Below are 144,179 nucleotides of genomic sequence, written 5' to 3' on the forward strand. Positions count from 1 at the left end.
ATCACCCCAATAAATCTAGTACCCACTTGACTCCCTATACAGTTATTAGAATATTATTGACTGTGTTCCTTATGCTGTACTTTACATCCCCATGACTTTTCTGTAACTTCCAATTTGTACTTCTTAATCCCTTCACCTTTTCCACCAATCCCTCCAACTCCCCTTCAGTCTGGCAACTGTCAAATGCTCTCTGTATCTATGAATCTGTTTCTGTTCTGCTTTTTTCATTTATTTTGTTTTTTTAGATTCCACATGTAAGTGAAATCATATGGCATTTGTCTTTCTCTGACTTATTTCACTCAGCACAGTACTGTCTGGGTCTATCCATGTTGTTTGAGATGGCAACACTATTTTTTTAATGGCTGTATCATATTCCATTGGACACAGGAACAAATATGAGAGCTGTCCTCAAAACCTAAGGAAGTGATTCATTACATTTACTTCAGCTCTAACCAACCAGCTCCCAGCAAGATCCTGAGCCCCTAACCCATGGGTTGTTTTGTCATTTTGCCCTGTATAACCTGAAATCTACAGGCCATCATGGAATTTGGGCTTTTGAGCATTTGCTTCCTGTTTTCCTGGATTTCCATTCATCAATAAAATAGTCAATATTTCTCCACTGCAGTTCTCGGTGTTTAGTGTTTGGCTCTGCCCCCACCGTGTGGAGGGACTTTTTCTGCTCTGTAACAGGAGGAGGAACACTGGAACCGGAGTGAGCAAGTTCTCATGGGGAGGTTATGCAATTGCTCACTCTGCGGAGTGCTGGGCCTGAGAAGTGAGCAGCAACTTCTCTGTTAGCTGCAGAACAACATCTAGCATGTGACATGTGACTTGTGACACATGGTACATGACACATAACAGTCACATAGACTGAATGATGGAAGAACTTACCTGAGCATTACCTTAGTCATTGGTGAAGGTTATCACTGAGTGTGGTCAAGAAAACACAAGGAAATTATACATGTGAACACCCCATACAGAGCACAGAGAAGACTACCTAAATGTGAGTTATTATTTATGGTGATGAAGACCTCCAATAGAACATAAAGAAGCTAGCTAGTCTTGTTATTGGACTTTCTGTCTCACAGAATTTTTATGGGTAACTCATCACTAGTGAGGTTATTGTCTTGTCTTAAAAAAGAGAAGGAAATTCCATAATGTTCTAACTTTCATATTCAAAGAAGATGCTAATCTTTTTTTTTTTTTTTAACTATTTGCCCTGCATCATTTACAAGGCCTGGTGGGTCTCTTTGTGGCCATGACTGAATGGTGGGCCGAGATAATTGTGGCTAAAGGAAGAGTTTCAGGTCAAGCCACACAGTTGTATCACTTTTAAAAATCTTATATTTATGGGTATTGAATTAATAGTTCTGACTAGTAGAGCTAAAATACCCAACTAGTTCATCAAAAATTAGCATAAACTATTGTGTGTCTTGCCTCTAATAATTGGGAAAATGAATGAGCTCATCTACATTGCTAGTATTGCTGTATATTTATCTCTTTGATTAATTACGGTGAAATTGAGCCAAGCATTCCTTGACGATTCTATATTGCCAAGACCACAGATTCTTTCACTTGCAGTTCTTGAAATCACCTCTCCATAAGAGTTCTTGGACTGCACCAGCCTTATTGCACCTGTTCATAAAACCTGCAGGGCCTAGATGTGCCTCATGCTCCCAACACAGCTGCCTGAGCTGCGAAAGAGGCACCCTCCACTCTGCACAAGAGATTAAGTGCCAGGAGCCTTTATGTCACCTCTTGATGGTGCTACTCGATTGGATACTGAAAATGTGACATGAACTTGGACCTAGCTGAAAGGCAGGTCCTGGCTAGGCCACCAGAGCCTGGTACTTCAGGACTCAGTTTTGCTTACAGGTCAATGCCATTAGTCTCATCATGCCTCACTTCTCTTCTAATTTCCAAGCCATACAGGTCATTTAACACCATAAAGATTCTTATTTCCAGAGAGTTTTATAGTCACCTAATGCCATGGCATTTAAACCTTTTTCACTCCAACTTACAGTAAAGAATGAATTTTTTGCCTGTATCTTGTACCCATATGTACATGCTCTCACCTACACAAAAAAATTGCAAAAACAATGTTTATTGAAAGTTTCAGATATGCTCTTATATTTTCTATTCTACTATATATACTCTCTGAATTTTTTTAAAGCTCATGTCACACTAAATTGACTCATAATCTACTAAGTTCCCTTTTTGCTGTACCTGAAACCTGGCTTTCTCCTAAGGACACTGTTTTCACTCTGTTCCTCTTGGTGACTTCTCTACTGCTCTCCATGTATCACACACACCTGTGACACAGCCGTGCTCTTTCTTCCATCTTCCTTTCAACCTCCCAGCTCCTTTGACTTGCCTTCCAACAGTCTCTGTTGCCAGCCACCCCTCCTTCTTATTGTCATCCACCAATCTCCCCATGTCTTCCCCTCATTTATTAAAGATTTGGCTCCCAGGACAATGTTTTTCTCATCAAAAGTACTCTTGCATCATTCTGAGTCATTTCAACATCCAAGTAAATGACCCATTCAATACTTTGCCCTCTCAGTTCCTTCACATCCCATGACCTCTCCTCTTCACCAAGTGCTTGCTGTACTACTTGCTAAATCCTGTTTCCACTCACTACTCTCCTCCCCTTCAGCTGGTCGCTTGCTCTAGTAGCCCCCACACTGACATTCTCAACCCTAGCAGGACCTTTGCTCTATAGTACTTCCCTGTCAGGTATCCCTGCATGTTTTCCTCCATGGCAGATTCTGAGGTATAGATCCTTGGCTTTCTTCTTCTTCCTTGTAGTTGCCTATGTAATTGGGGCAGGGGCTTGGGAAGCAGACTGTGGTTAGCCCTGCATTTCTGCCATTTTTGGACTGTCATTTTAGCAGCCAAATGTGACTTTAAGAAAGGGCACACTGTGCAGTTTTCACTTTAAATTGACTATCACAAATGGCACTGTCCAGTCATCTCACTCCATGCCTTTATCAAATTATCAATAGATCTCTGCTATTTCACGCACTCTTCTGCAATCATACACACATTCCAACCCAGATACCGACCTTATTCCATACTTCATTTCACTGAAAAGGAGTAGTAGATAAAAAGTGCCTCATCTTCCCATGACTAAGTTATTCAGCAGACCACTATCTGTACCTCCATAGGCTGCCTTTCCTCTACTCCTATACCCAACACCTCCGCTTATATCAGAATTCTACTCCCTCTCACCTTTCTAGGGACTTGTTTCTTAAATGTTCCTCTTTCTTTTGTGCATCATCAATTACTTTTTCTCTTCCCTTTAACCTACAAATATGCTGTAATATCTTCATCTTAAAAAAAATTACTTGACTCCATGCTTCTTCCAACTATAAGGCAGTATGGGTTTTCCTTGGTAGATGATCTCAAGTTTCCTAGACTCACTGCCCTTACTTTGCTCTCTCCTATTTCTCTCTTTTTTATTGCTATTCTATTATGGTTATCCCAATTTCTCCCCCTTTGCCCTCCTCCTCTTTAAACTACTCTGATGAGGGTTCATTTTCACCTTTCCCCTGATACTGCTCTTGTCAAAGTTACCAACCACCTTCATGTTGCCCAAATCAATGGTCTGTTCTCTATCCTCTGAGGATAGGTTTGTCACATAGTAGGCACTCCATAAATAGTTGTTGAATGAATGAATAAAAATAATTCCCATTTTTAAATTCATCATTGGGCATTATAAAAATAAATGAAATTCAACTTTTATGCCAGGCTAATGAATTTTCTTGTATTTATTCACTTTCTGTAAGGTTTTGTGTATATTTTATCCATATCAGTTTTGTACATGTAAAATCCTAGAGCTATATAATTCCTTACCATGTAAAATTAAAAATATTTTTTTCTTTTTCTTTTTGTTTTTTAAAATCATGTTTATTCTATTACAGTTGTCTCAATTTTTCCCCCTTTACCCTCCTCCACCCAACTCAACCCTCCCTCCGCCCCACTTTCCCACAGTCAATTACTACTCTGCTGCCCATGTCCATGGGTCATTCATACATGTTCTTTGTTCAGTCCCTTTTCCTTTTTTCCACCATTGTCCTTCCCCATTCACTCTGGTCACTTCCAGTCTGTTCCATGTTTCCATGCCTGTGGTTTATTTTGTTCGTTAGTTTATTTCGTTGAATAGATTCCACTTATAGGTGAGATTATATGGTATCTGTCTTTCACCGACGGGCTTATTTCACTTAGCACAATATTCTCCAGTTCCATTCGTGTTGTTGCAAAAGGTAGGAGTTCCTTCTCTCTTTCTATTTTTAATGCAGGTTGATTTCATTTACTTTTTTTAAATGTCAAAATCCATTATAAAATATTTAAAAATTTAGATCCATTATAAAGTCTCGGCAATTAAAACAACATGACACCAGCACAGAAATAATCAAGTAGATCAATGAAATAAAATGAGCATTCTAGAAACAAATGCATCTATCTGTCTAACAATATAATATATGATTAACTTGCTATTTTGAATCAAAGGGTAAAATAAGGCTTATTCAACAAATAAGGTGCCCGGATCACTATTACTGGAAATAAAACAAATATAGAGCCCTATTTCACACATTATACAAATATTCAGGTGAGTTAAAAATCAATATGTAAAACCTAAGAAGTTTTAGGAGAAAATACAAACTAGTAATTTTCTTATCCTGAAGTAAAATATTCAAACCCAGAAGCTATAAAGTAAAATATTGACCATATGATTATATTAAACATTTAAGACTATACAGTTATATACATATAAAACAGTTAAAGGAAAAGTAATAGGATAGGAAAGTATTTGCAACACATCTAAGAAAAGGTTAATAGTTTGTTTGGGTTTTTTTTTAGGGAAAAAATTCTGCAAACACTTAATCAAAAAAAGGATAAAGAATACCAAAAAGTCATTTAAAGCTTTTTAAAAATAATAGAAAGAGGCAAGAAATATACAAAAACAGGTTCAGTTTCAACAAATAATAAAGTAACAATTAAAATAACACTTCATTGTCACAATCAGATTAGCAAGTATTAAAAATATTGGTAATATCAAGTAGGATGTGTCTTGGAGTGGGCTTCATTGTGTTCCTCTTGAATGGGACCCTCTGTACTTCCTGGACTTGTATGAGTTTTTCTCTCCTCAGATTAGGGAAGTTTTCCATCATGACTTTTTCAAACAGGTTCTCTATCCCTTCCTCCTCCTCTTCTCCTTCTGGTACCCCTATTATATGGATATTACTACGTTTCAGGTTGTCCTGCATTTCTCTCAATGCGTCTTCATTCTTTGAGTCTTTTTTCATTTTCTTGCTCTTTCTGGGAGTTTTTTCTACCTTATCCTCCAGCTCGCTGATTCGATCCACAGCTTCATCGAGCCTGCTTTTGATTCCTTCTACTGAGTTCTTCAATTCAGAAATTGTATTCTTCATTTCCTCTTATCTCTTACTGATAGTTTCTATGTCCTTTTTCATGCTGATATAGTTTGCAATAAGTTCCTCATAGTTTCCCTGCAGTTTTTTGGAATTCTCTCTGAGCTCAGTGAGCTCATTGAGCTTCCTTAGAAACGTTGTTTGGAACTCAATATCTGATAGTTTACCTGCCTCTATTTCATTTAGTTCTCTTTCTGGGGATTGCTCCTTTCTCTTCAAGTGGGGCATATTTCTTTGTCTTCCCATTATTTGTGAGACTCTTCTTTTTTGCTTCTGCTTCTTAAGTTGATCTGTCTTGATTTCCTGACTTTGTGGTGTGAATTTTTATGGTAGGAGACCGCTGTTTTTAGTTTCTGCATCTGCCTCTGATGATGTCAGATATCGACCATGTCTGACCTTAGGCAGTGTATTTGAGACTTCCAGGAATCTACTGTCTGTGGCTGTCTCCTTCAGCTGTTAATTTAGTCACTCTGCACTCAGCAGGCCACCTTAGACAGCTCACGGTGGAGCAGAGTCCCTCCTGGGGGCTGGGTTATTGGGTCCTCTCTTGCTACAGCTGTATGGAGGAGGATTCAGCACTGGGATCTCCCCAACTACTCTCTCCAGGTACTCTTTCCATTTTTCTCCCCAAAAGCTCCATCCCCAGTCTCTCCTCAAGTGTCTCCAGACCTCTCTGCACCTCTTTTAACCAGGGATCTACTGTCTGTGGCTGCCACTCTGCACTCAGCAGGCAGCTTAGACAGCACAGGGCGGGGTAGAAGCCCACCAGGGGGCGGGGCTATTGAGTCCTCTGACATTGGTGCTGCTCAGGGGCAGTGGTCTCTGCCTGAGCAAGATGCTGCTGCCGCATGGGGGATGAGTCAACACCAAGATGGGGCTGGCTATTTTCTTAGTTCTCTCCCCAAAGCCTCCTTACGCAGTCTCTCCTCAGGGTCTCTAGCCCACTCTGCACCACCCTTTGCCAGAGACCAGGGTAAGTGGCTGCAAATGAAAATTTTGCGTTGGCCCTTTAAAAGGCTCTTTGCGTCTCTAGTCGCCTGTCTGTGGCAGAGAGCAACCCTGCCGCTTTTCGTAGCTGGCTGTTTTCTGTGTACTTTTTGGTCTCTGGTGCTGTAGGCTAGAGATCTCCACTTTTGGTTTAGACCTCACGCTTCTCAGGGGGATCCAACTAGCCGTTTCAATATCCTTCTGGTACTGCCGCCCATGGGTGCTTTGACCACCTTCTTGAGTCTGTACCGCACTCCTTACCAGTTATGTTGTGCTAAAGCTAATTCTTCTGTCTCTGAGGTTACAAGGCTCCTCTCTCACAATTGTTCAGTTGTTTGTTCCAGGTGATTTCTCCACAATTTAGTTGTAATTGCAGTTTGTTTCTGGGAGGAGGTCAATGTGACTTCCACTCACTCCTCAGCCTACTTGATTCCCCCTTTTAATCCAATTTTTAAATAACAAAGTTCATCAATTATTTTAAAATTCTATCAGCCCATTAGACACCATAGTGCTTGTGAGTCAATTCAGCAATTAATGACTCCTCTTCCCAAGCCCAGCTAGGAAACACCTTCTCAACTAGTGTGCTCATTGTTGTTTGATATTGTTGTCATTATTTGGGTGGGAGGTTGTTGGAGCTGAACAGAAAATAACAAAGTAAAGGAAAAGTCAAATCTAATTTAGAGTAAGCCAAGTTTTAATTTTTCTGTATTTTAAGTATTAAACTTAGCCAAATAATGAATTCATCACAAAGAATAAACTTAATAAAGTCAAGGAATTGATGAAGGGGACAGAAATTGATGTAGTATTTCTCCCAACTAAATAACTTATTTGATACTTATATTGCAAAGTCATTGATTTAATATTAACTAGTAAGTGATTAGGTAGATGTCATTAATAATTTTAAAAGATTTTTTTTCTAATTTTTGTCCTCTTCTTTTCTCTGTATTTCGTGTAGAGACCATTGCAAATACAATCTTGAAGAAAGTTATAGACAAGGAATAAAATCTACATTTTCTTGCATAAAAGTGTTTTAGGAAAAAATGCACTGTATTTCTGACACATTTTCATTCATTTTCCAGGCCTTGTTTGTTCATTAAACAAATATTTCTTAAAAGGTTTGTACTGAGAAGTGGCTATTTAGTCTCCACTATTTAAAATAGCCAGCCTCCTAAAGCCATTATTTAGCTGACCATGTAGTGAAGTCATTTGAATGATTACTGTAAAACAGGATTTAAGAAGAAAATATGTGAAAGGGGAAAAGTAATTTTGTGATCATTTCAAAACTCTAAACACATGGGGCTGGGTGCCATGACACAATTATTCTCTCTTGCCTGTAGACACAGGAAAAGTGGGTAGATTTCCTTTGATAAAGAAGCTCCTTTTAAATCAACAGTCAGTGGTCAAAGTAAACACCTGGTTGAAGATTATGTTTGAGAAACTGCTTACAACTACTTCGAAGGCATTAACAAAGCAAGGAGCTAGGGTGCAAAGACACTGGGAGGCATGAAGAAATGTGTTGAAAAATGTCCGTCCCGAACATCATAAATGACCAGAATCCAGGCTCTTCCACAAGGATGTCCCACATCTTATCTATTTTGTGGTTCTCCTAAAAAATAGTTGTTATAAGTACTCTAATTGAATAAAGTAAGCAATGTAATCAGTAACTAGCTTGCAAACACACACACACAACAAAACCGATTCTGTTTGTTGGGAGAAATGCAACCCCCTCCTGCTACATTATTCCATTGATGGAAAAACATTTACATCTCCTTTGTTAACTAGTTTTCTGTAGATATTTTATAATCTCTGGGCAACTCTATTTCACTGCTCTCTTAGAATCAACACTGAGTGGCTAGACCATGTTTTTATTCCACAGTAAAAAGAAAAAATCTTTTTCTGGCTTTTTAAAAAAAACTTTAGTCATCATACATCAAACCTGTCAAGCTTTTTCATTAAAGTTCATGGTTTTTAAGTTCTTTGTAAATAACTCAAATTGATTTTACAAAAGAGAAAAAAAATGTCTTGCCCTGATGTTGGCCATTACAAACTGTAATAATATCCCTTGTCAAATGGGATTTCTCAAGAGGCTTTCTATAGAAGGGGAAAAAGGATTTAACTAAATAAAAACATTTTGAGATTAACACCAATGTTATACTTTGATTGTTAGTTGACTTCTTTCATTTACTTAAAAGTCTAGAATTTTTGCAAAATATTAAAGGAAAATTCAGTAGTTACATTTACCAAGAGATATGTGTTAGATTTCACAGTTTGAGGTCTATAATACTTTGTGGGAGCAAGTCCCAACAATAAAAAAAACAAAATCCATTTACTTGCTGATACCTCTGTAAATTTTTTAAGTAGGCAATGTCTTGGATTTTTCCAAAGTAGTAAAAAACAGGCATTCCTCTCACCTCCCTCTCCTCCACCCCCCGCTGCCACCTTGTAATCAGACAGGCTTATTGCAGCAGGACACACTCTATCACTCAGGGTTCAATCTGGGAAGCAGAACCATGGCAAGTGATATGCATTAAGGTATTCTGTAGGCATTTGACTTTTCCCAGCTGTGAGCCAGTAAACATGTCTATAGAAAGCCCTCGTCTCTATAGTCTGGCAGTGGGCATTTAGTTGCTGTAGGACTGCAGGGTTGGTGGTAAGGAAAAAAACCCAGATGTGAAACACAATAGAGCAAGACAATCCAGAACTACAGGACAAGCTGATACCTGTGTTTGTCTCCCACTATCTCTATCCTGGACAGCATGGGCAACCTACAGAAGAAGCTGACACTCTCCTTATGGAGCTGCACCTATGCCTGGTCTGAAATTCAAATTAGCTGAAAGAGAAAACCTGGTGGGAGCTGGAGGAGCTGCTGCCCAGCTGCTGTCCTACACAAACAAGGAGGAGAGCACATCAGCAGCCATGTGCATGAGCTGCGGTGGTACACATACCTCACAACAATCATGAGCTTAATGGATGCTGCTTCACTTTCACCTTTCAAGTCCCTGTGCCCACTCCTTACCTGGAATCATACAAGAAAGGAATTCTGGGAAACACAGCTCCAGCTTTGCTAAGTTGATCCAATAGGAAATCACCCCTGCCATTTTCCTCCAATCTTGCCAGTCCTCCAGTGGCAAGCAGAGGCCATTGTCCCTTTGCTGAGTCCTGCCACAGAGCCGGTAGGCTGATGCCATATCTGAGGCTCCATCAACCTGATTAATACTGTCTGACCCAATTTGGTGATCCACAGAGGCTCTACCCCACCCAACTTAGTGGCCCACCCAAGCTGCTTTTCCAAACGAATGGTTCGTCTTGGCTCCTAAATCCTATCAAACAAGCAATAGCTGGCTTCAGTGAGCATTAGGGAACAGCAAGATTGGAGTCACAACTTGGCTTCACATGGAAATCTCTAAGTGCAGGGCAAGTAGCAGCCATCTCAGATTGCTTTACAGTTCAGGCAGGGTGCCCTGAGCAAACACAGGTAGGGGCTGACCTTGGCCTTCACCCTTCAGGAAACCCCAGGGCCAGCACACCCAGTGGACAGCTACAGACCATGTCAGAGCACCACCGTGCTGCCCCTGCACAGCTGATCCTCCATGGAAGACAGAGGTTGGTGGTAAGTGGTCATAATCAGTTCTTGCAGCTAACTGGCCTGGGTAAATTCCTCCCATTGATCTGCCAACAGCAACCAAGTCTCAACTACAAGAGTAGGGTGTACTCAACTCACACAAAGGGCTAACCTCGAGTATCCAGCTTGGGTGATAGCGGAGGCTGTGCCACTGCATCCTACAGGACATCCACTACATTAGGCTACACTACCAAGACACAGAATCAAAGCAGATGTACCTACATAGAAACAAACACAGGGAGGCTGACAAAACAAGGAGACAAAGAAGCATTGTCCAAGTGAAAGAACAGATCAAAACTCCAGAAAAAGAGCTAAATGAAATGGAGATAAGGAATCTATCAGATGCAGAGTTCAAAACACTGTTTATAAGGATGCTCAAGGAACTTAATGAGGACCTCAGCAGCATAAAAAACACCCAGTCAGAAATGAAGGATACACTAATTGAAATAAAAAACAATTCACAGGGAAACAGCAGTAGAATGGATGAAGCTGAGAATCAAATCAATGATTTGGAATATAAGGAAGCAAAAAACAACCATGCAGAACAATAAGAAGAAAAAAGAATCCAAAAAAATGAGGGTAGTATAAGCAGCCTCTGAGACAACTTTAAGAGTCCATCATTAGCCTCATGGGGTGCCAGAAGGAGAAGAGAAAGAGCAAGAAATTGGAAATCTATCCAAAAACATAATGAAAGAAAACTTCCCTAATTTGGTGAAGGAAATAGACATGCAAGTCCAGGAAGCTCAGAGAATCCCAATTATGATGGATGCCAAGAGGCCCACTATAAGACACATCATTATTAAAAGGCCAAAGATGAAAAATAGACCCTTAAAAGCAAGAGAAAAAGTTAGTTACCAAAAGGTTGTCAGATGGGAGGGAGGAGGGAAAGTATGGGTGAAGAGGTGAGGTGATTAAGAAGTACAAAGAGGTAGTTAGAGAATAGCTATGGGGATGTAAAGTACAGTATAGGAAATAAAATAGCCAATTAATTAAGCCAAATAAAATAGCTTAATATGCATGACCCATGGACATGAACAATGTTGGAGTGATTGCCTGAGAGAGTGGGGGTTGCTAGGTAGAGAGGGACAAAGGGGGGAAAGTCAGGACAACTGTAAAAGTCAGGACAATCATTAAAATATAATTAAAAAGTATATATTTATTATGAAAAAACCCACACTATTTTATATGTATGAGGTCTGTCCAGAAAGTATACAGCCATGTACTATGAAAAATAGAGACATTTACTGAAGAAGATACAAGAAACATTGTACATAGGACAATGATGCCCCAGTCCCCTTCAAAATAGGCACCTAGGGACCTCACATAGTTTTTCCAATTGCCATCAGTTGCCTGTCATATTTTCCTGAATCTCATCAACAGCCTGAAATCTCTTCCTTGTCAAAGGTGAGTTTAGTTTTGGGAAAAGCCAGAAGTCACATGGCACCAAATCTGGGGGCTGAGTCACCTGAGTGACTTGATGATTTGCCAAAAAAACTCTGCATGAGATGGGATGCGTGAGTGGGCACGCTGTTATGATGAAGCTGCCAGTCACCAGTTGCCCATAAATGTGGCCTTCTGAATTATCTCAATAGTTTCAGTGAAGAAATGTTAATGCAAATTTTGATGCAGATTTGTTGCTCTACTCAGTCATTTTGAATGTTATGGCCACACAGTACACTTGCTCACTCAACAGCATCTACTGACCCCACTGACCAATACAGTGAAGTCATCATTGTTCACACATGCACATTCCAGTCCACTCTCCTTGGTTGCCAGGTTACATCGATGTCCGCAAACCATTTTTATTGTATTAACAATGGTTGGACTTTTTCTGGACAGATCTCATCGTGTATATGTACACATATGAAAGAAGTATCTTCTTATAAGGCAGCAATAAACTTCAACTATAAGAAAAAGACTTATGCACCATATAGTTACTATTAGCTAAGTGACTTTCAGTTCATACAAATAGTCCTGATGTTTTGGGTCCTGAATCTCCATGCAGTTCTTCAAAACTTAGTGGTAGTCTTGACTTTTTCATAGATGTCACTAGTGAATACCCTTTACTCTTTGCACACTAAGTCTGCATTTGCCTTCCTACAGGAGAAAGCCTCAAGTCAAAGAGAATAGGCCGACTACATCCAAAACCTAGACATAGCCCATTGACTATATAACACAATAGTTTGTACCCCCTACCACTGAGAAAACGTCAAAATGCTTGATGGGCTTCTTTGAATTGTGGAGGCAGTATATATTAAGAGTGACTCATTTGCTTGGTACAGTCCAAGTTTATGCGTGTTAAATTGGTGTAATTTTAAATAGCATCTTGTTCATTTAAAAGTGCCTAGGCTTGAACAATAAATCAAGTAGTACCCTGCTATACTGTATTTGAGTGTGCTTTTCTACCCACTTACTGGGAAATCTGTGAAGCTGGCAGATAGGAGTGGTACCAAGAACAAGAGAATACTTTCTAACTAGTTCAGGCTGCAAAGTAGCTGTCATCCCCAGGCCTTATGATCTAGCAGATCCAATGATACTCAGTGTGTCTGTAGCAGATGGAGATACTCCGTAGCACTTGGGCAAACTCATATGAGAGAATTATAGTTTAGGTCATGGTACTTAGAGGAGCCGTACTTTCCTGGGAAAATGCCAAATCTCCTATTTAGAAAAGTCTTCAGTATTGCTATTGGGTCTGGATAGAGACTAAACACCTGGTCATGGGACACCAAGTGACAACAAGGCCAGAACTGCCCACTATGAACTGGATGTCATCCAAAAGTCATACATGTGAATCAGCACTTCAATTTCAAATGTGTTAATATGAGATCAGGCTTAAGCAGGACTGAAAGCATAGGTAAGATTTGTAAACAAGTGGCTTAGACTTCTGATGCACATATTCCTGCTGCCCTTTCCATCTCCTCCTTCAAGTTACCCCTCTTGCCTCATTATGAGTTCCCTCTGTTATAGGGACAACTACAGCGCTCTTAGTCCCATTCATGGGTGTCCCTAAAGAATACTGGGGGAAAGGAATCTTCCCAGTGGGTAGAACTTCTAGCTGGGCATTTGGTTGTCTAAGTTAAATGGGAGGAGGTCAGAGGTGCGTATCTATATTGATTCAAAGGAAATGGCTAAAGGTTTGGTCAGGTGGTTAGAGACATGGCAGGAACAAGATCAGAGAATTAGAGACAAGGAGATTTGGGCAAGAGGTATTTGGATAAATATCTTAGAATGCACACAGTGTAAGAAATTAGTGTCTCATGTTAATGTTCACCAGAGGGAGTCCATAGCAGAAGAGGCTCACAATGACCTGGCAGAGAAGATGATTCATTGTGTAGATCTCAATAAGCATCTCTTCTCTGCCTCCCAGTGGGCTGGTGTACAAGGTAAACATGGTAGCAGGGGAAGAAGTTATGCATGAGCTCCACAGCACGGATCTTGCCAACAAGGCTGATTTCACTGCCACCACTGCTGAGTTTCCAACCTGCTAAACACAGAGATCAATGTGGATCCCTGTCGAATAGATGCCTGAAGGGACTAGCTAACCTGTAGCTGGTCAATTGCATGGGACTCCTTCCAAAATGACAGTCATTTGTCCTTATTAGAGTAGGCACTTAATCTGGATATAGATTTCTTTTTCTTGTCTACCAGGCTTTGAGAATCTTCATCCCTGGATTCACTCAATGTCTTATATACCATCGTGTTTTCTTTACAATTTTGCTTCTGACAAAAATGTATTTTATAGCAACAGAAGTGAGACAGTATGTCCAAGGGATTCACTGTTATTATGACAAACCCCATCAGCTAAAAGCAGCTGGTTCTATAAAATGATGAAATGGCCTATTGGAAGACTCAAGTATGATACCAGCTGGGAGGAGACACCTTGTGAAATTAGGGTGTTGGTCTATAGAACAGCCAATAAAGGGTCCAAGTGACGGAAAAGTCTAGCTTGCACTCAGGTGGCCAACACATAAAGCCATAGCCTTCAGCAATTGAAAGTGAACAGCTTGCTCTCATTCATGTAAAGATGTGTGAACTACAGCATGATGTTGGCCTATGCAGCCATGGCTGTTTGAAGCTGTAGTGATCTTTCACTAACCTTTACCCCTGAGCATGATCACTCATGCAGATGTACCAGAATTCTTCTTAAGCTCCCTCCAGTTCCCAAGATGTAGTACCAATTTTCTTTTAATATTCATGGTCAAGCTCTCAGTTTAGCAGAGTGAGCTAAGAGGTGACTGAAACAGCCATGGGGTAGTCATAACTTTCAATTCAGTGGTCCCACTACTCAGTTAGTGCTTTTTATCCAAAGGACACTAAAACCAACCTACGGAGCTGAGATTTAGGGATAGGGAGCATGTGTTTTTGAGAATGAGGATGAGATTTGTCACATCCTCCTCCTGTTATCCAGACCTGGTGTGTTTTAGCTTTAGCAGAAAAAGAATCACTTACTGGTCACTAATTCAGAGAAGACACCACATTCTGCAAAAGACAATCCCAACTTTATAATGTGTGACCAGAATTATAAAGGAACATGGGAATATGATAGTAATAAACATGTAAGAAAAGAGGTCTGTGATTTATTCACATTTTTACATTGATATTGTTGCTAAGTCTGTTCATGCAGAATCATTAAAACAAGGGCAAGACCAAAAAGTGACATAATTGAGAAGAAAATAGCTTTAGCAAATATCTAGATAAGGGTATATATATATATAAAATATATATATTTATTTATTTATTTATATGAATAAGGGTCAAGTCTGGACCCTTTATATATATAAAGAGTAAAGGGTGTTCACTAGTGACATCTATGAAAAAGTCAAGACTACCACTAACTTTTGAAGAACTGCATGGAGATTGAGGACCCAAAACATCAGGACTATTTGTATGAACTGAAAGTCACTTAGCTAATAGTAACTATATGGTGCATAAGTCTTTTTCTTACAGTTGAAGTTTATTGCTGCCTTGTAATACTAAATTGAACACGAAACCTGTCAAACTTAGAAGCAGGATTTCTTTGTTAACAAAAGAGAATATTTTAAAGATTCTTAGAAATATAGAGCCATTTAACCTTGTCACTAATAGTTTTTCAAGAGACTTTGCATCACCACCCTCTTGCCACCCAAATTATAAAAACCTTCTAATTTAAAAGGTAAAAAAAAAAATCTTTTTAATTTGCATTTTTTGTTTACTGGTAAGATGAATATTTTTCCATATGCCCATTGAATGTTAGTATTTTCTGTGAATAGTTCATCTCTTGCTAATTTATTACTGTGCTCTTAGTGTTTCTAATAGTTTTATGTAAGCTGGTTATATATTACATATTGCCTTCTGTGTTGGTTATTTTTGAAATTCACATACATATTTTTAAGATTCACTAGATGTATACATATTTTTAAAACTCATGCAAATAAATACTTTGACTTTAAAAAATGAAGATGAAAGCATCTGTACATTTTTGTGCAGATGACCAACAACCAACCACTTCCCAAGTATGGAAGATTGGACACCCCCAGCAGGGCCAGAAACATTTTGAGAAGCAAATATTGTACTGCACAAATGCTCTGCAGCTTTAAATTTAGAAGACACAACATGGCCTAGAAGATATCAAGGACAGGAATGAAATTGTTCAAGTCTGGATCCAGCATGTGCTTGTTATATGTGCTTGGTTCTCTAAGGGTTTACTGAATGAGTGACTGAGTGAATGGTTTGTTCTTCATGTAGGGCATAGAATTAAAAGCCAATCTTGTAGTTTTTCCTTTGTAAATTAGCACTGAGCTTTGAGACTATCCATCAGTCTGTAATTTGGAAAAAATGGAACCTTGTAATTGGACAATACATACTAGTTCACCTTGAACACTGGAGGGATTAATGAGCAAAAACAATTTAGGAAAAAGACTACCATTAGGGGTGGGCATTTTGTAAGATAGATTATATCTGGAGTTCGTCTTATGCATAAAACTTTTATAAATTATAAAAACCAAAGGTGAAATTTATAACACTAGATAGATGTGAAAAATCACTCATCTAATCAACTATTAATGATGTGCTCAAATCTGTTTATTATTGGCCTTTTATAGAAAAAAATTATTTATTTTTAGACAGAGGGGAAGGGAGGGAGAGAAACATCAATGTGTGGTTGACTCTCACATACCCATTCACTGGGGACCTGGCCTGCAACACAGGCATGTGCTCCGTCTGGGAATCAAATCGTTAACTCTTTGGTTCGCAGGCCAGAGCTCAATTCACTGAACCACACCAGCCAGGGCTATTATTGGTCTTTTTTAACAATAATGCCCAGGGCTTTATAGCACGGTTACCCAAATCAAAATTATTTATTTATAAAATTCTTTTAAATTCTGCTTATAATGTTTCCTGCCAGTTTAATGCAGATTTATTTACTTCTTTATGTGTTCCTGTGTGAGTGCATGCTTCTTGGAAGTCTTTTCCAAAATAAGAACAAGAGTTTTCATTTGGCCTTCTCATCATCTAGACTCAGATGGGCCACAGGGCAGGGCTCAGTCTATGAGGTATGGACACACATTTCCCAGGCAGGGAAGGGAGAGGGGTAATATATTTTCCTTGATCATAAGATGTCATTCATAGTACCAAAGAGGCCTTGGCTCTAAGACTCCTTAACTCCCAAATCCTGCTATTCTTGTGGATGGAAAAAGGAGATGTTACACATAAAATAACCTAAAATATTTGCTTCAGATGGGAATTTAATTTCTCCTAGATATATTCCATTAGCTGTCATTTCACAATTTAACAATCGAATGGTAAGTTTTTCTGTTGGATTTAGATGGCCATCTAAACTGGACCACAGAAAAACACTGCCTTAATGCAAACATTTCTTGGATGGGGCTCTGCATTCTTGTCTCCAGGAGTAAATTTCAACCAATATTAAATGCATTGGTTATAGAATTTCCTTATGCTCTTAAACTGGCACTCCTTGGTCCATTGAGACATGCCAGTCCTATGTTCTGAGGAAGCTGAGTTTGGCCCAAGTTTGGACCAAGTTTGGCCAAAGGTGTAGGGAAGAATGTAGGTTTTAGATTCACAGTCCTGGCTTCTGATAGCATTTCTGCCACTTCCAAGCTCTGTGACCTCAGGCAAACTTTTTAACCTATCCTGTTTTCTTATTTGTAAAATGAGAGCAATAGCATGGGATTGTGAGGTGACTATGTGGACACAGGTGAAGAGTTGTTGTAAATGTTCTACCCTCCCTCTGCCCCCCCCACATACATAATGGTAAATGTGATGTAATAAATGTGTTAACTTACCTTATTGTGTTAATCATTTTGCAATATAACATGTCAAATCATCACACAGTATCCTTTAAACTTAACACAATGTTGTATGACAAATATATCTCAATAAAGCTGGGGGGGGGAAGGGACTAAAATATTTGGCCTAGAAGTGATAGACAATAAGTGTTATTATCCACAAGGTTCAGTACAGCCTACCTTGTGGTAAGACTACTTGGCGGTTTAACAGTCCTTATGAAGGTGATGAGGCTCCTCTTTACCAGGGATTCACCTCATGTAATGCCTACTAAACAAGCACTGATTACCTATCAGATATTCCTTATGATCCAGGCAATGGCATGACCTCTAGGAGTGACAGATATTATCAATTATAACATAAAAATGTAAGTGCCACACAAGTCATCAAAAATCAATGAAAGGATGATAAAGTCTACCTAATAGATTTGAGGCAGACCTACTGCTTTCATCACTGCCTCCCCTCGCTCCCGCCCCCACAAAAAAAAAAATCATAGGGAAACTCAAAACTCCAGGGCCATTTTCCAGAATTGGGCTGAGGAAATGTCCGTTAGGACTCAGCTTACACTAAGTAAAACTACCCAGCCCAGGCCCCTCCCCCATCATGCATGAGCTGTTCTGAGACTAGCCTCTAACAGGTGACTGGCCATGGCAGAGACCACAGATTTTCATTTGTATTTCTTAAAGAGTATGTTTTTTAAAGTAAGGTAAAATAAAATAAATTCTGCTAAGTCATATTTGTGTCTAAACCTTGTTTGCTTTCTAGTGAAAGCATGAAAAGCAGTTCCTAAAACTTAGGGCTAAACATTTTCACTTTTGTCTCTACTTATTTAAAAATTAGACACTCAGTTCAAACATTAGTTATGGATGAGGAAGATGACTGGAAAAGTAACCCAGATAAGGGCCTGCAGATAGTGGATAGCAGAGGCAGGATTTATGTTTAACTTCTCTAACTTCTATGTGTGATCTCTAAATACAGTTATGCTTTGGAGCATAGTAACAGAAACAAAAGCTCAGTCAGGCCAGTATGTTAACCACGGAAGTAGGAGGCAGCTGGTGTGTAAATCTTAGGACCATCCCTTCCCTAACATTTACTGTATAGATATGGAATAAGAACAGATAATTTACTTATAACATTTATATACAGGAAATCAGAGCTACCCTTGATGAAGGTTTTAAAAATTCTAATAAAATTTTCTTAAGTAGAAGAGAGTTTTAAAGGGAAAATGATTTTGTAGAAATCCCACCCATCCTTTAACACAGTTATATAGGAAAGGTACATATGATTAGGCTAAGAGCTTTCTTTAGAGTGTTAAGAGTATGCTTACTAAAGTCATCCCCTTTTAAAGAATGAACTTGCTAGTTTGCTCTAAATATAGTGATAGGTCAATGATTCAACTTTGTTTTACTTAATTGTAACAAGAATTTAAAACACCTTCATGACGCTAGCTATTGCTGATAAATATTTAAATACAAAACATTTCAAACTTAGCACAAATAATATAGCTAATGCACTAGATTTGGATAAAGTCATATGAATGAAGTTATTCCTTTTGAGTGTCTGAAAGTGATGGGATGAGACCCTGGATCTTGGGTGGGAGTAGGGGTGGATGAAGTGAGAACGCTCTGGGTTTGTTACTTCTGGGCTTTTAGCTCAGGGCAGACTGAGGGTGTGGTAGAGCAGCATGGTCGGGGGGAGTAATACAGTCTATTCTGGTTTCTCTATAAATACCCCAAAGCGAACTTTTCGGATGTGCTCCTTTCTAGCTTTTAGAAAGGGCTTTTCTTGGCTGCCAGGAAGCAGGGAGCAGGGCTGCAGCAGAGTGATTATCTGAGAGCAGCCAGGCATAAGCTCAGCCACTGTGGAAAACCCGGGCAGGGGTGGGGGGCACAGAGAGATTCTTCTTCCTTTTGTGGACTGAGGAAGAGGACTGGTGTTTGGTGGCATTTTCCTTAATAAAATACAAAAGGGAGAATACAGGTTTGAAGGTTTATAATTCTATGTTAAAAGTCATGTCGATATTAATAAAAACAGAAGGGCATTGTAAACACACTTTTATTGAAAATTAAAACTTTTGAAACAACTATACTGAGTGGTTATCATAGATCTTTAACTAAATAAGACATAACAAAATAATTGTGTACACTTTAACTTTTGAGAGTTCTTTTTAAAGCACCACTTAAAACTTACATATTAAAAAAAATTATTAAATATAGAAAAACTCTCCTATCTCACGAGTGAGTTTGGGAATGCACAATGGACAACAGAGCCAGTCTTTAACCTCTGCTTATTGACAGGGAACGCTCAATTCAAAGCCATTTGAAGAGCTTCCTACATTGCTCACTTAAAGGAAAACAAATGTAGAGTTATCAAAGAGTTTCTTGGTAAATTTCTAGCCCTTGGAAGGCTACAACTTTCCTTAAATATGATTTCTAAATTTTAAATTTGTCACCCCAAAAGGTAAAGTGTAGGATTTACAAATATTTCACTTTTTGAAGAAATTTTGCGAAGTAACCACAATTGCAGCACATCCAAAAAGCTGAAACTAGTTTAACAATCTCAGAAAGCCTTTGTGTTCTAGATTTATTTTGAAACCAATTTCTAAACGAGATAGCATAGAAACAATATATATGTATACTACACTGCTGAAGTAGCTTAAACTTGCCAAGACATCTTCAGAGCAAGTCCCTTTGTACTGATTTCCTGCTTGTCACAACACAAAGGACCTACTATAAAAATTGCTCTTAGGTGTTTGCTCTGCCAGCTCAGGGCCTGTCCTCAATAACCTTCTCTGCATAGCCCAGTCTCCCACATGTAACAGCAGTTGTGGCTGGTCATTCTCCGTCCCTGCCTCATCGCCTGTTTGACCGCTTTTCATATTTGTCCTGGCTGCTCCGCTTCCTCGGTGGAGAGTGACTGACGGTGCCTCGAGCTTGGAAGCTGCGCTTGTACGGGTGGACTCTGTGCTTCTTCCGGCTTTCTTCTTTTTGGCTCTGGCTCTTCGCAGGTTCCTTATCACCCTCCTTCTGTTCATGGTCTTGCTCTTTATGGGACGGGAGTGTGTTCTTAATTGTGTTAATGAGAAATCTTTTATTGGTGCCAGCAAGGGGACACTTCATCCTGGGGATGAAGGGGAAAGAAAACAATCACAAATCAAATAGCTGAATCCAAAGCCGAGTCCATGAGCATGGCTGCTGCCCAAGAATTCTGCATGCATAGCTCCAAGTTTCTGACACTGTTCTGCTTTCCTTGCATGCCACCTAGTGTAAACTCTGAGTACAGGGGGGGAAAGCAAGACATTTGGAATTCCTGAGGCTGGCTGGCTGGACCTCATCTGGACACTTTTACTCTTTCTTCCTTATTGGGACTAACTTTTCTACTGCTATGTATGTACAGATATTGACTGCAATGCCAATTAACTGAATTATTTAATATTTTCTTCTTAAACAATAAATACCTGATTTGACTACAATCTGTGTTTTGAATGAAATATATTGTGGCTTGCTTTTAATTACCAAAGAGTAAAAATAAGTCCATCTCCAAGGAACGAAAACATACACCCTGCTATATCTTCAATACTGGAGCTAAATGACTTAATCTAGAAATAAAAATTGTCTAAGGATCCATAAAAATAGCCAATATCACCCCAATAAATTCAATAAAAAGATAATCTATAAAAAGACAATAATCACCTTTTACCTTTTAAAAACCTCGTCCACTTTCTATCTCAGGACTGCGGTCTGTGCTCTACTGGGGAGCACTGTATACAGACCTAACCCCTGGGTGCATTTCTGTGCAGTGTATGTTTGTGTAGCTTCATGATTCAAGAGTAACCAAGAGGGAGGATATTAACTAATTAAACTGTTAATTAACATGCTAAGTTATATATCACAATATTTATTTTTCAGGTGTAGCAAATCTATCATTTTGGAAAAGAAAACCCCACACAAATGAAAACCTACATATTCCTTTTGGCCTTGAGCCATCTGCTGTCTGATAAGCTAATTTTAGGTGGACACTGATGCCCAATACCAGGGGGACTGGTATTAAAATGAATGTGTACTATTCTATAATCTCCATCTCTACATCAAACTTTTATTCAAAGAAAATCCCACACAATACTTCCAAATCACCCCACCAGCACCCCACTGCAGTGTTTTTATAGGCTATTACTGTGTAAGTGAAATATAAGCAGTCAACAGCCTCGTGTCACCGATAGGGAGGTCAGACCACCTCAGGCAAGCAGAATGGCACTGAATCTGGAAGTAAAAGGAGGGGGAAAAAAGGTTTCCTGCTGCAAATAAGCAGCTCTTGAGCCTGCATGGACAGGGAAAACATTTGAGAAGAATCGTGGGTGATGCATACACCCAGTGTGCTAGGTGTGGTTCCTGCCCAGGCCAGGAAAAGTGTCTGGAGAATGAACTAGATCAGAAAGAGCTAGAAGAAAATGTAGAGAGAAGAGGACAATGGATTGCAGTAGAGGGAGTGGGAACAGTTAGAGGTAGTGGTGGCACTGGAGTTTTTTGTTTGTTTTTTGTTGAGGGGGTGTTGTTTTCTTTTAGCAATGAAGTATAAGAACCACGGTGAATGAGATGAGGAGCAAAGAGGAAAGGTGATAAAGAAGAACAAATAAAGACAGGTTTGCAAGTACTGGGGGGAAAACGATTAGCTCCCTATAGCCCTGTAGGGCATCAGCAAGCTTCCAGGAGAAACACAGCAGCATCACGCTGCCTCAGTCACAGCAAGGCAAAGGCACCTGAAGGCACCCCAGCACTGGGCGCTCTGTGCAGTAAGAGCGTGTGACGAAAGGGCAGGCCAACATCTTCAGTGGCTGAACAGGGCATCACTGAGTCCTGGTACTGCCTTGGTGAACAAACTTGAACCAATGCAGTTGCTAACTCAGCAAATATTAAGAGTACGACACATAGGTGTGATGAAGCAGCACAACACTGCTAGCCTGCAGGAAACACTATCCTTTAATGCAAAATATAAAATACTACTACCCCTCTTTGCCAACTGTGGCCCATTTTTATGAATAAATGGGCCACATACATCTCTTGGATATAGGAGGCTATATCCAAGGAGGTGAATAATATCCAGGTACAGAAGAATTCTGGGGTATTTTCATTGTAGTGGGCCATATCAGTGCTGGTAAAACTAGTCACTCCTTCTCTGGATTAAAGAAATGTGGGAAAATGATTATTGCCAAATGGGACAATAATCTTAAAATAGACCTCCGGCTGATGTGGCTCGGTGGATTGTGCACCAGACTGCAAAGCAAGGGGTTACCAGTTTGATTCCTAGCCTGGGCTGTTGGCCAGGTACCCAGTGGGGGGCATGCGAAAGGCAACCACACATTGATGTTTTTCTCCCTCTCTTCCCTTCTCTCTAAAAATAAATAAAAATTTTAAAACAAAAAACCAAAACAAAGCCTTTGTAACTCCCAGTGAGTTCCACTATATTTTTCTGTCTCCCATGTGAGATTATCTTTAATACCCCTTTCTTGGCTGAAATGACCAAAACTCTTATTCTGTTAGAGAGTGGCGGAGTTCATGGAGTGAGGACTGTCACAAGACATGCTTCCTAGTCTCAACAAGTGACCAAAAGAGCTACTCAGAGAATGAGATAGTTTTCTAGAATATCCATAAGAAAACTGGTATTTACAGCTCTTTTTAACATCAAAGATGGCATTTTTAATGTTGGTTATGCTTAGCATTCTACTCCAGGTGAAATGCCATGGGTGGCTTAGAAATAACTGATTTACTTGAGGGAAACAGGAGGAAGGCTTCAAAAGTGACTTCTCCCAATCATGCCAGGACACATTTTAGAGATGATGACAAGTGCTCATTCAAACTCTATTAACAAATAAGGCAGGGCATTGAGATAAAGGAGTAGTTGCAAGCAGATGTGAAGGTACATGTAGTAAATGATTCCATAGTATGATAAAATCTGCACTAAATATATTAAAATATAGGAAGAGTTATATCAATGCTGATGTTTGAGGAAATCCATTGACAAAGGGTTGTTCTGGCCTTAATGTGGGAATGAATTTTGCTGAATCTCACAGCCAGCTGTTTTATTGCTATGAATTCATACGACATGGTATACCAGCTGAGCACACGTGTTCTGGAATCATACCATCTATAAGACTGAATGTGAGATACAGTATATAATCTATCTACTGCCTCTTATCAGTTAAATAGGAATAATAATAGTGACTATCTTAAAGGGGTGCATACAGATCAAATGAGAACATGTCAAGTGTTTAGAATAATACCTGATTAATAACTAGCACTTAGTGTTAACTTTGGTGCATATCCTGTCTCTACTACTTAATTACTTGTCTGACAATGGGCAAGTTACATAACTCCTCTGTAAATCAGTTTTCCCCATTTGTAAATGGGAGTCAGAAATATTTACCTTGTAAAGCTATTGCGAGGATTTAATGAGATAATGCAAAAAGCATTTGGTACAGTGCCCCGCATACAGTGAATCTTCAATACGTGTTACCTATGGGTCTATAATTTCTTATCCACAATTCCAAAATTTAAAAACCTCTGAAAATCAAGTTCTTTTTATACCACAACTCATTTGGCAGCAAAATCTAATCTAGGCTCACACTTGTGTATTTATGTCTAGTCTTTGTCCCATTCAGGGTAGACACTCATATATTTTGCTGAAGAAATGATATCATTTTGAGGAAGAACCATTGGGGGTACTTGTGGTGCACACTGTATGTACTACAATTCTTTTCTAAAGTGTGAAATCTATACCTAAATTTAGAAGGTAATCTGGATCCAAGGGTTTAGATAAGGTATTATAGACTTATGTTATTATTATTCACTTTCAATTCATGAAAAAGAGTATATAGCATTCAAATAATTTAATATACCAGGGATTTTTCCATGATGGCAACTCAAGAGAACATCCCAGTTTCAAATCATCTGGGATAATAAGCTAATCAAGAACAGAATAGAATATCTGATGTTTCTCAATGATATATACAAATACACACACACACACACCTATCAAGAAAAAGTTAATGAGACATTCTGCAGAAATTTTCATAAAAATAGTTTTAAGAGTTTTAGTACTTAGAAAGATTAGACTTCTATATCTAAAAAGTTTCACTTTCCAGGCTATCTCAGTTCTCCACAGATATCAGGGTCAATGGGAACTGGGTGTTACCTCTGAGCTTATAACTTACTTTTCCTAATGTTTTTGAAACTTGGTTCACAGATGGCCCTCAGATATAAAACTAAAGGTTGAAGTAGGTAGGTAGTCTCCATGGTCCCTTGCAGATTTAAAGTTCTCTTTATGTTCACCCTTCAGAAAATTACTTTGTTCTCATCTATCATGTCAGGTTATTACTTCATTGATCTCTCTGTCTTCTTGTTCCTCTTAGTGCCATTTTTTTTCCTGTACTTGAGATGACATGACAAGCCAGCATTAGATGAATATCTAATTTGACTGCTGTAACACCTTCTTCATCCAGTACTGAGGTAAAACCCTGAGCCCCGCATTAAGGGCTCAGGTCATGGCTGCTCCATATGCCTGTTCTATGTCACTGTCTATGCCCAAAGGGGTACCGGGGTGGGGGACCAAAGGAGGCCACAGGACAGGGCAGCTGCTTTCCTGTCTGTAGTTCTGACTCAATGTTGACTCTCTCACTCTGGCTAGTTATCTTTATTTTTGGTTTTATAAAGCTATACTAGCTCATGTGGGAAGAGCCAGATTTAAGGTGCTAACAACATAAATTGATATAAAACTCTAAATATAATGAGACTGGTTAAAACTACTCTGGAAAGTAGCTCTGACAACACTGGCAGACTGAAGACTCAGCATTCTATCTACGTGAAACTTGAAAAGTGAAGCCATTCCCTTCACTTTCAAAGCTGTCAGCCCAGAAGCTGTGCTGAAGGTTTCTGTACACCACGGGACGGGCGGACTTCCAGAGAATCTGCTATTAAAGACTAAGCCTTTCTTCTTCTTCTTTTTTTTTGAATAGGCACACTATAGAACAGAATTGCAAAAATAAGGCACTTCTTCCTTCGGTTATCATACTCGACTTAGGAAAAACAGTAAACTGTAAAACAAACCTAGAGAACAAGAAGGGGAAGACAAATGTAATTTTTTTTCAGATTTTGATACTTTTGTCTCTCTGCTGCTGAAGGATGGAGGTAGCATTCTAGAGATTTAGACCTGCCACTTTGGGTTTCTAAAATAGTCTCATGAATATGACCCATCCAGTAGTGATACATGATCACTAGCCAATAATAATAGAACTAGTGATGCTAACTAACACTCATGAAACAATTACCCTGTGCTATTACCTTACTTCATTTCATTTCTCCAACTACAGGACATGGAGCTGGGATTGGAACCAGGGAGTCTGACTCTAGAGCCCATCTTCCCCGCACTATCCCAGAGGAGGCAGGAGGAGCGGAAGAATGGCATGCTGCAGTCTAATCAGATGGCCAATTACCAGAGCTGTTAGGGAAAGAAACCCAAGGTGAAAAGTTCATCAGCACACATGTAGCTGAGGCTTCTCTGTCTAGGACAGGCACCAGGAAGCAGACCTGACTACAGGATCAAGTCATATAAGAATAGCTGTCTACTCACAAGCCCAAAACAAGGACAAAGGCAGAGAACTCCCCAAACACACTTGAAGTGACTTTGCTTTTTGGGAAGTACAATAGGCAGTGGGAAATTATGGTTCTTATTTTTATGGTTAGGGAAATAGAATCCTTGTGATCATGGAAGCAAGGTTCCAGGTAATCCATCCCAATTCATTACTTCATTCTACAGCCAAAACCATCCCCACACCAGCAGACAGCATCTTATCTTTCATTTTGCACGTATCTGTGCACTCTCAAAAACAAAGACAACTCTGCTCCCAACATGCCATGCAACAAGGGCACTATTTTAAATCCTTGACCACAACTCCTTTTGTTGTTTACTGTTGTCCCAACTACCATAACCACTCATGCAGCTAGTTTGTAATCTGGTAATCAAATGCCTCAGCATGTGGCCACAGGAGAAATTCATTTATAGTATTATGATCCCCATTACTAAACTGTTAATCCTTAATTACTCTGCATACAACAGTCCTGAGGCCCACAGTAGGTTTTTCAATGCACTTTGTATGTAACACTACACCTAAAAGTAATGAAAAAGAGTTGACATAGATGCAAGTAGCTGTAATATTTATTTATAAATATTTCATATGTAATATTTTGTATGTAAATCATTATGTTAGCTCCTGAAGAAAAGACAAATACCAGATTCTCTGTCTCTCTATTTATGCTCTTTAGGGGACCACTGCGAGGAAAGAAGCTCTGGGAAGATGAAATTCAGAAGTAGGTACGTGCATAGCGGTGAACTTGGGTGGACATCAGGCTATGTTGGCCTCCTGCTCCCTTAGCAGCAAAAAACATTTACACAGCTATATGATTCAATGGAAACATCTCCTGGGCTCTCTGATGCACTTTCAGAATTGGATAGCAAAGGAAATGTGGGAAGCAGGGGCAGGAAGCATCGGTGATGTTTTGCTGTTAACAAATAATAATCCACAGAAGAGAGGTAGTACATAGCTAGAGACAAGAAAGAGAACTTCTAGTTCCATCAACAGTTGGCTAGCTGAGGCCTAGGAAACCTCTCTGGGCCCTGTGTTTTTAAACTATAAAGAAAAAGCTTTGGATCTCTGTGGCCCTGAAATACTGCCAAGTGCCTTAGCCATGTGTCACTCTGAAATTCTAGCACTTTCTCCTTCAAGCTGCTGCAATGGGCTTACCTGCTCACTTGCCCCTTTCCACAAGCGGATTAACAACTTTAAGGCCAGAAGAGTGCCTTCTTTACTGCTGCCTATGTCTGGCGTCTTAACATACCTCTTGGTGCTCTGTGAATATTCAAATGATTAAAATTATAATGTCTAGATATTCAAAGCTGATGACATAAAGTAGAAGAATGATGTAAATGGCAGTCTCCCTTATCATCAGATTGATGCCAGGCCAAAACAGAAAGCACCCCAAAATGTCATTCCCTTTAAAAACAACTGGGTTAAAAAAATAATCATTTTCTGTCAGGTTGGATCTTTGGAACTTTTTGTATCAAAAGATAAGCCTTTCCAAGTATAAGGCTGAACTTCTACAGGCGCTAGACTCAAAAAATATACTGAGCTATAGGCAAGCTAAAGTGAATGTGACCAGAATAAAAACAGCTTTGTAGACAATGAAGTTGAGCACATTTCTAATTTATGCTTATAAATTCCTTAATGTTGAATCAGAAGAAGTCACATTGGCCAATACTTCAGTTTCTCTGAGGTCTCTGTCAAGAACACTTCTAAAGAGATTCTTTTGCTAAAATATATTCAGAACTATAGGGTACAAATGGTCTTTTTCTTTATAAAACAAAAATGGCGTCATTTCCAGGTCTTTTATAAGCCAGACATTAAAGAGGTTTGCAAGAACATGAAACAATGCCACTCTACTCAATATATATATTTTCTCAAATATAGTTATTTTACAAAAAAATACTGTTTACCTTAATATGTAATAAGTTTATTACTGGTATTTAAAAATGAATTAATAAATACTTTAACAATTGCTCAATATTAATTTATAACAGTAAATATAGATTGATATAACCCACAGAAAACATGTTCTTTGGGGTCCTTAATAAATTTTAAGAGTAAAATTTCCTAAAACCAAAAAGTTTGAGGACCACTATCATAAGACAACTGAAAAAACTAACAATGTCAGCGGAATTCTTGTTTTGTAGACTAATGGGAAAATATGTTTTATATTCTGTCTCCTCAGACCTACCTTATAACTTTGAATGTCTTACTTTGCCTGTCATCTTTTACTCCCTTTTCAACATGCTTCTCCCTTCTTCATAGGAAGAGGCTGCTAGTTGTCCCCTAATATCTGTTCTTTCCTTCTTCTATAGTAAAAGCACACCAGATACTTATCTGGCATATGACTGCCTAAGGAAAAAAAAAAAGACTAAATTCCTGTCCTTGTAGCTAGATGTAGACATGAAATTAAATTCTGGCCAACCAAGTATATGTAAAAATGGTGTACACAACTTCTGGGAAGTTCTTAAAGGGAAAAGGGCATGTTTTCCTTCTCTTCTTCCTTTTTGCTAACAGAAATGGGGACTTAATGGTGCTACAATATTAGACCACGTGGAAAAGAATCACAACCTATGGTTGGGATATTTGGAAACTGGAAGGAACCTGGATCCTCAACAACTTTATGGAACTGCCACTCTAACTGTATGATACCCAAATAGTACAACAACACTTCCATAAGTCTCAAGATAGCTTGTGCACATGGTAACTCTCCCAAGGGGGCAAAGGGCTGATATTGATACACTAGTTATTTCACTACCAGAAAGTTCTACTAAGCCAGGAAGTTGCACAAAGGTGGTCAGAGTCAATGACTTCCAGCTGCCTAGAAACAACTCATCTTCTTGAACACTTCTTAATGTAGCAAGAATTCTGACTCATATTTCTTATTCACTTGTCAAATCATCTGAATTTATGATTTGGCTCTATGCTAATTCTTTAGATTGGACCAATGAGTAATGTCATCCTGATAAAGGTCTTACCTTACTTACACCAAAACCCAAAGCAGCCCTGCCCCTAACAAAGGTTATACTAATGTGATTCCCATTTGCACAGGCAACTTACCTCAGTAAAGGACAGAGAAGGAATAGAAGGTAAGGGCAGATTTAACTATAGATAACATTCACTGCTCCTTGCCAGGAACCATGCTAAGTGTTTTCTGACATATTATCTCATCACAGTTTTACAACCATTCTTCCAGGAGGTAGGTATTATATTGAATCTGTGTTACATATAGATTGATTCACACTGCAGTATTTCATTTTATTATATCACTTCATCCATAAATACATCAGAACTAATTTCTTTAAAAAAATAGCTTTTTAAAAATAATACATCATTTTCACATATAAAAATCAACATTAATTCCTTAATATCATCAAATACCTCCAACTTTTAGTTTGAATAAGAATTCTAACATGCTACATGTTTTATTAGATGTGTCTGAAATCTATTAATTCATAGGATACTCCTCCTCCTCCTTTTCTCCCTGAAATTTACTTGCTAAACTAAATTGTTTGTTCCACAGAATGTCACCACATTTTGGATTTTTGTGATTTTATCCCTATAGTCTCATTTGAGATGTTGCTTTACCCTCTGTATTTCCTGCAAACGGGTAGTTCTAACTGGAGACCTGACCAGATTTTGAGTTCAGTTTTATTGACAAGGATGTGTTTAAGTGGTGGTATGCTCTTCCTATTGTGGTGCAAAGGCTGATCAATGAGTTCAGGTGTTGTCAGGCTGACCCAGTCATCAGGAAGTTCCCCACCAATTTTCCATCTGATACATTTAACAGTCATTGCTGATCTTTACCTAAATTTAGTCTATCATTAGGGATGGTAAAATGATGACACTCTTTTTTTAAAACAGGTTTACTTAAGTATAATTTATACAGAATAAAATGTATCCTTTTAAATAGTGTTATGAGTTTTGACAAATACATGAAGTCATGCAATTACCACAAAAGTCAAGATATAGAATGTTTCCATCATCCACAAAAGTTCTGCAATAAATCCTTTCCTTCCATCCCTACTTCCTGGCAAACAATGATCCATTCTGGCTTTTCTAACATGTCATATAAGTGAAATCTGCATGATGTTTTATGTCTGGGTTCTCTTCCTTTTTATTACTGAGTAGTAGTGAATATATGGCTATAACAACAATTTCTTTATCCATTCATCAACTAATGAACATTTGGGTTATTTCCAATTTTGAGCTATCATGAATAAAGCTGCTATGAACATTTTTGTATAGATTTTTGTGAGTACTTAAGTTTTCAGTCCTCTGGTAATTGGTTAGAAGGATTCTGTACACATGTAAGAAACTGTTAACTGTTTTCCAAAGTGGTTATACAGTTTCACATTTCCACCAACGAGCTGTTGTATATCTTCACCTTTATTTGGTACTGGAAGTTTTAAAATTTTTTTATCTCATGATTCTAGTATGTGTCTAGGATGTGTTGTGACACTGTCATTTTAACTTGTTTTTTCCTGATAACTAATGATTTGAGCAGCTTTTCAGAGGCTTACTGGCCAATCTTTTATCATTTTTGATGAGTGTTTAGTCAACTGTTTTGTCTATTTTAAATTAGATTGTCTCTTAATTAATAATTACATTATGTAGTTATCTTTTTATTATTAACATTTTAATCTTATTTTTTCTTTTTCTTCTTAAAGATGACTCTTACTTGCTGGGTAGGATAATCTTGGTTGTAGATCCTTGCTTTTCATCACTTTGAATATTTTACACTAATCCCTTCCGGCCTGCAAAGTTTTTGTTGAGGAGTCAGCTGACAGACTTATAGGAGTTTTCTTATACTAAGCCCTTTTCTCTTGCTACTTTTAAGATTCTCTCTCTGTTTTTAACCTTTGACTTTTAATTATGATGTATCTTGGTATGAGCCTCTCTGGGTTTGTCTTGTTTGGGACTGTCTGTACTTCCTGAACCTGTATCCTGACCTTGTAACCTTCGCCAGATTAGGGAAGTTTTCTGTCATCATTTCTTCAAAGAGGTTTTTAATCCCTTGCTCTGTCTCTTCTCCCTCTGGTATTCCTCTGATGTGGATGTTGGTATGCTTGATATTGTCCCAGAAGCCCCTTAAGTTTTCCTCATTTTTTAAATTTCTTTTTATCTTTTTGCTGTTCTGATTGGGTATTTTATGCTTCCTCATCCTCCTAATCATTGATTTGACTCTCTGCTTTATCTACTTTACTATTCCCTGTAATCTATTTTCATTTCAGATAGTGTATTCTTAATTTCTGGCTGGCTCTTTTTTATATTTTCCCTTTCCATTTTTACCTACCACTTTATTAAAGTTCTCAATGAATTCATCTACTCTTCCCCACTGAGCATCCTTATAATCAGTGTTTTGAACTCTGCATGTGGTAGATTGCTTGTCTCCATTTTGTTTAGTTCTTTACTGGAGTTTTGTTCTGTTCTTTCACTTGGGCCATGTTTTTTTATGTCCTCATTTTGGCTGCCTCCCTATGTTTGCTTCTATGTGTTAAGTAGATTTGCTATGTCTCCAGTTTAGGAGAGACTAAACTGTAAACCAAGGCCAGCTGCCACTTTTGCCAATTTTGGGGCTGTTTACAACTGAGGCCAGCTGCTGCTTGTTTGGGGTTTGTGAACCTCTGTGAACCTTTAAGACATTTTAGGGAAGTCCCCAGAGCGAGCCTGCGTGTAGTCATTTGTATGGAAAAGCCACTGAAAGCAGCTTAGTGGAACCTGCAAGTTGGATGGGGTCTCATGGAATCCTCAGGGCAGGGTGAATGTGTTAGCCAGGCTGATGGAAACTCAGACTTGGAGTTTGCCTACACCTGCAGGCTCAGTGAGGGGAGGGCTCAACAAAGGATAATGCATCTGCCAGCACTTCTGTCTGGGAGAAAGCTGTCCCTCTAGCCTTTGCCAAGAGGCCAGACAATTCAGTTCCTCCTTAAATGTCTCTGGTGATTTTCAAGCTGCTGCCCCAGTACTGGAGCTCAGAGTGAGTCCATCTGCGAGTAAGTCCATGCACAGACCCTTTAGAGGAACTCCAGAAGCCCTCCATCTCACTCAGCCAGAATTGCTGCTGGTTTTCACAAACAGAAATTATGGAGACTTCTCTTCCTGGCACTGGAGCCCAGGGCTGGGGGGCCTGGTGTGAGGACCCCTCACTCCTCAGAGGGAACCTCCACAACAAAGATATCCCTCCTGTTTCCTAATAGCCACACCCATGGCTGTGGGGCCTGCCTGTTCTGCATATCTGTCCCTCCTACCAGTCTCCACTTGGCTTCTTCTGAATATCTTTAGTTTTTCTTTTTTTTTTCCCTCACTGCTTTGTGAGAAAGGAAGAAGAGAGAGAGAGAAACATCGATGTGAGAGAAAAGCATCCATTGGACGTCTTCTCATATGCACTCCAACCAGAGATCAAACCCTCAACCTGGTTATATGGCCTGACTGGGAATCAAATCTACAACCTTTCAGTTACTGGACAATGCTCCAACCAATTGAGCCACGCTGGCCAGAGCTGTATCCTTAGTTTTAAGACTTCTGTTTAGCTAGTCTTCAGGTGGTTCTCAGTGACGGTTGTTCTGTAGTTTAGTTGTTATTTTGATCTGCGTGGGAGGAGGTCAGCACAGCCTGTACCTAATCTGCCACCTTGACAGTATTTCTATTTTTATACTTTACTTTTTAATGTTTCATAGTACTCCATCACAGTAAATTTTAAATTGTAGATAAAAGATCTAAAATCAGTGTATTTATTGAATGTGAATGCTATTGCTAAAGTAAAAGAGCAGACTTGATCCTTAGGACTAAATTTTTCCTTTGCTTATATTACTAAGTTTTAATCAGCTCTATTTTGTATAGAAACTGCAAAGGTTAATGTTAGTTCTAGATGGCTGATTTGTCTCATAATCAAAATACTTACAATTAGAATTATTTTAAGTAAAGTGTTATTTACTAGTGACTATAATTAAAACAGAATTCTTAAACAATAAACACTGATATAATGTTACTGTCACATAGGTATCTTTAGGTACAGTAGTATCTATATATCTTTTGGGGACTTGGGAAGCAAAGAGATGATAAAACCACAACAGTGATTCTCCATACACATCCCTCTGCCCATTTATTCATGTTATTAGAGTTCTTCAATTTCAGCCTCAGCGGTGTTCTTCTCTTCTACTTGCCTTGGGTGAGTTCCTCCAAATCCATGGTTTTACATTCCCTCTATTTGCTAGTGAGACTTTTCTCTTTAGTATTTATTTTAAGTTTTAAGGAAGATTACTCAAGTACTTACCATCCCATGGGTCCCATTGTTTCTGCCCTTGTTTTCCCACGTTTTGCCTCTTTAAGCAGTTCTTCTATTGCTTTCCTGATGGGAAAAAGGAGGAAACTTGAGAGGTAGTCACCCCACTAAATTCTGAATTCAATTTATTTCATTTATGTGATCTTGGGAAAGGAACAGCTCTGAAACACAAAATTGCAAAATTGGGGAAGAAATTTTTTTAAATGGCTGATAGTTTTGAACATATAAAATTAAAAATAAATTTTTTACAGGAAGGTGAAAAACATGGAAAACTAAAGTCAAAATAACAAATTATATTCATGTTAAAAATGTTCAAATGCATTATTATTCTAAGAAATACAAATTCACCCAACAATGATTGATCTGTTTTTTGTTCACCTGTTAGTGAAGGAGTAAGTAAAATAGATATTCATTTCTCTACCATTTGGGACTGAAGCTGATATAACATTTCTAGAGTACAATTTGACAACCTGATAAAGGGCATTAAAAATAACACATACCTGTTGGCCTAAGAATTCTACTTTATCCTATGAAATATTCAAATAGGTATGCAAAACCATATGTACAAGGATACTCATTAAACAACTTGTTAACAAATGAAGAAAAATAATAAAATCCTTAAATGTTTACTAAAAATGGCTTAGCTAAATAAATTATGGCATGTCCAGATAGAAGATTAGGCAGTCATTAAAAGTGAAAACAAATGAATACTTGACACAGAAAGAAATTCATAACATATTTAGTGTATAAAGCTGGGTACAAAATGTACAAAACAACTTATAAGGGCTGGCTAAAGTTGGTTTATAGTTGTATGTGAAACAGTTTATTCTTGTATTATTATTTATTATGAACAACTGTAAACCTACTTTTGCCCATCCCTGTATGTAAGATAATTTCTTTTAAATTTTATTTACACCTACCTTGGCTGGTGTGGCTCAGTGGACTGAGTGCCAGCCTGTGAACCAAAGGGTCGCTGGTTTGATTCCTATGTGGTGCACATACCTAGGTTGCAGGTCAGGGGCCCAATTGGGGGCATGCAAGAGGCAACCACACATTGATGTTTCTCTTCCTCTCTTTCTCCCTCCCTTCCCCTCTCTTTAAAAATAAATAAATATGATGATATATTAAAGAAATTTTATTTACATGCAGATATTGCATAGGAAAACATCTGGAGAGATGTTATCAATATAGTAAGGTGAATTGGGGATATTTTCTATTTTTTTGTTTGCTTTTCTAAATGTTCTATTTCTTCTAGAGTGAATCTGTATTATCTGTATAATTTTTATTAAGAGATTTTAAAAACCTGAAAACTAATCAACCATATTCTGGGACTTTACTATGTCTAAGATACTGTGCAAGGTGCTAAGAATAGATAGTAAAATATGAAGATGGCCATCCTTGATTTTATTACTTCTGACATATAAATAATAAAGTTAAAGAAAAAAGAGGTAAAGGGTGAAAACAAACATAATCCAAAGACAGAAGTATAAATCTAATCAGAATGCTCTGAAACTGGATAACTATATATTGATTCTGTATAAAACCATTTAACTGCACTGTTACAGTACTACTATAGATACTATTTACATAATTCTCAAATATTAACATTCTATTAGTTTATAAAAATGTTTTATATTGATTTTTATTTTAAACATGCAATAGCTTAAAAATATTATTTAAAGACTTGTAATAATATGCAGCACACAGTCTTCTGTGTTATGCTTTCCTATCCACCAACCCCCCCAAACAATTTCAACTATTTTTTTATGTTTCTTTTAGTATTTACTTCCATATTTCTAACAGTATACTTTCAAACTATTTCACCTTAATCTTCAATAGATTTCACTTAATCTTCAATAGATATACATGGCTACTTTTATGTAACATTTTAAATAAACTATTATTAATAGTAAGATCTTTAAAAAGTCTTACTGAGTTAGACTTTTCAGCTAACTCAGCAGTGTGAGACTTTAAAAAAAAGATTTTATTTATTTTTAGAGAGAAGGGAAGAAAAAGAGGGAGAGAAACACTGATGTGGGAGAGAAACATCATTCAGTTGTCCCTAGTACGTGCCCCGACCTGGGCACTGGACCAATAACCAAGGCATGTGCCCTGACCAGGAACTGAACCAGTGACCTTTTGTTTTGTGTGGTAACACTCAACTAACTGAGGCACACCAGTCAGGGCAGCAGCATGACATTTTCTAATCCGTCTTGGGAGAGCCCACTGACAGGGTCAGTGAAGAACTGAAACACTGACCAACTGAGTGTCTTCTTACCCTGGACTCACTCAATTGGATTATGTTGCACAGGCCAGCCTGCTGGTATCATGAGTAGGTAAACACAGCTGATTACCACACATGCTTTTCCTTCCACCTCTTTAAAATAATAATAATAATACAACCTACTGACATGATCTTAAGGATTCATCTTATACAGTGTTTCGTGAAAAATTTATCCTATCCAGCTCCAAAACAGAGATCCTTTTTCACCCTTATTGATGTGAGTACAGAATATCAAAGGGTAAAAATATTCCAAATACCCTATTCTCATCTATTAGTGTGGTAGTGTCTACATAAAAACAGGCAATCAGTCAGACTTGGATTCACCCATGTGCTCTCTCTTCTGACAACAAAAGCAGTTAAATAATCATTAGGGAAAAACTTGTTTGGACAGTTCCTCAATATGAACAAACTATGTATCCATTACAAATAAACTAGAATGCATTTTCTTTTAAAAACTCTGTTAAAATTTTTGGCTAGCTTTTATGGACCAGCCCACAAATGCCAATTTGTGTCATAACACAGCTGAAATGCTGTATGCCTAAAGGCAAGAATACCCAGTCAGGACACTTGGAAGGACCCTGAATGTATATTCTAGGCACCGTCAAGAGCTATGAAGTTTGACAGCGATTCTTCGGTGGTTTTTATTTATTTAAAACTACCTCTAGTGCTGTTACCATATGCCATGATTAAGGAAACCTTACTACTACAATTAAAGGAAAAGAAGGTACATGAGAAAGACTGCCTGGGGTGAAATAAATTCAGTTGTGTTGAAAGATAGTAAAAGTTGGGGTTCTGACTGGGTGAAGATGGCATTCAGCTATCCAATCTTCTCCCCACTGAAGCCCACAGCACACGTGGGAAGCAGTACCCCATACCCATGGTTGGGGTAGATCCAAGTTATGGATTTGTAATTGGTTTGACTAACTTCCCCAAGGTAATATTGCTAATGATCACAGAAGAGGAAAAACAGAATAAAAGGTTCCATGTGTTTATGGCTATGAATCTTTTTTTTTTTAATTTATTTTTTAGAGAGGGGAAGGGAGGAAGAAAGAGAGGGAGAGAAACATTAATGTGTCATTGCCTCTTGAGGGCCCCCCACCGGGGACCTGGCCTGCAGCCCAGGCATGTGCCCTGACTGGGAATCAAACTGGTAACCCTTTGGTTCAGAGCCTGGCACTCAATCCACTGAGCCACACCAGCCAGGGCCTATGGCTATGAATCACTTGATCTTTCTGTTATACTTCCTGTCTCTTCCACAAACATTTGCACAGCAAGTCCTGGAGAAGACGTTTTCTCTTTATCATTAAAACAGGCAAAAATTAAAATACATAAAAGAAATTAAAAAAGGAGGCCTAACAGGGCTGCCATTGCTTCTGCACTCATTCAAGGAGAACTGAATGATAATGCTGATCTTGGAGGGGTGGAAGGAAGGACTGCTCAATGCTTTGTCCTAAGCATTTGAGCATTCACTACCTCCCACTCCAAATTCGCCTTACCAGCTCCCTCTGCAAAGCCTTACTTGCAGGAAGGTAAACAACAATTCCTAGCAATCATGTAGTCTCTCCTTGAAATAACAACATCACCTTCAAAATTAAGGAGGAAACATAGTAAGTCAGGTAGTTTTCCTCACTACTATAGGACTTTCACTAAAGAATTCCTGGGTAAGGAGATGATAAGTCCAGTTTCTACTGCACATTTTCACAGATGCTAAATACTTAAATTATTCAAAGATTATGAAACATCATCATCATGAAACAAGATGGTTTTTAATGAGATGATAAAACAGTTTTAATGAGATGATAAAACAGAGTGTAAACTAAAATGAAAATACAGGAAAAGCAACCAAATAGGAGAATATATAAGAATTAAGTACACAGTGAACATAAACAATTAAAACATCAAAATTAGTTTTAGTTACAGTAATTTTTATACTTATACCCTTTAAGTATCTTAAGGGTTTCTTTGTAAAACAAATTCATTTTATTAGAGTATCAAGTTTAACACAAACAAGAAGTCCAAGAAAGCTAGGTCATTAGGTAGACATTTTTTGGGGCACAGGAACAAACAACAATCAATTTTCAGCGATACACCCTAGCTCAGCTTCCTCAGGCCTGTCTATTTATTCTATTGGCCAGCTGGTACATGCTTAAGGAATGTAAAGTAATCATAAGAGCTGCTTAAATAAAACCCAAGTTGGAATGCAAATCTGGCACAAAATCATCTTAAATCCAAAGTCTAATAAATTAGTTTTGAGTTATCTGGGTCTGTGTTTCTTTTTATTCATACAAATCAGCTGAGAGTTAACTATATCAGGATATAGAAAGGGAGGAAGAAATTTAAGGCAACCAAAATGCTACAACAGAAATTTAAAGGCAAACATAGTAATGAACAATAAAGAGATTTTTAAAGAATCAAAATCAGAAAAGCTAAATATCAAGTTATTACTCAAAGAGACATCTACATGTACTTTTTTGAGATATGAAGGGAAGTTATGGACTGAATGTTTGTGTCACCCCAAAATTTATATATTGAAATCCTAACCCCAGTATGACAGTATTGAGCCTCTGAGAGGTTCTATCATGAGGGTGGAGCCCTGATGACTGGGATTGTGTCCTAATGTGAGACCACCTGAGCGCTCCCTGGCTATTTCTGCTCTATGAGTACACAGTGAGAAGATGGCTGACCAAGAACCAGACAACAGGCTGTCACCACACATTAAATCTGCCCACACCTGGGACTCAGACTTCTAGCTTCCACAACTGTCAAAAATAAATGTTTGTTGTCTAAACCACCCAGTCTGCGGTATCTGTTCTAGTAGTTTGGATAGACTAAAGTAGAGAGTTAGGAACATAAGACTAAATCTCAGATGCTTTCCAAATTTCATGACTCCTTTAATCTTTAAAAAGTCACCTTTGCCCTAGCTGGTCTGGCTCAGTGGATTGAGCGCCGGCCTGCGAACCAAAGGGTCATTGGTTCGATTCCCATGCCTGGGTTGCAGGCCAGGTCCCTAGCAGGGGGTTCGCAAAATGCAAGCACACACTGATGTTTCTTTCTCCCTCTCTTCCCCTCTCTAAAAATAAAAACGTTTAAAAACGTCACCTTTGATCAACTAGCTGTAAAGTCTGTCACATGATAGAAAAAGAGGTTCAAATAAGACACTAAGTCGCCTAAAATTACTCTGAGGGTCTTGATGTGTTCCAACAAACATGACTGGGTAACAAGCACACAGACTTAGAAAACCAGGAAAACTGAGTACAGCACCACTGGCTGCTCGTGACTGGGAGGCATCTGACAGGTCCAGCACATCACCAACGCTGAAGGTAACCAGCTTACATCCATGTTGTGCACATACACTACCCATCAAAGCCCTGGGAAGAATTTAAGAGGAACTTCATTATAATGATCTAAATTTCCTCCTTGAAGTGCTAAGTCTTGGAGAGAGAAACTGAACAATTCACTAGATCTTCAGTAAGCTTTTGCTGTCAGACCACAAAACACTCTGATGAAAAAATAGGGACAGATGGTTTGGATCCTTGTTGGGATCTGCGAACAGATGCCTATAGGCTTCTGTCCAGTTAGCAGCATTAGTGGTTGTTATTATACAGATCGTAGAACCCACAGGAAAAGTCTGGGTGCTGTATTACTTAGAAATTCAGGAACAGATATAGATGAAGAAATTCAGGGCATCCTTATTTAATTTCAGAAAATATATAAACTGTCTGGAGTCACCTATCACTTGTAAAGAAAGGTAACAAACTTCAAATGGTGGAAAGGTTTATGAAGACAGGTAAAACTCACTAGGGAAAAAGAGGTCATTTGGGCAATGAAAGTAATTATTCCCAGGTAAAAGATAGAGGTACAAGAAGTTAATTCGGTAAATTATGTTGAATTTAGCCAATCTCTTCAACCTCTGTTAAGCACTTGCTTGGTAAGGTACAATGGTTTATACTGTACGTGAGGCCCTTCCCGGAAGAGGTTTACTGCTGGTGACTGTATATGTCAAATAAATGTGCTTTAGAAACAAATAATTGGATTACCTAGGGGAATGTAGTAAGTCCCAATATTTATAATATTAAAATAGGGGGAGTTGCAAAAAAAGTTGCTTAATTTTTTAAAGACATCTTACACCAGCAACACCCTGGAGGATGATGGAAGAACATGAATTTGAATGGAGGGTTAACAAGACTTTTTGATTTCATGCCAATGTGGACCAATGGGGGGAAAAAAACAGTGATATTTTAAGCAAGGCTGGAAAAATCAATGATGGGCCTTGCTCTCCCCACCCCCTTTTTTTTACTATGATGATAACCTCACAGGATTGTTACAAGGATAAAATAAAGTATTTATTTAGATCCAAATGTTCTGAATCTCATCAGAAGCACAAGAAATATGATAGGTATTTTTCACTTAACTAGAGGTCAGGGAAGTTGTTTTTTTCATCTTAGTTTTCCCTATGCCTGTCACATGGTAGATAGTAAATAAAGATCTGAGGAAATGAACAAGTTCAGGGTATGAGTGGGACAAGTTAAAAATGCAAGGATTAAAAAAAAAAAAATTGTATCTGTAGCCAGATGGAAGAAGCAAGACAAAGAAGAGAGAAAAAGGAAGAACATGTTACTGGGCAAAGAATGTGATGAAGGAATTGGTGGCCATAGGTTTCTTGTGCAATCTCCAGGCACGGCCAAATTTGAGCAGGACCATGACAACCCCACATCAAAAATAATGTCATAGTGGGACACTACAAACACTAATTGAAGACAATGAAACAGCTGTCAAATTAAGTAATCAAGGCTTTTACATAAATTATGTTCTATGGACTGTATTAATCTAGAATATTAAAAGGAAAATATAACTATATTCAATGTGGACAAAATTTGAGTATGTTTGTCAAATTGTAAATTACCTTAAATATAAAAAGTTGAAAATCTAAATTTTATGTTTTAAAATTTCCGTGTAAAATGATAAGATGGTTAGTGCATCAGTATCAAACTCCCTGTTGGGTCTACGTAAACTTACACATATACATATATATGAGTAATATGATTTAACATTGCAAATATTAGCCTCCAAATAAAACTATTCCTACTACAGTACTAAGTCTTGAGAACCTCCAGAGCCATGAACTGAAATCCTAAGACAAGCAAGAAAATGGAAGCCGAGCACTACCAGGAAACAATATTTTCTTACAGTATAATGTATTGTATTCATGCCGAAACAGCTTTGACAAGTTAATTTATCTTTTCTCTTCTAAACCACTTCCGCAGCTCAAATCCTTCCTGTACTCTAAAACATATCCGCTCCAAAGTCAACAGTGGTACAACCCACCAATCTCCACGTATTCAAGTTTCCTTTCATTCAAGGGTGCAGGTCAAAACATGAGGAGGGTGTTTCCTGGGTTATGAATTGCACTGAGCACAAACAAGATCCTCAGTGACAGAAACAGAGGAATCTGTTTCTATTTGTATATATGGGGGGCTGCCTTTCTTGCCAATTCAATGAAATTCTCCTTTGAATATCAATATAATAAGCACTTAAAATGCACCACTAGGGATATGATGAAAAATAATAATGGCAACAGAGCCTATGTACTTAATTCTTACAAATCCTCTATGTAACTATTATTTCACAGACAAAAAGATAAGAAAACAATGGGAAGTTAAGAAACTTACCAAGGCCACAATAGCCAGTAAGTGATGGGGCTGTGATGTGAACCCAGGATCTTAGTTAACCCTTACATTACAGCTGTATTAAAAGGGATGACCCCAACACCTAAAAAGCCCAGTCTACTCAAGAGAGGCAGGTAAAGAAATGGCAGCAGTATTTTACTGTACTTCTTTGTATTTATGACAAGAACTGCTGTAATGAAGATAACACTCTAGTCCCTTCACCTAGATTTTGACATTCTCATACGTCCATAGCTTCCCTTTCCTAGGTGACCTCTGAGGGTGCACTATTCTTACAGAAGGATGACTTCTTCAGTTAGTAGTTAACATGTGGGCTGATTCACATTAGTTTAGCTCTTAGAGGAAAACTTTATTTCTCAGTTCATAAGACATCTCGCCATAGGAAAGACTTCATAATGAAATGGCTTCATGTTCAAAGTAGTACTTTTAAAATTTCTATTCTTAAATCCCGATTAAGGAGCCACCCAGAAAATACAGCGATTCATTTCAGTTCTTCATATTATAAGACCTCATTAAATGTGCTATGGTAAATTTTATGTAAGTTATGCAGAAAAACATCTATTACTAAAAATAACTTTGTGGAGGTGAAATGGGGATGGTGCAGAATTAACCTAGAAATATAGTAAACTCTAACTAGAAAAGACCATGAACAGCACCACACCAGCAACAGTATAACTGTTTGATAGGTCAATTGTTAAGTTAAAACAAACAACACACACGCGCGCACACACACACCCACCCACACTCACACACCCACACTCCCCCCTCCACTAAATATTAGTTGGGAGAAATAAACTCAAAGAATATAAAGTCAAAATAATTATTGAACTCTTTTACTCAATGAAAGCATTTTGTGATATCCTGAAAAGAAGAGATACTTTGAAGAAAAAAACTGATGAAAACAAAACTGTAAAAAAAACACAAAGTTTAAAGTTCAGGAAGATGTGGAAGGAAGCCAGTATCACAGCAGAGAAAAGCTAACTGAATTTAGTAAAGGACAAAAATATGACAGAAATGTAAAATAAAATTCAAACTCAAATTCTAATTAAAAAAAGAAAAAAGAAACAATTGTGCAAAAGAAAGTATTACAATATAAAGCCTCTAAAGTTTGCCTATATGGCTTTCTTTAATGAGGGATGAAGTTTGACATTCTATCCTTTGATAAACACACCACATACCAGAAAACCACCTCACCAAAAAGTATGGTCTGTAAACTATACTCTCAATCCTAAAAGAGGTTTATTTTGTACAAATGATCTCTAGTTCTCTGCAGACTGTCCTAAACAATGCTTCAGAGTTCTTGGCTCTTAGCCCCAAGAATGACCTACTCAGCAGAAAATCTGGTCAGCCCACTTGAAGCTATTTCTTCAGTTTTGTCAAGGGTGGCAGGGCCTCCGCCTCCCTCCCAGTGGCAGTGGTGGTTGGGCCCAGCTGTAGTGGAGTGTTTGCCCTGAGATGCTGGAGCCTCAGGATGTGGCCAGAGGCCCCAGGTCAGGGGAGTCTTCCCCCCTAGCCAAGATGTAGGGGTTCTCACACTGTGTATGAAAAGCCCCACCATACCAGGTTGGGTGTAGGACCAGAGGAAGGCAGGCACATGCATCACAGAAATCAAAATAGCACAGGGGGAGATGCTGGACCAAAAAGGCCTGTCAATCTAGGCTGGGAAAGAAGGGATTGGTTGGGATGCAGACCCACCTGAAGCTCTTAAAAGTTTGGGAAGTTGATTGGTTATTTTGAGAAAACACCCAGGGGAACAAAGAAGGCTCTCTTGCTGTGGCTCTTGGCTCATGATCTGCATTTGGATAGTGGCCTACCCTGTCCTCTCCATGGGCAACATGGCCTTAGCAGCCATGGTCTCCATGAGGGAATCTCTCTTACTCTTTTGCCCACCTGGTGATGCACTTGCCAGTTGCATTTGTGTGCTTCTCCCAGGAACACACGACCTTGTGGCCTCAATAGCCACATGGCCCATGGGAGCCTGAAACAGACAGCAGCTGGGAATGAGTTAAGCTACCTGGATGACTGCTTAGCAGCCACCTGTGGACTCCAAAAGACGGTATTTTAAAATGAAGCAGGAACTCTGGGCACTGGCTTTTGTTTTGGTCTTGCTGAGGATGACTGGACTTTGACTTGATTTTGTGGAAGAGATCAGCTTTGAGACAGGGAGTCCGTTTTCCCAGATGGCACAGCACCTGAATAAAAAAATCTCTTTCCTTTTGCATCAGCACCTGCCTCATGAGTTTGGCCTTTGTGGCGGCAGACAGACAGACAATCCCCCATTTTAGGTTCGGTAACAATAGAGCTCTGATGCAATGCAAACACATTCTTATAAATGCTAAATTCAGCAGCACAGGAGGGACCGCTAGAAAGACTGCAGAGATAAGTGAAGTAAAGGAACCAGCACATGGGACTAACTAATCACTATATGAGAAAAGTCCAAAGAATGGAAAATTCCATTACTGATCAATCCAACCTTTAAGTGTATTATCACACCAATGAATCAATTGACAAAAGAAAGAAACCACAGAAAGTAGTACAATTGGTGACTTGGGCATCAGAAACCAGATGCAACACAGTCAAGAAGAAGCAAACTCTGAAGCAGACTTTACTATTCGGATGTTAAATTACTGACGTGTGATGATATAACCAAGAAGGAAATATGAAAGCATGTTCTGGAGCAAATGTTTCATGATTCATTTTACAACATATCAAAAAACTTAAACACAATCTTTTGTCCCTGCATTACTGCTATGCTTTAAGTTACTGCACATGTTAAAACCATCTCGTTTACCACTGACACACAACCCATGCTTGCAGCTGCAGTTAGACTGGCTGGAGCAATGCTAATGAAGAATTTAGACTGTGTTATAAATGGAACGGATACCCAACTGAGAAAGTAGGGGAAATTCTGAGAGGCAGATCATGCTGGTTACCCAGACAGCATATTTGGGCCTGCTTCCAAGACCTGACATTGTTTTATGCTTACAAAAAGGGCACTGCGTTAATACAAATGTTTGGGACCACACTTTCACAACTGATTTGAAGTAGCCAATCCCTAAATTCACAATTCTCCCTTATCATTTACTTGATAGAAATTGGGCCATATACCAAACTTCTATATGAATTCCTACATGCTTACTGTTCCAGAGAGGTCCCAAGTCCAAGTATTTACAAGACTCTTTTTACTATAATATGCAAGGAAAGAAATCAAAATAAACAGTGATTAACAGCATAATATAATGATCACATTGGTTCTCAGAAGAATGCTTGAAGTTTTTGTCTCTTTTTTTATTTGTTAGGCAACTAAGGCTTAGGAAGGCTGACTTGTCCAAGGTCAACCAGTAAGTGGTACACCTGATTCTAACCTCTCACTCCATATCCAGAGTCCTTTCAACTAATACAGGCCCTTATTTTATTTTATCCATAAAGATATTTTCTACATTTTGATGATGATCAAGTGCAGTTTTGTACAATATAGATTAAAAAGTTAAAATGAATGTATTTAAAATAATGCCAATGGAGTTTATTAGTATATGGAAAAAGGATATTTTTATGGACCAAGCATCAGTAAACCCACATCTGGGTTCTTAGCCAGATACTCTAACTCATTGATTTTTTTTACATGATTAAGATGTTTAAAAAGCAGCCCCATTTCCAACATGTCTCAACTTGAACTTTGACGTAAACAAGAACTACTGGTCAATTCAAACTGAACTCTTCAGAGCGTATGTCTGGCAAAGCTTTAGTATCTTCATATGTACCTGAGAGAGATAACACAGGCAACACTGTGGACATTAAAAGCTAAGCCTTTTAAGAAGTCAGGCATTCTTGGGTTTGTGTCTACTTAGAAGCTGTATAACCTTAAGCTCGTTTCTTAACTTTTGCAAACCTACCTCAGTTTCCTTTTCTATAAATGGTAAAGACAGTGTCTACCTTGAAGCAGGGTTGAACTGGTTTTTCCCACCTGGCTAGTGGCATCAGTCTTCTTACTTTACAGTCACAGCTATGTATCTGTTAAGCTGTCTGCTTTTGGCTAAGAATAAGCCCAGTTGGCTCCCTCGTGTCCTGGCTTGTTCTGAAGCACGGCGCTCTCAGATGGGGACCAACTTACTAGAATAAGAAAATAGAAACGGAACTCTTGGCTTGCTTGCTACAAGTCTGGGCAGCAGGTGGAGACACACCTGTAGGCTGACACTTTGAAAGACAGACATTTTCAGCAGAATAGTACCTAATCACGAGGCACTAGAATCCCCAATTTTTCCCATCCACTTAAGGAAAAAGTGCATTCTTTGCCATATAAACAAATAAACCAAAAAACAGTAAAAAAAAAAAACCCTCTAGAACCAAGTTGGAAAGTTTATAGATTACAAGGTCTGATGTAGAACATAATTCAACTCATTTACTTTGATAAAGAACACGATGATTATAATTTTTATTTTCCAACTTCAGGGAATGAGATGACAATGGATGCTTATATCCCCAATTTTATATTAATTACTTATGAATAAAAACCCTGTGAAGTAGTCCAAACACAAGGATTTATATTTAAGTACAGAGGACAGAGTAAGCAAGCAAACCAGAGTCTGAAATAACTTTAGGTGAAGAATCTCAATGATGTGTAATCCTTAACTTGAAATCTGATTTCCACTTAAAATTCATTCTGAGATCCCATATAACTTACCAAACATGGCAGTGAGAAATTGAGTTGTGGATAAAATACTGAGGCAAACACTGGAAGAAACTGATTAGAATGATAAAGGTGTCATTTGTTATATTAATGGTGACTTTAGGAAAGCTCCTAGGTAACCTAACTATGGGGACTGGTTTGCCAGGGGAACCAACCAGGTGATTGGAGGGATGTAACTTTCAGTCCCCTCCCCTGATCCACGGTGGGAGGAGAGAAGCTGGGAATTGAGTTCAGTCACCAATGGTCAATGATTTAATCAATCACACCTACATAATGAAGCCTCTTTAAAAAGCCCAAAGGATGGGGTTTAGAAAGCTTTAGTGTTTGTGAACGTGGCAAGATTCAGGAAGAGAGGAAGAAAAACTCTGCCCTCTACCCCACATACTTTGCCCTATGTACCTCTTCATCTGACTGGTCATCTGTATCCTTTATTACAAACTAATAAACCTAAATAAATAAACTTTCTCTAAGTTCCCCAAGCCACTCTTCTAGCAAATTAATTGACCCAGGAGAGGGGGTCGTGGGAATCTCTGTTAAAGCCAGTTTCCCACAAGCACGGGTAACAACTTGGGCTTGAAATTGGCCTCTGAAGGGTCTGGAGTGTGTGTGTTTGTGTGTGTGTGGGGGGGGGGGTTGGGGTGGAGGGGTGGTGGTGGTGGTATGAGCTCTTATTGGATTAAGCCTATAACCTGTGAGATCTGTGCTATCTCCAGGCAGAGTGTCAGAATTAATTGATTGGTTGTGGCAGAAAAACACACTGGAGGCCTTCATCTGCTATCAGACCCTATAAAGACTGGCTTTCTGATAACTTTCTTCCAAGACAAGGGAAAGAACATTTTTAAAGGCAAAATAAAACCCAGGTAAGCATACATAGCTCACCCTATTAGATTTTATTTTTTGAAATATTATTGACCCATGAACTCCCCAAATCTGAAACCATGCAGTGAGTATAAAGCACAGCAGGGTATACAATAAGTATAGAGAACAGATATAATCACAGCCAAATCTGGCTTTCCAGATCCAAAGTCCTGTTTTCTTAGATGTATATAAACAACATACCCACCTCTTCTTAGCTCAGGTAACCTCTCTGGACTCACAGATCCCTAACAGATCCATCTGAAAGGTCCGCTAACTTCCCACTGTGCAGGCTTCTCCTTTGGCACTCTGTCTTTGCCAGCTCTGGTCATGACCACCTTTAGTCTAAATGAACTCCTAAGTCTCTTTCCTCCCTGTTGTCACTTATGTGTGACAGACTATGGAGCTAAAGATCTAGTACCACAAATTTGTGGTTTTCAACTCCAAAGCTTAGAGAATAGTTATTTCAGCCTTTCAAATTCAAATTCAGCTGATAGGATATTCAATGGAAAAAAATACTATTCATTTATTCATAAATATTTTTTTGAGCATCTGCTATGGGTCAGGCACTGTTCCAGGGACTGTATATACTGCAAGATGAAGGTTTTGGGGGAGAGGCTACAATGTTAAACAAGGTAGAAGAGCTAGAAAAAAATGACACCTAATATTCATAGCTCTTTGGTCCAACCTGATTGCAAACTATGAAGGCAGTAACCAAATGAAATTCATCTTTGCATGCCTACTACCTGGGACACAGCAGGACTTAAAAGAGTTGCTGAAAAAATGCATATTTTCTGTATTTTTCCAAAGCAATGCTACTTTTGTAATAAATGGTATCAATTTATCAGACACTTGGTCTGGAAATGAATGTATTATTTGGCATTAGCAAAACAGCAAACCTTAGAGTCAAATCCTTCTTAATTCTACCTAATGGTAACCAAAACAATAGCCCTGCAACTCTTGCCCCACTGGAATTCTCTGCAGACCCCAATCCCAAGGATAATCAGTATCACCCTCTCATATAGCTGCTGCTGCAAAACAAAAGTTTTCTTTTTTTCAACTTGAAGTGGGCAATACACTACCTTTTATTTTAGACTACTAGGAGCAAAGGTAACAAATGTAGCATGAGATAAAGGTGGTAGGGGTGGCAGTATAAAGGCTTTTGGGGATAGAGAGAAGACATAAATGAAATAGATTCCAAAGTATAGCTACCTTTATCAAGGCTCTATGATACTTAGAGATCTCCTTCCCATGGAAGCCACAGAAGAGGTGTGCTTCATTGCCTCACTCAAAAATGTTTTTTCTTCTCAAAGCTTATTACTGTGGTGGATGAGTATGCAAGTGTCATCTGATGAGAGCACAAACTAATGTCATTACAAATCAGTCCTCTGCAGTCTGTCCTCCCTGTTGCATCAGTCATACTGACACTGACAATCAGTCATTCATGCATTCATTCATTGAATAAATACTAATGAAACCCCGCTCTGTGCCTGCTAGTGTTTTAAGTGCTGTGGGTACACAGGCAAACAAGGATGAAACCCTTGTCCTCAGGGAGTTTATATTTAAATGGAGTCAGTCAATAAACCTATAATATATAATATAATGTCAGTTAACAGTGAGTAATAGTATAAAGGAGTGAAGCAAGGTCAGGCGCAGAAAATGGTGGTTTGTATGTAGGCGCACATACCATTTTGGGGAAGGCAATTGTGGTAGGCAGCCTCCAAGATGGTCCTAAGGATCTCCTCTTCCTGGTATTCGCACCCTTGTAACATCCACCCCCAGTGTAGCCTGGACCTACTTACTGACTTACTTCTAACGAACACAACATGACAGAAGTGATGGAATGTCCTTCTGAGATTAGGACATAAAAAGACTATGGTTTCCATCTGAGCTCTTTTTCTCTTTCCTGGACTGCTTGATCTGGGGGAAGCCAGATGCTATGGCATGAGGCAGTCCCCAGTGAATGAACTTAAGATGTGAAATATCACAGAGTCAAGCCTTGAGATGACTGCAGCCCAGATGACACTTTGATTGTAGCCTTGTGAGACCTGGAGTCACAATCAACCAGCTACACTCCAACCAGATTTCTGACCCACAGAAACTGTGAGAATTTTTTTTTCAGCCACTAAGTTTTAGGACAATTTGTTATACAGCAATGGACAGCTAATACAGTGATCAAGGATGGTCTTTCTGAGTAAAAAACCTTGGAAAGAGAGAGGCCATGTAAAGATGTAGGTATAAAGCAAAGGCCAAGGCTCTGAAACAGGAATAAGTGAGGCATATATCAATATGAAAGAAGTGAGAAGGCAAGTATGGCAGACAGTCACAGGTGATGATGTGGACAGAGACCAGTTGGAGCAAGCCAGCCTTGAAGGCTGCTGTGGATAATAAGGCATAACTAGTGCTATGAAGGCTATAATTCCAACCACCACTAATTGGCTTAAACAAAATCAGTATATTGTAACAACAACAAACAGCAATAGCTGATATTTGAACATTTAAATATACAGTACTAGGCATTGTGCTAAGTGCTTTATTTCATTTAGTCTTCACAATAACCCTATAAAGTAGGTATTATTATTAGCCCAATTTTACAGATAAGGAAACTGAGGCTCATAAAGGTTAAGTCATTTTCCTACATTCACAATTTAGGAATGTAGGGAGACAGGCCCTCTGACTTCAGAGTCCTTACCCTTCACCTTTATACAGTACTGTCTTGAAAGAGAGGCCTTTAGACAGAAAGCCTCTTTCACCCTTGAAAAAGAAAACAAACAATACTCAAACTGTTGCTTAAGCCAACTGATGGTTCAGACTCTGTCTGATTAGAAGCTCCCAGCAGTTTCATTTTCTCTTGGAGCCTTTTTAATAGTATTGCTTGAGGCATTATGTACAATTTTTCTGAGGTTTCATCCAGGTCAGCATGGTAACTTCAGAAAAACAAACAGGTAGCTTTTCTTTTTGATATATATTAAGTGCCTTGTATAACAAATGTGGAATTTACTGAGGATTAGTATGATTACATAAAATTCCAGTAAGTATACTTCATGCAATTTTATGTTTAGCTGACCTAGCTTGAGTCCTGGCTTCCTATCAATATTCAGATTTTTTGTTATTTATTTATTTATTTATTTTTAGAGCGAGGGAAAGGGAGGGAGAAAAAGGGAGAGAAACAGCACTGTTACAGAAAAACATTGATCAGTTGCCTCTCTTACACACCCTGCCTGGGGACCAAACCAGCAACCCAGGCATGTGCCCTGACAGGGAAACGCTTTGTGGGACAACACCCAACCAACAGAGCCACACGGGTCAGGGCAATATTCAGATATTTTGGCACCAAACCAGGTATCCATCTGCTATGGAACTTGCTTTTCCTTCCTGCTTAACCTTTGCCTTGAAGGTCAAGAAAGATTATAAATGTCCCATTAGCATCTTAATTTCTAGGGGGCAAGGGAAAGCGGTGGGGGAGGCAGAGACAAATGTATTTAAAAAGTAAATAAATTAAAAAAAAAGAATCTTAATTTCTTTGTGAAAAGAGGAGAAATACAATCCATTTATCTTTGATTTTTATCTATATCCTATTAATAGGAATGCTGTTTTAATCTATCTGAAAAGCAATGGCCTTGGCAATGTGATAACATTCCATACTGGGGTTCACAAATTTATATTATACTGCTGTTTGTGCTAGAGACAAAAAAAAAAAAATAACAGAGGTTACTAAGGTTATTTTGCCTTCAAGTTTTCACCTAGAAGGAAATGAACAAAACTGGCTTGTTCAACACAATTAATGATATAACAACAATAGCTAACACTGATTGAGAGCACACTATATGGGACAAATGATATCCTAAGCACTTTGAATATATTATCTAAATAGTTATAACATCCCTATGTGGTATTATCATCTCAATCTTACCAGTGAAGAAACTGAGGCACAAAGAGGTCAAACAGCATGTCCAAGGACATAGAGCTAAAAAGTCTAGAGCCAAGACCCAAGCAATATGATTTCAATAGTGCAACCTCATAGCTTCTATACTACACTGCCTCAGTTATGTAGCTGAAAAGATTTGCAGGACTCCAAGCACATCAACTTCTGCTTCTAAGAAAGATAATACTTTTCTCAAAAACACCAAAAAAAAAAAAAAGCCAACTAAAATCAACTCAACTCTCCTAATACATATGTATATTAGCAATCCAAAACAACTACAATATCCTAGTATCCCACACAGTAACTCAATATTCTCTTCTATAAGTATTAGGTAAAAACATACAGACTAAAAAGTGATATAAATCTAGGTGCTAATAAAAACCATACATACACAATGCTTAAAGTTTATTCCTTTAAAATGTTTCATAATTTTGCTTTTTTTTGTGAATAATCTAAGTTCATGTTTTAAAAAATTCTGGGCATATGCTCCTTTATCCTTGGTTTCTCTTTTACTTCTGTTCGAATGTCACCTCTTCAGAATGGCCTTTCTTAACTACTCAGTCTCTCTCAGTGTCTTCTCACCCCCATCATTCTTTTACTTCCCATTTATATTGTTACCTAAATTACATGATATATTTATGCATTTATTTTCTATCTCTGCCATTATAAAATAAACTGCATGTGGGCAACTTATTCTTTGCTGTATCCCTAAATGTGCCTGCATATGGTATGTGCTCAATATTATTTATGGAATGAATGAAATGTTCTTTTTGAGAACAACTTGGTGAAGGCAGACAGCTGTTAAGAGCCAGTCAGCTTACTGCCTTGACTGCCTCTTCCCATCCCCAACTTTCACATCTGAAGCCCTGGATTCATGTTATTATGTAATTTGTGAATTCTTCTGACATGGGTGGGGGAATGACGTAAGTAAAGGTGACTGCACCCACTGGCTCCCATTAGCAAGGACAGGTTGGGGAGGAGATGGTAAATCCTGCCATTCTGGTTTTGGTCGTGAGGGGATGGTAGGGAAACAAAGAGGTCAGACATTGGTATTGGGCCATTTCAACCTTTTCATTACCTTTTTCCCTACACAGAATCTGTCTCCAAGTTATTTTAATTTTTTTTTATTTTTTTTGGTATTCATCCCTTTACCTTCATTTCTACAACTCTGCCTCCTTACATTACATTTGGACAGTTATAAATGTCCCCTAATTCACTGCTGTCTACCAATGTTTCCTTACACTCAACCACTCGGCATAGGCATGGGACAAAAGAAAACAAAACCTTTATGGAATTCCCTAGCTCAGGAAATGGCTCATTTACACTGGGAAAGTGGAAACCATTTATCCTGGAACACTATTTTACAAGTCCGCCAACTACAATAGTCCACGAATTACTAGGAGGCAGACTATGCCTGTTTTGTTTGCTATTTCCAGTGTCTAGAACATTGGTGGCAGAGGTGGTACTCCTGAAACAATCTTCGCTTCAATAGTGTCTCTCACTGATTCTAATCTGTGTTCAGCACATAATACTCTACACTGAACATTACAGCACTTCATCATGAATGCAACTTTTTTCATGTGTACAACTGTCTTCTCTCTCTTAAAACCACATAAGGCTTTTTAGGACAGACCCATATTAATTATATTCTCTTTTCTCCACCATTTCTCAGGACTGTACCACTACTATGTACACATTTATTGTATAGAGATCTAATGTAGGTTTGGAAGAAATTTAATTGTGAAAAAAAATAAAGACAACACGTTAATGATACTGGGATAGTTTATAAAGTTTCAAAATAGCAAAAGAAAAGCCAACATTAAAACAAGCTCAAAGGGCTAAATTTGGGAACTTTATAAGTATTTGAAAGCAGACTAGTGAACTTGGGTAAACTTCCTGGGAGCCCAATTGGACGGTTATTACAAAGGTTGTCTTTGACTCTAAAATTATGGTAACCAACCAAAAATGATGACTTTTGTCTAGAGATGTGGAGACTAGCTACAATCTTAGTAATATGTTTAAGGGAAACATTAAGGATGGGGAATGGTGGGCCACAAAACTTGATATGCTTTCTTATTTCCTGAAATGCAAGACACTCTGGGTCAGAATGGTGCTGAATGGACTTTTTATGCAGACATGTTTTTATCTCTACAAAAATTTTGTAGGCACCCATGTTACACCAACTAATTAGAGCATTTAGATGTCACAGCAATATGCAATTTAGAAATAGTTTATAAAATGCTTTAAAATGGAAGTGCTAGGTAAGCACTTAAGTTATTATATATTAAAAACCTTTCGTATGTCACTTAGTAAGACTCCTTAAAAGGCATAGTACTTTATAGGTAAACAGAATTTCTGATCTTGAATCATTAATATTAGTTTATTTAGAGTACAATGCTATTAAAGAGCAAATCAGAGATACTGATCAAGTTATCTTCACAGTTTATATTAATTATTCATATCTCCCTCATCCTTTCACAGACCAATTCAGCCTTCCTTCAGGTTCTTGCTGATTTTATGGAGATTCCTCCCACATATACCTGATTCTTGGTTCTTCTGAGTGCCCTACCCTGTTTTTTCTTTGCACCTATTTGCCTTTAGGTGTTTTGTATGAACCTGTGATTTTATGACAACCCTAAACAGATTCAAGCGAACAGGCCACATGATGAGTGACAATAAATCCTTTTAGAAACAATGAAGCCATGAGATGCAGCCAGTGGTCACCACTGGGCACATGTACTATCATTAATCACTTCAGTCTACTATCATCATTCTATACCTCTATGTCCGGTAACTGAACTTTGCTTTCATCTCCTGACAGGTCTTGGTTCAGAGGTATTAAAACTCAACATAATTCTATTTATCATCCGCACAAGACTACTCATAGGTAAAATTTTAGAAAAGGCAAATAAGTTTTTGATAATTTCCCACTTACCCCTTTAGGACTTCCCTACATCTTCATTGGTTTTTCTGAATCTCTTTTACCACTCTAAAAAAAAATGCTCTCTATGCTTGCCCCATGACTTTGATTGTTCCTCATCCCTCCTGCCATTTAAATTTAGCTCTCCAATGTCCTGCAGCATATTTTCTTTACTGAAAAACCCAAATGAAGTCATTCTTCTGTACAGTGAGTGTTAATGTCTAACCATACTAAATTAATCCTGTCTAGTGCCCAACAACCTTCCTGTTAAATCCAATCGACATTTTTCAATCCTTATGTTCAACTCATTCAACATCATTCTCCCTCTCTGACAGCCCTGGCTTCCATAACTCTACTTACTATAGGCTTTCCTACTACTTCACTGGTTGCTCTTTTTTTCACCCAAACTTTAAACACTAAGCATGGATAGTACTTGGTCTTGCACCCATTTCTTTCATACACTTGAGCTTTTATGGACTTATATCACCTTTATGGCAAGAAATAAGTTAATCTCTAGCTTTGTTAGCTCTTTCATGACCTCCAACTCATTTATCTACTATCTACTGTGTTCAGGATGGAACTTTTGAGTTCAGTCACCTTCTCCACCTCCCAACCTATTTTCCCTCTTAAGCTTCCCATTTCAGTAATTTGGCCCCAAACCTAGGCAGAAATCATCTTTCAGTTTCCTCACCTTCCACATCAAATTCCTGAGGTGGACCAATTCCGCACAAACTTGGTTCAAAAATACATCCCAAATCCACACTTTCCCTCCATCACTACCTTTACTGCCCTTCCAGGTCATGCCAACTCTTAGTTGCTGCTTCTACTCTGGCCTCTCTGCAAATTCATTGCCCCACACTCAAAGTATTCAGATGCCATTCCCATTGTACATAAAACCCTACTCCTTACCAGCTCTTCTTCCCATTGAATCCATGCTACAGATATATAAATTTTTCAATACATTTAATTCCCCAAACCACCCATTTTCTGTTTCAGGACCTTTGCCCATACTATCCCCCCAGAAAGCTTTTCTCTTCTTTTTGCAGAACTAGCTGTTTCTCTTCTGTAAACTCTGGAAGATATTCCTTGACTTCCATACCTAAAGCAGATTCTCCTTTCATGTCTTCTACTACACACACACACACACTGTCCCACACAAATACAAATTTTAAAAAATTCACTCTTTTTATCATGTATGCTCCATGAGAATAAGAACTGTGTCTCAACCACTAGCATATCTACCTTGGGGCTTGGTATATGCCAGGTGCTCAGTAAATCCAGAAATGTATCTACCTAAAGAAACTAGCTGTATGTAGGAAATGCAAGCTTCCTGGCAGGCCAGTACAAGAGGTCTGATATGAGTGAATAAAAGGCTACACTGTAACTAACTATATGGATTCACTCAATATTTACCAGTGGCCCACTACATATCAGGCATTGTGATTCAAGTTAGTATAATGGTAGACAATGTAAGCACTAACAATCACATAGTAAATCCAAGACCAGGAGACAGAGTATAATGAAAGCATAGGCAAGTACCCAAACTAGCAGAGAATCTAACATGTTATGGTCTTATCTATACTACAGTAAGGCAGAAGTCCTCCAGAAAGAGGGACTAACAAAAACCCCAAAGCTAGGTGTGGGGTGCTCAGATTCAAAGGATGACAGATATTTAAGGCGAATTAAGAGTTAAGCTGGAGTAGGATAGATATGAGACAATGTTTAAGAGGTAGGTAGGACAGCTCTTAGATGTAATTCATTAAGTTTTCAAAACAAAACAAAAAAACCCCATTTTTCCCACATTGTATATTCTTTCTCCCTGTCCTTACTTTCTTTCAAATACTGCTTTTTTTATGTAACCCTGGGCTATACTTAGGTGCCTACCCAAGTACTGAAAAGGTAATCTGGCCATCCCAGTAATCTCCCTCTCTAATATAATTAAACTCTCTTGACTTACTTAGGTCATTTCTAACTAAATATTTTATTAGTGTCCTGAAATTAAAGCAGTAAACTGATACCTATCTTATAAATATCAAAAAGATAGAGCCTGATATTACCTAAAATTCTCATGCGAAACCAGAATTCTCACAATTCTTTCACATTACTCCCCACCATTACCCAATCTATGAATCACAGCAAAGGATAAAAAACAGGTAGCAAGAGGACAAGTCCTTCCCCCTACTTCCTTTCCTGTTTTACTCTTAAAAGAAACAAAAAATAAACAAAAAAAAAAAAACCCCCCAAAACAAAGAAAACCCTAACATATCTGGACTAATGCTCTACTGCATATCTTCCTCTCCCCCAATCACAGCCACAAATGCATATTTCTTTTAATTCCCTTAATAAAAGTCCTTGTGTAGTCCCCTGCTTTTCTCATTGTGTCCTCACTTTCAATGTTGGCTCAATTAAAATTAAAAATTAAAAAAAAGCGATTACCCTAGTCAACTTTGAGGACCAAGGAACAGAAACCACTCAAATTAGTTTAAAGGGGAATTTATTAGAATACACAGGTTCTTGCAGGTGATCTAACAGCTGTAATGGTGAATAGATAGAATCACATCTTTCTGAAGGACAGATATGTTGTAATCAAACTTCTACTTCTTTCTGGGTTTTGCGAGATCACGAAGAAAATATCTTAGAGGATGTTTCCCCCTTGACGATGCACAAGGGACTAGAATGTGGATTCACTTCTGCTTGCTTTTTGGTCCTTATATTCCTTTACGCTGGCCTCAAACTTGTCAAGCACATGTTGGCAGACATTCATGAGCTCATTCAGGCCCCTCTGAAATGGCTCAACAGCTGGGAGAGCTCCTCGAGTCTGAATGCGTAAATTAATTTTACTCTCTGAAGGATGGGTTGTAGTGTAACCACAAAATTCCACTTCTGGGTTCTTCATGATCATGTAACGAAGAGAATTTCCTAGAGTATGATCCTCCTCGTGCAAAACAAATGTCACACAGTGTCTATCTGTTCCAGCTGCCTGGACCATTTCCAGGGCTGTCTTCCTCTCGCCTTCAGCCATTGAGGTCTTCAATCCAGACATTTTTCTACACACATATTTTTTATAAAAATGAGATTACACTGAATATTTTGTAACCAGCTTTTTTTCATTTACTTTATCACAACTGCAACATATTAATACTCTAATGCACTCCAGTTACACGGAACTATTAGCATTAGCCCCTTATTCTCCTCCCTCCACGTAGTCTATCAATAAACACCTAACTTACTGCTTCCACTTTCTCCCTATTCCATCTGACCATCCACATGGCCACATAGGAGTCCCTTTTAAAACACAATCTTAAATGTTTGCTAAAATATTCTTTTGATAGAATCACAAGAAAGGATAGGATAAGAATAGGGTTGCCTCGCTAAAGGATGAAAAGGGAGTTGGAAGGCATAGAGAAACAAATTATTTTAAGATTGGAGACTACAGATAATCAACGTGCAGGCCCATTTGGAGGAGGTAACGAAACTAGAGTTTGATCGAGAAAAGTCTATCAAGCAGGAGAGAGAAAAGAGAACTCAGAGAAAAGGGAGACATGGGCCACAGTCACCAGGGCCTTAAGCCTGACTGAACACACAAATACTATCATTTGGGGACAGTGGCCTGGTGCGTGGGTTTACACGTTAGCTTGACTTACTCTTGCTGTTCTAATTAGGAATTGGCAGTTTGGGGGTTTCTCACACTTGTGCTCTTCCCTCAGGTATCCAGTGTTCAGAGCGTCTCTGCTCAAACACATCCCTTTCTCCTCCTTTCTTTTCCCAAGCGGAGGCCCATCTCCCGCCCAGACGCCCATTTCTCTCTTGTCCCTGCTCTCCTAGTCAGGCCGGGACGCGGCAGAGGCTGAGGCCCCGGCCTGCCGCGGACCCCTCCTCGGCCGCTAGCTCCGGTGCAGGGCGCGGCCCGCTCCTCCCGCCCGACTCCTCGGACGTTACCTCTCCAACTCCTGGTCCTCTTCCATCGCGGGTGCAGCTTCCGGAATCCTCAGGTAGTGCGGGCGGGCGGGATACTCTGCCCCATACCGCGAAACAGGGGAGCCAAAAAGGAAGGAAGGAGCCAGCGACGGAAGGAGCGGAGGACGGAAGGAGGGAGGAGGAGCCGCTGCGGCGCCACAAGGCCCACCCACCGGGCGGGACCCTAGGGCTCCGCCCACAGACCCCGCCTTGGGCGTGAGGAGGGCGGTGGCTAGGCCGGAGCTCCTCACTCGGCGTTTCTGGAGTAGGTCCGCCTGCAGAGCTAGCGGAGACAGGTGGGGTTGGGCTCCCGCCCTCGCTCCGAGGCAGAGACGAACTTGTGGGTGCCTGGGCTCAGCCCTGGGCACCTTACTCCAGGTGTAGGCGAACGGGGTGGGGCCTACCTGACTTTCCCAAATCACCTTCTTTCGTAGTGCCCAAATCCGACTCCTTTTTGACTTGTTGCTAGACCTGCAGGGGAAGGTGTTACTCCCACGCAGGACCCCAACCTTTGGGAGGCTTCCATGGGACGAAAGGCTTAATCTATAGTCGATAAATACACCTTGATGAATTTCACAATAGAACAGAATGGGTTTAAGACGACATTTGTACATCACAGCTGGGTCGACGGAGAAGCTTGATCTTTTGTCTTGATTTTTGGGGGGAAGTGTAAAGAGTTTGGAAGGAAACTTTTCCTTCCCATCCTTTTTCTCCTAGGATCTTATCTACGCCTGGAGTACACACTTCCTCTCTTTGGACTTCCTTTTCCCTTTACCCTTTTGGCTTCTTCAACCTCCTCACCTGCGGAACCTCCCTCTCACCTTTGTTCTCAGGTGCCCTGCCCCGCTTCAGCAACCTTCCCACACAGACTCGCTCTCCGTCCCCTTCTTCCGGGGTACCTCTACTCTCTCCGTCCTGTCAGGTATTCTTCGCTAATAGTCTTCCCTTCTTCGCTCTCCTGCTACCCTCGCGTTCCTCCTCCTGGCCAACCCCTGTCCCTACGACACTATCCCAGCTGTCCTGTAGCCCAGCACACCTACATTTCTGCTTTCCCGTGCCACCTGTTCTTCCCTGAGTCCCCTAGATATTCACTGCCCCCCGCACTGTTCCACGCTCCTCGCGGCCGAAGACCGGGAGCACAGAGACAATTCTTGAGCTCGTCTTCTGCGAGGTAAGCCGAAGAACCCTGCGGCAAGCGGGTGGGGGAGGGCAGGCGGCGCGGGGCGTAGTGTGCTCACTCTAACCCGGGAGTGACGGCCCTAGCCTGACCCGCCTCCTGAGTCCTTGGATAGGTGGATCCGCTCTCTGTCCCGCCCCATTCCCCAGCGCAATTCTGCCACCGATTGGCCCAGGTGCGTGTCGGGTTGGGCGGCTGAGCCCTGGCGCTTGCCCCCGGGAAGACAGCAGGGGCGGTTGAGAAGTGAAGTCTTGGCCAGACTTTGCTTCTTGCCAGGAAATCGGCGAAGGCGGCGGCGGCGGCGGACGCGGCGCCAGCTGTCTCCGTTCCCGGTCGAGTGGAGGCCGCCTCGCTCCCGGCTCTCTCAGCGGGCCAGGGAGAGCGGAGCTGGCTCTGGGCTGCGGCGTTGGGAGCCGGTGCGCGCCCTCGGACAGCCGCGCTATCCCAGTGAGTAACTTTGGCCCGCCTAGCTCCGCGCCCCTGGGTCCCCGGCAGCCGCCTCAGGTGCGGGCGTAGGTGGGGTGTGGGGCAGCGCTGCGCCCGGGAGGCGGCCGAAGCGGCGCCGCAGCAGTCCTCCGTGCCTATCCTGCCCGCTGGCCCCGGCTGCGGGGGTACGCGGACCCGGTGTGGGCTGGCTGCGCTTGTCCGGGGATGGAAGGGACCGGCTGCCCTGCTCCCAGTGTCCGCCGCCCCCAGGCGTCGGGGAGAGGCGGGTGGCCCCCAACTGGTTACCATTTGATTCTGGCGACTGTGTTGCTGATCTTTGCATCGTTTTCTTTTTTAGGGAGGGGAGGGGTGGGAATGAGTTCTTGTTTCCTGCGTGTATCTTGTGATGAGTGAGAGTGGTACTAGCTGCCTTACATCGGGTTTTGTTCCACCTGGAAAGGAATGGGGAGAGACCATACCCTCCATCCCAGCCTGTTGCCTATAAATCTCACCTTACCCTTTAGACTAGAGAGGGTGGGAGAGAGATTTAACATCTTCGACGGGGGTTAAGGGGGATATCAAAATATGGACCTTGATTTGGAAGCAGCTGCAAACAAAGCACCCGTTCAGGAAATACATCGCTCGCTTTCCAAAGCTTTATACCATGTTTTAGGCGAAGGACTTTTGACATATATATGTATTTATATATGTCTGGTATTTAAGTTTATATCTAAGGCCATGAATCAAGACATCTGTATCGGCCAGAAGCTACTGTACACTCATGCATGGGCTGGGCTTAACTGTACAGATGTTTCTGTTTAAATCACAGAAACCAGAAACGAAGTTGAGTGAAAAGCAATGGTGAGCCCTGGTGTATGGGAACTACTTGCACTTTAAGAATTTCCCATTCTTGCAGCAGTAGTGCTTGTAAATTGGCCTTGGTCCCAAGACAGATTTTTTTTTCTTTTTTTTTTTTGACATGTACCGTGATACAGCACCAATGAAGTTGGACCTCAGTTTAATTTTATTTACTTTGATAGATTTGGTTCACATCCCCCTACCCCTTTTGAAAATGGACTTTGATCTAGTATCCTTTTTGGCCTGTCAAAGCTTTGTTAAGCAATGAATAACAAAGTTTTGCCTTTTTAGTTTGTCCAAGTCACACATGTGAGTTTTCCCCTAGGATTAAAATGTAGGCCAAATCAGAACCAAAGTAGAATAACACTTCTTTTAATTTGGCCCACTTGTGCGTTAACATTCCTAATTCTGTATCTTGTTTCTCTCCTTTCCTCATCAAGTTAGGTATTTTTCATTATTTATTCATTCAGCAAATGGTAGAGTGCCTACTGCATGCCAGACATTGATAGCAGGAGTCAGCTTTTGCCCTAAGTTGTTATAGTCTCATTTGGAAGTTGATCCATACTTCTATTCCACTGGCTGGCTGAAAGTAATTTGAGCCAAGTACTGCCGGAACTTAACAGAGGGAGCATTTCTGCCTGGAGTTTGTTAGGGAAGGCCTCACATAGGCACTGACTCTTCAGTTTGGTGTGGGATTTTGCCAGGTGCATTCAGAGCGGAGGGACTAACATGTAGGGCGTTGCACTGAGATCTGCATATATTTACTCTGGCTAAAGCACATGGTGTCTGGGGTTGGAATAGTTGTTGGGGGCTGGTGTATCACTCATTTCACAGTACTTAGCACTTTATCTTGCTTACAGTAGACACTTAAATGTTTATTGAGCTAACTTGAACAGAAACATGAAGGCTTTTGTCTGCCAAATTAAGAAAATTGGACTTTATTTTAATCAGAAGAATGTCATGATGACCTTTGTATTCCAGAAAGATATCTACAACAGTCTGGAGGGTGCTGGCTTCCAGGTGGGAGGCAGAGAGACTGAAGTAGGAGCTGTTATACTGTAGGTGGTGAGTGCTCAGGGATTTCCAGTGCACAATGTCTGGGTGTGAACCTGGCCCTGTCACTCCCTGTGCAACCTCTCTTTTCCTTACATTCTTCATTTCATAGAGTTTGGGGGATGAAACTTGGAAAAACACGTATACATAGAGTAATGTTTGGCATATCGTAAGGTCTTGGTAGATGCAAGTTGTTATTCTCTGTGAAGGCAGTAAAAGTACAAAAGATGTGGCATTCAGGAGGTATAATTGATTGGACTAGGTAAGTAACGTGGTATTACTGGAGGCATTAGAGTGTACCGATTAAGCTTTCTGTGGAATCAGAACAAGGGTTAAATTCTATCACTTACCCTTAGAATTAGTATCCTGACAGAGATTTAGTTTCCTAATGTTTAGGAAGTGAACATAGGACCCGTCTGGTAGGGTTTGAGTATCAAGTGAAATTATGCATGTCATGCTTTTGGCAGAGTACCTAGCACATTACAAGTGCTCAATAAATATTAGTTGTTCCTTTAGTGATGACATTAATGAGCTAATGGAATGTTAGGAGATATGAAAAGGAGTAGTTAAAAACAGTTGATGGTAGAAGCGGGGAAAGGAAGATAAATTAGTTGGACCAACCCAGTGACATGCTGATGGATGGTTGAGATGTCTGTGATGAAGTTGCTGGATAGATGTGTGCAACAGGAGCTAGGAAAGAATGGAAAGAAAAAAAAAAAGTTCACCTAAAGCCTTTGTGGGTGTGGTAAACTTTATGAAGATTTGGGGTAAGGATAGAGGCAAGGTTTATGCTATAGCAGTTCCAGGAGTGTTGGTGTTGAATATTAGGCATCTCTATCTTTAAAATGCACTTTTGGCACCATCACAGGGAACTCCAGGCACATATAATCTAGTTGGTTCTGTGCCTTTCCCTCTCTCTTCCTTCTCTCCTTTCTGATCGCCACCCCCTAAATCCAGATCTTTTTTATTTTATTATGCAGAGCCACTTATGGTAACTTTTTGCTGCTTAAGGGGTGAAAGTTCACTCTAGCCCCACCTTTCTATGTCAGCATCCAGCAAGATTTCTGGAAGAATCAAGTCTCATTTCATAGGTTCCACTCTACTTAAGCAGTGTTGTTTGAAAAAAAAAGTGCGTATGTATTAAGATACATGTGTGTATATATATGTTTGCATGTACAACTATATATGTATATATTGGAGTCGTAGGGAAGAACAGACTTGTATAGGGACAATGCTTCCTGCAGAGTGGAACTGACAGTAGCTGTGTCATAACTGTCTTCTCTTGGGTTTAGCAAAACTCGAGTAGATTCTCTGAAGCCTTGATAAGAAGAGCTGAAAACAGAGGAGCAGAAGTATTGTGGGCAGAGAGGTTTAAGCATACTTCATACTTTAATCTTTCCAAGCTTAAGGTTTGGGACTATTACTCCTGACAATCAGAATCCCTCAGTAGAGAAATTATGTGGTAGAAAAATGATTTTTTTTTCTCAAAATTGAACTGCGTAAGAGATTTGAGAAATAGAAACAAATGTAGAACATAGGTAACAGACAAGTAAAAATATAAATATATGCACTATATATACAACTATAGTATATGTAGTGTACGTATGTGCTTATATATATAAGTATACTGTAAACAGGGATGTCTCCTTAAAAAACATACTACTGTCATATGTTAAACAAATGAAGTTTTAATTTTTTTCTTTATTAAAAACACAATCTTAGAGTTCTTTTAAATAACAAATGGCCCTAAAATATATAGTAGGGGCCACTGTAAAAAATGTTTATAACAAATTTATTAGGACCTATATCTTATGTAAAACAAGGTATGCTTGGCTAAAATAAAGCTTTGAAAGGCCCTGTTGGCCATTGCTTTGTGTATAGGTAAAAGTAAAGTAAGTCTAGGAAATATTGATACCTCCTCCCCCAAAACTGGGACTTGGACACCAATCTGAAAAGTTAATCCTTTATCCGAATTCTTAATACTGTTCAGTTAAACTGCATAATTATTGGACAAATCAGTTGGAGTCCTTTACATAGATCTTACTTAATTCATTATTTTATTGTGACCATTGCCACTTCTTCCACGTGATTTTAATGTTTGAACTTTGACTTTCAATGTAATTATATTAAGGAATACCTAAGAAGCCACGATCTCATCAGCACTGGGCTGTTTGGAACACAAACGATTGTCTCTGCCCTTGTGGAACTTAAAATTTTAAAAGACATTCAGCCAAAGAGTTAAGCATTTGCAGTAGGGTGACTCGTACACTTGACTTTTAGTACCTTAGCTCCTCAACTCCAGTGACTTTCACTTCTACTGTATTTTAACATTCCCTCAAATTTCCACAATAGACATCTTTAATTATATATCCTAATTATATATCCTGTTCTCTGCCCACAGCCCTCATACCCACACTTTCAATTACAGCACCCTTCCGCTTGACAGACATCTTGCCAGTCCTTTATTCCATCCCACGTCCTGTTTCCTGTTGTATTAACATTTAATGACCTTGAGGTCTTCCGTGTCTGCTTTGGAATCCTTTCTTAAGCACTTTCACTGGCACCCTTGCCTCTCTTGAACTTGTTTTGTGCTGTGCCAGCCAGAAGACTTCTCTGGTTAACTCTGCATTCTCCCTGAGTTGCTTGAGTAGCACCATTAAAAGGCTGGCCCCTCAGTGCAGGTAATTCTCTCTCAAACAACCCTTCCTCCATTCTTCTCAGTCAACTAGTGCTCTGGTACTGAGCTAAGAATAATGGAGTATCCTTGTAGAGTTTACAGTCTAGAGGAGATAGACATTCATCAAATATTGGTATAGATTACAATTACAAAATATGGTAAGTGCTTTGAAGAAATAGTATAGGGCTGTGTTGTTCACTACGAGGCACTAGCATATGTGGCTACTGAAATGTGGCTCGTCCCAACTGAGATCTGCCATACATCAAAAATAAACACCAAATTTTGAAGACATTATACCCCCATAGGTAAAATATTCAATAATTTTTATATATGAAATGATAATATATTAGGTTAAATAAAATATTAAAACTCATTCAGTAGTTTTATTTTTAAAATATGGCTACTAGAACATTTAAAATGACATGTGGCTCACATTCTATTTCTGTTGGACAGTGCTGGCCTAGGGTGTTGTCTGGGGAGCAGGGTGTCACTTAAGCTTTCCCTGAGAAGGTTGTCTTTGAACAGATATATCTGACTGAGTAGGCATTGAACAGGCAAACCCTCCTCAGAGAAAGTAGCCAGAGGTAGATGGCACTTCAAGGGAGAGTGAGAAACTGGTAAGAGAGCTAGGAGAGACTGGCCAAGGGTGAGGTCAAGAGGTAGACAGGGCCAGCTCATAATGCGCCTTCTTGACTCTAATAAGGATGTTCTTTATCATTCATGTATTACTCCAAACCTTCATTATTTACAGACCCTTTATTCAACCCCCACTTCTCCATTCTGCAGAGTAGTCTGCTTACTTCATGATGATCGGGTTTGACGTTTCAAATTTCTGCCGCTCCCCTCCTTACCTTTATCCATCTCAGATCTGTTGAAGGCTAACTTTTCCACGTGTGCCCTTGATCTGATCCTTCAAAGTCTCCTTCAGGAAAGGCTTTATTAATTAATTCCCTTCTGTATTTAATCTCTTTCTCCCTGATGGCTTTTTCAGACCAGCCTATAAATACGCTCCAGTCTTAAACCTTATACAACAAAGCTCCATTGACCCAACATTCCCTTCAAGTTACTGTGCTTGAAGCATAACAAAATATTTTATTTAAAGCAATGTATTGAAAATGTATTAATGTATAGTGAATATAAAATTATTAATAAGATATTTGACTTTTTTATATCTCAATGCAGATGCTAAATTTTCAGTGGTTAAAGTAAAAGGAATCTTATCAAAATAATTTAACAGAAAACTATTTTACACACTTCAGGTTGTTTTTTTTTGTGGCGGTGGTGGTGGTAAAGAACATGTAACAGAATGTACCATCTTAACCATTTTTAAGTGTATAGTTCAGTAGTGTTAAGTATATTCACATTGTTGTGCAACAAATCACAAATATTTCATTTTGCAAAACTCTGTATACATTAAACAACAACTCCCCATTTTCCCCTCTACTTAACTCTGGTAATCGCCATTCCATTTTCTGTTTCTCTGGTTTTGATTACTTTAGATTTATAAGTGAAATCGTACAGTATTTGTTTCTTTTATGCCTGGCTTATTTCATTTAGTATGATGGTCTCAAGGTTTATCCATGTTGTAGCATGTGACAGGATTTTTTTCCTTTATAAGGCTGAATAATATTCTGTTGTACTTATACATTGGAATACACATTTTGTTTATCCATTTATCTCTTCATGAACATTTGGGCTGCTTTCACCTCATGGCTATTGTGAATAGCGCTGCTGTAAACAGCGCTACATGGGTATGGAAATTTCTTTGAGACCCTGCTTTAAGTCCTTTCCATTATATATCAGGAAGTGGGATTGCTGGATCATGTGATAGTTCTTTTTTTAATTTCTTGAGAACCTCTCTATTGTTCATAGCAGCTACACTATTTTACAGTCTCACTAACAGTGCATAAGGGTTCCAATTTCTTTACATTCTTATGAAACCTTATAATTTTCTATGTTTTTCTTTACAGTAGTCATCTTAATAGGTATGAGGCGATATCTCATTTAATTTGCATATGGATTTATCTGATGATTAATGATGTTGAGCATCTTCTCATTATGCTTGTGGGTCATTTGTCTATCATCTTTGGAGAATGTCTAAGTTGTTGGCCTATTTTGAAATTGGGTTATTTGATTTTTGCTATTGATTTGTAGGAGTTCTTTATATATTCTGGATATGAACCCTTTATCAGATATATTACTTACAAATATTTTTTCCCATTCTGTACATTGCCTTTACACTTTGTTGATTGTGTCCTTTGATGTGAAGTTTTTAAGTTCGATATTGTCCCATTGTCTATTTTTGCTTTTGTTACTTGTGCTTTTGTTGTCATATCTTGGCTACATCCAATGTCATAAAGCTTTCCCCCATCTTTTCTTCTAGGAGTTTAGTAGTTTCAGGTCTTATGTTGAGGTCTTTAATGTATTTTGGGTCAGTTTTTTAATATGGTGTAAAGTAAGAATACAAACAAAATGTATGTTTTTAAAGGTTTTTTTTATTCTCATTCATGAGAGAGGGGAATGGAGACAGAGGAAGAAACATTGATGTGAGAGAGAAACAACGTTCAGTTGCTTCCTGCATGCACCCCGACCAGGGATCCATCCTGCAACTTAGGCATGTGCCTTGACTGGGAATCGAACTGGCAGCCTTCAGGTCTATGGGACAACACTCCAACCAAGTGAGCTGAACCAGCCAGGGCCAAACAAAATATTTTGAACGTACTTCTGAGACCTTGCTTGTAGAAACGAGAGAAAGATCTCAAATATGTAGAATAGTTTTAATTTGGAGGGATTGAGGGTAGTGATTAGGCTAGGAAACAGTTCTCAAATGGTGCTAAATAGTATATTCTAGTGTAAATTTCTCTGTCCTTTTTGTTTCTTGTAGTTGTGAGACACCAATATGGGAGCAGTCAATAGTCTAGGGCCAGCTGAAGCTAAAAAGTAAAATGATTGGGAAGAGGCCAGGTATGTGATGTGCATGTGATTGCACCCTCTGCCTCTGTTACTAAGTATGTAATGCATGTGGTCAATGGTTGCTGGGCATCCCTTTTAAGACCATTCTGCCAGGGCCATTTAATAAGATTTCCAAAGTATCCATAGCAATTAGAACTCATATGAAATATTTATTAACCTCATTAATTTCTCTTATTTTAGGCTTTATGCTTTCATTATAGATGAGATATATTAATTGATTTTTCAGTAGACTATTTTCAGAGTTTGTTAAAAATAGATACAATTCTTCTGGCTCTCTGACCTATTCTTTTTCCAGGTATATAGATGACATTTGTCAGCACATTTGAAGTTTTCTACCTTTGACGATATATAATCAATAACATTGAGACACTTTTCAGGATTTATTCTTTGAGTCTGAATTGTTTTTATTGTAGCTCTTTACAGAAAGGGCTAAAAAGATTTTTTTAATGAGTCCATTTTGCAGGATAGAGATGATAGTCTGTGTATTCTTAAACATCAAGTTGACTCAAATCAACTTTCAACTGATGTATATTGTATTAACACTTTTTCTTATTTAAAGGTTTACATGTCAAAGTTGCTCAGGATGATTTTAGTCTAAATGTGACAATGTGACTGAATTTTCCTTATTCATAGGTTTGCCAGAGGCAGTAAATCAAACCTGGTACTGGAAAAAAGCAAAATGGACCGTTGAAAGTAGTTCTTCAAATGTTTATTTATAATACAGCATTCTTTATGTCTTTGTAAAGAATTATTCTTTTCTGGTTACTTGAATCTTTTGAAAGGAACATTGTTCTGTTACTAAAAAACAAAGAATTATTCTCTGTACTAGGATTTATGGAAGAATATCTTTCTGGAAAACAAAGTTAATGTTCTTAAAATCATTAAATCTCTAGTTTAAAGAATATTTTTCTGTTTGATAAATCCTGGGACGCAAATAACACAGCTATTTGATTTTCTTTATTGCATACATTACCAAGTGCATGAGGACATTAAGGCTACATATGGTTTTTTTTAATAATACTGTTTTTTATAATTTATGAAAGTAATACATGCTAAACCATAGAAAATTTAGGAAATCCTAAACTATGCAAAGAAAATAAAATTACATATAATTCCATCAATTTTAAATATTTTAAAATAATTCATTTATTCATCAAATATTTGACTGCTCTGTACTGTATATCATTCTAGATATTTGGGATATGAAAGTGACTTATAGAAATTCTTGTTGTCAGATTGAGACTAGTCAAATTCCAGTTTCATCACAATTGCTATATTTCAATATAAACAGGATATTTAAATGATAGAACTTAAGCAGAGAGAGTCTGGTGGCAAGGCAAAAGCTTTTATTACTATAAATTATAGGTAAAGAATAGTCTCAAGTAAAAAATATCAGCACTTTTGTGATGGTACACGTCCTAAAATAGATAAGTGCATAATTATGTATATTTTTTTCCCACTGGAAGTTTATTGAGTTTGTTGAGTTTACACCTGTCAGTATCCCCAAAATACTTACTCTTCATATGTTCTGAATTAAGAAAAATAAAACCCTATCAGGTGTTAGGAGAGGGACCAAGGGAAAATAATTTTATCAATCATTATGTACTTTGTAGGGTTTTTTGAAGTTTTTCACATCTTTAAAAAAAAATAAATCTATGTCAACATATAAAGAATTCCTGATTTTTAGCTTAGCTGATTCACCAGGCTTTACTATTGATGTATAAAACTTGTGCCCTGCTTTCTCTAGTACCTAAGAATTTAGAGTGTGACCTGTGACCCATGACTCATCAGTTGACATAGTGGTACATTTTTAGAAACAAAGAATGTGATAGCAGATTTCTCTTACACAGCAGTAGTGTAAGCAAATATAAGAAAACATAAATTTGTCTGTTTCTCTTCTGATGTTATTACAGCTGTATGTTAAATTCTTAGAAATGTGTACAACACTGGACATTCCAATGCATTTGAATAGAATAGGTATAAACTGTGTATTTCCTGCAAAAAGATAGAAATTGTGCAGCATTTCTCCCATTTTTTATGGCATGAAGTTACTTTGTAGATAAATATAATATTTAGGCTTGTGATTTACTTATTTAGTTTTGAAACAAAGATGAAGCAATGAAGAAAAGCATTGTTTTGGGCATACTACTTCATTTTTAGTGCTCCATGAAATTGTTTTTATTTTTGATGTGGACTTCTTGTTTGTTTGCTTTGCTTTCTAAATACTTAAATAGGAATCAAGCTTGGCTGCTTTCTACTTCCTACTTTATTTCCTTTTGTCTATGATCCCGTCACGGTATAATCTCATACACATACAAGTCATCCTGTGCAAATAGATATTTAATGAAAAACAAGTGTGACCCCCACTCTTTTACCCTAGCTATCCAGTTGCTCTAGAGTCAACTGCTGTTAGTTTTTGTATTTCCTTCTGGGCATATTTTGCGCTTTTGAATTCATGTGTGTATTTATTTAGAGAGGTCTTTTGAAACACTATTCTGTACCTTGACTTAAATTAGCTCAAAATTTATTTAATTTGTTAGTTTTTTTTTAAACTTAACTTAGTCGCCTTTCATTTGTTTGCTGATCTCACTGAATTATATTACCTTAAAAAAATATTTATTTCTTAAAGGACACATGAACATACTTTGCCGAGGTTTTCTCTGCAGGATATGATTATATTACTTGAACATTTTTTAAACCTATAAATCGTAATTCTAATGCGTTCTTTCCAAAGGGAATGCTAAACATAAAAATTAATTTAGTCATCTTTATGATAACTTAAGAGAAAATGGAACATTTACTAGGTTTCTTTGATCTAGCTAGTATAGTACAACTATGGGAGAGTATCTGTTGGGAAATTTTAAATTTTGCTAAAAAGCTTGGTTAGTAGGAAATATGGTACAAATTATGCTGAATTAAAAATTACTTGATTAACAAAATCTCCTTGCTAATTGGAAGTGTCTTGGTGCATTTTATAGTGTTCATCAATTCTGCAGATTGTACCTTTACATTTTGTTTGTACTGGACACTTAGAGTATCTTTCATTTTGAGAAGGTTTGAGTACATACTTCTTATTCTAAAAGGGGGAGGGGGAAAGGCAGTTTTTTCCTTGAATCCAATGAGAATATGATGTTACATTTCGGTGGGGGAAAGGCAAATTGTTTTCAGTAATTTATGAGTATCACCCTAGAGGGATTTAATATTTTCACTGTTATACTACCTTTCTTTTGGTTGTGAAATGTAGATGGCAGAATTCTAGAACTGCCAATATTAATCATTGTGGTAACTACTTGAGTGATTTCTCTGTGGCTTCACTCTGTTAGGAGCTTTAAGTTTCATTCGTCATTGTCTTGTCACGGTAATCCTGTGAGGTCAGTATTTTGCATTTCAGAAATAAACAATTTGGACAAGGTACAGTAGCCACCTATGATTAGAAGTCAGACCTATTTGGTCTAAAAGCCATTACTCTTTACTGAGCGGTTTCTATGAAAAGATAAAGTACTGATAGAGTCAAATTGTTTTCTTCCTCCTTGCTGAAAAGGACTTTAAATGTCATTTTAGTTTAAACCACAGAGTTGACCAACAAAGAAGCAGTTTCCTCAGGTAAAGGCAGTCCTTTTCTAGGATTCATTTTGCCTTTTTCAGTTTTGTCTTTTTTTGAAAATAGTGTTGGTTATTTCATTACTTCTCAGTGCTCTGCACAGGTTCTCAAAGTGTGTCGCAGGACCCCCTATTCTCTTCCATTGGGTTCGCAAGGTCAAAACTTTTCCCAAGGCCAAGTTGTCTGCCTTTTTCACTCTCATTCTCATGAATATCCAGTAGAGTGTTTTAGAGGATACCTGACATGTGACCTCACAACAGATTGAAAATAAAAACTGATTTAAGACTTCAGACTTGCAAAAATGTAAAACAATGGTTCTCTTCTAACTATATGGTGAAAAAAGTTATTTTTCATAAAAATGTAAACATGAGTTTAGTTTAATTAACAAATGAATATGTAAACATTTAATTACTTGCATCATCATTTCAAGAATGTTATATAAATGGAACAATACAGCATGCAACCTTTTAGAACTAGCTTTTTCACTCAGCATAATTTTCTGGAGATTCATTCATGCAGGTTTTTACTGGTATCCATAGTTCATTCCTTTTTATTGCTGAGTAGTATTTCATGGTATGGATGTACCGTAATTTTTTTAAACATCACCTGTTGAAGGACATCTGGGTTGTTTCTAGTTTTTGGCAAATACAGCTGTACATACAGGTTTTTGTGTGAACATAAATTTTCATTACTCTGGAGTAAATACTCAGGAGTTTTTTGCTGAAGTGTGTTGTAGTTGCATGTTAGTTTTTTTTAAGAAACTGCCAAGCTTGCCCTGTCTGGTGTGGCTCTCTTGGTTGGAGTGTTGTCCTGTAACCTTCAAAGATTGTAAGTTCAATTCCCAGTCAGGGCACACGCCTACATTGCCGGTTCCATTCTGGGCCTGGGTACATATGGGAGACAACTCTCTCGGGGCTTCTCTCTCTCACATTGATGTTTCTCTCTCATCCTTCTCTCTCTAGAAGCAATGAAAAAATGTCCTTGGGTAAGGATCGAAAAAAAAGAAAGAAAGAAAGAAAGAAAGAAAAGAAAAAAAAGAGAGAAACTGCTGACCTTGTCCAGAGTGAGTTAAGGAATCCTTAGGTTTAAAAGTTTGGCACCCACTGCTTTATGCAAAGGCAGCTATCAAAGCTGATATGAACATAATATGATAACATTTTCTTGTGTTGGTATCATCAAGTATTTTTTCTCAGACATTTGAAGATTAAAGGGAGTGGTAGGTTATTCTTTGTAATCATAGGGGTGGGGTCCAATATGTTGACTGCTTTGCAGTACCACAAATAAATTTCTACAGGGTGGGCAAAAGTAGGTTTACAGTTGTCCGTACGGAAAATAATACAATATTAATAAATAATAACACAAGAATAAACTGTGTTTCATGTACTCAGAACTGTAAACTTACTTTTGCGTCACCTTGTATAGTTATACATTTCAGAACTCATCTACATTTTAGGCTCAAGTATGTGCCTGAAAACAAATTTTTTTTAGTGCATAATATGTGCCAAGAACTGGGAACAGAAGGAATAAAATAGACACTGTTTTCTTTACCCTCAAGGAGGTGAGAAGATGGTAAGGAAGTATGCAAATGTAGTGGTTGCTGAAAGGCAGTTTTGTGAAAAGAGCAGCAGGAGACTACAGTGTTAAGGGAGGTGGACTGACCAAGAGTACAAGGAGGCAGATCGGGTTGAACAGAGCAGGTAGAGACTGGCCTAAGACTTAAGGAGTGAACAGGAGTTTATCAGGAGGAGCACCAGAAGACAGGGTTATCGTAGACTCTTGGCACTGAGGAATCAAAGGATGTTTCCTATCTAACCATAGTGTGTTAGTAAGTAATACTTGTCTCATCGTTTTAATCCTGGGCTGGATCTCTCAAGTTAGGGTCAATGAGGACTCTTTCACTCTGGATCAAAAATAACATCAAGAGAAATGATCTGAATGATATTTAATTTTGGAGTGGGCAAATTAACGGTGAAAACCCTACTTCTTTTTGAGAGTATTTACGATGTAACCAGATATCCTTATACCATAATCCAGGAAGAGCAAACATGTTAATCATAACTGGAATTAGGTAGTAAACCATGTTTTATAACTCGCTTTCATTGCACTGGCTATATTTCAAGATATTATTTAAAATGTGTTATAATATTCCCAGCCAATTTAATAGTTTCTATGTCTTTACTATTCCTGGAATATTAACTAAATAGATAATGTAGTTTGTAAAGATACACACTATGGTACATATTGAAAAATATTTAATGGCTATTATTGTCTTTTAATATTTCTAATTGTACTCATAGAATACCTGAAATCAAAATTATGTAAACACGGGCGTATCCTTCAATTTACACAGTTGTAATTCTGGTCACTTGAACTGACCAAGAGTGAGCAAGCATATTGTCACCCACTTGGTTATTCATCATTCATTGAGCTTCTCCCTTATGGCATGATAGGTCTTAAAGAGGGACTAAAGTGGGGACTACCGTGTGAGACGTAGTGTAGGGCATTATAGGGGACTTGCACACGAGGTGGAAATAAAACCATCTGCCTGTATTGGGAATAGAGGGTGGGACTGGGAGTTGGAAAGCCAGGGTCAAGCCACTTTTGTCCTTAACAATCTCACACTGAGGTGTTCAGGAACTACCTTACCTCATTCCTATAATTATCTAATTTACTATTGGGTTATTTTGAAGCAAGAAAGGACTGGATTTATCTTTCATTTTCTTTTACTAAGTAATTTTGTGTTGTATGGCTTGGGGCAAACCAAAATCTGTCTGGACTCTTTAATAATAATAATAATAATAATAGCTGACACTTCTATAGCATCTATTATGTGTCAGGCACACACATGTATATTTATTATTACTCCCATTTCACAGATGAAAAGATAACATTTAGTAAGGTCACAAAGCTAGTCATTGACAGAGGGAGGATTTGAATCCTCACAGAGTGCCTCAGCCACCAGAGTGTACTCTTAATTGCTTATGCTATATGGCCTTGCAGGTCTTCAGTCAATATTCATATGCATATGTTAGTGATCTACCCATGGTAATTTTTAATTTAATGTTTGTTTTGAGGTAATAGAGGTATTTCAGGTTGGAGATCATGCAGCTGTTATTTGGTATTTTAAATGGGAACATGCATGTTCTTTATCCTCTTGAAAAGATTTTGTCAGAAAATGAAAATAATCAAAGAACTAAGTTATTTAGAGATTTCGAAAATAGCTAAAACATAATAGTCTGAAGAGAAATGCTTTCTTAGTCATTACGTGGGAGGCTAGAATTGCAGTACATTTTCTTGAGGATAGGAAAATTTAGAATAACCACTGTCACAAACAAATAAGACCAAAGGACATGTGAATTTTTTTTGCTAATTGAGTAGAAAACAAGTCTGTAAACATTCTGTGTTAAACACCTGTGTTGAAGCAGCAGTCTGCCTGAGATAAATAATCTCTCTCCTTAATTTCATATAACTTCCACTGACGTTTAAAAAGTTAATGATGCTCAGAGGGTAAAGAAGCCCCATGAGTTAAAAAAAACAGAGTGTCTGCTCTGTTAATGTTGGCGCTGGTAGGAGTCTCGATCATAGGCTGCTCTTATTGTCATTATATTAAGTAGTTTTTAAAAACACACAATTAATCTGAAATCAGTCATCCCATCTCAATCTTGGCTTACCGTGTCATAATTTATCACAGTTCTTGTTAAATCTGTTAAGTTGTTAATGCTGTTTTTCAATAAATATGCCAAATAAATAAAATAACTAATGCATATATGTGATTGGAGGAGAATTTTATTATTAAAACAAATATTAGTGGTGTTAACATGGTGATCTAGTCTTTTTGTTTTGAATCAGAAACACTGAGTCTTTTTAATTACTCTGCTGCAAGTACATTTTCTTTGCCTCAGAGGTCTTGATCTGCTCCATATTCCCTGAATGTATGGTCACTCTCAAGCTCCTGTGACTTAGCATTGAGATGCCCTTGTCCATTTTTCTCTCAGGTTAATGCTTCCTGTCACAACTCAGCAGGCCACATTTTCCCCCCTTTTGAAAGTATTTCCAGCCACAAAGCCAAACTTAGATGCCAGTTCTCCTCCCCTTTCTCTGAATCCCCATATCATCCTGTGCATAACTTTTTCAGTGTTCTTTTTACTGTATTTTGCTGTGTATGATGCATAGTTTTTGCCCAAATTTTTGAGGGAAAAATAAGGATGCACATTATATGTGGGTAGCAGCAATTCGGTATCTGTATGAATGTTTTTAATTCTTTTTATTTGTTTTTATTTATGCTTATGTGTTAAAAGTGTAACTCTAGAAAGCCATAATAATACCCAATAATACCCATATGCAAAATAATGGCCTGGAGTACAATAATCAGTTTTGTTTCAAATATAAATAAATAAAAAATTGAATTAAACATTAAAATGAACGATTTTTTTCCTGAAACTTTGGGCCAAAAACATAGGCGCGCATTATACACAGCAAAATACAGTACATTGCATTTTAATAATGGGTTTGCTTAACCATCTTCTCCCTACTTCTCCACCCTTGTTCAATGTTCAGCACATACTAGACACTGTAAATATTTATAAAAGAATGAATAGAGACAGTTGCTCCCTTTAGAGTTGACCTTTTAACCCCTGGTGCTGGAGCAGCAGGAATCTGGAATCCCTTTATGTGAGGGGGAGCATTCCTAGTGAGACCTGCATTAAACTGGGGTAGGCTGTTTAAGAGCCTTGGGTTGGAGAGGGGACACACATGCGTGTGCATTTGCACACACATACACAAACACACAACACATTGCTGCTCTGAGTAAGCCAGAACGAATGGAAATGTGGAATAATATGAGGTGGAAATGAAGTTTATAGCACATCTTATCTGTTGAATTACAGGTTTTTTCTTTTAATGCTATTAAAATAGTATTATATTTTATGAAGTTTGCATAGATGTTGTTTTTATATATTATGCAGATTTATCTTTCTATAATCTGTCTTATATAGAGAGAGAATATTAAAATCATACATATTTTGAAATCCATGTACCCCCAAACATAGTGCAGAGCAGAGGTCAGTTTTTTAACATACACTGAATTACCCTTGAGACTACATTTCAAAGGTACAATCTTTGGTTTAGTCTTATAAATGCATAAAATCAGCCAGAAGCCAAGAACCATGACTGGGATTGCCAAGGCAAAATGTATTAGAGACTATATACCTCAAATTACATTATTTGCATACTACGTATATTAATTGGCTTTAAAACAGTTATTGAACAGTGATGTATTTGGGGATTTCAGTTAGTAAAACAAATTGTTTCTTATGTTACAATATGGCATTTTTGCTTTTGATCACAATTTTGTTTTCATTGAGAACTTGACAGTGTAAGTTATTCTTAGCCAATTAGCAAATTAATTTCATTTTTACATTTTATGACTAATTTATTACGTGTTCTAAATTTTATTGTGATTTATTTTTTAATATTTTAATTTTTGAAAAACTATTTTATAATTTTTTCAATTACAGTTAATATTACTTTACCATCTTTATAAATCCAACATGACCTAAATTTTCTTTTTTACTAAAACAGAAGTTAACTAGTAATACTATATTGATACTTTTAGCCTATCCTGAGAGATATTAATTACTTTTTTTGGTATGTTTCATTTATCTAGAAACCCTTGATTTTAATCAAATACTGTATTAAAGGAAACCAAACCTGAAGTGAAAGTGGAAATTAACAAATGAAGATACAGAAAGTACTTTGGTTGATTCAAAATGGGAACAACAAGTGATGAGATGGTGTCTGTGGAACACTCCTCTTCCTCCTCCTTCAATCCTCTATGTTTTGAATGTGGCCAGCAGCATTGGACAAGAGAGAATCACCTGTATAATTATCAGAATGAAGTGGATGATGACCTGGTCTGCCATATTTGCCTTCAGCCTCTATTGCAGCCACTGGATACTCCCTGTGGACACACATTCTGCTGCAAGTGCCTCAGAAACTTCTTACAAGAGAAAGATTTCTGTCCATTGGACCGCAAAAGACTTCACTTTAAGTTGTGTAAAAAGTCTAGTATTTTAGTTCATAAGCTCCTGGACAAATTATTAGTGTCATGTCCATTTTCTTCCATGTGCCAAGATGTAATGCAGCGCTGTGATCTGGAGGCACATCTTAAAAACAGGTAAGTAAAAAATATGAAAGAGTGAGAAGTAACTCTGGGTTTTATTAAAAGGTTGTTCAAACAAACAAAAACTTGATTTAAAAATGCCAAGGCATCAATAAATAATTAGACAAATAGAATATAAGAGATACAATAAATAAGTTGTATGAAACAGTATGTAACGTTAGTATTTATCAAAACCATGAATATAAAAACTACAGTGAGGAAGTACCATTTTACACCTATTAATATTTTTGCCGGTATAATATGAAGCTGATATATTTACATGGGTAGCAGGATTAAATGATCAACTGTTTTATATGACAGTTTGGCGATTTCTTTAGAAAACTGTAAATATAATTATCCTTTTATCTAGCTTATTATCCTAAGAAAGTAATACAAAAGAAGGAAAAATTGTATATAAGGATGTTCGTTACAACATTGAGCATTGTTCAGTAAATTGAAATCAGTCTACTTAACAGAAGAGGAAGAGGTAAAAGTATGATACTATATCAACTAGGTGGGATTTTTTTTTTAAGATTTTATTTATATTTTTTTAGAGAGAGAGAAAGGGAAAGAGAAAGAGGGGGAGAGAAACATCAATGTATGAGAGATACATAGATTGGTTGCCTCTCACACGCCCCCAACTGGGGACGTGGCCCACAACCCAGGCATGTACCCTGACTAGGAATTGAACCTGCAACCTTTTGATTCACAGGCCACCGCTCAATCCACTGAGGCTCAAGGCTCAATCACACCAGTCAAGTCTCAATGGGATATTATGCAGCCAAAAAAATTATAATTTTGTTGTAACATGAAAAACGGTTATATATGATTTTATTTGCCTAAGTTCATATAAAGATTCTGTGTTCAGGAACTAGTGTGAACAAGGACTAGGAGTTGGAAACTTTAAAACAGTTAATGGTTATTTTTGTTCTACTAATTAAAATGTTTTAAAAGGTTAAGTAATTCAGTTAGCTGATTATTTAGTGAGTTTTATTATTTGACTTTGGTAAAATTCTTGATCTTTAAAATTATTTATACCCCTAGGAAGGATTAAAATACATCCCATGTCTTAAGTAGGTAGAATCACATACAGTGAAAGAAATAAATGTATTGATTTATAAATTTCAAAGTTAAGCTACTTGGCAGTGTAAAGCTGCGGTAATTTTCAGTTTTGTGAAAACAATGCATAGTAGTATCATACAGGGTGGGGCAAAAATAGGTTTAGGGTTGTTCCTATGGAAAATGATACAATAATTAATAATTAATACAAGAATAATAATAAATAATAATACAAGAATAAACTGTGTTTTGTGTGCTCACAATTATAAACCTACTTTCACCCCACCCTGTATATTGGGTTTATAAATAACTGTAAATTTGGTATAGAATAGCTTGTTGTTATACTTGTACATAATATCACAGAATTGAAGGAGATTATCTAATCTAATCCCCTCACTTTACGAATCAGGAAACTGAGTCACCAAGACTTAGAGATAGTGAATGACATAGTTAGACTTAAACTTCAATATTCTTTATCATTCACATACACCATGCTGACTTGTCCACAGGTGGAATCATGTTCTCTGCTGCTATGTGGTAGTAAAAAGTTTCATACCCACGGGGTATATATGTTCATTCTGTTCCTAAATATCAGTTTTATAAAATGAGTGTACTCCTTAGAAAGAATTAAGATATGTAAGAAAGAACGAGATGTATTAAAAATATCAGAAACATGAAGATGCACAGACAAAAAAGCTTAAATCTAAGCTGTATTATTTTAAAATAAGCTAAGAAAAACGTTTGAAAATGCATGTAGCCGTAGGTTTTTGTTTATCTTCAGTCACCAGCAGGCATAGAGTCCAATCTACAGACCTTCTGGAAATGGACGCCAAACTTTGGAATATGCTAATCTGGGTCAGGCTCAGTTATAGCTGAGGTTGAAGAGTACTTTAGGCTTTTCTTATTTCTCTCAGTAGAACTATTCTTTTTAAGTGTAGATTCTTTTGTGACTCATTTATGAATATCAGTCATGAGATATTAAAGGAACTGAGGAGAGTCTCAATTCAGTTACTAATTATTTTGATAACTGATAAAAGTTTCACAAATTTTTAGGAATATTTGCTGAACTAAAATGCATACAAGAATTTAATACAGGCAAAACTCATTTTATTGTGTTTTGCTTTATGGTGCTTTATGGATGTTGTGGGGTTTTGTTTTGTTTTGTTTTGTTTTACAAATCAAAGGCAAGACCCTCCACCAGCAAAAAGATTATATAACTCACTTTATTCTGAGACTCGCTTTATTGTGCTGGTCTGGAGCCTGTGTGTAGTTGAAGTATCATTAGTATTTTCCATCAAGTTATTTATGTTGATGATGTAAAAGTTTGGCAATTACAAACTGTTCTTTCAGTTATAGGTTGATAAAGGCTAAGCAATTATGTCTAATTGGAAGTTTCATTTTCCAAGCGTGCTTATAAATATTTGAGCTACTAATTTAACCATTTCCAAAGTGTCTTAGGCCTAAATTGTGAAAGATACATTAAAAAATATGAATGATTTGAAAAGGTGGGTGACTTGATTGATATAAACACCTAAGAGTAACGATTGATTATTAAAAATAAAAAGGTAAATTATGAAGTAGAATTTTGATATCTTATTTGAATAGACGTGTCTTTAACATCCTGACCTTTCTCTAGTTTCTCAGTTAAAAATGTTGAAATTCAGATAGAAATGATTATTATCCTACCACAAATGGTTATTATTCAGTGCTAAATAATATGTAGTTCATTTGATCATTCAGTAAATATTTATTATCTACTATGTGCCAGATACTGTTCTAGTTGTTAGGCAGTCTCTGTGAACTGATAGCAGGTTAGAGTCTACTGCTGGGTTGTAAATTCCTTCAGGGGAAGGACCTCATCTTCACCAGTTTTTGAATTCCCTTGTCCAGAGTTGACACTCACCTAATGTCTGTTCAATTAAATTGTTAACCTATGTTCTGGTTATGCATTGCTGAAAAACTAACCACCCCAAATACAGTGACATGAAACAAGCATTTGGTTCTGTTCATGAATCTGTGAGTCAGGGATTCAGACGGTACACCAGCTGTGGCTTGCCTTTGTTACGCTATATCTGGGCCACAGCAGGGAAGGACTGAAAGATAGGAACTGCAACAGTTGGAACTGGAAAAGCCATTTCCAAAATGGCTTCTTTTTCACATGTCTGGCACCTTGATAGAGATAACTAGAGGCATGGGCTCAGCTAAGACTTGTCAGCTGGAGAGCCTACAGGTAGCTTCTCCTGCATGGCGGCCTCAGGGTTCTTACATGACACTCAAGTGTTCTAATGAATAAGGCAGAAGCTGCATGGCCCTGTATGATGTAGCCTTGAAGTCACATAGCATCCCTTATGCTGTTACTCTGTTTGAAGCTGTCCATACAGATGCAAGGAGAGGGGACGTAGGCTTCAATTTGTGATGGGAGGAGGTAAAAATATTTACAGCCACGTTTTAAAACCAACACAAACTAGCAACAAGAGTGGTGTCATGAGGCGCAGAATATGATCCTGACTGTGGCTCTCTGTACACAATTGCACTTATTTGTTAGGAACTAGTAATTTTTGTTGAAATGCATAAAATTTCTGCACCAACAAAATTGATTCATTCTATAAAAGTTGTATGACTATCACATGTCTTTTTTCTTGAATTTTTATAATTTGGAAATTTCTTAATAGTAAAAATACAGTATGAGAAGTAGTTTGCCATAAATCTGGTAATTTTGTGTTTAAAATTACCTTCACTGTTTGAATGAAATTCTATACTTAAGAAATCTTCAGTTTGAGAACTGCTAACATTTTTGGCTACAGCTAAAAGTAAAATATTTGTGAGAGATGAATGTGTTTTTAAATAAAATTACTAGTTATTAACTGATTATATGTTGGTAAAACAATGAAGAATTTTAAAAGATATGGGAAAGTGCTCATCTTTGAAAGGAGAATTAAAGCTTTTAAGAAATATTCTGTACATTGTATATTAAGCATGTAACAGTTTAGTAATTACTTCGTGAAATTCTGCCAAGCACCATCAACTGTAAAACATCCCTTCTCCTGTGCTCTACCCCTCATCCCTGTCTCACACTCAACAATTTAGCATTTAAAGCTTATGGGAGTTGTAAATGTTATTTTTTGTTGTTGTTAAATTGAGAATTGTGTCCCAGTTTATGGCAAAGTCCAAAATCATTTTTTTTCCTCTTAAAAATCTTATAGTTTAATAGTATGGTAAACAGTGTATACACTATAGAGGAAACCTTTAAAGAAGTTTTTTTCCCTGCTGAGATCTTTCCTAGGTCATCAAGTGGTTTTGAAGCCTTTAGAGGTCAAGGTAGTCTGAGGCAAGATTGCTCTTTCAAATTCACCTTTTAGTTTGGAGGAAAGCTTGAGTTTGGCATATTCTTACCAACATTCTTTTCTCATATATAATGTAAAAAGTATGTATATATGCAAATAATATATTTGGTAAGAGTTTAGTATCCAGAATATGTACAGAATTCTTACAATTAATAAAAAGTCATTCAGTTTTAAGTGGGCAAAGGATTTGAATAGATGTATTCTGAAGGTTATATTTGAGTGGCCAGTAAGAACATGAATAGATGCTCAAAATTATTAGTCCATTTTTATAATGGATTATTGTGTTTTTGTAAGTTGTAAGCATTTTATGTATATTCTGGTTATACACCTATATTAAATATACGATTTGCAAATATTTTCTCTTGTTCTATCAGTTGTATTTTCACTTTCCTACATCCTTTCAAGGACAAACTAAAGTTTAAATTTTATGAAGCTCAGTTTAATCTATTTTTTTCCCTTCATTTGCATGTGCTTTTGGTGTCATATCTAAGAAAACTTTGCTGGCCCTGGCTGGGTAGCTCAGTTGATTAGAACATCATCCCAACATGCCAAGGTTGTGGGTTCAATCCTTGGTCAGGGCACATACAAGAACCAATCAACAAATGCATAAATAACTGGAATAACAAATTGATGTTTCTCTCTCTCTCTCTTCCAAATCAGTTGAAAAAAAACAAAACACTATTGCCTACTCCAAGGTTATGAAGATATATACCTATATTTCTTCTAAGACTTTTATAGTTTTAGCTCTTACACTTGGGTCTTTGATCCATTTTGAATTAATTGTGATTGGAGGACATACTATGAATGACTCAATTTTTTTCAATTTTATTGAGACTTTTTTTAATAGCCTAGCACATGGTCTATCCTGGAAAATGCTTCATGTGTACTCAGAAGAATATGTATGTTACTCTTGATGGGTGGAGTGTGTTCTATTGATCAGGGGTTCTCAACCCCCAGGTGGTGGACCGGTACCGGTCCATGGCCTGTTAGGAACCGGGCCTCACAGCAGGAGGTGAGTGACAGGGGGAAGCAAGCAGAGCTTCACTTGCATTACCGCCTGAGCTCTGCCTCCTGTTCCCCCACCCCATCCCTATCACACAGTCCATGGAAATACTGTATTCCACCAGACCAGTCCCTGATGCCAAAAAGGTTGGGGACCACTGCTCTAGATGTCTTTTAGGTCTGTTGATTTACAGTGATGTTAAAATCTTTTTTCTTGTTTGTATGCCTAGTTGTTGTATCTGTTATTGAAAGTAGGGTATTGCAGACTTAGGCTACTATTGTTGAATTGTCTATTTTTTCCTTTAATTCTGTAATATTTGCTTCATGTATTTTAGGGTCTGTTGTGTTTATATTTATAATTGTCATAACTTTCTGCTAATTGAATTTTTCATCATTATAAAATGTTCTTGTCACTAGAAACAATTTTGTTTTTAAATCTATTGTATCTAAAATTAGTATACCCTCCTAGCTCTCTTTAAGGTACTATTTGCATGGTATATCTTTTTTTTTTCCTTTTAATTTTGACCTATTTGTGTCTTTAAATCTAATGTGTATCTCTTGTATACAGCATATAGTCATTCATGTTTTCTTTTTAATCTATTCTGCCAGCATTGATTTAGGTTAAAATTGGAGTGTTTAATTCATTTATATTTGATATAATTACTGATAAGGTAAGATTTACCTCTGCCATTTTGCTATTTGTTTCTGTATCTCATTTCTAGTTGTTTCTCTATTCTTCCATTTTTTCCTTTTTTGTGTTAAAGTTATTTTTTAGTATGTCATTTTAATTCCTTTTTTATTTCTGTTTATATATGTTTTTGGATGATTTTTTAGTGGTTGTGTTAGGGATTACAATTAACATTGTAATTTACAACAATCTAGTTCAGACTAATACCAGTTTGATTTCACTGGTATACAAAAACTTAACTCATATAGCTCCATTCCTTCCTCCCTCCTTTGTGCTCTTAGTTATACAAATTACATCTTTATGTATTATATAGCTATCAGAACAGAACTATAATTATTACTTTGTGTGGTTGTCTTTTAAGTTAGATAGGACAAAAGAAAATCTATAAACCAAAAAATACTTCTATGCTGTTTTTTTAATATTTATCTGTGTAGTGACCTTTATCAGTGCTCTTTATTTCTTCATATGGATTGAGTTACTGTTTTAGAGTCCTTTCATATCAGCCTGAAAGACTTTAGTGTTTCTTGTACAGTAGGTCTGCTAGCAACAAACTCCTTTTTTGTTTATCTGGGAATGTCCTCATTCTTTTATTTTTGAAGATATTTTTGCTGGTGGAGATCTCTACCAAGAAATCTTCTTGACAGAGAGTCTTTTATTTTATTTATTTATTTATTTTAGCTGTTTTAATGTCATCCATGGTCTTCTGGTTTCCATGGTTTCTGAAGAAAAATCAGCTGTCAATCTTATTGAGGATCATATCTATGTGATATTTCTTACTGCTTTCAAGATTCATCAAATTTGGGAAGATTTTGGTCATTTTTTTTGTAAAAACTCTTTCTGCCCCCTTTCTTTCTGATTCCTTGTGGGACTCCCATATTATATATCTAATATTCTTGATAGTGTCCCACAGGTTCTTGAGGCTCTATCCGTTTATTATTATTATTTTTTCTTTCTGTTCCTAGACTGATAATCTCAATTGACCTAATTCAAGTTCACTGATCTTTCTTCTGCCTGTTCATATCTGCTGTGAGTTCTTCATTTCATTTATTGTATTTTTTTAAATCCAGAATTTCTATTTGATCTTTTATTATAAGTTATATTTCTTTATTGATATTTTTATTTGGTGAAACATTCTCATATTTTACTTTAGTTCTTTAGACATAGTTCCTTTGTTCTTTGAACACATTTATATTTTATTTAAGCCATTGTCTGGTGCTAAGGCCAATGTCTGGGCTTCCTCAAGGACAGTTTCTGTTGACTGCTTTTTTTCTTGTGTATGGGCCATACTCATTGGTTTCTTTGCATGTTTTTAAATGTTTTATTGAGCACTGGACATTTTAAACAATATAATATAGAAACTCTGGAAATCAGATTCTTCTTTCTCTTGGGGATTTGGTTTTGCTGTATATTGTTATTTGTTCACTAACAGTTCTAAACTAATACTACAAAATGTTTGCTCAGCTTACTGTTCAGCTAATAGGTTGGACAGAGAATTCCTTAAATGCCTGTAACCTGTAAATTTCCCAGGCTTCCTGCAGAACTCTGTGTTCATGTTGAGGCACACCTTCAACACTCAGGCAATAGACATTTCCTCCTTAGCCTTTGTTTTAGCTTTTACAGAGTGTCAGTGTTAGCCAGAAGTGAGAGCTTAGTGCCTTCTCATTTGTTTCTTATGCATGCACACAGCCTGGACATACCAGAATCCCTGTGGACACTTATTTACCTAGCTTTTTTTAGAAAAACTTTTTGCATAGCCTTGTTTGACCACCTCAGGCAGCCACAATCTTAAACAATTGAAAAACTCTAATTTTTTTTCAACAAATTCCCCCAGTGGAAAGGCTTGGGCGAGCTCCAAGTCAGGTTAATTGAAGACAGTTTTGCATGTGGGGTCTTCATGGAAACAAAAGGTCAGTTAATGACAATTCTCTAAGAATGAGGCTTTGAAGGCATGCCAATCTACCCCTCCAGTGACTGCGAAACTGCTGATACCACTGTGATTGTGGGTGATTGCTTTTCCAGGCTTCTTTGGAGCTAGGGAGATGGGGATGGAAACAGGGCAAGTTCAAATGCCATAAAGCTCACTGTTTTTACTATGATTCTGCAATTTTTCCTGAATAAAATGTGCTCCATATTGCTATAGAACTTTGGCTGACTTCAAGAGCTAAGTTGTGTTTGAAAAGGCTTCTCGGATACCCTTAATCTACCATTTTCACTGATGTCACTTGAATTGATTTTTGCATATTTTAATCCATACCTGTTTTTATCGTTTTTCTTGTTTTTAGGATTCTCCATATTCTTTGAATTTCATTAAGTACTTGTCATTGTGCAGGCACTTACTATGTATTGTTTTATTTTACTTCTAATCATGCATCAAATTATTTTACTTATACTACTGCCACCCCACCACTGCCACTAATACTGCTATTCATAATATAGTATATTCTATTATGTGTCCTAATGTGAATCATTGTATCAGGGAATGATGCTACTATATCATAAGTTTATGTAATTTTTTTCTTCATAAGGAGAGACAGATTAATGAAAATAAAATGGAAGTATAGCCTTCAGCAGAAAAGGAAAGTCCCTCAGTTTGGCTCTGGTTGCTACAAGAGCCTTTTGGTTTTATTGGAGAAAATTTAAAACCACACCTGCCTAGGAGGGTACACAGCCCAGCCTGTGGCAGTTCTTACTGCCTCCGATGCCCTGCTTTCTCAGAGCTCCACTTCCATCTGCATTGTCTGAGCACACATCTACCCTGATCTAATTAAATGTTGCATGTACTTCTTCTCTATTGTTTTTATTCATTTGTAATATCCTCTACACCAGCCTCCTACTACACTGAGTTACCTGCTTGAATAATCCAAGTTATAGTCCCCAATGCCAATTGCAGTTTGTGTTATTATTGTTAAGTACTCATTTGATAAGTTGTGTGAGTTTTAGTTGTTTTTAATTTTGGTTTGTTTTTTAATGATTACTAAGGGCTTTCTCATTCTTATATTCTGTAATTATGTTTCTAGACACAAGTTTCTGGAACAAATTCAATTTATTTTTTCCAAAGGCCTGGAAGAAGAATTCCACGAGAATGAATTTAGTGTGACACAGTGGAAAGAGGAAGTGTCTTTAAAATCAGATCTGAGTGTGTTTGGACTTGGGCTCTTCAATGTAGCAGATATGTGGCGTTGCATTAGTTAGGTTTCAAGTTTCCCATTTGTAAAATGGGTGTCATAGAGTGATTATGAAGATTCAGTAAAGTACTGTACATAAAGGTTTTACACAGTGACTGGCACAAAAGAGACACTCAATAAATGTTAGTTTATTCCCTCTTTTTTCAGTTTCAAGTGTTTGCAATCTTTAGGGATGACAGCTCTGAGCTGTCTAGTCTAACCCTATTCTTATCTACTCATTCTCTATAATTTTTTTTTAAACAGCTTCATTGAGATATATTTTACCTTTCATAAAATTCACCTCTCTTTAAAGTGTACAACTTAGTGATTTTTAGTACGTTCACAGAAGTATGCAGCCATCATCACAATCTAATTTTTGGAACATTTCCAATACCTCCAAAAGAAACCTCATCCTTATTAGCAGCCATTCCCATTCCTAGATGTTTTGAATGGTCTTTCCCAATCCTCTTATTCACTTAAGCTCTGTAATTCTTAGTGTACAGTTTTTGTAGATGCTTGTATTGCAGTAGCAGAAATGCTGATATTATATTTTGGGCTTTTGCTCTCATCACCAAAGTTGTTCTTTCTGAGGCGTCCATGACCTTTTCATTGCTCAATCAAAATAATGTTTTTTGGTCCTTCTCTCATTTGCTCCTTGTGTGGCATTTGTGTTGTCATCACTTTTTCTTTGGTGGCACTCCTCTCTTCCTGGATTGCTTTGAAGTCTTTCTCTCACAGTCTTGTCTTGTCCAGTTGTTCTATCTCAATAGCTGAGTTGGTCCATCTTACTGAAATACGGGTATTCCCAAATGTTCTCTCTATAACCTTCCTCCAGTGCTGGCTTAGAGCATTCTTTCATATTTTTATATGATATCATTTTTAAGTATATTTATTTAGTTCTAATTAGCACTTTGCTCTCCCATTGAGAATTTAAGTAAACCTGTTTTTTTACCTTGCTGACAACTTTAGGTTTTCTATTTTAAATTTATTTTTGCATGTTTAACTATAAGGTAGGCTTTGTAGTTACTTAGCTTGTAAGACTTTTGTTAGTTAGGCTAATTCCCAGGTGTTCAGATTCTGTTTTTATATTTCCTGTTCCTAGTTCATGTTTTCCATTGAGGACTAGCTGTTGTCCATGTATATATTTGTATATTATATACTCATATATTTCAGGAATTAAATCTTTATCTGTTTAGTCACAAATTCTTTTTATGATCTAGTTTTTGTCTCAGATTTTTTATTGATTAAAATATTTTAAAAATGCATTTCTAACTAAATCTACTTACAAAAGTATTTTTTTCAGTGATGTAACTTTCAAAATTATTTGTCAGATCCTTGTAGGAACATTCCCTGGAGCGCTGCACTGCAGTGCAGTGAGGAGAGTCAGTTGTCCCCTTCTTGACATGAGGAAGAGAAATTAAACAGTGAGAGAAAGTTGAGTGAAGAAACTTCATGATGATCCTTTTCAAGAACTTGAAATCCAGGCCTTAAATCTGTAGTTCATGAGGAAGCATTTATTGCTATTGTAGTTAAGGGATAGCTTCCAATTTTAATTGGATTTAATCCTATACTCAATTTTTATCAAAATTTTAAATTTTTAAAAATATTGTCAATGAATGAAGATCTGCAATCCTAGACATAAAACTTTACCTTTCTATACCTTCTTATCCCAACATGAAAGTACATGATGTGAGAGCCATGTCCCGCTCTAGGAATACGTGTCTGGCGCTCCTTCACAAATCCCCTTTCCTTCTCCCACTCTTCAAAGTAGGCTGTAGTCATGTTGTCCAGTGAAAGGGTCAAATGGAAAAGACATTTCTAATCTGGGTAGGATTCTACTTAAATGTTTAAGCAAGCACTTGTCTACCCTTTTGTTTGCTTAAATAAGTAAATAGCAAGTTAACAGTTCTCATTTCTTGATGCTTATATAAGTTTCCTAAGAACTTGGAATATATTTTTAACTTACATAGCATATCCGTAATTCCACTATTGCAATTCCAATTGTATAAACTAGGAGATTTTTTTAAATTTCCTTCTATGTCTATAATGAAGTTATTTGGGCCTTTGCTGTGCTTTCCTGTGAATGGTAAAGCTTCACAAGCATTCATCTCCACTAATGAGTAAATGTGTAACGCTGGCCGTGAGAGTGTAGCAGCAAATTGGCACTTAAGGCCTATGCATTTAAGGCCTTGGTAAGGAAGAAGACTGTTGATTTCCACTCCTGTGGTTAAGCCATTTAACCTGTAAAAAAGAGTTGTAATCACAATTTCAGAATAAGTCCTACAATATAGAGTCAACTATACTGTATAGTCTATGTTTCTGGTACTAGCATATACCTGAATATAATTTTTTATTGAAGTATTCTTTGAGATATATACCAAACCATTGTTTATGCCGATGCCTTGTCTTAAATTGGCTATGTGGAGTGTAAGAATTTAGTTTGAGTGGAATTATGTACTGCTGTGGGTACCTCTTGGTGCTTTGTGCATGGAAACCACCTAATGCTCTCTTTCTAGATGTCCAGGAGCTTCTCATCGGAGAGTTGCCCTAGAGAGAAGAAAAACTAGTAAAACTCAGACAGAGACTGAGAATGAGAATGGAACCACTATCCTAGATCTCCCAGGTACCCTATCACCCGAAACAGACTGCTCAGGGACAGGCACAGTGCCCATTGAGCGGAACCTGACCTCAGCCTCTCTTCCTGCATGGACTGAGGAGCCAGGCCTGGACAACCCTGCCTTTGAGGAGAGCGCTGTTGCTGACGGTATGTGCCATTTACCACTTTCTTTTGTTTTTCATGTTTTAAAATCAGACATTTGCTTCTTTCCTACTGTTCCCTATGATTTTCCCAATGTGCATTTTTCCTCTTTAAAAAATAACTTTATTAAGATATAATTTACATACCACAAAAATCACCCTTTTAGGTCTAACTTAAAAGTCTAACTTTTAAGTCTAACAGTTGGCATTTTAGAAACAGAACATGAACCTTACCCTGGAGGAAGGTGCTCCTTCTTACCTTTCCTCTGTTGTAGTCCATGAATTCACTAGTCGATAACATGCTGCTTCTTGTCTACTCATGTGTTCAGAAGTTTGTTGCTTCTTGACTAAGAAATCAATAACATCAAGCATGGCAAAAATAATACGTCAGATTAAGTGCTTACTCTGTGTCTGGCCCTGTACCAAGCACTTTACATAAATTAACTCATTAAATTCTTGTAATAATATTATGAGATTTTTTTTTTTTAAGGATGAGAAAACTGAGTCTTGAGAGATTAATTGGTCAAGCTCATACTGCCAATGAATAGCTGGATATCTGTCTGTCTTCAAGGCCACACTTGTGACTGTTGCTCTCCCCTGGTGGCAGCCACTAATCTGACTATACAACCTACCAGGAACAAACAGAAAGCCTGTAGTCCTAGATCTTGAGCATATCTCAATAGTTGGCTTTTAAATATGATTGTCTCTTATAAATTCCAAATGTTACTGAACATTTCCAATTTTCCCTGACAGAGTTATAACTTTTCTTCACCTCCTAAGGCTCAAGACCCACCTCTTCTTAGAGCTGATGTGGTTGCTCTCTCAAAATCTATGATGATTACATACCACAGAGTTAGTATTTTCTATATACTGCCTTGCACTCTTTACAGTTTAATGGTTCAGACTTTCTGTTATCAGTTAGGACAAGATGACATTCTCTTAATATTTATTTATCAGATCACTGTGTCTTCCCTAGTGATCTGATACATAGTAGCTATTTGTTGGTTATATACTGATCACCTTCAGAAGAGGAAATGTTTAATAATCTTAACATAGATATTTTTGTCATTCTGTTTTTCTTATCCAGTGGATTTGTCAGTTATTGATCATATGTTAACAGAAGATGACTTATTTACCAGAAGAACATCAAAATATAAAACATTTGTTTTCTTTTCATCTATTTTTCTCTCTCATTTTTAACTTGGCAGCCACACTACAGCCACCTGGTTTACCAGAAGGCGAAATTACCACGATCGAAATTCACCGTTCTAACCCTTATATTCAGTTAGGAATTAGCATTGTGGGTGGCAATGAAACACCACTGATTAACATTGTTATTCAGGAAGTCTATCGGGATGGGATAATCGCCAGAGATGGGAGACTCCTTGCTGGAGATCAGATTCTTCAGGTATCTATTTTAATGCTGTTAATTTGCACCTTTTTGTTCTTATTCATAAATTTAAAACTTGGAAAATTGTGGTACTGTGGAACCTGAATTATATAAAGATAAGTTATATAAAGTTAAATATAAGTTATATAAAGATATATAAAGATAGAATTTTGTAATTTCTCCTGTGTCCCCATATACATGGATTGTATTTTTTTCTTCTTACCTTGAATTCAGTCCCACCTGTGTAACACATTTTACACATGAGGAAGCACACTCCAACAAGTTACATGTCAGAACCAAAGATGCTAATTCAAGACTGTCATTAACCCTGTGTTCCTAACTGTTATTCTCTATTGAATGCTCATCATTGTACATTAATTTCAGGATTTTTTAGAGAGGATTTCTTTGTAAATAATGATTGTATAACATGTCACAATGTTAGTTTCTTTTCGAAATGTTATTTCTACAAAGTGGGGGGAAAAGATTGCCACATTTTGGTAATAATTCTTTTTTTTTTTTTTTTTTTAGGTCAACAACTATGATATTAGCAATGTGTCCCACAATTATGCCAGAGCTGTCCTTTCTCAGCCCTGCAGTACCTTGCAGCTCACTGTTCTTCGAGAGAGACGCTTTGGTAACCGAGCATATAACCATTCTGATGGGAACTCTCCACGAGAAGAGATTTTCCATGTGGTTCTTCATAAACGGGACTCTGGTGAACAGCTCGGCATCAAACTCGTACGAAGGACAGATGAACCAGGAGTTTTTATTCTTGACTTGTTGGAAGGGGGGCTTGCTGCGCAGGATGGGAGGCTCAGCAGCAACGATCGTGTGCTTGCCATCAATGGGCATGACCTGAAGCACGGGACTCCTGAGCTTGCCGCCCAGATCATTCAGGTAAACTTGAGACATACTCTCCAGATGCTTGGTTTTCATTACCATATATCAATATTTGTTTCATTGGCCAGTAACATAAGAATCTAGGGCATATTTTATTTTTCATTGGAAAAATCAAGCATGGCTGTCTAAATTCTTCAAAATCCAGTTGTATAACTTCATTATAGTTAGATGGAATCTTTTCTAAACACTGTGTTCCCTGAACTTTAGGCTGGTTATTTCTAGGGTAAAGTCTCTAAAGTTTCACGTCCATTTCTCATTGGCTCCCTAGGTTCCATCTAGTACTAGACATAACGGATGGTGTTGTCCACATTTAACAAATGAGAAAAGTGAGGCTCAAAGGAGCCATGATTACTAAGGTTCTGACTTGTCTCTTAACTTACAATAGATGGACATCATTTTTTATTAAGAATAACTCTTATCTCTGTAATGCCTTTTTTTTAATTTTAAGGATCTCTATAATGCCTTTTTTTTTAATTTTAAGGAATTTAAAGCATTTCAAACACATCATAACATTACTTCTCATAGTATCCCTGTGGAGAAAGTAAGGGTAGTTATTATAGAAAAACTATGTTGTCATAAGAACATTAAAATAGATAAATTAGAAAACCATCCAGAGATTTCAGGTTCTGTGACCTGCCATGGAATTCAGCCCAATGCAGGTACTGCCTACAGAGGTCAAGGTGAAACAAAAATGTCTTTTATTTTAAGCACAACAAAACACTATACAGGAAACCAAGCATTAATATATTTGAGCATCAGGAATTAAGTAGGTTGAGAGTCACTAAAAATGTGTATACTTCATAGGATCAAGTAACAATGAAAATTTAAGACTATAAGAAAATCCAAGTCTCAATCCTGTTTAACTTGCTCCTTTTTTTAACTTTCTGGTTCAGTGTAGCCTTACAGAAACACACACACAGAGCCATGTTGCATTGAGGGGAGATTCAGTTATTGGTCTCACTTCATAGACTTGAGATTTAAAGAAATTGCGTGCCTTGAAATTTCTTGAAATCAGAGGCAGCATTTGGACCTCCACCTGTGGATGCCCGTCAGCTGCTACACCAGTGAAGACAATTCCATCACGGAAGGGTCAGGGTTGGGAAAAAAGAAGAAAGTTAATCCAGTCATGGGACTTGTTAAAGGAAACAGGAGAGCTGAGTGGACTTTATAAAGTGAGAAGTCAGATCAGTAAGACAGAAAGAAATAGATTGACTCTATATATTTTAGGCAGTGTTAAAATACTCTATAATTCCAAAATAGATGGTCCTCACTAAATTTCTAACCAAAACCTGAAAAATGTAGATACAAAGGTAGAAAATACATTAAAAGTTTTTCACGATAATATGTTGTATATTTGGATTTTTATAATCCAAATAGTTAAATAGTTGCATCATGTTTCCCAAACTATAGAAAACTGAAGTTGCTCAATTTAAGTTTCTTTGTGAAAAAAAAATGTCTTAATGTTTTGGCGACTATAAAAATATGTACTCCATGTCTCAAAAAGAAAATCATAAAGACAAAGTATAGAAAATAAAGAAGGAAGTTGAGATCACATTCAATCTAAACACCCCAAGATATCAGCATTAATGTTTTGGAGAACATTGTTATAAACACTTTTTATATATATGTCCACAGATAAATAGGTACATATTTTCACAAATATTTAACACATGCACTCATCTTATAAATTCTAGTTTGTAGCTTTTTCTTTACATCAACAGTATGTTCTGGACTTATCATGACCGTAAATACAGATTTACATCATGATTTGTAATAGCTGTGTAGTAGGCATGTTGTGTTCATAACTTACATTTTGTTTTCAAGTGTAAGACCGCTTGCTTAACTTCCCTCCAGAAAGATCATACCAATTTAGACTTCCAGCAATGAGGCTTGCTACTTACTTATGAATTATGGGTGCTGTCACTTAGGCATCCTCCATTTTTAAAAATCTTATCTTTACCCCAACTCTTTGGCTGTGTTTGAACCCCGGAGTATCAGGTGTGCAGCCTGTTCAAAGTTAGTCTAAATGCAAATGTTGGTTCATCACTTAAAGGCTAAATGCCCACTTCCATGACATGCAAAGAATTTTGTCTTTTAAGCTGTCTAGGAAGGTCAATGATCTACTTCTGTTTAAAGTTTGTATAAACAGGGATTTTCCACTAAAGTTGAAATACTGATTTTGAAGTGTTTGGCAGTTATCAGGTATTAAGCAAAATGAAAATAACCCTATATATTGAAATGATGTCGCAAAGGGAGCATCCCACCACTTCACATGGTACGATCTAAATCATCTGAAGTGTCAGAATTGTAAATATCAAGATTCTAAACATTCTATTTTTTAATTTGTCCTTTAGTTTTTTAATTTGTCCCACACTCTGCTTTGGATATCTGGCTATGCTAAGCATCTTTCAGTTATTCTAAAGAACTTGCCTGGAACTAGTTTAATAAAATGTCTGAATAGGAAAGTGATTTTCAGTGGGTCCCTAAAGTTGGTTATCACTTATTTTCCAATTGAAGAACTAAAAATAAAGTAATTTCTTATCATTGTTGACTATAGCTATGGGAGAGTTCCCCTCTTTCTACCATAATTCCTTGAAAGTAGGCTTTCATATTTTCCGATAGGAATAATAATAAAATTGGGAATTTTGGTCATGACCAAGAATCAACATTAAATAAATTAGGCCTGTACATTAAATGCAAAGATAACATAATTTAAAATAAATATTAAGTAACATTTTAAAAATATACTAGATATGAATCTGTGTTTAAAATGTAGGTGTATAGATAATGGACCTCTAAATTTAAAATAATAGTCATAAACCTCTGAAGTAATTTACTATAATACTTAAGGATGTGTAGGTGGGTGTGTCATATACAATGCAGGTGAGTACATGTGATAAGATATGTATACCTTGTTATACAGGATCTCTATAATCCTTCTCTTTAGGACTGTTTAAGCTAATGTCCTATTCTAACTGAAACTTATCACAAGTAGAAACAAAGCTGTGCATTGTTTTGTTGAATATTACTTCCAAAGTAGCCACCATGAGATTATGTCAAAAATCACAAGGGATTATAATCACGTTTTGAATCAGTTCTTCCTATGTATCTTCTTTCCTTTGCTGTCGCCCTCTCAGTGCCAAGGCCAGTATTGAAGGGGCAAAGAAATATTTTTTAAAAATCAAGAAATGAAGGAGAGATGAAAACACAGGCAATTTTACTGCTTTGCTTGGTTATTTTGGAGGTAGGGCTGGGAAACGCATATCTAAGAGGGGTGTGTGTGGCGAGCGGGGGGCGGGGTGTGAGAGATATTCAACTGCAGAAGTTTTCAAATATTAACTCATTCGACAAACCCCTTCCTCCCCACCAGCAGGTGCTGCAGTCACTACCCAAGCAAGGCTCTGGTATAATGATAGTGCATTGGAAATTATACTTCCTATCATTTTTACAGTGAAAAGTATCATCAATGACCAGTGATAATGTCTGTGTTTTCTCCAGGCCAGTGGAGAAAGGGTGAATTTAACAATTGCTAGACCAGGGAAAGCCCAGCCTGGTAACACTGTCAGAGAAGCAGGAGCTCCGAGCAGCAGCCAGCACCATGCACAGGCGCTCTATTACAGCAGACCCAGCTCACATAAGGTGAGGTGTTCTGTGTGTGTGTTTTAATTTATCCACCCTCAAAAGATCATTGTTACAAGCTGGTAAAATTTAAATGAGGGCTGTTATTCTGGTGGAGAAGGAGAGCATGGATGTTGAGGATATGAAATGTACATGTCTTGCTGCCTTGGAGAGTGACTGTATTGCCTCAGTTCCTCAGACAATGGGAACTGTTTCTTAGTGAAGAAGGTCCTTCTGCCAGGTGTTTGATGAGAAGTGTTTGATCCTCCAGAAAAAAATTTTCTATAGTCCTGCTTGATAAAGCCCAACCCAAGATAGAGCCCACTTTCAAGCCTCCTCCAAAACTGCTCAGTATTCAGTCTGGAATTTCAATGCTTTATGAATAAATGATTAATAAAAAACCCTGGAGAGAGCAGATTTGAAGCAACTCATGGTTCATGCTTTTAACAAGAGACATGATGCTAAGGAAGTGATTTTGCAGGTTGGCTCTGCTCCACCATTGGCCTTAAGCGGCCCAGCACACCAACCCATGTGGCTGGTGTCTAAGCACTTGGGAAACAGCAAAGAACGAGTACCCTGCCCAGTGCGTGTCATGTTGCTTTCGGGCCTATTTCCCACACCTCTGTTCAGACATGCATTTTACATATGACGAAGGATGAAGAGCAGAGCATGTGCCAAAATTCTGTTTGTGTCATAAAGTTTGGGCTTTTTGTGGGGGCTTTAGTCCTGCTTGAATGTGGGCTTTATCTTAGGTTGCTCATTTAATGTAGCAGTTATCTGAAAAAGCAAAATGAAGACTGTGAGGGACAGGTCTATACTTAGCAATTGAGCAGGCTGCCTACAACAACAGAATTAGAAATAAATCATACATTTTGATAGGTACTAGTATAGCACATTTCTTTTTATATTATAGCTTATAGGAATATTACCCTAAATTATTTTAAATTCCCATATATTGAGCATTTTTACAGCTTCTTTTAAGATTTCACTGTTGTTATAATATATTCCTAGGACATGTATACCTGTACTGAGAATTTTGATACTCTCTAACTTTAGTTGCAAAAATCAAAAAAAGGTGGTACTTTACTGCACTTTTTATATTATTTTCTTCATGTGATCCTGCACTTGAACTCAGGTTCTGATAGGCCAGGATTTTTCAACAATGATGTTCACCCAACTATGTGAACATATAAACTAAACGTGAGCTTCCAAAGTCACTTTCTCTTAAGTGAAATTAAATTGCTTTAGCAAACAAAAACTTATTCATTGGTCTGCTTAAAAACCATAGAAGTTCCCTGTGTGCTAAGATGGCTTTTTAATGTTAAGTTCAGTATTTGAGAAAGTGATTACCTCTGGAATGTCACAGGTACCCTAGAAAGCATTGCTTAAAGACAGGACTATTTTTGGCCCATCAGGTTTATCTAGTTTTCTGAGCTTAAGTACAGACTTGTACATTGGTCTTTGGTTTGTAATACTTACATGAAATTATAACCACAGACTCTGTTCTCATTTCTGAACAAAAACCAAAATGTATCAAGGAAACCTGTAATTTTGCCTTCATAATGATGACTATGAAAAAGGAGTTAGTGTGTTGAATAGGAATCTTTAATAGGAATTGTTTCAGATAGCTTGTCCTCGCTTTACAAGATATATATTCCTAAGAATTATACTATAAGCCAAAAATTGATTATTGAATCTTTTCTTTCATTGAATTCTACAATAATTTGAGATATGGGTGTCTGACATTGTACTTTTAAGACATGAAACAATTTTAAAAACTGTACTTAATCATTTCAACATTCATATAGATAACTGCTTACTTCATTTTGTTTGGGGTACATATGTTTTTTTGTTTTAATTCTGCTAATTCTTATTCTCTTTAATTTTATGTGACAATGTTTTAAATTGCAATGCCAAATTTATTCTTGGTCTAGGTTCTCTGCAAAACTTGTTAGGTAGAACAACCACATGAAATGTACTTCTAAGTGTTAATTTAGCTATTTACTATTGCATTTGTTATGTAAAATTCTGATTTAGTAAAATAAAAGTCTCTCAGGAGAAACAGACGTACAAATTCACCAAAACAACCTGTTCAGATGTTTATAGTCATTAAAAATAAAGTATACAGTGGTTTGTTACTACATTTCTTAGTAGCTGTTTGGCTAAACATTCATATGGTGTCGAATCCTGAGAACTTTCCTGGAAGCTTACTGAGTATAATCACTGAAGTTAGATTTTGTCCTGAGGGAAACAATGCATTCATCTCAGCCCTCAGAGCAATAAAATCACTACCCTTAAATGATGAAATACCTGAGAGCAGAAATGCTTCAGTCAGTACACACAAGGTTGAGTTCACGTGACTTGTCTTCATATTAAAGTGGTTTGCCCAATTTTAAAGGATACTAACAGATTCCATACCTTTATATAGGAGATCACCTTAAGACATTTACAAGTGTTCTCTTAGGTCATAACATTTTCTAGGAATGCTCTGCTGTATTACAGATAGTTCCCTTGATAAAATTTCAGGAGTGCAGGGATTCCAGGACCAGAGTTAACAGATATATGCAAGGCAACTCTGACTTTATGCCTCTAAAGGAAATGTTAAATTCTGTAAATATAATTCGTGTACTTCCATTGTTATCATTTTTAGTAACATTAGTGTAATTATTTCATTATCTGCAACATTCTCTTATAGTTGGTAAGTGTTATGAGACCTTAGCTTCTACTGTTCAATTTACTGGGATAGTACCTGTGTGGTGCAGGTATATATAAGCAATAGATATACATAGTGCATTGTACTATGTGTACATATACAAACCCTATGTTAATATATATTTTTTACATATTTTTATATGTGAGTTTACATATATAAAACTCACATCAGCCCTGGCTGGTGTGGCTCGGTGGACTGATTGAGTGCCAGCCTGCAAACCAATGCGTCGCTGATTTGATTCCCAGTCAGGGAGCATGCCTGGGTTGCAGGCCAGGGCCCCAGTACAGGACATACAAGAAGCAACCACACATTGCTGTTTCTCTCCCTCTATTTCTTCCTTCTTTACTCTCTCTCTAAAAATAAATAAATAAAATCTTTAAAAAAAAACAAAAACAAAAAAGATCAGTTCAAATTCCAGTGCAGCCACTTAGAGTTGTATGATTTGGGGCAAGTTCCATGATCTTTCTAAGGTTGTTCCCTTGTCTATAAATGGGGACATTGTGAAAAGGAAGTGAAATAATGCATGTAAACCTATTAGCTTTGCACATAGTAAACCCTCAGTAAAAGTTAGCTATTGTTATTTTAATGTTAATATCAATATGTATACCTTGTTTTTTTATGGATTCTAATTCAGGAAAAAAAAAAGGCGATGTATTAATCTTTTCTTCCAGGAGTGTCTCAGTAATAAGTGGCAATAACAAATGCCACTAAAAATAGCTTTCCCTTGAGGATATAGTTTGTTGGGAATTTATTTCCCTGTCATTAACTTATTTAAAAATTTAGTTATTTCATATCCTTTTAGTTTTTCGTGGTTTTGAAGGTAGATTTGCACCCACTTCATGACAGATTATTCTGATAATCCTCATCAGTAAGAATCAGAAGATAGGTCTGTAGCTTGTTTCTGGCAGTTGGCAAAACACTTTACTTTTGTAGTAATCTGTCAACTTTTCTTTCAAAGAATATAAAAGAAAGATGGAAGAAAAGTTAATTGGCTCATCTTAAGGACCTTAAAACTCAAATGCATTACTTTTATAGAATTATATAGAATTAATTATATGTTGGAGTTTAAGGTAACTAACTATACACATGATGTGCCTATTTTACTTTAACCTCCATGTGTCAACAGCCCTGAGTTGTTTCTGTTTCATAAATAGTCATATGAAAATACAGTAGTCCTAAGTTTGACATAGTGATCCACAGTGATCAGTGTAGTGTTTGTACCTATGAAGAACTGTGTATCACTTTCAGTTCTATAGTAAGGGATTAAAAAAAAAATGACTTACAGTTGCCATACAAGTTTTTACATTAGTTTACGCTGTTTTCCTTGCTGTATATAATTCATTCCAGTGAATATATTCAATGAATTTTTTTCTCTCACAATTTAGGATCTTACCCAGTGTGTTACATGTCAAGAAAAACACATTACTGTAAAGAAGGAGCCACACGAATCCCTTGGAATGACAGTCGCTGGGGGCAGAGGAAGTAAGAGTGGCGAGCTGCCCATCTTTGTGACCAGTGTGCCGCCTAATGGCTGCCTTGCACGCGACGGCAGAATCAAGAGAGGTAAGATAGACTCTTCAATAACTTCACCACATCTTCTCCCTGAATTCAACTTTTGTACTTAGAGAATATGGACATGACTTTTTTTTCCTTTGAAATGTCCTTTGCATATGTAAACAGAGAGCCGAAGCCTGACATTTTCTAACAGTTATTCAGACTGTTGGATTATTTTACATTGGAAAAGACTCTTCAGAGATTTCTGTAGCCCATGACCTGCAGGCTAGAGTCTCTGAAGGACCATCTCCAAAATACAAATGTTGCTCAGAATAAAGTGGGAGGGGTTCACAAGGGACAAGAGCAGAAGACACATTTTAAAAGGTAGTGAGTGGGTTTAGGGATTAGCACATTTACAAGTTCATGATCCACATGAATACTATATAATTTCAGTAATAGTGGTGGTAGGGATAAAAACAACATTCTTCATACACTGGGTTGGTTCATGTGGAAAGGCAGTCTTAAAAGCTATTTTTCCAACAGTGAAATTGGATTCCTACCTCACACCACATACAAGAATTAACTGATTATGGATCTAAAACCTAAATGTAGGATCTGCAACGTTTAGCGAAAAACATAAGTGTAAATACTCATGACCTTGGATTAGGGAATGGTTTTCTTAGACATGACACCAAAAACACAAGCAACAACAAAACAGATAAACTGGACTTCCATCAAAATTACAAATTTGATGGACACACACCACCAAGAAAGTGAAAAGATAACCCACAGAATGGGAGAAAATAATTGTTAATTGAGTGTCTGATGAAGGACCTGTGTCTAGAGTACCTAAAGAACTCTAAATAAAAAGGTAAATAACCCAATTGAAAAATGGGCAAAGGATCTGAATAGACATTTCTCCAAAGGAGATATACAGATGGCCAATAATCATAGGAAAAGATACTCAGTGTCATTGGTTATTAGGGAAATGCAAATCAAAACCACTTCGCATCCACAATGATGAACATAATAAAAAAGACAGGCAGTAACAAACATTGGCAAGGATGTAGAGAAATTGGAACCTTCATACATTGCCAGCTGTACATATAAAATGGTACAGCTGTTTTGGAAAACAGTCTAGCAGTTCCTCAAAAAGTTAACATAGTGTTACTGTAAGATCTAACAATTCTGTTCCTGAATAAATGAAAATGTGGCACCACATAAACTTGTACGTGAACTTTCATAGCAGCATTTTTCATAAATGGATTCTACTGAATGGATTAATATAATGTAGTAATATGATGGATTAATCAGCTACTGAATGGATTAATATAATGTAGTAATATGATGGAATATTATTTGGCTCTAGGAAGGAATGAAGTATTGACACAAGTTATAGTATAGTTGAAGCTTGAAAACATACCTGTGGAAAGAAGCCAGTCATAAACGACCATGTGTTGGTTCCATTTAGGTGATATGCCCAGAATGATCAGATTTATAGAGATAGAAAGTAGAGTAGTGATTACGTAGGGCTGATGGAAGGGAAGTGACTGCTGTTTGGTACATGTTTTCTGGGGTCATCGTCAGATGATGTGTGATAATTGCACAACTCGGTGACTGTACTAAAAAACATAAAATTGTAACTTTGAATGAATCAATGTTATATGAATAATATTTTAATAAGACTGCTATTTTTTAAGTTATTTTTACAATTCTAGAATTGGGGGTAATTGTATTTCCTTGTTATTTATTATTTTTTCTAAGTTTCTACAATGAGAATGTTTTGCTTTAACAGTCTGAAAAATAAATGATGTTTTGGGAGAGGAGGGTTTTCTGTAGGCTTTCTTGGTACAAATGTGTGTGCTTCCTACAGAAGTAATCCTTTCCTTCCCAACCTTTTATTTAGTCCTCATTGCCCTTGTTGTTATATTTCTTGACAGAGGAACAATTACTTGTTTTCTTTCTCAAGCAAGAGAAGATGTTCAAACCACAAGTTTCATTTCTTTGTGTGGGCCCAAGGATATCTTCTTTCCATATTGTGATATGATTGCACTGAGGGAACTATGCAGGGCTGTCTTTATGTATAAAACTTTGTAAATATAAAATGGAATAGGAAAATTAATTCCTAGATGCAAACTATCAAATAATTTTTTCATTGGAACAGTAGAAATCACTGAATCTTAAAGAAGAGAATGTGCCAGGGCCTGTACCCGGCTAAACCTATGACATGCCAGGGCTAAGGGCTTGGACTTCTAGGTGAGTCATGGTGCTTCGAGCCACACTTTTTCCCATATACTATGAAATTATTTTAAATTTTTGAGTTGTTTTGGAATGTTTTCCATGGATTGGATTTTTTTCAGTATTATAAAAATCACAAATAAGTAAAAAAAAAAAAAAAAAAATGGTCCTTTGAGTCATTGAAACTAACTTTTGTTGATTAGTTTACCAGTAGGAGAATTTGCAGGAAAATAATCACTTGGTAGGTTGGCTCATTTTTTATTTTTTTATTTTTTATTTTTGTCTCATCCTTTGAACAGGGGATGTATTGTTGAATATCAATGGCATTGATTTGACCAGTTTAAGTCACAGTGAGGCTGTTGCTATGCTGAAAGCCAGTGCTGCATCCCCCACTGTTGCCCTTAAAGCGCTTGAGGTCCAAGTTGTTGAGGAGGCCACGCAGGCCGCGGACGAGTCGCCAAGCACGTTCAGTGAAAATGAGTATGATGCCAGCTGGTCCCCATCGTGGGTCATGTGGCTTGGGCTTCCAAGGTACTGACAGTTTTTTTTGTTTTATAAAATAATCATAATTACAACGTTTATTAGTGTGGAACCCAGTAAATTCACTCACTGAGGGAGAGGAAGAAGGCTTTGGTTAGACAAAAGTAGCAATATGAAATCAATTTACAAAAGAAAATGATACTTTTTCTTAGGTGCTTATCATTAAAAGGTAAATTTAGTAATAAAAATGAATCTAAAAATACATAACTGTTTATAAAAATGAATAAAGTCATCTGTCCAATTTCTGTTAAGGCTTGTAAGTAGGCAGCCATGAGATGGGACGTTCAGTCTCCTGCTCAGGAAAGCTGTCATTGTTGGCGTTCATGCTGATCTATGCTTAGCCTTCACTATGCTTAGTGTGTGAGGTCAAAGCGTGGGGCCTTGTCCTCTCCCAAAAGTCTGTCTAAAAGCCCTTATTCCTAATCCCTTTAACTCTCCTAAAATAGCAGGGTGTAAAGCTCAGTTTTTATTGGACATAAGAGTCTTAAGCCCAGCCATTGGAGTTCAAGAGCAGCTGCTCTGAACCATATTTCTGAAGAAGTCGCTGCTTTGTGACTGACCAGCCAAGGTATTCTGAACTCAGTCAGTGTCTGGTCCTGAAAGCAATTGGAACCTCCAGGTGATTGTTGAGTAGTTTGATATTGAGGTGGGAAGACTGTACGTTACCATCTTTGTTTTCAAATCAGTTTAGATTCTTAACATATAAAAGAATCTTAAACCTGAATGATGATGAAACATTTTGACTCTTAACAAAGTATGAAAATTACTCATTTAAAATAAAAATAAACAATAAAAATGTGCCATTTTCTGGGCTTCCTAGCTTTATTTGTAATGAATTTGTAATAACTAGAATTTGTATAGTGCTCTGTGGTTTATAAAGCACTTTCACAGAAAGAACAACAAAGAAACAAGTATATTATTGGATTATTAGATATCGTTGGATTATCCAATTGGATTATTAGATTATTTGTTCATAATCTAACTTGCTGACTTGTGTTGTTGGTTAAAAAAAACAGAGGCCTAAAATTGTAGTAGAATTCATATCTCAGGGACCTGTAGGGACCTTGCATGTGGACCTTATGGAAAGAGATTTTTTTTATGACAAAGATGATTTAACTACTTCATATCTGTTTATTCCATGCAGCAAAACTGAAATAGATTTTTTTTGTTACTGTTTTCTGGATTGATTTTCCTATTTTGTCAATTAGAGTCCCTCTTTAAATGAAAGCATTTTAGGTGAAGAAGGAAAAAACACCCAACTTTTAATCCCTTGTGTAGATTAAAAAGAGGGATCTTACATTTTGGGGGAATCTGCTCTACTGCTGATTTCTTTCATCTGAATGCTGAAGTCAGCAGGGCTGGACCCGCACACCGCCTTTAAGTAGAGGCGTATTTTGAAGATACAAGTGGGTATCGGATCAGAGGACATGGCAGTGCAGGGAGAAAATACAGGCTCAGAACCCTTTCTTACAAATTTCTGATGTGTAACTCATAACCAGGTTTATTTAAACCCTCTGTGTGTGTGTATGTTCGCTTGGGAAGAGAAGACTGAACAAAGTGAAAGAAATTTGAGTCTACCTAGGACTGCATCTGTGCTGGAGAATGGGTGGTCAAAATAATACATTCAGAAGGAAATAAAGTAGCCCTTTTTCTTTGTAAGTATGACATGGTATAGAATTGTAACAAAGATGAACAGACTGTAAAAAGCCTCCATAAATTGTTTCCTGATGTTTGTGTTTGTTTATAGTTCCCTTCATAGCTGCCATGATATAGTTTTACGACGAAGCTATTTGGGAAGTTGGGGCTTTAGTATTGTTGGTGGATATGAAGAGAACCACACCAATCAGCCTTTCTTCATTAAAACCATTGTCTTGGGAACTCCTGCTTATTATGATGGAAGATTAAAGTGAGTCTTATTTTATTTACTGATGTGATTCATGTTTGTTGTGATAGACACGATCTAGACCAGGGGTCAGCTCCAAATGCAGCTGTCTGTTCTTGTAATTAAAGTTTTACTGGAACATGGCCACACTTACTCATTTACATGTTGTCTGTCACTGCTTCTGAGCTACAGGGGCAGAACTGAGTCATTGTGACAGAGACCGTATGATTGGCAAAGCCTAAAATAGTCATTTACCACCTGGCCCTTTGCAGAAAAAAATTTTCCAACCCTGATCTAGACTGAAGCATCATCACCTTTACCAACTTGCCACTCATAGCCCTATTTTGCTCATCTAATGACAGGACTGAACCTAAGTCCTTGCATTGCACATATCGTGATGTAACTAGCTCAGAGCAGTCTTGCCACGCAGCTCAGAGCAGTCTTGCCACGCAGCCTGTCATTAGATGACTCTGCTTTATTTTTCTCCACAGCACTTAAGTCTACCTAACAATATATTTATGCAAACTACTCAGAGAAGGGGGAAAGGGTTTTGTTACATTTATTGTTACATCCCTGGCAGCTAGAACCCTACCTTGCATATATAGTAAGGTCTCATTAAATCTTTAATTTATTATTTCTTAAAATCCTCACCTGAGGATATGTTTTATTGATTTTAGAGAGAAGGGGAAGGGGAGAGAGAGAGAAACATCGATCAGTTGCCTCTCATACATCCCCTGACCGGGAATCAAACGTGCAACCTAGGTATATACCCTGACCGGTAATCGAACTCCCAACCTTTTGGTGTACGGGACAATGCTCCAACCAACTGAGCCACCTGGTCAGGGCTCAATAAATATTTGATGAACAAATGTGTGATAGTTGACAGTGTACCAGGCCCAGTAAAAAGTGCTTGTGATTGATTGTATTATTGAATCCTCTTAACAACCGTCTGAGGTGTTTTTGGTGGTTTATTCCTGGCTTATAAATATGATAACTAAGTCTTAGAAGGGTTAAGAAACTTGCCTGCAATCAAATAGCTGAAAGTAGTTTGACTGCAGTTCAAACCCAGGACCGCCTGGCTCCATAGCCTTTCCCATTCACCTCCCTGGCAGTTGTCACCACTGGCAGAAAGGATGCACTCAGTCTGCATGCAGCCTCTTTTCTTTTTCAAAGCTCAGGTGCTGGGAGAAGAATGAGGTGTTATATCAAGAAAGTATACAGAGAGGAGGTGGGTGATTGTAAGTTCTTAACGCCTAGTTTTTGATGAAGGAACCAGTTGTCAAAAAGTAAATGTTGGCATCAAATGCTGCACAGCTGGAGAGTTTACAGTATTTGGGAACAGACAGTGACATCAAAATAAAATTATGAGAAGTTGATAAGGATTGGTATGCTCCAGATCAGTCTTTTACCATATTATTTTATAAAATGGAAAGCATTATTTTATGAGGAAAGAGTAGGAGAAAATGAATTAACTATTGTCTTAGCTAAATTAACGTGTTTGGGTCTTGGTTAATTTGTTTATAATTTGCATTCCACCTACTTCCAAAGAGAAATTAAGATAGCTAACGATAAAATAGCATATTCATATTATAAAGACCAAAAATCATAAAAGATTAATCACCTAATTATATTTTGTTTATGCTTGTATGAAAGTTATCTTCTTGTCCTTGAAATCACCCACCAGTTACAGCAGAGGGTGGCACAGGGGTGTCCTTGATTGGTCATGGAAAACCAACAGAGGCTCAAAAAATCACTCCAGATGTGTCTCAGAGTAGATAATACACCTTCATCATTGACAGTTAAGTGAAACTGTGATTTTCATGCTAAAAAATTCAGGGTAATGGTTTTAACACTATGAAAATCATGACAGTCTGTTTGTGTTTCTGTCTTTCTGTCTGTCTGTCTTTGTCCAGATGTGGAGATATGATCGTGGCCGTGAATGGCCTATCAACTGTGGGCATGAGCCATTCTGCGCTAGTTCCCATGTTGAAGGAGCAGAGGAACAAAGTCACTCTGACCGTTATTTGCTGGCCTGGCAGCCTGGTGTAGATTTTGAAATTAATTTTGAGTTAAACATCTTTCCTTTTTTAGGTTTTGGAAAGAAAACCCTTTCATTTTATTGTGTTTCTAGTTGTTCAGAGCTGCTGACACAGCTGGTATTTGCAGGGCCCAAAACCACTAACGTGTTCTTCTGTTGTTGCTTAAGTGGTTTTCCTCAATTTAGCCACATTTCTTTCATCTTGGAAACAGTCTTCTAATCCTGTGAGTTTATATTTTCAAAATGTGACCTATAACAATGAAGTCTGCCCAAACTGTGACCCAGCCAGCTAGATTAGAGGACTTCTGGTGGCTCTTTGTTTTCACTGACCAAGTCATAAAATGAGTTACACACACTCAAGACCAGTGTCAGTGAAGGGACTAGCAGTGACATATGCTCTTGCTGATGTACCAATGCTGCGAGTGGATACCTTTTAAATGTGGATGGTAACTGTCTCCCATTTTCCATAGGTGCCAACATTTCACAACTTCATGCTGTTTATAAGGAGATTTTTCTTGCTCATTTCTTCTTTAATCTCTCAGTGTTCATAGATGATGAAAATAGAAGTTTAACACCACAAAAGAGATTTATAAAAAATAACATACCATTATTAGAATAGTAGAGAATAAAAGATAATTTTACCCAGCAACAGGAATTTGGGAGATAATTATAGTTTACTGCTCGAGATGGTAAAAGCTGCATTTACTTGAACAGTCCAAAAGCATTAAAGATTCATTTCCAAAGAAATGTTTTGTGTAGGAAAATTTTGAAGCAGTCTTTGCTGAGAATTATTTTCTAGAGTTTGTATTATCCTTCTATCAGCAAACTTAGGGGGAAATGTTTCAGTAACTTATGCAATTACATTAGATGGTAAAGCTAAAACCATATTGCTATTCAATACACACTCATATATCAGTTAAGTAGAAGCTAGACATTTTTTATCTTATTCTGGTGAGATTCTTGAGTGTTCTAGAAACCCTTACTTTCCCCCGTTATTTCTTTACTTATGAATGTAATTATTTTAAGAAAAAGTGAAAAGTTCTATGTTTTTTTAAATCTGAAATACTAGGTTTTAGATGTGAATATCTTTCAATCAGTTTTTGGTCACTTAGGCTATTTCATATTTTTTGAGATGTTGTGGAAACTATGACCAGCCCATTTTGTGTGTCTTTTATTCAATATGGTTGTCCTTTGAACACATAAAGAAGTGAATAAGAGAAAGATATCCTTACATTATTAATATTATACATACTTGAAAAAAGTTTCATTAGAAACCTAGTTCAGAATCTGAGCTAATTTACAAGTGACCTCTGTAATAAATGGTATTGATGAACAGAGAATGTATTTCAAAACACTACCATGTATTATGAAGCATGACCACTTTGTTTTCAAACTTAGCAGTTGTATTGCTAGGGTTCATTGTATTCTAGCATGTCACTGATTTTTTCCGGTTAGTTTTATAATGATTTTTTAAAATATATCTCTTTTAAATAAATAAGAAATGGAAACAGCAATTGTTAATAATTTGTTCAACCCGTTAGCCACACTGTAGTTGACAGATAACCAAGATACAGTGGAGTGCCCCATGCAGTATATTACTGTTACATCGTGATTGGCTTTGGAAGCAGTTTGATAGTGAAATGCTTTGATATTCAAACTGACACATAACAAGTTCTTTCCTTACTCTCCAAGTAGAATTTTGTAACCCACTTTGCTATTTTTTTAAACATTTTGTAAGAATTTGTCATTTATTGGGGAGTGGCCGTCCATCAACAAATATCCTAACTGCTACTTTGTTATATATAAAATACTTTTATTGAACCCAATGGTATAATTATTTTGAAAGAAGAAATTTTTTTCAATACTATTCAATATTTTTATCATGGAAATCTTGAAACCAGCTTAAGCTAATTTTGTTTTATTACAAAAGACTATTGCTTTTGGTCAGAACTATATTTGGTGATGAAAACTTGTTTATAATTTATTGTTACTGTTGAAATATTTGAATTTGAATTTTGTCATTTGAAGCTTAAGTAGTTAAATATTTCGATTTGTTCTGTGCCTTCAGTTTAAATTATTTCAGGATTTTTTCAGATAAGTTTAAATAATAATGTGATAATCATTCTTGATGGGAATAAACGTCATCATTTCTGTAATAGCAACATTGTATCTTTTCTGGATCAGCAGATGTTGATTCAGTGTGTGATCCTGATTTTTGTTTGTGGCACCACTGTTGTCATTACAATATCCCAGGCTTGAAATCCCAGGATCACAAATCCATCTTCTAGTTCTCATTCCTGGAGGCAGAATACATAATGATTCCTGCTGACTCTTGGAAGTTTCGCCTGTGCAGTTCCCCTCGACCTGTGGCTACTGAGGACCTGCCTGAAAGGCGACTAGTACTGATGTTGAAATGATAGTACCTTGGATATATTGGATTATATAAAGTATATTGTTAAAATTAATTTCACCCATTTATTTTTACTTTTTTAAAATGTGGTTGCCAGAAGGCTGTGAATGGCATGCGTGACTCACCTGGTGTTTTTCTTGGACAGCAGCCGTGGTTTCCTCACCTTTTCGTTGTCACAGCACTTACCAGGCCAGGTGGTCCTGCTGTGGCTTCACTTCTTCTGGAGCTTTGATCATTCCCTGCATTTAAAAAAATTTTAATTAAAAGAAAGAAACTTGTCCCTTGGATTTTTAGTAAATTAAGTTCAAATCAAGACTACTGTGTCTGACTCCTAATCTGGTTTTTCAGACAACTCTGCAGTCCCATTTAGGCCTTGATACTCCAGCGCACGACTGTCAGTGCTGGCGCCATACACACGCTTACGAGTTCTCTCTGCCACGTGCCCGCAGTGCTCTCCCTCTGCGCACCTCACATGGGCCCATATTTGGAGATGTAGTTTGAACACAGCCCCAACTTAGCTCCCTTTACCTCCGCTTCCTACTTTTAAGAGAATATCCTCCTTGTGATGGGATGTCAGCCAGCCTTCATATTTGTACAAGGAGGGGAACCCCAAAAATTGGAATTATCTTCTGGAGGTCAGGCCCCTTGTAGGACAGGCTTCCCCTGCTCGGTGAGTGTTCTAGGAACCCATCTGTGTCAGTGCACCAGCTGATGGTGGTGTAAGGAGAGCATTCAGCTTCAGTGAATTTTTTTTCTTTTAGCACATTTACCCATTTCATGATGGGTGATTTACGAGTGCATCTGCCCACACTGCACTTGAGTGTTCAGCAGTTTTGACCAAAAACAACATGACCCCCATGCCCTACCCTCCCTATTCCCCCAATCTTGCCCTGAGCAAGATTTTTTTTTGTTTCCCCAGATGAAAAATCCTTAAAGGACAATGTTTTGCTAATATGGAAGTGGTGAAATAAAAAATGGCAAAGCACTGAAAGGCTTCAAAATTGATGAGTTTAGAAACTGTATTGAGCAGTGGAAAAATGTTTTGGGTATATTGCATCAAATGGAGAGTACTTTGAAGGTGAGAAGTTTAAATATGAAAGAATAAATATACAATTTTTTATAAATAAATTCCATTTTGGGGGGTTCCCCATGTGTATTATGGCTGACACCTTTTACCTAATTACTGTCACAATGTTAAGTACCATTTTTGACAGCCACCTTGCAATTCTAAATACCATCGATGCCCCGAGTCCGTAGCTCTCACACTCTGTAGCCTGAATATTCTATTGCTTTAAGGTACCTCATCTCAGTTCCCCAGATTAACAATGTATCCTCAAGCACTGGCCTACTTACACTCCCATCTTTCTATCTAACTTCTTATCAGAGTAACTTTTCTAAACTAACAACATCACTCTGATCATATCGTTGCACTGTTTAACATTTGTTCAGGGGTTCTCCGCTGCGCAGGAGGAGATCAGAGGGCTTGGCATGGCATAAAAGGCTCCCCCTGACATGGCCCCTGACTGTTCTTTAACTGTACCTTCCACACTCCCTGTCTCAGATCCAAACCACCACCCACACCCCTCACATCCCTGCCCTCCTGTGTCCACAGAGGCCGACTTGGCTCAAGCCGCTTTGCGTCTTTTGGGAAATCTTCACCAACCTCTTAGGGAAAGCATTTTTTTTCCTCTTAAAAGGTCTTGTTAAATTATATTTTTTTAGTCATAGATGTGCACCAGGAGGAAGAAAACAAAACTTGTCAGGTAGGTGCTTGATGGCCACTGTCAGTAGCAGTTTTTAAAAGACATTAAATATCGGAGATTCTATACCTTCTGAAGAGCCCAGAGTATTTTGAGGAAGGATCTAGGCCAGTGTCCGCTTTCTGTACCAGGATCCTGTCCAGGACACCACATTACGTTCAGTTGTCATGCCTCCCTGGGCTCCCCTTGGCTGTACCATTTTGTCAGACTTCCCTTACGTGTGAGGGCCTTGGAGGCATCACTGGTCAGGGACGTTGTAGTAGGCCCTCTACTGGAATTTGCTGGTTTTTCTCATGATTAGATTGTGGTTACTGGTTTGGGGAAGGAAGATCACAATAAAGTGCCATTTTCACTATGTCATATCAAGTGTACATACTCAACGTAATCTATATGGGTTTAATGTTGACCTTGGTCACCTGTCCTAAGTTGTACTTACCAGGTTTCTCCACAGTAGAGTCACTCTTCCCTCTCCCCTTCCCCCCAGAAGTCACTATGTACAGCCCACGTTCAAGGATTCAAGGAGCAGGAAGTTCTGTTCGCCCTGTTCATTTTGAGCTGTCAGGGAAACAAGCGGGCCTTCTCTGTGGGTGGAAGCAAGTGGAATCCTTGGTTAAGCATATCAGGAGCTTGCTTATTTCCTAACCCCACCCCCCAACTCTGCTATTACATAGTAAAATTGGAATAGTTGTCTCCATTTTGTGCTTTTTCACTTTTTAAATTTATAACAGTTTTTCCAACACAAAAAGTTGTGAAAATTACAATGAATACTTGAGTACCCACCACGTAGCTAAGTAAAACAGACACTGCTGTTGAAGTTCCTTTCCCATTTGGATCACTTTCTTTAGGGTCTTCCCATGTGTCTCTTCATAGTCATACAACCTGTTTAGCCTTCACATACAGTCCTTTTGTGCCTACTTTTATAGAAGTGATGTCATGCTTGTGTGCTGTTTGGCAGCTAAACTGCTTTTGCTTCAGTAGGATTCATTCATGTTTGTTGTATGTAGTTCGGGTTCATTTTCATGGCTATATATTCATTGAGTGACAATTTTATACTTGTTCTTTAGTTTATGGATATTTAAGTTATTTCCTTTACTTTTTCTTTGCCATTATTGACAATGCTGCCGTGACCACTCAGAAATAGGCCTCCGTGTGCGCCTGGGAGAGTTTCTCCAGGGCAGTGTTTTCTCACCACTGGCGCCACAGAAGAATCCATCAGAATGACGGGAGTGAAATGCATCTCGTGGTTTCAATTAGCATTTTCCTTATTACTGGTGAGATTCAGTATCTTCTCACATGCTTACCAGCCATTCCAGTGTCCTCCTTGGTGAATAACTTGTTTGACCAGGATGTTCACATTTTTCTCATTTATTTATAGAAGTTTTTTATTCAGGATATTAATACCAAGTGGATAATCTGTGGTGCAGATTTCTTCTCATGATTTGTGACTTCTCTTCAACTTTGTGATACTGTGATTAACTGAAGTTTATCATTATGATACAGACAAATGTATACATAGCAGATTCTTTTTTATCTGATTTTGAAGTTTCTTCTGCCAATTTTTTCATTTGTCCACTTACATTTTATTTTTTCCTTTAACTTACTACTTTACTCTCTGTGCTTTATGTTTTCTTCCACTGAATTATAACACTGTTTCTGTTCATTTAGTGGTTACCCCTCAATTTTTCTTTGTGCTTATTTAACATAAAGTCTTAAGTTGTTCAATAGCTTTGTCCTTTCTCTGTACCACACAGGGAATTTAGACTCTAGTCACCCTACAATCTTACATGTTTTTTAATATTTATGTATTTATTAATTTTTAGGGAGAGGGGAGGGGAGAGAGGGAGAGAAACATCAATGTGATAGAGAAACATCCATTGGTTGCCTCTCACACACACCCCAATGGGAACCAAACCTGCAACTCAGGCGTGTGCCCTGACTGGGAATCAAACCAGTGACTTAGTTTTGCGAGACAGTACCCAACCAAGGGCCATGCTGGCCAGGGCCTCCTCCTTGTCTCCGCCTCCTACCCCGATCAGTCATTATCATTTTTTTAATAGTCAAGATTTGTTGAGATTTTGTTTCTGAACTATGTAAAATACAGAGAAACTGAAATAAGCACAATTTGTGGTAGTTCTTTACCTTACAATAATATTCCGCAAAGACCGTGTTAGAAACAGAAGCCCAGAGAAGGTTCATGGCAGCATGTTAACCTGCACAATTAAGCTGAAGTACAAATGTAAGGGAAGATTTAATAAAAGCTTGGGATGAAGCAACACCATCACCATCATGATGCCAGTTTCCAAGCTGAGTCACTAAAGCAGTTTTTCGTTTGAGGGGCTGGAAGGTAGAGGGAAAAGGAAGTCTACTGTCACCAATTTTCTAGAGCAAATGCAACTTGTGTTGTACATCCAGAGACATGTTTTATAGGAAACGGTGGAAGGCAGACTTAGGGGGTTCGTTTTCTCAAGACACGAACTGCACAGTGCTCGCAGGTTTCAGACAGCAGGGTCCTCATGCTCCCTCATAGCTGCTGCAGTTGTCTCCCTGAAAGACCACAGAGCTTGCCAATTCCACTGCTACAACTTCCAAGCTTGATATCCATTCTTTTGTGTATTAAGGTGGTCTGTTGCTTTGTGGTTCCCCCAAAACTTGATTTAGTTAGATAAATGGATGGTTAAAATTACATTCGAAGTTAACAAAACTGAATTTCAGCTTTAGAGGGCATGTCACCCAATTCTTCACACCTGACGTTCCCATGTTAGAGTACAGCAAAGTCCCATTGATTTGGACTTAAGTCATTGGGAATTTGAGTGCTTAGAGTAGAGGTTAACTTGGCACTTTATATAACGAATTGACACCCCTGGCCCGGTGGCTCAGTTGGAGCATCGTTCTGTACACCAAAATGTTGCAGGCTCAATCCCCAGTCAGGGCATATACCTAAGTTGCAGGTTTGATTCCCAGTCAGGGCACATATGGGAGGCAGCCGATCAATGTTTCTCTCTCACGTCGATGTTTCCCTCCCTCCCTTCCTCCCTTCCCCTCTTTCTCTCTCTCTAAAAATCAATGTCCTTGGGTAAGGATTTTTTAAAAAAGAATTGACAAAGGGAAGGTGGGATATTTAAGCTGCCTGCCGAAGTGTACTGTCTTCAAGTTGCCATAAAGACTTGAAGAATACCCATGCACTTTCGATTTACTAACATGTTTCTTTCCCAGACAGTCATTTAAACAATTTATTCAGCATCAACTATGTGCACGGTGCATTCATGGGCTCTGCATCGCTTCTTTAAAACACTGAACTTTATCCTTCATAATTCAAAACTTCCATTTGTCCACATTTGGCAATAAACAGTGTAGGTTACACCATCCTGGTAAGGTACTGCCTCGTCACTGTCTAGGAATTCATGACTGAACTTTTCCTTTTCAGTCTCTCTGCTTCTGAAGGAAGGGCCTCAACTCCTCAGGGTCCTTATCAAAAGCTCCTTTGCCATTTTACACTGCAAATCTATTTCTTTAACTAAGCTACCAGTTAATTTCTATGGCAACACAAAAGCTCTTTAGAAGTCAAGTTGTACCTGTCAGCGCAGTGCCTACTGGCTGTGACGGGCCCGCGGTAGAAGACGCTGAAATGTAATCCCACACAGGAGCAGACTAGCCTTGGAAACCTGTGGGCACCCTGCGCGCGGCAGCGTGCCTGCCTCCCACAGGAGAAGGCGGCGACGCCCGGCGGCTCTGTGCCACACACTTAGAGATTTCCATCTGTGCTTTGTTCACTCACCTCCAAGTACTGCTTTGAAGCTGGGCTATTTCGCCAGCCTCTGTGTGTACTCACCTTGTTTCCTCAGCCGTTTTCAGTTTCAGGTGAACCTAACCACAACTCTTCCTTGGATTGCCTGCAGACTTGTCCTCAAGAGAGGTCAGGTTAGAATGATCTGTTGTTAGGACCTGATGGATGAGAAGCGGCAAGTGTCCAGCATCAAGGTTCTGAAGGCAAAGGCAGCTGTTAAAAATAGTTTTTCTTTACTTTGCCTGGATTTTATTAAAAGTTTTGTCTCACCCACAACCCTAGAACGAATCTGAGAATGTCTTAGGTCCTGGGATGTGTTGAGCACATACCCATAACTGTGAACCTATGCCACCAACTGTCCTCCCAGGGAAGTGGTGCCTCAGTTGTGTAGATTTGCCCCTTCTCTGCTCGTTTCCTATTTCCATGCCGCAGGCCTTTGGGGGCAGAATCCCGCTCCTCACCTGGCCTCTTGACGACGTGGGTTTGACTCCTGCTCCTGGCTTCCCAGCCTGTGCCGAGATAAGTGGGCACCTGTGGAGACTAGTGGGTGTTCACAGTAGCAAAGCTTACCCAATGTGTAATAAATAAGTGTTTAAGGAAAATGAGTTCTTGCTGCCTCTCATTCAGAAGTCATCCCAAAGGATATGATGTCCTCATTGTCATCCAAGTCCCCACACCCTGCATAGTCTTTTCCAGATTGGCCTGCAATCGTAAAAGCTTAGAATTTGGAAGGTCCTTATCCATATTTCTGGTATAAGAATCACTTCTATAACATGGTCCCCTAGCTCCTGCTTGAATGCTTTCATGGCAGGGACCTCACTACTTAATTTCAGGTTTTTCCATGGTTGGATAAGTCTAATTGTGATTGCATTTTTAGAAATACTTTGTCCCTGTCACTCTTTCCAACTGGAGTGTGGAAACTGGGAGGAAAAATCTCTCTCCATTTGTTTTAATATTTAAGTGAATATTAGGCAAGCACAATACACAAAACATTGATTAATCTTTTCCATTTACCTCACAAATATTTAGCATTTACTGTGTACCGAGTACTGTTCTAGGTGCTCAGAATCCATCAATTAAAAGACCAAGTTATTGGCTGTCTCTGACCTGACATTCTAAAGAGGAGACAGACAAACAATAAGTAATACAATTTTAGATGATGATAAATGCTACGGAGAAAATGAACATAGATGGAGGGAGAATGTGGGATGGGAATGAACATGTGAGAGAGGTGGTCAGGCAAGGCCTCTCTAAGGGGGGCATCACAAGGTCAATGCGGCATATGGGGTTGTGCGTGATTGCGGAATGGTTATTGGAAGCATCTATCTCATTCGGAGGCCATCACTCCAGGATGGCTGTGCCATTATGACGGACTCTGGGCTTATAGCACTATAACTGCAGAACCAGCTCAAACTAGCCCTAGCCTGTTTCTTACAAGATACTGGGTTGTTTTTCAGAGACAACAGAACAAAACTGCAAGTCATGCGGTTAAAGCATCTGCAGAGGGAAAAATGCTGCAAAATACACCCGGGGCCAAAGTCTCACCCCAAAGGGAACCAAATGACCGAGTTGTGACCAGAGCCTGAGTGCCAGCACCTTTCACAAGCCAAGGCTCTGTTGCTCAGGAATACCCGCTGCTGAAACCCTAGGTGTTGGGGAGAGATTTGAACCTTCTCTCCTTGCCGGATGGTTTCTCAAGAAAGCTTTTTTCTTTTCTCCAAAGCCAGTGCCATAGTATTGGCTTTTATGCGTGTCAATCAGTGAGCTCTTGCTTGGTAACAGCGCACTAGCTGCACCCCAACTCTTTCCCCTCCACTCTGTAGTGAAAGCACCGATAGATGCTACTGCTCACATGATACTGTTTTATTTTATTTATTTATTCCTCACCCAAGGCTGTGTTCATTGATTTTAGAGAGAGGAAGTGGGGGTGCAGGGAGAGAGAAACATCGAGGGGTTGCCCCTGTAAGCACCCTGACCAGGGACTGAACGCGCAAACCTTTTTGCACAGGACCACAACCAACTCCAACCAACTGAGCCGCTTGCTCAGAGCCGCATATACTGGTTTAGATGGAGGCTAAACCTCCATCAGTGGATAGTAACCAGCAGACCCCAGTCTGCTACTGCTACTTACTAGCCTAAAAGACTTGGGCTGCACCTACTCATCCCTGGGAATTATTAAAAATCACGCTACAGTAAGTTACCTACTTTTAGAGTTTCTCTGAACTCTGAACTTTTGTTTACTCCCAATATTGTGTGTGTTCTAAACACCACACACTAATCAGCAGGTTCTCCAATGCACCTTAATCACAGAAGTGAGTCATCTTCCCCAGACATGGTCCTAAGCTCTGCCAGCAGGACTTCTGCTCATTCTGTTCCACATCCTGCCCCCCACCCCAGGAATGTCTGATCCAGCCTGTGAAGCCCTGCTGATCCTTCCAAGCCCAGCTCAAATGCCAGCTGTAGCAAGGCTTCCCAGCACCACTCTGCCAAATCCTTCCTTCCCCCACCCCCACAGCCCTTCCTCTGTGCAGGCATCCTGTACCCAAACGCTGACAGCAGCATGCACGGCTGTCCCTCAGGCCGTGAGCTCCTCCGCGGTCTGGGTCTGCAGCCACCCAGACCTAGCACGTGGTGGTTGTGCAGTGCTTACTCATTTAAATGCAACTGTGAGAAGCTTCAGAGAAGCTGAGGATGAAAATTGAGAAACAGTCTCTGGATTACATCTTTGGTGACTTTTAAGGGAATAGATTGCACAGAAAAGTTGAGCTGGGAAGACCCATGGCAAAGGGTTAAGGAGTGGAGGCTGAGGCAGCGGAGGCGTTTGCAGGTCGCAGTTGCAAGAAGTTGGGCAGAATGCGCAAGTGTTTGTGGATGAAAAAACATGTCTGGTATCTGCTTTCAAACACTCCAGCATACCAAGAAGAAAAAAAAAGGGATGAGGGAATAGAAGGGGTAAGGGGATGTTTGAAAATTTCCATCATAGGAGTAGCACGATAGCAATAAACCAGCAAAAAAGTCTGCAAGTGAGAAAAATGGCCATCATTAGCCAGACCCCTGTCGTTTGAAATTAGTACAATGATTCTGTACTAGAAACACAAGAAAGTAATTAATTTGTTTTTGCTGACCTATTATGGCTTCATTTGGAGGCAAATTTGCCAGTGTTTACCTTCTCTACATGTTCAAGAAGCACAAGCGACAATTGTCTGACACAATGACCCCTGCATTCATCTAACAGCATTCAATACAATAAACAGCTACTTGCACTTTTTGAATTCATTACAAGTTTTTCATTGGATTCTCATCATAATAACTTTATGATGTATATTTGGCATAGTCACATTTGATAAATGAAGAAAACAGGTTAAGTAACCTATTTGCACACAACTGGCAAATAGAAAATCACACCAGAAACCAGAACCCACACTTACCTTGCCACCCCCAATGCCCATACAAAGACTCTACCTCCCTGCACTTCACCAGTGACCTAACCGCACAGCATCCCCTGAAAATACACGAAAGAAATGCTTTCCACCTCTTCTCACATCTGCCTTCCCCGTGACAAGGCCAGTCAATGTTCATTCAGCGAACATGAAAATGGGTAGTGCAGCCCTGCCACTTGGGACATTGACAGTGCAAGCAGCCAAGTCGAACGAAAAACAAATAATATTGTTGTACTCAGCCTGACCTTGAGAGGTCAGAAGTTAAAATTGTACTGAGTAGGAATTTTGCTAGGTTGCAAACTGCGTTGAATCTACGTCCTAATTGACTCTCATCCTTGACTTTGTAAAAGATTGGCATTCTTGGTCTATAGTGTCAAACCAGCTTATTTCAGCCCATCCTCTCTATCTGAGCTATAGTTCCAATTTCCCGCTTTCATTCCTAAACAGGGGAACTTTGTGGGAGGTCTTCTCAATTCCTGCTCTTGACTCTGCCATTACGTATCTTTGCAGAAATTCTCAAGGGCACTTTGGGATTCACACACTGCATATGTTGAGAACTTGACATTGAGATTCAGTAAAGGATCTGGAGAACTCCAAAAATGCCACATCTCAACTTGAAAAAAAAAATGTATTTGGTTTCTGTGGTTAAGGGAAATTACAACAACTAACAGCTACTGGAAGTTGACTACATGCCAAGGAGTGTTCACATGCATTTATCCATTCACTCCTCATAAGCTCCCAAGCTCAAAACTGCAATTATCCCAATTCTATAGGTAGGGGAAACTGAGGCACACAGAGGTTAGCTCCTGGGGCTTGAAATCCACTATGCTACATTCTGTCCCAAAGTCACGCAAGGGCCAGGTAAGATTCCACACCAGATAAGGGCTCTATCCCTTTTGATCTTGCTTATGAGCACTGACCAGGGACCTGAAATCTACCTGCCTTTGCCTTTGTCTTCCTGTCTGACATTTGCCTCCCTATGATCACAATACTCTTGTGACTATCTGACGTGGTTAGGAAGCAAGGGTCAGATGGAAACAATGCCCCAGTGGGCCACCCCTGAACCTCAATCAGCCCCTCCCTCGACGGCTCCTGCTACCTGAGCAGAATTTGTGATCTGCCCCAGTTCTAATTTGTTTTCTGCTGCTTCCTGATGAGAACAATATTCATTGTACAATTGTTTTCACAGATCTGATAGATGCGCTTTTCTTTAAGTTAATTTGAGGAAGGGCTTCTTAGAAACATCATGGGTCATTGACAAAACGATGCCCACTCTCCAAATGCACAGCCAGTGGCCCTACCCTCCTCCAGGTCAGGTTACATGGGCCTGGGGCTGACAGGACTCTTCAAGAACACTGGCGTTCTGAAGCAAGGTTCTGGGTGATTCCACCAAGAGCAGGTAGACCTTCTGCGTAGGCCCCTCCTGTAAACTCCATGAGGTCAGGCTCAGGATCTGTTCTGGTCACCGCTGCACCCACAAGGTTTTGCACAGGGTGGGTTTGTGGGAGAGCCCTCACCCAGGTTTCCTGCCTGCTCTCCTCCCAGCCCTCCTGTCCTATTGTTTTCCTCTCCACCATTATTCTGAGCCCATGCCTCAGTTCCTCCCTTTTCCTCCTTGCCTTCTTTTGCTCTCTCTTCTTCCATCGGCCTGATACACTGCTTATAACCACAGTTCTTTGAATCTTTTTTTCTCTTTCTCACAGCTCTTTTCTATTGCATTTTGACTAGATTTTCAAAGTGTTTGTAGCTGAATTTCAAGGGCCTGACTGTTCTGCATTCGTGTCATGGGATCCCCTGGTCCATAGAACCAAACCTTCATTTCCAGTCCTCTCTCTTCATTTTCTTCGCATACATGATCTCTCAGCCCCAGCCCCGCCAGCCATGCACTTTCCCCAAAATGCTCCTGTGATAGCCCCCCACACCCTTAGCCAGTTCTCAGGCCCCTAGACCCCCCAGCCCACAGGGCTTCTCGTGACCTGAGCTTTGGTGTGGGCCTCTCCAGGGTTCTGATTTCAGTTTGTTTCTATTGTACTGCTCATTCTCAGGTGTGGAAGCCCTACCTTGGCAAAGGTGCTCTAAGCTCCTTCAGGACAGGCACCAGGGCTTTGCTGTTCCATTAAGTCCCCCAAGGTGCTGCCACAGAAAAACTACCAAATCAAGGCTCACCCTTTGCAGACAATGCACCAGGTGAAAACAACTTACGGTTCAGGTCCTCGTTACAGCTTGGGGCCTCCCTGCCCTTGTACCCCGCCTCCCATCAGCTCCCTTGGCTTTCTGTCTTGTGCTGAATCAAGGTGATGGTAGCAGTGATCTCATCCCTCATTCTCATGTGTCCCACTAGGCTTCATGCCTCTTCCCAACACATCTCTGTTTCCAGAACAGCCTTCATTCTACAAGGTCCAGAGTACCCCTGCTGCTGAGAGCCTTGCTCACTTACTCCAGGCAGGCATCCGAGATTCTACCCAAAGAAGGAAGAAAGGAGAGTCATGGGGACAAGAGTGTGTGCATAGCACTTTTGAAGGGCTGCCAGCACTGGGGGTCAGGCAGGAGTGTCAGGAGCTCAGGAATGACACGAACTATGCTGTTCATCTAAGCAGGTTTCTTCAGACTTTTAAGACTGTGTACTCCCTCCCCCAGTAAAGAATTAGGAGCACTCACCCCCTTCTGCCATAAAATATATGAATATTAGTTATTAACTATATATGACTCTACTAACATATGAGCTCATTATAAAATAAAATATGAAAATAAGAAAAAAGATGAAATAAATAATATTTTAAATGGTTTTATTAAAAGTGTAAAAAAATCTTTTCCATTAACTTTTAGTTAAAGCAATCTGATTAGATATAGATAATTCTTTAAAAAAAAAAACAACAAACCTGAATTTTGCATTTTGTGATACAGAACCTGGAGGGACCAGTCCTAGAATTTAGTTTATGTCAGCACTGGGCTGTCACAGGTGAGTAAGCTACCTCTCTGAGACCGGTCAATCCCTGTGGAACCAGGGTATTTTGGGCTGGGCTAACACATTCCCTTCTGTGCCTTTGTTGTCACCAATTACACAAAGTTTATTGTTAAAATTGAGCTAGCAAATTTTTGTCTTTTCTGATGTCAGTCCATTTTTGCATGCTAATCAAAAGGTCTCACAATTTTACATTTTGGACAAGTGGTTTCGAAACACTGTAAGGAGATTTAGTAGATATTCATATAACTAGAAGATGGTTTCATCTTTGGGTGTAGATGTGAGCATTTCCCCAAACTTTCCTTTTTCAAAATGCTCTCCCAATGGCATATATTTCCTCTGGAAAAACACACACACATACACAATTACATTCTCACTTATTGTTAGAACATCTTTTCTTCAAATATGGGCTTGTTGACTTTCCTAAAATAAATACTGATGGCCTAAGTCTCTCGGGTCTGATTTGGCTCTCACTGTTCTTTCTTGCGGTGTGGCCGATGAAGGGTCCTTCCCGGGAATAGCAGAGGTCTCAGCTCAATCATTTTCTCTGTGTTCCCTTTCCCTTGTACCTTCATTACCAACATTACCCATCTGCCATTTCTTTGCAACAATCTTTTTTTTTTTTTTTTTTTTTTTAGGAACGCCCTCATCCATTTTCAAAGTTTAATTTAGTTAACACTAAATAATAAAATACTTAAATCCATTTAACCGGATGCATACAAAATACACTAAATCACAACATGCTGAAAACAAATGGAGCTATAAGGGTTCCCTCTGATACCCCCTTTGAGGACCACCTCTCTTTTTAATGGCTTATCCAGTGTACTGCATAATGTGTGGCTTTGACATTCAGAGTGAGGATGCCAGCATCAATCTGTATTTTAACTATTTGTAAAGTGGTTTTTTTTTTAGTTTTGGGGAAAAAATAAATAGAATTCTAGTATTTTCTTTCCACCACCCAAAGACACAGAGGATGCCCCTCCCCACCCCACGCCCCGGAACCACATGGGAGTAAGGAATACAGATGGGGTGCGTCTTTGCTTCACCATCTCCCCAGTCCCAATGTGATAAAACCGTCCCCTTCTACCCATCTGGCTACAGAGACAGCAAAGGCCCAGGTAAACTGCACATCTGACCATGCCGTTCCCCAGCTCTAAAACCGCTGCGGGCTCATTATGGCCACAGAATAAAGTTCAGATTCCTTTGCCTGACTCATGTCTACAGGGGACCCATCATTCACTGGCCCAGCCTGTCTTTGGGACTTCACACCACCCTCCAGCTCCGCCTGGGACTTGTCCCTGTTCCTCTGCATCTGCCGCTGCTGCTATTCCCCCCCTGTAGCCCTCCACCCTGGACCCCTATCTGTCAAAGCCAGTTCCCTGCTCACTGCCTCCCTGCAGTCTCTTCTGATTATGCCCTTCAGAATGGATGACTCCCTCATCTCTGCCCCACAGCACGCCAGTCACTCCTCGTCCAGGTGCTGATGCTGAACTGGAGCGAGGCTGACCTGCCTGTGGCGTCGGGGTCACGCCTCACTGTCTCTGCATTCCCCTTGCTGAGCAGCTGTCTGCAGGGCATGTTTGTGAAACAGCTTGCAATTTTTTTAATGAAAGCGGACACGTACTCTCCTGCAAGTGGTTTCTCACCATCTGCGGGCCTTCTTTCGGAGTCCTGGAGCTGACGGCGTTAACCATGCCTGGGGTCCAGGTGGCTGACTGTGGCCGCTCAGGTTAACTCCCCTTCCCTCTGTTCCTGACCCTCCTCCTCGGGGGCTCTGTCCTCATCGAATTGTGACCACGAATGCCAGCCCTGGCCACACGCTTGCCGCTCAGGAGTAGCGTGAATGAAGGTAAAAACGCAGGGACTGGTTCGTTTTTTCTGAGCTGCCAGGGCATCAGAAACTGCGGCCGCCAGGGCATCAGAAACCCCGGAGCTGGGCGCCTCCAGAACGAGCTCCGGGAGAAACGTGGGAACTGGACGCGTTCTCGCGCCCTCTGGTGGCCGGAGGACGTGCCCACCCTCCCGTGCTCCCCAGAGTTAGCCGCCACGCCCCGCCCCGCTCCAGGAAGCAGGTGTGAGTGAGGCCCAAGCAGGAGGGCAGGCTATCGGAAGCTACACAAACCCAACTTGTAGGAAGGGAGTGGGTGTACGCCCTCCCACGTATAAAGATCTCACATGGTTGGGATAAGGTAGAAAAGCAACGTGTGCAAACATTGCCCACCTTCATGTGGGTATTTCTCCATCCTGAGAAGCTAAGATGGCAATTTGGCTTGTTCACTATGTGTGAGTTTAGCATCTATGGTATAGAGCTCTTTGAATGCCAGTGTTGTTGAGGTTTTCATAATTATTATGTACCTTCAAAAGATGTTCAATGTAATTCTGATCATACTCCTCTAAAAATGCCTCAGATTAAAAGCTTTTGCTGGCTCTTTAGACCGTGGGCCTGCAATTATAGAAAATGAACTGCATTTTCGCTTTCCATTGAAATTAATAACAACGGTTCCCCAGTTGACTCTGTGAATAGTTAATGGAACAAACAAGGTACTTCAGTACAATATGGATTGGAAAGCCATTTGAGCAAGATTCTGGGTTTCAAATGGGAAAATAATTCATACAATGCAAACCTTTCTCCTACACACAATGTGCAGTAGATGTTTCTCCAAAATAAAAACTGAACTATTTAATAACTGATTAACCATACCTTCCTCTGCATGTTACTCTGATAAAAACTGAACTCTAGGAAATTATCTAACACCTGGTAGTTAGCCCTGCAAGAGACCTTAGAGGACATATAGATGTACCTCCTTATTGACCATGAAGAAACTCGAGTTCAGAGAGGTGGAGCATTTTCTACAGACGCTAAGCTGGGAAGGGACAGAGATAAAAACAGAATCTGGTCTACTGACCCAGAGCAAAGCAAACCCTACAAAGTATGTATTGTCATGGTCACTTTACAGGTGTAGAAATTAAGTAAAATATCTTGCACAGTGCATCTCCTTGGCCCCTCCTGGGGAGAGACGCCTGGAGTGGAACTTACTGACTCATGATGGGGGGGTCTCCACTCTTTCCCCATCAGTTGGCACCTCTCAGTCCTGCTGCCAAGTCCTGTGTCTGGTCCCATTGCTGGGAGGGGACTTTAGGGACACTTTGGCTCAGGACATGCCGTTTTCACTCTTTCCCCACCAAATCCAAATCACCTGCTTTTGGGAAATTTCATCTTTATAGGGTGTAGATATCAGGGAGAAATTTTCAAGTTAGGTTAGACAAGTGCTGGTGGTGAAAAGAAACCTAAAAGGGATAAATATTAAAAGAGTTAAGGTAATGTTAAGATGGCAGCATAAGAGGAGAAAACTCGCCCAGCCTCTCCTCATTTAGGAGCTAGCTCATTTGTGTCAGGCACCTTCCTGGTGCCATTTGAGGCTACATCCTTTCACATACATTCACCTCTTATTTCACTCACCCATGTACGCCAGGAGGAGGGTGAGTGACATCGAAATATTACACCTAGAACATAGTAGAATGTTCCAAAGAAATTAGTGAGAAGCTGTTATGGACTTCCCAAGGTTTGACTATAGTGGGCATTTAGCTAAGTGCAGACAATTTAATAAAAGTAACACTCTTTACAGATGGCCAACAGGTACCTGAAAACCTGCTCAGCGTCACTTGTGATCAGGGAAATGCAAATTAGTATCACAGGGAAGATGTCACCTCACACCTGTCAGAATGCCTATCATTAAAAAAGACAAGTGATAACAAGTGCTGGCAAGGATGTGGAGAAAAGGTAACTCTTGTGCACTGTTGGCGGGAATGTAAATTGTTGTGGCCACTAAGGAAAACAGTGTGGAAACTCCTTGAAAACACTAAGTTGAAAAGATATCTGCACCTCCATGTTCACTGCAGCATTATGTACAATAGCTAAGATATGGAAACAATCCAAGTGTCCATCGATGGATGAATGGATGAAGAAAATACACACACACACACACACACACACACACACACAAAATGGAATGCTGAATGCTATTCAGCCATAAAAAAGAATGAAATCTTGTTATTTGCAACAACATAGATGTGCCTTGAGTCAAGGCAACTGAGAAGAGACTAATGTCACAAGTCAGAGTTCTGTCCTTGGGGTTCTCCTAGGTGAATTTTTACCTCAAAATGGCACAAAGCTAGAAGGGAGAGCTGAAAGTTTAGATGACCAAATATCAAGATTCAAAAAAATCTTAGTAAGTTGGAACTAAAATGATGAGCTTTCAAAAGGTAAAGTGTCTCATTTAGGTTCAAACAAATAATTGCACAAGTACAAGGTGTGGGGGGACTTAGAAATTCTTGACAGCCCAAAATTCAGTATTAACCTGGTTGCTAGTGCAGGTTTTAATTATATTAACACACTGTAGGATAACATCTACAGGAAAAGAGGGAGTGGTCCCATTGTCCTTTTTTGTAAGCATGTGACATCCAGTTCCTATGGGCACTTCTAAGGGTGGACATGGGAATCTGGATTGTGTCCAGAAAGGAGCTCTGGAGTCCTTGTCATGTGCGGTGTGATTGAGGAAACCACATATTCATGCTGGGACAACCCAGGACACACACCTGCTGTCCTCATCAGGTTGCACAGTGGTTGTGTGGAAGAGGCAGACATTTCCACAGAGGGCTGAGCGGGTGCTGAGTTGGGAATTGTCGGGGGGCAGGCCAGTGCTCAGAGTATGGAGGCACTTCTTGGTAATCCCAGGCATTTCTGTATGCAGCCAGGTCTCCAGAATGTTTCAAATAGAGATCCTTGTGGACATACCTATACCCCACCCATCTTGGTATCCCCCAGAGCACCAGTGACCAGAGCACTCACCATTCCTGGTGAAGGTTTGGTGAGAGCTGAATGGCACTTCACATACCTAACCCACCATGCCCTCTTTATAAAGTGACTGAGATTAGCAGTCTCTTCTATAATCCGGGCATAAATTCCAGCTGAGAAGACATCTGGATGCTTCCACAGTCTCTTGAAGACATAAACAATTGCATTGTCCTCTAGAAACACTAGAGTTTAAAAAAAAAAAAGAACAAACACAAATCCTATCATCACAAATTTTGGAAACATGAGTACATGGCCCATTGCTTGTTTTTTAAACCTATCTTTAAAAATTTTTAATTCTGTAACATTTAATATCCAAAATAATTCATATGATAAGACATAATTTTTTTAAAAAAGCAAAACCAACCATGAACTCACCACCTAACCTAAAAACAAGGATGTCCCCAAGGTCACTAAAAGCAGTTGAGTTTCCCTCCTTGAACCCATCCCTTTGCTTCATCCTCAACCCTGAGGCAACCACTATACTAAATTTTCTGTTTCCCAGCTCCCCTTTTTTTTTAGTTATAGTTTTATAATATGATGTTCAATTTTCTACTTCATAAAATATTACTGTATATGTTGGCTCTTCTGAGATTTATTTTTGATTCATCATTGTTCCTGAGACTCACACTTACTTTTGTGTATCGCTGACAGTCACGCCCTTCTCATTGCTGTATAACATTCCATTGTGTGACCTTGCCATGATTTCCTTATCCATTCTCCTACTGATGCACATTTCAGTCATTTCCAGTTTTTGTCTATAATGAGCAGTACTGCTCTAAACATTTTTACAGATGCCTCTTGGCTCCCAGACGCAAGAGCAACAGTGACTCTAGCATATGTACCTAGAAAAGGAATTGCTCAGCCTCCAAATTGTTCTTGAGTGGGTGAACTATTTTGCGTTCCTACCAGCAGTTCACAAGAAGATTGATTGAGATGGGATGGCACTGTTGCATTAATTTACAGTTGTCTGCTTATTAAGATAAGATTATCATCTTTCCTTAAGCTTATTTGCTATTTACTTCTCTTCCAAAAAATATCTGTTCATTAGTTTCGCCCATTTTTTGGAGTAATATGACTTTTTCTTATTGCTATTTTGTAGTTCTTTAAAATTAATCCTCTATTGATTACATATGTTATAAAAATTAATTCTCAGATTATAAATAATTTTTTTTTACTTTGGAATAATTTTAGGTTTACAGATGTTGCAAAGGTGGTAAAGAAAATTCCATCTACTTCTCACTTAATTTCTCCTAATATTCACATCTTACATTACCAAGTTGCATTTGCCAAAAGAAATAAACCAACATTGGTATGTGTGACTATTAACTAAACTCTACACTTCATTTGAATTTCACCTGTTTTTCCAGCAATGTCTTTTTGCTGTTTCAAGAGCAAATTTGGGATAACACTGTGCATTCCATAGGAATTTTCTTTTAATTCTCTTTATACTGCCTTTGAAGAATGGAGTTCACAATTTTGATGTAGTTGAATTTGCCAATCTTTTTATTCATAACTAGTACTGTGGAGAACTTGTTTAAGAAATTCTTACTTATTGAAATCGCACCAAGCATATTCTCTGACCACAATGCTTTAAAATTAGAAATCAAGGGCAAAAAAGAAATAACCCCCACTACAAATATGTGAGTATTAAATAACATATTATTAAAAATGACTGGGTCAAAGAAGAAATAAATGGTGATATCAAAAGATATACAGAGACAGAGGACTTCTGGTCAAGATTGGAGGCATAGGTAGACATGCCTATCTTCCTGCGCAATCAAAGAGAGGATTACAACTAAACCTCAAAACAAATAACACCCAGAACTGTCAGAAAATCAAACTGTATGGAAGTCCAACAACCAAGGTTTAAAGAGGCCACATTAATCCAGACTGGTAGGAGGGGCTCAGACGCAGAGATGGGCAGAGAGGTGAGATGTGGTGATGTGGTGTGGCCCAGAGAGGCTATGGTGGAACAGGCAGTCCCACATTCATGTGTGGTGGATAAAAATTGGGAGGGATATCTTGGGAATGAGAGATCCCACTCCACCAGGTCAAACTGCACAGCCCAGGGCTCCAGCCCCATAATTTCTGGCTGTAAAAACCAGTGGGGGTTGGGGTAGTGGAAGAAACTGTCAGGTTTTCGGGAGACTCCACTTAAAGGGCTAACGTAGTCTTAGAACGTTCGCAAATCCACCCACTCTTGAATTCAGGGCCAGGGCAACACCTCCAAGGACACCAGTAGCAAATGGGGAGTGGGTGAAGTGACTGGAAATGGGCTCATTGCAGGGCAAACTTCCAGAAGTCAGGCAGTGACATTGTCCCCTCTCTGAGCCCTCCCTCCATATAGAACAACAAAGCAGTGAAGTGGGTTGCCATTCCCTAGAGATTACCTAAGCCTCTGCCTCATACAATTTACAGGTGCCTTTTCAACAGTAGGCCACACTACTAAGACAGAGAGTCAAAGCAGCTCTACCTAATACACAGAAACAAACACAGGGAGGCCGTGGAGTTGAGGAGATAAAGAAATATGGCCCAAATGAAAGAATAGAACAAAACCCCAGGAAAAAAACTAAACAAATTGAGATAACCAACCTATCAGACATAGAGTTCAAAATGCTGGTGATCAGGATGCTCAGAGAACTCATTGAGTAGGGAAACAACATAAAGGAAGAAATGATGGTTACAATAAGTGAAATAAAGAAAAATCTACAGGAAACCAACAATGAAGGGGAGGAAGCTGGGATTCAAATAGATTTGGAACATTAATAAGAAATAATCATTCAACCAGAACAGCAAGAAGAAACAAGAATTCAAAAAAACAAGGATAGTTTAAGAAGCCCCTGGGACATCTCCAAAAGTACTAATATCTGAATCATTGGGGTGCCAGAAGGAGAAGAGGAAGAGCAAGAAATTAAAAATTTATTTGTAAAAACAATGAAAGAAAACTTCCCTAATTTGGCTAAGGAAATAGATATACAAATCCAGGAAGCACAGAGAACCCCAAACAAGTTGGATCCAAAGAAGACCACACCAGCACACATCATAATGAAAATGCCAAACATTGAAGATAAAGAGAGAATCTTAAAAGCAGCAAGAGTTACCTATAAAGGAGTTCCCATAAGACTATCAGATGATTTCTCAAAAGAAACTTTGCAGGTGAGAAGGGACTTGCAAGAAGTATTCAAAGTCATGAAAGGCAAGGACCTACAACCTAGATTACTCTATCCAGCACAGTTATCATTTAGAATGGAAGGGCAGATAAAGTGCTTCCCAGATAAGGTAAAGCTAAAGGACTTCATCATCACCAAGCCATTATTACATGAAATGTTAAAGGGACTTATCTAATAAAAAAAGATCAAAACTATTAACATTAAAATGGCAACAAATTCACAGCTATCAACAACTGAATCTTAAAAAAACTAGCTAAACAAACAAACAAACAGAACAGGAACAGAATCATAGCTATGGAGATCATTTGGAGGGCTATGAGCTGGGAGGGGAAGGGGGAAAATGGGGGGAAAAGTGCAGGGATTAAGAAGCATAACTGGTATGTACAGAATAGACAGGGGGATGTTAAGAATAGTATAGGAAATCAGAGAAACCAGAAAACTTATTAGCACAACCCATGGGCATGAACTAAGCGAGGAGGATTGCTAGTGGGAAGGGAGGTACTGGGTGGAGGGGGGCAAAGAGGGAAAATTAGGACAGTTGTAATAGCTTATTATAAAATATATTTTTAAAAAAGATATAGAGCAAGAAATGAGAATAACAATACCCCATATCAAAACCCTTGGGTTGTAGCATAAGCAGTAAGAAGAGGGAAGTTTATATCATTGCAGCCCTATCTCAAGAAACCAGAGAAATCCTAAGAAAACAGCTTAACATTAAATCTCAAGTAACTAGGAAAAGAACAAAAGCAGTCTAAAGTCAGCAGAAGAAAGGAAATAAAAATTACAGAAGAATTCAATGAAACAGAACAAAAACACTATTCAAAAATTAATGCAATAAAAACTTGTTTTTTGAAAAGATTTATAAAGTTGACAAACCTTTGGCTAGACTCACTAAGGAAAAAGAGAAAAGACCCAAATAAACAAAATCAGGCATAAAACAGGAGAAATTACCGCAGATATTACAGAAATACCAAAGATTACACAAGAATACTGTGAAAGACTACATGCCACCAAATTCAATAACTTAGAAGTGGGTAAGTTTCTAGAAACATACGACCTTAATAGACTGAATCACGAAGAACTGGAAAATTTAAATATACCAATCAACAATGAGGAAGTTGAAACAACCATCAAATACCTCCCAAAAAGAAAAATGTCAGGACCAGATGGCTTCACTAATGAATTTTTACCAACATTCAAAGATTTGATAACTATCCTTCTCAAACTCATCTAAAAAACTGAAGAAGAGTCAATACTTCCTAACACATTTTGTTACCAGGGAGACCCAAATTAGGGGACACCCCCTCCTCGGTTTTTGTCTTGCTCATGAGAGAAAAATTCAGGCAAAGACAACACATACAATGGAAATGAGGTAGTAAGTTTATTTATGAAATACACTTGAACATGAAGCTGCAAGTGGGCACCCAGCTGGCCTAAGTGGGGTTTTTATGCTTGTAGCCAGCTTCTAAGTTCCCCCTTCTCCTCCCTTCTCCAGATCTTGGGATTAATATACAGTTTCAAAGCTTTTCTTTCTCAGATAACAGAAATGATACATACAGAATTTCAAGGGCTCCTCTCCTCCTGCACTATCATGGTTTCTCTTGTGATTTTCAGAACATCTGGCAATCTTATCTGACTAGGTTCAGGACTACTGCATTAATGAATGAGACATGTCTCCCTCCTCCTCTTTGCCTCTGTTTACTATTTATCCTGCCTAACAATTTTATGAGGCCAACATAACCCTCATACCAAAACCCAGCAAGGATAACACACAAAAAAGAAAACTACAGCCCAATGTCTCTGATGAGTACAGATGCAAAAATCCTAAACAAAATACTAGCAAATCGAAAACAACAGTATATTTTTAAGAAATACACCATGATCAAATGGGATTCATTCCAGGAGCACTAGGATGGTTCAACATATGCAAATTGATCAATGTAATAAACCATATTAACAAATTAAAGATAAAAATAATATGATCATATCAACAGATGCAGAAAAAGCATTAGACAAGGTAAAACATCCATTTATGCTTAAAACACTCAATAAAATAAGGATAGAAAGAAAGTACTTCAACATAATAGAAGCCACATATGGCAAACTCTCAGCTAATATTACACTCAATGGTGAAAAAGTGAAAGCTTTTCCTTTCCGATCAGGAATAAGACAAGGATGCCCACTCTCACCACTCTTATTCAGCATAGTACTGGAAGTCCTAGCCAGAGCAATTAGGCAAGAGAAAGAAAGAATAAGCAACTAAACTGGGAATGAAGAAGTAAAATCATCACATTTTGCAGATGATATGACTTTTTAAATAGAAAATCCCAAAGACTCCACCAAAAAACTATTAAAAACAATAAACAAATGCAGTAATGTGGCAGGATACAAAATCAGCATACAACAATCTACTACATTCCTATTTACTAACAATAAAATTTCAGACAAAAAAATGGAAAATACAATTCCTTGTATTTACAAAACATACAAAACAGTATGGAGGCTCCTCAAAAAATTAGGAATAGAGTTACCATATGACCCAGCAACCCCTTCTCTGGGTATCTACCCTCAAAATTTGAAAACACTTATTCACAAAGATATATATATATATATATGCACCCCTTCTGTGGCCAGGTGGCTCAGCTGGTTGGAGCATCATCCTGCACACCAAAAGATTACGGGTCTCATTCCCGGTCAAGGCACATCCCTGGGTTGCAAGCTCCATCCTTGATCAGGGTTCATATGGGAGCAACCCCATATGAAACTGGGAGAAACTGATATTTCTCTCTCACATCGATATTTCTCTCCCTTTCTTTCTCTTTCTGTCTTCCTTCCTTGCTTTCTCTCTAAAATCAATAAACATATCCTTGGGTGAGATTTTGAAAAAGAAATATGCACCCCTATGTTCATTGCAACATTATTCACTGTGGTCAAGGCATGGAGACAACCAAAATGTCCTTTGTTAAGTGATTAGATAAAGATGTGGTCCATATATATAATGGAATACTATTCAGCCATAAGTAAAGATGAAATACTGCCATTTGCGACAACATGGATGGACCTTGAGAATATTATGTTAAGAGAAATAAGTCAGACAGAAAAGGTTAAGAACCATATGATTTCACTCACATGTGAGATGTAAGACTGAAAACAACAGATGAACAAACAAGAAAAACAAACAAACAAAAACTCATAGACACAGACAACAGTATGGTGATTACCAGAGAGAAGGGGATGGGAAAGTAAAGGGTAAAGGAGATCAAATACATGGTGACAGAAGAAGATTTGACTCTGAGTGGTGAGCACACCATGCAACACACAGATCATGTACACTTGAAACCTATATAATCTTATTAACCAATGTCACCCTAATAAATTTAATTTTTTGAAAAGAAATTCTTCCTTATGCCTATGCCATTATGATACTCTCCTATATTTAGGTTTTGTTTTTCACACTTAAATATTTCTTCCATCAAAACTGGTCTTCATGCATGGTGTCACACACGGATTCAATTTCATCTTTTTCCAATAGTAACAGGTGTATAATAAGATTTTATATTTAATATGAGAGTCCCTTTGCTCTTTCCTTCTTTAAGAATTCCTTGTTTGCTCTTGTTTTTTTACTCTTACATAGGTATTAGATTCAGTTTGCTAAGTTCCTTGAAAACGCCTGTTGGCATTTTGATTGGAATTGCATTGAGACCTTTCAGGGAGAACTGACATATTTACAATACCAATATTTTCTATCCATTGACTTCGTTTTTTCCGAGCATTTTGGGGGGTCTTTTTAGTATGTTTCAGGTCTTTCCTTTTGTAGCCATCACTGACACACCAGCAACGAAAATGGATCGATCCCTTTGTGACTTCTGACTAGAGCAAGAGCCATGAAAGTCACTTCAGTGCTCTTTGCCAAAATCACAGGAAGATCATGTCTTCTCCTGTTTCCAAAGAGCTCAGACAGAAGTACAAGGTTCTCTATCCATACCTACCCAAAAGGATGATGAAGTTTAGTTTGTGCGAGGACACTACAAAGGTCCGCACACTGGCAAAATAGTCCACGTTTACAGGAAGAACTATGTCATTTACACTGAATGAGGAGGGGGAGGCTAGTGATGGAAGTGTCCAAGTGGCATTCACTCCAGCAAGGCAGTTATCACTAAATTATACCTGACAAAGGCTGCAAAAAGATCCTGGAACACAAAGCCAAATATTGTCAAGAGAAAATATAAAAAGAAACAGTTGAGAAAATGTGGGAATAAAGTAATCTTATATATAACTCATGAAAAACTGCTAGAATGAAAAATAAAATGTGTCTGTGGATTATATAGAGTTATACACTGTATAGTCTCCTATGACTGGCTTCTTGCACTTGCATTATATTTTTAAGTTTCACCTATGTTGTGGCATGTATCCGTACATCATTCCTTTTTATGGCTGAATAATATTCCATTGTGTAGATAGCCCACATTTTGTTTATTCACCAGTTGATGAACATTCGGGTTGTTTCCACTTTATGATAATGTTGCTATGAACTTTCATGTACAAATTTTTGTGTGGATATATGTTTTCAATTCTTTTGGGTATACACCTAAGAGTGGAATTGCTGGGTCATGTATAACTCCATGTTTAACTTTTGGAGGAACTGTCAAATTGTTCTCTAAAACAACTGCACCATTTTATATTCCCACTAGCAATATATAAGGATTCCAATTTTCCACATCTGTGTCAACATTTATTATTGTCTGTCTTTTATTATTGCTATCTTAGTGGGTGTGGTGTGAATCTCATTGTGGTTTTGACTTGCATTACTTCAATGACTAATGAAGTCGAGCATCTTTTCTCATGCTTGTTGGCCACCTGCATCTTTCAGAGAAATGTGTATTTGAATCCTTTGGGATAACTTTTTCTTGCTAAGTTCTAAGAGTTCTTCATATTTTCTCGATACAAGTCCCTTATCAGGTGCATGATTTGCAAATATTTGTCCCTTTTTCTGTGGTTGTCTTTTTATTTTCTTTATAATGAGGCTCAAAAGTTTTTAACTGTGATAAAGTTCAATTTACCTGTTTTTCTTTTATCACTTGTGAATTTGAATGGTGATAGATTGGATGCATCTCCCTTAAAATCAGGTACTAGACAAGAGTTTTTGTTTGATTTAAGGTCCCATTTCTCTATGGCCAAATTATGTTACTCCATCTCCTTGGATTATAGTGCTGGCTTCAGGAAAGGACATGTGACCCAAGCCAGGCCCATCAGGCTTCTTTGATGGGATCTGTCAAACTGACTGTGGGAGAGAATAACCCATTCTCTCCTCTTTAGTTGGAAAACTGTAAAGATTCACCAAGAAATAGGGACACCCCAGGTCCCCAGCAGAGTAAAGAAGCCTATTTTCAGAAACAGCAAAATAGATTGCTGTATCTCTGTCTTTTCCTTACTCCCCTCTTCCCTAAACCTCAGGGTTTTTGATGAGAATATTGGGATAATTCTTACCCCAAGGGTTGCTATGAATATTAAGTAAAATACTGATTACAAAATTTTTAGCACAAAAACTCACTAAATATCACTTGTTGATTTTGTTGTTACTATTATAAACAAGATTATACTATACTTGCAGCTTTGTGCCTTCCTGTTGCTGACCCCATCCCCACTCTACTATAGATAGTGGGAAGAGTGATTTTTTCTCCAACTTGCTAAATTAAGAAAAGAGAAAATATGATTCCCTGCATATCAGGAGATATAAAATGTGTTTAATTAAAAACATTTGTTCGTGGCTTTGTGCATTGCATTTTGTGATGCGTAGCATGTTTTGTTGTACTGATCACTCCTGTCCGTTAAGGATGTGCTTTTAGAATGCCAACTCTAGCTTGTGTGATTTTTTAAAAAAACTATTATTATTTTAATTGTGGTAACATACACATAACAAAATGTACTGTCTTGATCATTTTAAGTGTATAATAGTTCAGTGGCATTAAGAACATTCATATTGTACAACCATCACCACCATCCATCTCCAGAATGATTTTCATCTTGCAAAACTGAAACTCTGACCCCATAAAACCACTCCCCATTCCCCTTCCCCAAGCCTCCGGCAATCATGATTCTACTTTATGTCTCTAGGAAGCCGACTACTTTAGGTACCTCATGTAAGTGGAATCCTACAGTATTTGTGTTTTTTGCAACTGGCTTATTTCACTTAGCATAGTGTCCTTCAGGCTTATCCATGTTGTATCCTGTCCAAATTTCCTTCATTTTTAAGGCTGAGTAATATTCTATTGTATGTATACACCACATTTTGTTTAACCATTCATTCGTGGACACTTGAGTTGCTTTCACCTCTTGGTTATTGTGATTAATGATGCTATGAATGCCAGTGTAGAAATATGTATTTGAGATTCTTCTTTCAATTCTTTTGGGTATATGCCTAGTGACTTACATGATTTTTAAGAAATAAAGACTTTCTGGAGTTCCAGCACAAGTTCTCCCTAGCCATTACTACCCCCAACACCAGTGAAGACCCTGCAGCCTGGAGAAGAAGGAAACTTGCCCAAAGTCTCACAGGACCCGAGAAGGAAAGATGTATTTATAGGATAACGCATCTGCTCCAAAGACCGTGTTCTTCCCTCTGTGATTTTCTCTCTCTCTCACCAACCAGAAAACTATTGGAGATAAACAGTGGGTTCCCAGAAATGACATGCTATAACAAATCCACAAAAACCAATCACTTTCTAATACACAAGGGATAAGCAGGAAATAGTGAATGAAGAAATCCCATTCACAAAAGATTTAAAGAATATACTTGGAAATTAACCTGGTATGATCATTTCAAGATTTGTTGAAAGAAAATTATGAAATTATTGTGGGAGATATAAAGGGAGTTTTGAAAAGTTGGGTGTTGATTCCTGTTTCAGGCTAGGAAGATGTGAAACCACAAAGATCAAAAACTTCTGCAGTTAATTATAGATAGAGTTCACAAACTAATTAAAGTTTCCACAGGACTTACACTAAAAATTCATCTGGAAAAATGGGTAGGCAGAAGTATTGCACTGGGGAGAGGCAGTAAAAGCAGAATCGGGAGACCTCACTTCCCTGATTATTGTAAAATATATTATCAAGTGTCAATCATTAAAGCTCTATGCATGGCTTAAGAAGAGAAGAAATAACCAATAAAATAAAGCATGTGTTTCAGATATGTGCTTAAACTTGTGAGAGCTATTACTAGGACTAACCTGGAATAAGAAAACAATGAAAAGGAAACAACTTTTACTACGTGTCATTGAATGAATTCAGTGACAATAATAGCTAATATTTAATGAGTATTAACTGTGTCGGGGATTATTCTAAGGACAGTAATTTATTTAATCCTACCAACAACTTAATGAGGGCTCTTCTATTATTATCCCAATTTTATGGATGAGGAAACTGAGTTACCAAGAGCTTCTGTAAACTTGCCCCAAGCTGCACAGCCCCTTAAGTGGTACAGCTGGATTTACACTGGCCCAGCCCCAGCCCCTCCGGGCCACCGGACCCCCTCCTGCTTTCCTCTCAGGCCATGCTGTGGGGAGAGCTGAGATGCGACTGCTTAAATAGTTATGCCCTTAAAGCCCTGCTAAAAGCAACTTTAAGAAAAATGTTTAAATAACTATCTCAAATGTATAAGTGGGTAAATATGTTGATATTTAATTAACAGAAGAATTACCATGATGAATATATTTCAAAATATCAGTATACAAATGAAATTTTTATTATAAAAGTTGGGAAATTACATAAAATATCATGAAAAAGCTATGCTCAATCAACAAAATAATTGAAATCAAAAGACTGACAATATCAAGTATTGGTGAGAATAAGGAGCAACTGAAAAACTCTGATACATTGTTTGATAAGAGTGTGTAAATTTATTCAACTACTTTGAAAAACTGTTTGGCACTATCTACTAAAGCTATACATACATACATGTACAATGTGACCCAGCAAGTCAACTGTAAGGCTTATACACAAAAGAAATAAGTACATATACCCCCCAAAAGACATCTATAAGATGTGTAGCATCTTTATTTGTAATAACCAAGAATGTTTGGAAAACAATGTGGAAAACAGGGTGAGGCTGGAGCAGAGAAGTCAGGTGGAAGACTGACTACTACAGGAGTCCCTGTTCTGGGAATGTAGGGAGACGAAATAGGTAATGATAGTGGAAGGGAAGAAGGTGGTGGCAAGAAGGCAGTGGGAAGAAGGCGGTAGGGAGAATGCATGTTTATGAAATGAGGGTGATGTGGAGTATGAGAGAGAGAGATGGAAAGTGAGGTTTCCCAAGTTTCAGGCTGGGTTGCCTGGGTGATGTTTCATTGCTTTTGAGGCACTCGTGAGAGGGACATCATGAGGAGGTAACAACAGACGACACGGGACACTCAGGTCTGGAACTAGAGTGGACCCTCCTTTGGTCCTTCTTTGTATCCGGGGCCAAGCACAGGACTAGACACATGACAGGCACTGAAAAATGTTGGAGAAGGGAAGGAAGGAAGGAAGGAAGAAAATGCTAGAAGGGAGAGACTGAGAGAAATGGGATCTGTTCATAGACCTGGAGGCCATCGGCGGATAGAGCACAGTTGGAGTGGATGATATGGCCCATGATTAGCATATAGCGTTGACACCCCAGGACAAAGTCCTGAGATACCATATTTTCGAGGGCTGGAGGAAGAATCAATGTAGATTTAGATGGGCTCGTGCAGGAAAACCAAGGGAGCATGGTGGGGAGGCTGAGGGGGAAGAAGGCGTTAAGGGAGAGCCAGAGCAACAACATCCCCTGCTGGGAGATGGGTGAAGACAGTGGGCCTGGAGGTAGCAGGCAGTCAGTGACTCCAGCGAAGGTAGATGCCAGGTTGGTGCTGCCTAGTGGTGGGCGTGCCTAGGGCGGAAGAGCAATAGTGGATTCTCTCAGGAAAGGCAATGGAGTTGAGAGGTAAGAAAGTTAAGGCAGCACCTGAGAGCCCAAGAGAATGATTAAAAGATTGTTTTTTGAGGAATTTATTTTTGGGATTGGGTAGACTGAGCATATCTGTGAGCTGACTGGAAGGAGTTGGAGATGAGATTGTTGGAGAGAGAGAAGTCGGAAATGGTGACAGTACAAGGATTTGGAGGCAGCAGGAGAGAGTGAACCCCAGCACCTGGTCAGGAAGGCTCTGGAGAAGCAGGAAGGAGGCGGGTAAATGAAAGTGAAGGTGATTTGGGATGTCAGCACATCTCTATACTGAACAGGACCTTGGGAGCTATTGAACCACTGGGGAGAGACTCTGGGCAAAGTTATTAATAAAGAAAATACTTGCCCAGCAACGGGGCTCCCTGGACCTCCTAGGGAAGTACGAAAGAGGCTTGTTCTCTGAACCCACAATTTGTCACACATCAGCCCCAGCGGCATCTCCTTGGAGGCATCTCCTCGGAAACATCTGTCCCTCTATGTACCTCTACAGGGATTTGCCAGCACGTTCCCTGTTGTGCAGGCCAAACAAAACCTGCTACCCAAAGGCTTCTGTGCCAGGCAGACCTGAGTATGAGCCCTTTCGTGTCATTAGTTACAGCCATTGAATTAATGCAAATATTATACTTGAGCCTTCTAAAATAAAGTCTCACTCTCCCCTATGAAATAGGCCAACATAACCTAATTCAAATGTGTGTGGTGTATGGTAATATACATACATACGTGTTTTATGAATGAAAGCCACACGGGCCTGTTTGAACTTCCAGTAAATAATGAGGGTCACATCTAAAATGTGTACATTCAGGGTTCACAGCACAGTCAGGCTTACTGTCTCTCACTTAATCCCACAGCCCTGTGAGGCAGCTCCTGTCAACTCCGCCCAAGCCCAGGGCCAGGTGACTTTGCCTTTCCCTCTCTACATAGGCACTTCCTTAATAAAAACCATTTTTTTTCCATGTAATAGTTTTCGTAACAGAGTTAGATGCTGTTGAATAAAAACAGACATTTGAATGTTTATGCAGGTTTTACCTCATACAAATGCCTTAGACTCTGCAGGCAGCCCAGCACCCCGAGGTCGCAGTGCTTTCTGTGCGGCACAGGCCTCTCTTCCAGCAGCATGTGCCCCAGGACACACGAAGCTCCTCGAGACAGGCTCTTGTGTCTCATCTTTGTATTCCTATCATTAGCACAGCCTGGCACGGTTGTAGCTGCTCAAAAAATGCTTATTGAGTACAGAATGCCTTCTGGGTTTCTTAAAAAATGACGCAGAGGCTTTATTTTCTTCTCATAATGGATCTGTAGCAAGCTGCACCTGCTCTTCTTCTAACCTTGTCTTGTCAAAAGCTGTCAGGCTATCTTGTTTAATATTGTCAAAAGTGGGGGGCCACCTTTGTTTGCAATTTGTATCCTCGTGTTTCTCGTTGCTTTCGGTAAAAGTCATGGTAATTCCCTTGTTCATTGATCAGATACTGTTGAGCAGCCCCCGTGTGCCAGGCACTGTGCTAAGTGCTGGAGCTGTGGCCTGCAAAGGGTGGCTGAGCACGGCCAAGTATACAAGGGTGTATACTGCACAGCCCTAGGCTACAGCACTCACAGTACAGCCTCTCGCTGAGGCATCTCTGAGCACTCCAAGCCTGAGAACAGAGGAGCCAATCAGCCTGCCCCCTCTCCAGGGAAATGTTCAGTTTCATCAAACCTGGTGTTGGGAGACTTACTTAGATAGGGGTAGGGGGCAGAGCTCAAGTCCCTCTAGTAGTAGATTTGGGCTCCTAAATCACCCAACACAGGTTTTGGATAGCAGGATACCCCTGGGGAGAGTCTTTCCTCTCAGTTCTCCAATGGGCACTAACTTCCAACACCAGCCAAATTTTCCCCAATGGATTTCTAACCATTGAAATGGAGCTTTCTAATGGAAGTTCCTGCACCCTTTACTTAGAGCCGTGCTGGTGGACACTACTCTAATTATTCAATTGCCTAATTCCATTTATCTTTCATGATCCATTATGTGCCACTGACAGGCTGTGCCTTCCTAGCAAATACATAACCTAGTCTAATGGACTCTCGGTGAAACCAACCACATTGACTAAGGGATTTAGCTGGTACCTAATTCCCCTAAACTATTATTTTATAAATGAACAAGGCAGACAGCCACATTTTCTGCTTTAGGATAAATATTTTATGAATTGCCCCTCTGATACATCACATTATTAGTACATTATCTTTCATCCTTCCCTAAGGTTTGAAGGGCCTGGGCATATACTTGAGAGTACATTTGGGTGATCTGATTGAACAGACTGCTTTTAAAATCTGTATCAGTGGAAAAAAGAAATCATTTTGTCTCATGAAGAGAAAAAGTTATTTAAATGATTATTTGCTATTTCAGTGTGAAAGTTGTCATTTGGGGACTTTTGGTTTGTCAGAAATGTCCAGAGACTCATTTAAAAAATTCTGCCTCGTCCCTCCTTGGCACCCCCTGGTGAGACCCCTGGGACAAGTTTCTGTGCGGTTGCGGAAAGGAGACGCCCCCTCATCCTGAGAACAAAATTTCACAAGAAAGTTGATCTTTCTTCTTTGTTAACTTTACTTTTTAATAGACACAGTTTATGTCAGAAAAGCCTATTTCTCACCAATTATGCTTATATTTTCACTGTACCCCCGAGGGGCATTCTAACCAGGGGTGGAGGTGTGGCTTAGGGCTCTCAGGTTAAGAATTCTCATCTATAAGCACTGAACTTTCAATATCCTTTTTGTCCAAGTTGAAAAAAAAACCCAACAACCTGGCTTTGAGTCCCAGTGTCCTTTCCCTTGTCCAGGATAATGGCTGCACACATTTTTTTTCATGTTTGTTAGCCAAAAGGTGCACTTTATTGAAATGACAAAAAAATCTAGTCAGCCTATTTATTACTTGGTAGCCTTCATATCATGACATGAAAAAAAATGAAGACTTTTTGGAAAAATGCTGAGAGATGGAAGCAACTGATTCTGTGGTCTTTCCCAATCTATACAGGCAAAGATTTGGAACTGAGGGTGAATAAACTCAATTCTAGGAGTTTTTCTGGTGACAAATAGTCTTCACATTTGTTCCAGATATTATGTCAACATATCTGCTTAGACAGATAAAACTAGTCATAACATTTTTTAGGGATTAATTAGAATCTGATGGTTAGGAGCTGCTGCCCCCTCACCTTTGATGAAACGTCACGTGACGTTGAGGCAGGAGGATATGAAAAGGGAGGCCGGAATGTTATTAATATATTTACGCCTTCTTTGACTCTCCCTTGAGTATGTTTTACCTTTGCCATAAAATGAAAAACATTTAAATTTCTTTAAAATTACATTTGACTTAATTATACCCAGGCCCTGATACCAGGAAGCCCCCCATTTTTCATGTTTTTCTGTGCTAAACAGCAACGAGGCTCATCATTTCATAAGGAGTCGTTTCTGTGGGAGGTTTGCTATGTGCAGAATGTTAATAGCCAGCTGAATATGAATAGGCTCTGTGGCTCCACTTGAAATATAGAAAAATGGCCCAGACATTAAAAAAGATAAAAGGGAAAAGGGCAGTAATGAATTTAGAGGAAAATGAACATTAATGGTACTAGCATTACTCATGCTCCACATAACAAATTATTGGAAATCTGTCAAGCACACCAAATTATCTACTCGTCGGCTGCTGCAGGCCCTCTGCAGCCATCCAAAACCAGCAAAAGCAAGACAATTTGAGCTAATTTTACTATTTATAACAATAGAACAGGCCATTAAGATAAATTAATGTCATTATCAAGTTTCTATGAAAATGACAAATACCACTATTTCGAGCAGCTTAGAGGCTGTTGACTATAATGAAATCCGCTGCACAGGTACTAAAGAGAGACACTCCAAGTAATTATTTTCTAGTAGCCTGTTTGTTTCCTGACCATTCATTTGCTTTCACCACAATTAATTTTGTACACAATATGGTGGTAACTAAACAGTCAACACTATGCAGCATTAGGACTAATTGGGCCATTAGGACGCAGTTTACAGCGTTTTCCTCCCTGAAGAGAGCTGGGAGTAAACAGACCAGAGGCAACAATGAGAGTACCATGCTGGCATGGATTGTCTTAATTTAAAGGTGCTCCAGACAGGATAATAAACCCCACAGGTGAAAAGCTTCAGCAGAGAACACCCTCAAACGTGCTGGACGATCATCAGCTGGGCAGCGCTGGGGTGAGCTGGCTCCTCCCTGGGGCGCCACGCTGGGGGCGTCTTCTTCAGCACCATTGGGCTCAGAGAAGTGCCATCCAGAGGTGCCCAGATCGGTTACCTTCTGGGTATGAACCTGAAAATTTGTCCCCCACTTGGGCCCATGGCTTCTGAGCTGCTCAAAGCCACACCATGGAAAGCCCCATCTCCCTAATAGGATTGGCCATTGATTGCTCCTGGGTCACTCTTCAAGGACCAAATTACTCAGAGACTGTCCATAGCAGAGGTCATCTACTTTTGCTTAATCAGACATCAATGATAGAATTGTCCTTGAGAACACAGTGAGTGACTTCAGAAGAAGAAACAGTCACACACTATGTTCCCTAGAGCCCCTCATTACATGAGGTAAGTTGAAAACTTTGCCTCAGGCGGCAGCCTGGTCAGAAGCTGTGTATGTTGAGTGAATAATAAGATGGAATGGTTCAGGAGGCCTCTCAAGGTAGCACACAGGCAGGCTTCCAAGGCCACGTTGCTGTCCAGTACCGGGCCTATGAGCAGACCACTCTGGGGACACCACTCAGAGACTGTCTGCCCGCAGGCCAGTCCCACCCTCTTTCCCCTCTAGGTGCCAGTTTCAGTTCTGCCTCAGGAGGCCCCTGGATTCTCTGTAGTTAGGAGACACCAGCATATCTTCTGTATCTCTAAAGAACTCGGAGCCTGTAAGAAGTTCAGGCAACAACAGAACTGCTAAAAAGAGGCAAACAAGAGGACTCAAGTGGGAACAGATGCCATATGCATAGCAGTGCTGCAGGCATCTTGATATCCACATCACAATGACCCTTGATTGGCACCAGCTTCATAATGTGATATCTGCAAGGTACATAGAATTTGGAATCAGCTAGGAGAGGCCTTTAAGATGAACTCTTTCTATGGCCAGCAGAGAAATAGAGGCCAATGGCAGAGGTGAGAACCCATTGCTGGCGTCTTAGGTCCCTCACCTGTGTCCTTCCCACAGGACCGCTTTGCCCCTCTGTACCAGTGCAGTCAAACACATGGTGTGTGCGCATGTGTGGTTCCCACTCCTCTCCCTGTGAGCATCCCCTGCTCTCCTACACCCACCAGCTGCAAATCACAGTTATTGGTGTACCAGCTGGGCATTGAGACTGCAAAATAGGGGATCCTCCACAAAAATGCATGCTTCCTGCCTTCTGGGGCCCCTGAGACCCTGAAAGAAGGCAAGTGGTCCTCATCAGCCTCCTCAAATCTACACCATAGTCACCACAGTTCCCCTTCCTTCTTCCCTCCCTCCTGTTCTCCCACCTCCCATCTCAGATGATCTGCTTCTTTCTCCTCTGCAAATAGCCATAATTGGCTCTCTGAACAGCAGAGAAGGTATAACCTCCCTCTCTTCTTCCACAGCACCTAGAAGAGAGTTAGCATTTGATAAATAAATGCTCTTTCAAAGAGCGTCCAGACAAGCTTTCTGACTGCAGTGGTTTGGGAAGAGGGAACATGTAGGTGGGCCACAGACCTGGAACAGGGAGAGAGAGCGGTTGCCAACTGGCTCTCAACAGCTTAGGAAGAGCTATATCAATTCTGGAGTCTGTGTTACTATGACATTCCCAGACTCAGAAGCAAAGGACCATCAGGGAGGTGGTTTGTCCCCACTCTGCCTTTGGGATGCTCAGAAACTTCAGGGCAGGGCCCTTCTGGTCTTCTTTCAAAAGTCTCCTGGCTGACAGCTGACCCACTGGGGCCATCCAATTTGTAAAATTACAAATAATGGTTTTCAAAGACATGGTTCCTGGACAAAATATATGGTGACTTCATTATACCCAGGGTCCCAACAATGATGATCATCATGATCAACAGGAACCCTGAGAGTTCAAAGTGCTCTAAAAGGTGGGCCACTTCATAACTTCTGCTCCTGCTTGAGGAAGACGGGGATCCAAAGGCAAAAGTCCAGGGAATGAGCTGGAAGCTGCCACTCTGCAAGTTGTCCACCTGCCTTCCTGGGCCTGTGCTGAGAAGACCGAAGCTTCCCTGTCAAGGCTGTCAGGGCGGCTGGGGAAAGCTCTGGGGTATGCGTGTGTGTGTGTGTGTGTGTGTGTGTGTGTGTGTGTGTGTCTGTGTGTGTGTGTGTGTCCTTTAGTTAGGCCAGACACAGGTGCTGGGATAAGCATGTTCACACGTTTTCTATTTTAATTTTCCTCACTGCCCTGTGAAACAAAGTTACTTACATGAGAAAACTGAGGTCCCACAAGTCAAGGACAGTGTTCAAGAACTTGCCCAACACTGCTAATGGCTACAGAGGCAGGATTTGAACCCAGGCATGTCTGCTTTAGAGGCTCTGTGCCCTCCCCAGAGGCTTTTCCTCTCTGGAGCTGCTCCACCTCTAGTGGGAGTCAGCAGAATCCGGGCTCCACCACCTCCTTCTCCTCTGGCTCTGTAAGTGACCAGAGCCTCAGTTTACTGATCCATAAAATGGGGTTCATGGTGACCCTATCTGATGACTGTGAATATTAAGATAAAGGAGTGTACAATCCATACCAAGCACAGAGTCTCACTCCCCCTCCCCCGTCCCTTCCCCCTGCCCTTCTTTGACCCCATCTGGTTATTTCAGGGCCTCTAGGGCTTCCCGAGCCGATGGCTGGCTGTACCAACCTCATTCTGCACAAATCACACTGGCTTTTACAGGTCTTTACGGGAAGGAAATAGGCTAATGCACTGTTTTCCTATATCTGTCAGGAGCCCAATCTCTCTCTAATGGGCTCAGATTGCACTTTTAAAACCTAAACTATGAACTTAAACTCTCCTACAGACATGTACAGGATAGGTGTCCTTACTTCTTATGCTTCCAGTGAGAATTAAGATAGAAAAAAATATATATATACATGGTTCTGTCTTTTTCTGAATAGCAGGGCTCAGAAACAGGAGTGAATATGACCTGAATTGAGCTTGTTCTGCCTAGAGGTGAATGAGAGGGAAAAGTTAGGAAAGCTTTCTCATTTCAGAACTTTTAATGGCTTTCAATGCAGGACTGTCTCTCTTAAAGCCCCATGCACTCCCCATCTCGCTGTCTTAGGAAATGAAAACGGAGTCCTGAGATCAGGCCTGGGGTCAGAGACCACCAGCCATTGACCTTCAGGACCTGCCTGCCCAAGACCAGCCTTACTTTTTCAACTCTGCTACCATATTGCCACAACAGACACCCATACCCTCTCCGCTGCTTAGACTGGTGCTATTGTTAATCGAATAAACTGAATTGCCCTCAAGAAACTGAATTTATGGCCAGGAACTCTTGGCCAGCCAACAGTTAACATGGGCACTGTACAC

At 38.8% G+C, this 144,179-nt stretch overlaps 3 protein-coding genes across 4 annotated transcripts; 1 reads left to right on the plus strand and 2 right to left on the minus strand.

The window, feature by feature from the left end:
• Positions 1-19,422: 19,422 nt before the first annotated feature.
• On the minus strand, positions 19,423-57,622 carry LOC129073496 (protein POLR1D). The gene is made up of 3 exons (XM_054577132.1): positions 57,540-57,622; positions 33,237-33,311; positions 19,423-20,448 (listed from the first exon to the last, which is right to left on the minus strand). Exons 1-3 carry the CDS (start codon positions 57,563-57,565, stop codon positions 20,181-20,183), a joined length of 369 nt encoding a protein of 122 aa, XP_054433107.1. The 5' UTR covers positions 57,566-57,622; the 3' UTR covers positions 19,423-20,180.
• LOC129073495 (DNA-directed RNA polymerases I and III subunit RPAC2) lies at positions 56,094-57,671 on the minus strand. The gene is made up of 2 exons (XM_054577131.1): positions 57,540-57,671; positions 56,094-56,647 (listed from the first exon to the last, which is right to left on the minus strand). Exons 1-2 carry the CDS (start codon positions 57,563-57,565, stop codon positions 56,272-56,274), a joined length of 402 nt encoding a protein of 133 aa, XP_054433106.1. The 5' UTR covers positions 57,566-57,671; the 3' UTR covers positions 56,094-56,271.
• A 1,234-nt stretch (positions 57,672-58,905) lies between these two features.
• Positions 58,906-107,196, plus strand: LNX2 (ligand of numb-protein X 2). 2 transcript variants are annotated; one of them, XM_054577129.1, is made up of 12 exons: positions 58,906-59,181; positions 66,237-66,426; positions 66,633-66,712; positions 75,988-76,497; positions 88,256-88,503; positions 89,705-89,904; positions 90,415-90,783; positions 94,285-94,425; positions 98,503-98,680; positions 101,149-101,380; positions 103,137-103,295; positions 105,185-107,196. In XM_054577129.1, exons 4-12 carry the CDS (start codon positions 76,091-76,093, stop codon positions 105,318-105,320), a joined length of 2,070 nt encoding a protein of 689 aa, XP_054433104.1. In that variant the 5' UTR covers positions 58,906-59,181; positions 66,237-66,426; positions 66,633-66,712; positions 75,988-76,090; the 3' UTR covers positions 105,321-107,196. The 2 variants fall into 2 exon arrangements, with proteins under 2 accessions (XP_054433104.1, XP_054433105.1); XM_054577130.1 differs by lacking the exons at positions 66,237-66,426; positions 66,633-66,712.
• Positions 107,197-144,179: the final 36,983 nt, after the last annotated feature.

This window comes from Pteronotus mesoamericanus, unplaced genomic scaffold (assembly GCF_021234165.1).
Source record: "Pteronotus mesoamericanus isolate MK-2021 breed Mesoamerican mustached bat unplaced genomic scaffold, CSHL_Meso_final contig_41, whole genome shotgun sequence".
Taxonomy (NCBI): Eukaryota; Metazoa; Chordata; class Mammalia; order Chiroptera; family Mormoopidae; genus Pteronotus; species Pteronotus mesoamericanus.

Coding starts and splice junctions, on each gene's coding strand:
- LOC129073496 (XM_054577132.1), bottom strand. CDS start 57,565: ATGGAAGAGGACCAGGAGTTGGAGAG. Junction 33,312..57,539: donor GAGGACCAGGAGTTGGAGAG/GTAACGTCCGAG, acceptor TTTTCCCATCAG/GAAAGCAATAGAAGAACTGC. Junction 20,449..33,236: donor ACAATGGGACCCATGGGATG/GTAAGTACTTGA, acceptor CTTCATCCCCAG/GATGAAGTGTCCCCTTGCTG.
- LNX2 (XM_054577129.1), top strand. CDS start 76,091: ATGGGAACAACAAGTGATGAGATGGTGTCTGTGGAACACTCCTCTTCC. Junction 88,504..89,704: donor GGAGAGCGCTGTTGCTGACG/GTATGTGCCATT, acceptor TTAACTTGGCAG/CCACACTACAGCCACCTGGT. Junction 94,426..98,502: donor GCAGACCCAGCTCACATAAG/GTGAGGTGTTCT, acceptor CTCACAATTTAG/GATCTTACCCAGTGTGTTAC.
- LOC129073495 (XM_054577131.1), bottom strand. CDS start 57,565: ATGGAAGAGGACCAGGAGTTGGAGAG. Junction 56,648..57,539: donor GAGGACCAGGAGTTGGAGAG/GTAACGTCCGAG, acceptor ATATGTGTGTAG/AAAAATGTCTGGATTGAAGA.